The sequence below is a fragment of the Glandiceps talaboti genome, chromosome 8 (assembly GCF_964340395.1).
Source record: "Glandiceps talaboti chromosome 8, keGlaTala1.1, whole genome shotgun sequence".
In the NCBI taxonomy this organism is placed as follows: domain Eukaryota; kingdom Metazoa; phylum Hemichordata; class Enteropneusta; family Spengelidae; genus Glandiceps; species Glandiceps talaboti.
Window position 1 is genome coordinate 385,366 of NC_135556.1, and position 144,179 is coordinate 529,544.

Genomic DNA, 144,179 nt, shown 5'->3' on the forward strand with positions numbered 1-144,179 from the left:
ACTCCCTCACCCCCAGAGGTCACTCATACATTCAACCAACAATCAGATGCACCAACAACCTTTTTACTGTCATAATGGTATTAAACTTTTCTTAAATATTTTCACCCTATTCTAATTTGATATGATATTGTCTTTTCAAGATCTGAAATGTTTGCCAAGATAGTCTAAAATTGCCTTAAACTCCAAATCTCCCCTACCAATGATACTACCATTATAGATGTGCTGACCTTTACTACATGTATATAATGATGCCATTTAAACTTTTTAAGAACATATTTCAACCCTTAGTGTAAGTTATAAAGAATCGTTTCTTATACTTGCTGTCTTGTAAAGCATGGATTAAGTTATTGCTTGAAAGGGTCTGAATAGCCTAAATATTGGCTTTAAGAGTAAAAATCCTCCAGGGTTTCTAGAGGGAGACCCCCTCAGACCCCCCACATGAGGTGGACATATCCCAGTCTCAAGCTCTTCCCCTCTTACTGTCAAGATGCTATCAAAGTATATTTCAAAAGTATTTCAACCCTATGTAGTAGTTGCTTTTGACATGTTGGTGTTGTCTTGAAAGCTTGGAAATTATTGTCTGAAAATGCCTGAATAGTCTCAAAATTGACTTTTCAGAGTTAAAAACCTCCTGGGCTTCTAGGGGGAGACCCCCTAGGACCCCCATAAGAGATGTACATATTCCCTTCTCAAGCTTTCCTACCCTTCACTGCCAAGATGCTATTAAACTCCTTTTCGAATATATTTACCCTGTGTAGTCAATAATTATAAATATGATAGAGCTAACCTGGGATCTTATAAAGTAGATGCAAGACAGTCAAGCAGTCCACACTGAGTCACGATAAAAAAAAATACCTGTCATGCGAATATTATATATGGGGGGGGGGGGTCATCATGTTTTAGAATTAGTGATAGTGGTGGCTAACTGACTTCTTCAGTTGTATTGCAACATTTCGGACTGCCTGACTTAATAAATGACTGACTGGTGACTGACTGACTCCTTGTAATGTACATGTACTACTTTGATGGCTGACTGACAGGTGACTGACTGACTGCTTCAGTTGAACTACAACATTTCTGACTGACTGACTGACTGACTGACTGACTGACTGACTTTCTTGTGACTGACAGACTCCTTGTAATGTACATGTATTACTTGGTGGCTGACTGACTTCTTCATTTGTACTGCAACATTTCTGACTGCCTGACGTAATGAATGACTGACTGGTGACTGACTGACTCCTTTTAATGTACATGTACTACTTGATGGCTGACTGACACGTGACTGACTGACTGCTTCAGTTGTACTACAGTATTTCTGACTAACTGACTACTGAATGAAAGACTCCTTGTAATGTACATGTACTACTTGATGGCTGACTGACACGTGACTGACTGACTGATTCAGTTGTACTACAACATTTCTGACTGACTGACTGACTGACTGACTGGTGACTGACTGACTGATTGATTGACTGACTGACTGACTGACTGACTGACTGACAGACTGATTGACTGACTGACTGACTGACTGACTGACTGACTGACTGACTGACTGACTCCTTGTAATGTATACGTACTACTTGATGGCTGACTGACAGGTGACTGACTGACTGACAGCTTCACTTGTACTACAACATTTCTGACTGACTGACTTGTGACTGACAGATTCCTTGAAATGTACATGTACTACTTGGTGGCTGATTGACTTCTTCAATTGTACTGCAACATTTCTGACTGCCTGACTTAATAAATGACTGACTGGGGACTGACTGACTCCTTGTAATGTACACGTACAGCTTAATGACTGACTGACAGGTGACTGGCTGACTGACTGACTGACTGACTGACTGAATGAATGAATGAATGAATGAATGACTGACTGGTGACTGACTGACTCCTTGTAATGTACACGTACAGCTTAATGGCTGACTGACAGGTAACTGACTGGCTGACTGGCTGACTGACTGCTTCAGTTGTACTACAACATTTCTGACTGATCGACTAGGGACTGACAGACTCCTTGTAATGTACATGTACTACTTGGTGGCTGACTGACTTCTTCAGTTGTACTACTGACTGACTGACTAGTTACTGACAGACTCCTTGTAATGTACATGTACTACTTTGATGGCGGACTGACAGGTGACTGACTGACTGCTTCAGTTGAACTACAACATTTCTGACTGACTGACTTGTGACTGACAGACTCCTTGCAATGTACATGTACTACTTGGTGGCTGACTGACTTCTTCAGTTGTACTGCAACATTTCTGACTGCCTGACTTAATAAATGACTGACTGGGGACTGACTGACTCCTTGTAATGTACACGTACAGCTTAATGACTGACTGACAGGTGACTGGCTGACTGCTTCAGTTGTACTACAACATTTCTGACTGACTGACTAGTGATTGACAGACTCCTTGTAATTTACATGTACTACTTGATGGCTGGGTGACTGACAGGTGACTGACTGACTGACTGACTGACTGACTGACTGACTGACTGACTGCTTCAGTTGTACTACAACATTTGTGACTGACTGACTAGTGAATGACAGACCCCTTGTATTGTACATATACTACTTGATGTACACGTACTACTTGATGGCTTACTGACAGGTGACTGACTGACTGACTGACTGACTGACTTCTTCAGTTGTACTGCAACATTTCTGACTGCCTGACTTAATGAATGACTGACTGGTGACTGACTGACTCCTTGTAATGTACACGTACAGCTTAATGGCTGACTTACAGGTGACTGACTGACTGACTGAATGACTGCTTCAGTTGTACAACAACATTTCTCGTCATTGTATTACTGTATTCGAGCTGGTCTTATTTTTATCATTGTATTCGAGCTGGTCTTACTTTTATCGTTGTATTTTTAAATAATATTATTGTGAAGCGGTTTTTTATTGTTTTGACGGAAGGTACTGACTGGTAACTGACTAACTACTTGTACTGTACATGTACTAGTCTCAGATTATTGGTATCTTCTTTATCTACAAATATGTTCTGAAAGAGGATGATACGTACCTTTAATCACCCTACAGGGAAATCTCACTGATCATTCTCCCAAACGTGAACATATGTTCTATCTACACTGTTGTACATCTCAATTATTTTGGAAATAGCTATGGATTTTTAAAACGAGTAGTGCATAACCATTCATTGTTGTCTGCATTTAGTTAAACAATGTTGGTTTAGAATTTCAAAAATAAAAGTACACACTTTCAAACTTTAGACAATAGAACTGCTCACTCCATTTTATATAGTAGTGATACATAGTTGCTTCACAACGAGATTTCAAAAAGGTAACCTTATTATTATTACTTTAAAACTTAACATTATTTTCAATGTATGAACTTTACAAGAAAAATGAGACGTTGCCAAAAACAGTTAAAGATTTTCACATTCAAGATCTGTTGATCCATAAATTTATCGAAGTTGTCAACAAAAGATTTACTCACAGAAATGGTTATAACTACATAATCAGTTAAACCATTAAAATAATGTAAATTAAAATTCAAAGCTCACGTACATATACGCCTTTGTACATGTAGTATGTAAATAAGTTTAGAGAAAATGGACTATATTTTATCAGCATCATCAACATTCCAAAACACGTTTGTCATCTATTTGTAAACTCTGACAGGATTAATTACGAAAATAAGCATCAGAGACGTCACTTAAATCACATGTGCTCAAATGATCGCCTTCGTGTGACACTGAACTAGAACTTAGTTGAACAGCCAATATGGTACGATCTGTCAAAGTACATTATCTGTCAATGTCATATATCATGATCACGATCAGAAATCCTGTCATTTGTGCGATTTGTTATTCAAATTATACAATTAAATGAAAATTCCTACACTCTGAACAGTGTTGCAACTCAACCTACCAAACTTAGTTCGACCACACTTTGGAAAACCAAAATTTCCGAGGGTATTTACAAGATGTACTTTATGTTTCTTGGACGATGTCATTTTGAATGCCGATCTTCGAATTTTAGGTAAGTTTCGGAAACAATCGGAAGCCAATGCCGCCGAGCTCCGTTCCATTTCTCACGTTCGGTAATGTTCGATTGACATTTGTGCTCGATTGAGTAGATCTCCCCACCCGAACGTCAACTCGGCAAAGCAAAAACCGATATTCCGAGTACGATAACATTTGAGTACGTTGAGTAGATCATCTATATTTCGTTACTAACGGAAATAGATAGTTCATTTTAGGGCTTTTCTTAGCAATTTGAAATTATCAAAGTACAAATCCAATTTTGCATGTAATTTGTAAAGTTTTAGCTGCTGAATAGCCGACCCAATTGACTGAAAAGCCGGGCAAACTGGCCGGTGGCCAGCTTAAAATGAACACGTTAATTCACAAGTCTCAAAAAATGGCAGGACAGGCTATTCTTTTAGTTGTATCTCTGCACATTCCAACCATTTCTTTAGTGGGCTTCAAATTCTTGATATATTTAAATTACACAAACCTCAACTTTGAACTTCCATGTATGACTTATTATAATATTAAACAAGTAGTTACCTCACTACCTTCCACATTATTGCACTCCTCCATTTTTATGATTATAGTACTAGCTGGGTTAAAGGTTAGGGGATGACATATCAAACAACAACAAAATGTGCTCACTGATCCGAAACAGATTTTTGAGGGGAGCGTTAAATAGGGGGGTTGTAGCGTAGTAAAAGTGATATAGCAAAACCGCTACAGATTCAGATATGAATCGGTTCTGTCGATTTGCGTTTGCGTTAGAAGAATTATAGCGTTTGATTTGGGTTAAACGTCGAAACGAAAAAAATGCACGAAAACAGACGAAAAAGCCCTCAAAATCACACAAAAAATGCAGCTATAATGAGAGCGACCTAAGACACCAATACCATTTCAAAAAATACAAAAACTATATTATATATAAGACAATTATTGACTCACTTCTGCCTTGAGATTGAAAATCACATCCATCTATCTTGGGGATGTTCCATCTGAAAGTGAATTCATCAAACAATAGTTTAAACAAAAAATACTTTTTCAATATATAGCATTCATTGATATTGTAATATCTTATTATGTTACATACCACAGACTTGAAAGTCTCTAACTTCTAATGTTCCAATAACACTGGTAAAATCACTTTATAAGACAATTATTACTTACGTCTGCCTTGAGATTGATAATCACATCCAACTGTCTCTGGTCTTCTTGTCCAGCTCCATTATTGTGCCCACCTGGTTGGTTTTTAATTTTCCTTTGCTGAATTCTTTTTTTTTTCATCGCGAACATATATAATGAGAGACTGAGATCTATGATACAATACCATTTCAAAAAGACAATTTGACATGCATTAATGAGGAGAAATTTAAATAGTAGTGAATTAATTAAAGTTATTGGTGACTAAATGTGCGAAGTGCAAGATAGAAAGTGCCGGCCATTCAATTTATTTTAGCTTCTTTTTGAACTGGTAGTGGCAAAATAGAACGCTTTCATTAATTTCGTTCACGTAACTATGAAGTCATGTTATTTTTGTCCCAAATTTTCCAACTTTTTTCAACTAATCGAGCCTGTAATTTTTGCTTCTCCTAGACAATGGAATTAGCCAAACTGTTGTCCATTGCCCACATAACCCAACCCAACACAATCCGTACAAGAGAAAAAAATAGCATGATGTCAAAAACGAAGCAAATAAAATCTATCCTAGCATGATGTCAGTTATCCCAACCAAACAGGTAGGCACAACTTTGGGCTTCCTCTTTCTTTACCAGTCGCATCTTCCATCGAGCCTCAGCAATTCACAGACAGACATTACAGATAGATGTGTAGCCATTTTGAACTTTTTGAGCTGTAGTAAGACGGATTTACAAGTATTTGAAAAGGTATTGAGAACCAATCAAAATAAAGAGCAAAAATGAACCCATCACCTGTGATTTTACATTTTGGCGGGAAACTATTGTCTCTATGTGAGGTCAGTATTAACGAGCAAGTATTACACGTTATATTGCATGACAGCCAATCAACGTCAGAATTTTACTCGGCGGGAATTTACAAGTGGTGTTAACAACATCCTTACATGACACACCTGTGGGTGCACACCATATTTTAATCAATTGTTTCTCGCGAAATGCAATTAGTCGGAAAACGGCGCATGATTTGTGAAAGCGCTCTGACCGCAAAAGGCGGGATGAGTCGCCCCCGTTTGAATTACATACTTTAGTAATAAAATGGAATGTCAGAGCCCAACAAATAAAATGAAATAGGACGACTTTACCTACAATGTGGTATAACGAACTTGTATCTATAGGAAGTTTGCGATTTTCCATCTTGTTGGCACATAATCCCTCGTGGTTGTTTGAAATACCAAGATATGATTCAGTACACTTCAAGGACAACTCATACAAATCCACGCAAGATCTAGATTCTCGCAGACTGTACTCATAGCTTGTCCAGTCTCAGACAACACTAGACAAATGCAGTGTGTCGTACGCGTGTCTGAGGTCCAATAATTTGATCGTGTATATTGCTTGAAATTTACTTTCAGAAGAAAAACGTGTGGGTTTATCGAAATGCTTTGCCTATATTTTCACGTATACATAATGATTCACAACAGCGGCGCGATCGTCATCGTGTATGATTTTCTCCCAACTCCTCGTACTTAGCCCCGTACTAGATAGGCTTCCTTTGACCGAGTGACACGTGAAAAAAAGTTCACAAAATGTAAGTTTTTTTTCCGCATCCGCATATTTGTTATAAAGACGTTTCTTTTTATCGACGGTAATTACTATTTAGGTTTGTTGGCAATTTTATTTCATCGCACTGTATTCGTACGCTCATACCTATGTGTTTACAGCACTTGAACTTTGACATACTTTTGATAATTGTTCCGTGTCGGTCCTTGCCAATGTTAGTAAGAATGAAGTAAAGTATATTAAAAAAATATTTGACATTTGTAAATAAAATAAGATTGATAATACGAAAAGAATTATTCGCTTTTCGTGAATGTTTTCGGTCCAATCCCATTGAATGTCTGACAAGTTCATACAATGAGCATGGTTTACTGGATGAATCCCTACTGCAAATGGTAACTATATAGCTTTTAGTCACACATCTACTAGACTAGTATTCATGCTGACCAGGTAGTAGTCCGTAAGGTACGCCGTGACGGGCGCCCCCACACATCCGCCAACCCGGGTGAGAGGAGGCCGGTGAGGGCGGAACGTCACGACGTATCTTACAGTCTAACCAGAGTCTAACCAGGTATAGGTAGCTTGATTTACAAACTCTTGCAACCTTCCACAAACACGCTCTACCACTGTAAGAGCTGAAACAAATGAATTGGAACAGTACATTTTTTTAATCGTATTATGTTTTTGTTCATATAGTGACTTGTATTTTGGACCTGTGGCCTTTGAATTAAAATGTAAAAACACCAGTGTAGTACAAGTGGGTCTTGTGTAGATACCGTTTAGAATGTACTATGCCCTTAGTGGAGTTAAGGGCTATTTTAGTCTGTTAATTGTGTTGTCGACACGCATCATAACAACAACCTACTCTGAAGCTCATAAAATTTGCAGAGAATACAAAAGATACCCTTTAAACGATGTTGAAAGTCTCACAGGGGCTTGCAACAGATGATGATGATGATGACAACATCTATGTATGCAACGTCGGGAGTAAGAGTAAGAAGTTTGACTCAAAAGGCACATGTTTATGCAGTATTGGAAAGGAAATGCTTGATATAAAAATCCTGCAAAGAGTTGCAGTAAATTATTACGAACTCAGGCCTAGTTAGTTTTGTTTATGAAAACAAACAAACAAACAAACAAACAAACAAACAAACAAACAAACAAACAAACAAACAAACAAACAAACAAACAAACAAACAAACAAACAAATAAATAAATAAATAAATAAATAAATAAATAAATAAATAAATAAATAAATAAATAAATAAATACTGACAAACATCAACAATAGAGTAATCACAAATCTGTATCAACAATAATGAATTTCGCAGCATCAAGAATTAGTGAGTGTATGTTTTCCTTAGATGCAAAAAATAGTCACAAATTCCAAAGGTGGCGTTATTCAGTGTTTGTCATTCCGAGGAATCTTGCGTGAGTTTGAAGTACATCCCCGGAATGATAGAATGCTCAGAACAAAAAATTAAGACTACAATTTATTGTAATGGCTTACTGCAGCTACTTGTACAAGTTCTCGTGGTAGGACTCGAGTATTCGTCTGCCATGGCAGACAATCGGTCCTCCTTCGTGCATTGCCCTATAACTCGCGCCCGGCCTGGGAAGTCGCCAGCGAACAGAAGAACATATACACATGTTTTTACAACTTACAATTGTGCGACGCGTACGTGTCAAAGGTTATGTCGTCATCTTAATCGCTTTTGTATGAAGACATCTTAATCTCTGTAATATATTTTTGGTGTCTAGAAGGGAAATTGTTCAAAGCAAAATGATCGTTGAAAAAAGTTGAAAAAAAAAAGTTAAAAAATAAAAAGTTGAAAAAAAATGAAAAAACGGCAAGCTTTGTCAGAAATTACGTCACTTCCTTCATTTACAGCCCACATTTATATAATCATGCAAGAGAGACATCTACTGTCTACACCAATTTGAAACAGAAGGGGTCTTGATGTCACATCGTTACAGACGTACACAGAACATACGTATGCTTGCATGTTGTGTTAAAAGCCAAGCTATACAAGATGATCGTTACAATGCTGCGAACTATCACCGTGAAACTGAAAGTAGAAGTACCACAGACATCAATTTGGTACAATCTGAATACAAGGGTAAATTTCATTCTTTTATCATGTAAATAAACTTCTACAAAGAACGAGTTTTGGGATATCCCATATGGTAAGCCGTTCAAGCCAGAATTATAATTTTATTTTAGCTGTAGTATTTCTTATATATTTTTCGTACTGATAAACTAATTTAACCGTTTATGTACTTTTATTCCATGTTCATATTATATCAATTGAAACAAGTTTTCATTTATTTGAGAATATTGTTTTATTTTTCGTCAAACCAGAATTTTTAAGGATTATATATAATTAAAAGTCAAAATTTTTATAAAAGTTTTTTATTTTTTTCAACTTTTTTTTGGCCGAGTCTGCTGACAGGCGCAGGTAACAAGGACGTCGTGCTCGTGACAGGCGTGACCTTTGACGCGTTTCGGCGTCAAATACACATTCTTATTACCTTCAAAGTTGATCGCTCAAACATTATATCAGTTCTCAAAACTGTTAATGTACGTGTGATAGTATCTGGGTTTTTTTCCAACAACCGCGACTTCAGCCGCCTACACACATGTGTACACCCCGTCACGTTAAGGTTATGACCGCTTGTATGATGTAGTACGTAGAACACGACCCATGTGCAACGGGTAAAAGTAGTTAATCTACAACAACTGAAGTTTGGCGCATCAATAACATTCATTATTGTGAAACTGGCCAGAATTGAAATTAGATGGCATGGTACACTATACTGTGAGCGTGAGCAAAATAGCCTTAGGAACAAAAACGTAATGTGAGGAAAAGTGAATGCGTATTTCCTAAGGGTCAGTTCAGGTACGAGCGCACATGTTGACGTCGACCTTTGTATTACATACGGCGTAGGCGTGTTGTTCTCAACTTTTCATGATACATGTGTGTACTCAGACCACTAAAAATGTATACTACAATGTATGATAAAGTATTTATCAGCACCAAATTATCACATACAACGCAATTATGTTATAAATAATACAGTTCAACATAATCTATCTTATACTAGTGTTCTTTGGTCTCTACGCCGGTCTTCAACGGTGAATGAACAGATGGTTTATGTCGGAATGACGAAATGACGTGTACAGAAATTGTCCGATACGTCTTTAGGGAGCGCCCAGATTTTACTTCCAGGGGGCCAGGGGGATTTTCGGGGAGGGGGAGCATCAATTTTTCTCAGGAAGAATTGGGGGGGGGGGGCTAAACAAATAATTCACAATTTTCTTGGGGGGTAATGGAAAAAAATCGTGATTATTTAATTCAACATAAATCAACTGCAATATTAATTCTGGCACTTCTCAAAGTAACTTGTCCGTGAGGATGTGCAAGACTTGTTTCATCACAATCACTATCAGTGTTATCATCAGTACATGAATTTTCTGAGCTATCAGTATCACAATTGTCTCCATCACTGCCTAGACCATGCATTACAGAAGTATCACTTTCAGTCTCAGTCACTATCTGTTTCATTCATGTCCATGATATTAATTTTAATTTCATTAATTTTTCCAGCCAGTTTTCTAAATCTAAATTCTGATGTTCCTTCTATGTAAGTGGATACTATGTCTGATTTTTCTCTTTTTTTAATTTTCACTGTTTTGGTAATTTATGCTCATTGTGGGGGGGGGGGGGGGACATGAAAAAATACACAAGGAAAAGGGGAAATCCTCCTGGGCCCCACTGGAAGTAAGATCTGAACACTCCCTTACGCTATTCTCAATATGCACTGTTTTTCACACAAAAGCCTTTACCTTTGATAGCTATACATCCAACAAGGAAACTTCTCGTTGCCAGTAGGTAGTAGTTATCTCACACGTACTTCAAAGGTGGATGTGGACATTTTATACAGGTGAACAACGCACATTGAGTTCCGACGAAGAGCATGTATACACGTGGAAAGCGACCGACGCACCATTCCACGTCGACCAAGCGTCTCTGCGACCTTGCACCACCGTTGTCTGGCGAAGTATGACTCCCACCTTCTACACTAACATAATACGTTGTTCTCTCTAATTTGTTTATCATTGTCCCAATATTAATATACTCTCTCGACCAATCAAAAGATCTAACGTCTCTCGAGTCATTATAATAATAGCGCATCCAGGTGGACGTCTACACAGTTGTATGTTAATGAATTCAGAGTACAAAATAAACTACTTCGAATACATCAGTGCCAATACTCAAGCTCTCCGTAACATCAGTTATTATCATTATTATTAGTCATAGAAGAATGTTGGCACATTTTAGATGCTCTTCACGCCAGTATGGATTAAAATTAAAACAGGAAGACGACAAAGTGACTGAGTCGATACTTGTGTTCTTTGTGACTCAAATGATAATGATTATAACTTCCCATTGATTTTTTTTTTGCCAATGCTAGGTTCAAGTATATTATTTTCAACAATATTTTTATTGTCCACCTTCTCATGAAAAATCTATATGAAAAGTAAATCATATATGTAGGGTAAATAAGATGTTTAGGGTAAATCAGATATCTAGGGTATATCAGATATGTATGGAAATCCTATATCTAGGATAAATCAGATATATAGGATAAAACCTATAGCGCAATTCAGATACATAGAGTAAATCCTAAATGTTGGGTAAATCCGTTACATAGAGTAAATCCTATAAGTAGGGTAAATCAGATTTGTAGAGTAAATGAGATATGTAGAGTAAATTAGATATATAGGGTAAATCATATATGCTGGGTAAATCCTATACGTAGAGTAAATCCTATATGCAGAGAAAATCAGATATGTAGGGTAAATCCTATATGTAGGGTAAATCCTATATGTAGGGTAAATCCTAAATATAGAGTAAATCAGATATATAGGGTAAATCAGATATGTAGAGTAAATCAGATATGTAGTGTAAATCAGATATGTAGAGTAAATCCTACATGTAGGGTAAATTAGATATGTAGGGTAAATCCTAAATATAGAGTAAATCCTATATTTAGGGTAAATCAGATATGTAGAGTAAATCAGATATGTAGTGTAAATCAGATATGTAGAGTAAATCCTACATGTAGGGTAAATTAGATATGTAGGGTAAATCAGATATATAGAGTAAATTGGATATATAGGGTCAATCCTATATGTAGGGAAAATCCGATATATATGGTATATCAGATATGTAGAGTAAATTAGATATGTAGGATAAATCCTATATGTCTGTCTCTCTGCCTGTCTGTCTATCTATATGTCTGTCTGTCTGTCTGTCTGTCTGTGTCTATATGTCCTTCCGTCCTTCTTTCTTTCTTTCTGTGTGTGTGTGTGTGTGTGTGTGTGTGTGTGTGTGTGTGAAATGATGATGGTAACATCAGCAAAATTGTGCTTTTAATTTCTATCGACCATGTATGTCTCTATCAATCTCCCTGCTATCCAGCCATAGAACTTTCCACTTGCCTTATACATTATCTAAAGTAAAAAAACAACATACAGAAACAATAGAAACAAAAATAATAGATATAAATATACATATATAAAACACTAACTACAGTATTGAATACAAAAATAATAATTAATTAGAGAATTTTCCAAAGCTATTAGGGATAAATCATCATTTGAACTCATTATGCTTTTGAAATATTCTTTTTGATAATTTTGAAAGACTTTGCATCATAAATTTTGATTGCTCTTTGAAATTGGTTTCTAGTTTCAATTACAGATGTATTGCTACAATCCATTATAGCATGGATTTCATCACCAATCGTTTTAGCATTACATAAATGACATATTCTTTCATCTGGGGGAATTCCTTTGTGTAGTCTTTCGATTGGTAAATTATGTTCTGAGATCCTGAGTTTAGTTGTCATAGTAGATCAGATCAGGTGTGAGGGGATATAATACTGGGTGATGAAAACAATTAAACGTTCTTAGCCTGTTTTAGAGGCCACGTGATAAAATACGCAAATTTACTCATATGCTAAATTACATTCGCTAATTTTGAACGTTAACAATTGAACCATTCATTGACAACAGGGAAATAATACGTGTAAATAACCCTAGCCTGTTTACAGCACTGCTGAGATACATTGTTAGGAGGCGGTCACAGTGGGGGGGGGGGAGAAAATATTTTGTTCAATTTTTTTTTGGAGCCCCCCCCCCTCCCTCTTGCTCTTAAAAATTGTTGTGCCCTCCACCCCAAAAACAGACTCTCGAATTTTCGTAGCCTCCCCCTACACATATTTTAATATGTGTATCCCTCTTCCCATGCACTTCCCGCATTCTAGAGTAAAATTGTATAGTACACTACATTGAAATAACAATGGCAATCAACTTCAGCGTCCATACATAACAGTGGGAGATTTCGCTACAAATAGATGTGGACTTTGCAAAAAAAAGGTCTCACACTGGGCTGTAATGTTGTACTTGGAAATGCTTAGCCAGCAATATTTTCTCTTTAAATCTTGATTTGGGGCAGAAACAGCATCCCCATGATAGCGAGTAGGGGTGGGGGTGTGAGCACATTTTACCTTCCGTAAGGAAGGTTTTAATATAGCAAATTAAGTCTGTCTGTGTGTGTGTGTGTGTGTGTGTGTCGATCTGTGTGTGTCTGTGTCTGTATCACCATTTCCGAAAAAACGGCTGCATCAATTCAAACGAAATTTCATAGACATGTTCCGTAGGGTAATGGCCAGAACTGATTCGGTTTTGATAATAATCCGATGAATATTAATGACCAATTTGAGTAATTAATCGATCGAACGAATATAAAGTTGGCGTCAGATTCAGATTCAGATTCAGGTAGTGTTATCTTATGAACGTTATATTGAGCGTCAGATGGCCTCAGATCCGAAGACACCCGATGGACTCAAACCTGAAATAATACCGTTGAGACTACAGGGAAGGATTCTTCTTCACTGCCGTCGAGTGTCTTCAGATCTGAGGCTATCTGATGCTCAATATGACGCTACCTGAATCTGAATCTGACGCCAACTTTATACTCATGCTCTACATACAGTCTGGACATTCGTCTGCGCAGCCTGTCTGCGCATATTTATCGTGCATTAACGTTGAAATCCTACTTCGGTCTAAATATTCATAGAATTTGATGCTTTTATAGAGTTTGAATCTTTAAATACAACATAACAAACATTATTATGAGTAAGGCTCTCTGAGAAGTTTAAATTCCAGCAAATGTTCGGAAAGAATTACAACATTTTTATCGATTGATCACAGAGTGCATCGTGACTTATCCAAGTGACATTTTCGACACAAAAAAATATACGTAAAGTGAAATGTTCTTTGATGAAAAACATGTTTACACATAAACAAGCAACAAGAAAATCACATGAGATGAATTTTATATCTGGAAAATACATGGGCCAATTGTGTTTATTATTTTTAAAACATCGCATAGAAATAACTCCTAGCTGATCAATGATGACTAAAACTGAATTATCGAAAATAAAAATTGCCTTGAAAGTTTGACTTTCATTTGACTTTATCGGCAAAAATAAAGGCCGTGGTCAAATTTCGTGAATTTTCATACAGTTATTAACTGTGCGGTGATTTTTAGCATGGTGCATTTTGATCACATTTTACTTGCATATGGACGGAAAACGAGCCAGTAAAACCTACAGTAGTCGAGAGTACATTGCACTAAATTTCTAAAAACAAACAAGGTTCCATGTTCAGAGATATAGTTGAATATCATTGCGTGGACAGATTTTACGTTGCAGGCTTCATCTGTGTAGAATTTAATAACATTCAAATCGAATGATGTATGTGACATGCTTAGCCTGTGCGTCTTTCTCTTAGCCCAGGCCGTTTTACGACGGGTATGTTTTCTTCACGAAAGTGAAACTGAGAAATCTGAAAACGAACATCGACCAAACAAAACGGTATTATGAAAAATCTCACATGAAACTATGTTTTTTGAAGGTACAAAACATGCGAGTAGGTCACTTGTAGATCGTACAGTGATTTTGGAACATTGTACATGTAGCATTCTAAAAATAACACTGTATTGTTATATTGCCTCTCCAGAGGGCGCCATGATCACTGCGTCATAGAACTACGTCCATCACGTCTCTCCAAATCCACTTTGACATGCAATCTGATTGGTTACCCTGTACGTTCGTTCCGATGAATGACACGCGCGGTACTTTTAAAAACACGGAAGTGTTGCGAGTTGTCGCGAGATCTGGATAGGACGATAGCAAGTGTACAAAACATACTTTAGACTGTGTCTAATCTTCAATCTGTCAAAAATGTTTTCTTTTCGCCAAAATTGTTTTGCCTGTGGGTCAGTTTTGGACGAGAAGCATTACTTTACATTAAGTGGGCGTCGGAATGACGACATCGATGTGTTACGCTGCCTGGAAGAATGGGGACGTCTCCCACTCAGTGAAACATTTAAAGACAAGGCTATTTGTCCCAAATGTAATAGGAAAATTGTACACATCTCAGAGAAAATCGCCGAGTTCCGTGCAATATGTCATTCGCATGGTAAGTTTCCTTCTGTTTTATTTTATCGATCTATTATTGTGATTACTTTATATTTTACTTCATAACATTGTATAACAGCCAAAGTGAAAATTGTGAGACCATGTAGCTCCTTTTCTAAATCAAATTCAGTTATCATATTATTTGCGAATTGAAAGTACTTGTTTATTTGACTTTGTGAATTGAAAGTACTTGTTTATTTGACTTTGTGAATTGAAAGTACTTGTTTATTTGACTTTGTCAATTGAAAGTACTTGTTTATTTGACTTTGTCAATTGAAAGTACAGTACTGTACTTGTTTATTTGACTTTGTCAATTGAAAGTACTTGTTTATTTGACTTTTTTTAATGACAGATGATTATATATCTTTAAAGTTTATGTTCATGGTCGATAACCATGTTTTCTTTTACTTCATTGTTCTACGTGAATACTTATAGTTCCTTTCCCTTGTCTACTTGTAACCAAAACAGGGATTCACAATGATTGTTCACAATCAAGTCGTCCATCAGTGGTTTCGAGTTGTGTCCGACCAATAGTACCTAGGCCACTATTATATTCAGGTTTGCACAACAGCAACAGCAACAACAACAGCAGTACTATCAGCACCAACAATTCAATATTACAAACATCGGGTCTGAGAAATCCCCAACTATCTGAAGTAAATCTTTCTTTGCCACTTCAACAGGTAATCATTCCATACATATAGATCTCAACTGAAGATACTTAATTTTCATTGTTTTGAGTAGTATAACAATTATTTCACAAAATATGTATATGCCTTTTGTTATGAATTTTTTTCTTACTTAATTTTTAGCTCCGCTGTCAGCGTAGCTTTAGGTATAGGTTGTATAGAGTATAGAGAGTAGAGTGAATCATAGATGTCCGTCAAACTTTTATATTTTCGTTATTTTCTCCGAAAGTAACAGTCAGTATTCTTAGATATTTGGTGTGCATGTTCCCTGGGGGGAGGCTATTCAGATTTGTTCATGCCAAGTTGATTTGTGCCATTTTCAATTTTTTATGATTTTTTTTCATAAAATGTCATTTTCATCATCTCCGTGAAAACTTATTGTCAGATTGCTTTGATATCTGGTGTGTTGATGCGCAGGGGGTAGCTTACTCAGGTTTGTTAATTTCAAGTCAGCACATCTTCATTTTTATTTTTTATGATTTTTTTTTTGTAATTTGAAAAAAAAATGAATATGTTAATGAGTATAATGACCGACGCCATATTGGAAATCAGTCGACGAGACTTTAAGTAAACTGCCACTTTTCAAAAGACACTATTGACGTCAAACAAGCAATGTAATATGTGCTATAGTCATAATTCTACGCATTGGGCGCCCAAATGCATGAAGTGACAAGCGTTTATTCGAAACAAGGTTGTAAACTTCAAATCCAAATTCTGCACCCCTTCTACATAATCAGCCAGTCCGCAACGTCCTTATTTGCATACTCTATCCTGATTCGACCAGAAGCTGAAGCTGACCTCATTTGACCGGGCGATTTTCCACAGCAAGTAACAACACAGGACGTTCTTGGTACTCACTAAAATCTCACTTCAGACCCACTATAAAAATGTGATGTTTTCACATAACATGTAACTTGTGATTAATTCTATATTGTCGTGCAATTTGGAGTGACAGTGAACCGGAATTAAGACAACTTGCGTAAGGAAGGCATGCGGTTGAAGTTATGCAAGAGCAGTCTAACTGCGGACGACTGTGAATCAACCAAATTTTGTTTATTGGCCGACAGTTCACATGTAAAGTTAAACGACATGAACGTGTCTTGCCATTTCCAAAATACAAATATTTGGCAAGTAAAAATAATTAAAATAATCACAACTTTAATTTGGCTTCAGACTTTGCATTATGTTTTGCGTATCTTTCCCCGTTTTACATGTAAATCCGAAAAGGTTCTCTCGTCATGTCATCAGTGATCATACCGCGAGGGGCTGCTTTGAGTACGAGCGAAGTGAGGCATGTTGGGGTATTTTGTTGAGAATTATAAATATTGCGAAATGTCAAGTACAAGGTTTAAATACAATAGAATGATGAAAAAAATGTCCGAGTCTGCTGACAGGCGCCGCGCCGGTCACAAGAATCACTGTAAATTCCATCTTTCTTAGTTTCCGTACGGCGACAACCCCAGATACCCGGATGCTCGAGGGACTAACCCGGAAGCAAGTCGTTGTCAGCCATACGTTACAGTGGTAACATCGTCCGAGAAATCGCTGCGTTCAGAGTGTCATTATTCACAGAATTGTTGTTTTCGAGTGAAAACGCGTCTTGAATTGAATAAATCTAACAAATGAAGACATGTCAAGTTATATTTTGAAAGTTGTATCGCTAGTTTGAGACGATTTTCTCACGTACTATCGAGGCTTACTTGGACTTGGACCTTACTCCAGTTCATCGGGAAGTTTAGCCAGTCCGATAATTCTTTCTGGTTGAGTTTACAACACTTTTGATCACGCAGATTTTGTTGTTGTGATGAAAAGAAATTTAAAAAAAAGATCACTTCAACCATTTCGTTGTGTTTTCTTTATGAAAGGTAATAGAACATGAACGAGTGTTACCACTGTAACGTATGGCTGCCAGAATGACTCCCTTTCGGGTACTTGGCGGGGATTGTCGCCGTCCGGAAACTAAGATGGCGATTAATACATTTCTTCCCTATATATATCTACTACAACTTGTACAAGTTGAATGTTGTTGACTTGGTAAATTTGTTAGAAAATTCAAATTCAAATTGCCTCAAAATTATTTTAGATCCCCAGTTTATTTCATTCATCATTAAAATTTTCCAGGGTTAAAGCTGTAAGACAATGGAATTATTTATAACCAACCTCAAAATCCTCTTTTTTTTCTTTTTCTTGTGTGCATTTCCCAGTCATTTTTTTTCTGATATTTTGTGCAATTTTTCATAACAGTAGATTTTTGTTATAAAATGGTGACTATGGTATAAAAGTACAATACATTACCAACTTCTGTGTAAAATGTGTTTTACAGTGAGACATCATATGAACCACTAACCACTTTATTGCATCGCTAAAACAAAACTGCATAGTGAAGAGCTGAAGAACTGAACCACTTCTACGTGTCACCAAAATAAAAAATAAAAAAACATAAAAAAACAGCGGAGCTATTCTGACCGATAGGTCGCTTGTTTGTGGAGTTATATCAAATGGATTAAAGTGGTTGCCTTATAATCTACTGGCTGCACAGTAGAGTTTCGCTGTTTCAATTTACTACTTTCTGAATGGCTAAATTGTTTTCCAATGTGTACCATGTTGTGTACAGCTTTACACAAAATTTTTCCTATAGATGACTTCACCCTCCTCATGATGTACACTATTGAGAAGTAAGTAGTTAATCTAACCAAAGTTTCAAAAAATCATCCACTTTCATCTAGTGTAGTTTTAAAGAAATAGTTTCGTTTTCCCTTCTAGGCCGAAGTATCTTCAATACAGAGGGTTGCTGCAGCTGGTGTCCCACAGCTGATTGCAGCTGAGATATTAAAGATAACTTCCATAAAGAAGGCAATACAACAAAATATACTCCAAGAACTAAACCAAGAATGTGAAGAAATGTCAAAGAAAAGCCATGGCAAGTCCTCAGTTTTAAGGTATGCACACCAAAGCTATATCTTCCATTCCATGGATTTCAAATAGAATTGGTATCAAAACAGTTGTACCTAATTTGTACTAATTTTTTGTACATTTAGACAAGTAGTGACTGCATTCTTTGGATCCAGCGTTAACATTTTTACACGTACATAGATCATGGTTGGAGGCATTGTCTATATTTTTACTCTACAAATAAATGTATTGATACATTATTCGTTATCTTCACTGATTGCATTTTACTTCTATATGCTATGGCTATTTATCAATATTTTGTTACTAACAAATTCTATGAAACTTTTTTGTTACCTGTAATTTCTTTATTTGCATGAAAACAATGAAATGTTTTAAAAGCATGTATCACCTAACTAATAACAACTTAGAAAGATCATAAATAAGCAACATCTTACACTTGAAATAGGATATTTAAAAAAGGTTTAAAACTAAAGGTTTACTTGTTTTAGCTTTACAGTTGTTGTCTTTCCCAATAATGACCCTGAGAACTTCATATAGAACACAAAAGTAAGAACAAAAACTGTGATTCAATCTTGATTAAATTTGTGCAAAAGTGACAATTTATGTCTTCATCATCAAATTTACAAAATCTACCTGTTTCACTCTATGAGTAATTATGAAATGTATTGTATTGGCACCTTCCTTGTATTGAATACTTTGATATAATTCCCTATGTCATTTTGAGTTGCTAGATGAGTAGTGACAAAACAATTAAGTCATAAGAAAATTCTGGCTGAATGATGAAAAATATTCGAGAATAACATAATTATACCAGTGCCAGTAATATCAAACCAAAGAAAAATCTGGGAAAGTAGTGACAATTTTGAAATATTTTGACTCATATTTTCAACACAACAGAACCAATGACATAGTCATGCATTGTCGTGATGTAGTACAAGTAGGTTATAAATTCCATATTTTTTTTGTTTAACTTGACTAGTGCATGATGTAATCAATATTAAGTCTCTCTCAATATCAAGTATGCAAGTCTATATGATGATACTTTTCTTCTTTCATTGATAACTAGGAGTAAGACGCCATCACACTTGAGGGAGTTTGATTGTCAACCAATCCTGGAAGAAATAAAGAATAGAGTACCATTTCTTTTAGACATATTGTCTACAGTAGCTATACCAGAGAGGGAGTCAAAGAATACATATCGCTGTGGGGATATGAGAATGTACCCATTGATTATGGTGTATGCAATATTAATGCAACAGAGGAACCGTGAATTGAGCTTGGTGCAACGGTTAAATACTATGATTCTTAGTGCCGGAAAAGCTGACTCAAAGGTATATTGCTCTATTTATTGCAGTGTTTTTATGAACTGTGTTAAATTATAGGGGAAAAAATGTTGTTTTGTTTACTTCATCAGTTTTTTAACACTCAGCTGAACACTAAGGTAGTTCAGTATTGCTATAGGCATGGAGTATATTTGTAATTGGCATGGAGTATATTGCAAATATTGCAAATATAACACCATGTTTTGTTAGGGATGCTCCTTAAAGGGGCACAGGCTGAGTTTAGGCTGTTTTTGGACCCAATTTTTTTTGTGTACGAAGTGTTACATCTTGTAGTCTACCTACTCATTTCTTACTTGAAACTGGTATAACCCAATCCTGATATTTAGATATAATATATTTAAGCAATAAACCACCCCTGGGGATGGTATACCACTCGGTTTTGACCAGTGAACGAAATATATGCACAAGCGATAGCGAGTGCATATATTGAGTTCACTGGTCAAAACCGAGTGGTATACCATACGCAGGGGTGGTTTATTGCTATTATATTATACCAGTATATTGAAAATGTCGGAAACAAGATAAGACGCAACATTTTCTGGATTTATTTGCACCCCATCCCGGCACAGACTACAACGTTCGTAGATGAACAGTGAGTGAACATCACAATTTGGATGCGTGCCAAATGTGCATTATCGCTCATTTTAGACACGCTAGTTCGATGTCTAGACCAATCAGAACTCTCGATTTGAATCATCAATATACTGGTATAATATAATTAAGATTTTATGACATAATTTTTGGTAAGCATCCTTGTTATGTTTTTTATCGAAACATACAACACTGCCATTTTGTTAAAATGCTTAGATGGATGTCACATGACCTTGTATACCTACCATAGCAATTCACTGGGAATTCACACCAACTCTATCTTATCTTGTCCTTTTCAGATGTATGACAGGTTCAATAGGCTAGGTGTATGTCTCAGCCACCAGCAACAACTCAACATCTTGGATGAAATTGGAGCAGGCTATAAGAGAGAAATCATTGATAATGTTCAAAGAGGCCTGAAGTTTCAAATAACCGGTGACAACCTTGATCTGAGAGAAAATGTGCGTCAAATGCTTCTTAGCAATAGAAATAGAGATCATCACTGGTTTACTTTGATTCTTTATTTTGATCGCATTGATTTCTCAGAGTTAGATAATACCAAGCCTCAAGGAAATTTACATGACGTGCCACCATCTCTCTTCATTCCAAATCAGGTTGAAAGGAGTAAATTAAGATCTGATTTCATCATTCTCGTGTCCCGTATTATTACAAAACATCTGCAGCAGTTTGAACACTTGTCATCCGTAGTCCCCTCCCACATTGTTCATCGATTCTCAGAGGAAATGAAGAAAAAATCGAAAGTCTACAACCTACCCATTCAATTCAAGGATGAAAAGAAATATAGTGACATGATTGATATTCAGTCATTCATTGAAGAATTTGTGGCCACTGTCTCCAATGAGGCTGATCAACAGTGTAGTGAGATACCCTTTGGTGGTGATGAATTGACCAGGATAAGAGCACAGAAGGCCAAGTACATCCGTTGTGGAGGTCACACTAATGCTGATCGATTAGAACATGTGAATCCAATCCTCATTGAAAACTGGCATACCAAGAGGGCATATCTTGCTGTATTGTGGCAACAGTTGTACAAACAAGAATCGTCAAGAGACAAAGGTACTCTGAAATACTACAGGGAACTATTACAACGTAATAACATACCTGCTGATGTAAACAAGAACTTCGATGCAGTAAAACAATTCTTGACACTGGTTGTCAAATGTTTCGTCATTGAGGGTGCACTAGAATTCTTTGAAATGGAATCAACCACCAGCAACCCAAAGCGTCACATCCCACCATCTGCATCAACAAGGCTATCTGTAAAGAAAGAATACGTAAACACAGTCATTGGCAAATTCGTTGACGAATTCATAATACCTAACACAGCAACAGAAAGAGTAACTTCTGGTAATGGGTCTACTGAAATTCATCAGAGTACCATCAATCAAGACCATGGATACTTTGTTTCTAGTCACAGTACAATCCAAGGACACGAATCGGCTCAGAGTTCACCTATACAAGAAGTTATGGAGCACAACTATGTAACCCAACATCCCACAGGAACGCTTGAAGTTAGTGAAGATGTAGATCAAGTATGACTTCCCTTTATAGCCGTCAACTACTTGAACTTGGACTGATGTTCATGCAACTTGATGACACTCACAAGGAAGGGGATGGAGACAGAGATCTTATCAACTGGAAATATCTGCTGATGTATTTTAAAGCTAAAACTACACATCATTCAAATTATGCCATCGAAGCAGTAAACAAGATAGCACAAGCAGAAGTAATCCTGACTAAACAGATGTCTCAACGTGTTCTTTGGGGTCGATCTGTCAATCAGAAGGGAGGTGCTGGTAACAACTTTCCAGTTGATCTACGTAATGAGCTACATAACAACTTCTTTAAGTCAGTTGTTAAGGCAATGGGTGCAAAGAAGACTGAGAAAGCCATCCTGAGAGCTTCTAAAGCTGCAAGTGGGCTACAGGACATTGTCATAAACTTTGATGATGTAACCAACATCAAACCTGAGAAGACGGACCACACATCAATGAGTGAAACTGGAGATATGAATGCTGTGTTGGATGACCTTAGGCAACTACGCCCATTCAGAGTAACAACTGGTCGAAAACATGAACATTTCCCAGATATTACTCTCAGTCCTCTTGAACGGCTACAGATGCCACAGTTGTATTCCTGGATCAGACAATGAAATCAGACAATGAAATCAATCAATGAAATCAACAAAGAAATAGATGTTCCAGAAATTGAAGATGACTCTGATTAAAACAGCGATGGAGAACATTGGAACATTGTTCCATTCTTAAAACTGAAAAAAAAGAAATGTTATTCTACTTATGGATGATCACTATATGCTGAGATTACACTACGGGTGATAGGAACAAAGAGGTGATATCAGGTGATAACCTCAAAGTACCAGTATTTTTATATTTCCTTGTAAGTTGAAATGTGGATTTGAGGAAGATAAACAATGACCCATTTTAAATTAAAAGATGCTTAGTAAATAATAAAGGTAACTATCTAGAACTACATATTTTCAGAAATGTAATTATATTTTTTTTATGTTATTTTTTATATACTGTTACTTTTTCACATTAGCCCAAAATGAGTGGTTTTTTGGGTGAAAACACAATGTTTCGTTAATTCTATTAATTATTCTGTGAAAAAATTTAACTTGACACCGGTCACCAAACTACTGGGTCATTATGTTTCTGGGTGTTTTACATTGTTCAGAATTCAAACATAAATTCAACAAAATTTTATGCTTCTATCATGTCTTGTTCCTTTGAAACATGTTAGTGAAAATGATTTAATATAAATCAAAATCACAGTACTTCACTTTCACATTGCAAAAGATAAGATGATAGAAGCATAGCAAGTTGTGGAATTTATGTTTGAATTCTCAAGAATCTAAAACACCCATTACACATATTATACTTCTGCAATTTGTGTCAAGTTAAACTTTTCCATAGAATGTTAATGGAACTGGCAGCACGACAATGAAAATCACATAATTACCCTCCTGAAAATAGTTTAGATAGTCATCATCCTTATTCATTTGGAACAATTTATTTCAGGATACTGGATAGATAGAATAAGTTACTTTCATCTCCCACCAAGCTGCATCATGAATATTATCTTGATATGAAACAAAAAACACAGCATGTTAGATCTGAATGCTGTATACCTGCAACTTCAAGATGTAATCAAAATAATATGTGATTCCAATGAATTAGTTGACATCTTGGGAGATGTAAAAAATAATAGCATGTGATTCCAATGAATTAGTTGACATCCTGGGAGATGTAAAAAAAGAATATGTGATTCCAATGAATTAGTTGACATCCTGGGAGATGTAAAAAATAATAGCATGTGATTCCAATGAATTAGTTGACATCCTGGGAGATGTAAAAAAATAATATGTGATTCCAATGAATTAGTTGACATCCTGGGAGATGTAACAAATAATATGTGATTCCAATGAATTAGTTGACATCCTGGGAGATGTAAAAAATAATAGCAAGTGGTTTTAGGACAATAGAGACATATATTATCAGTATCTAAAGCAACTTTTTATTTAGTCTAGTATAAGTATGAAGTTTAACAAATATTGTCTGTATGGATATAGACTGCTATTTATTTCAATTTCTTATTTCATTAAAGTCAAACTGATATTTTTCAACATCAACATATTATTTAGAATAAATAGATAAAAAAAACCATTTTTTTCTGGATGTTTAAATTTTCGTTATCTAGTTTCGTTTTGAGTTTACAGTAGTATATCAAAAATTTCTGTAAACTTTTTCACATTTTCGGTGAGGTAGGGGGGGGGGTTTCAATGATCTCTTGTACATGAAAAATGTGTTTTTTGTCACAGATCAGGTTGGAAATATATACATACTTGGTATAAATTTTAACCACTTGGCTTACGTCATTTGCTATGTACAGAGTTTTCGTCAAAGTTCATGTAAACATGTCTGATATTTATCTACACATATTCATAGTTCCATGAATAAAAGTTATTTTATAGCGTTATTTCTGATTCAGATAGTGATCTTATTCAGTGTTAAACATAGATAAATCTACTTCTAGATCTCTAACTTGGTTACATGACAAACATGAACAAGACTTTTCACATACACTACAGCACAAATGACTTGGTAGCTCTGTTTCAGGTTTATCAAAATCAAAATAATTTAACAGTTTCCTTAAACAAATATCACTATCGTTTTTACAATATTCTCTCATAGCATCGGACATGCCCTTTTTGTTAACGGCAATGTCAGTATTATTATAGTACAGTATAGCCTTGGCATTTTTCCCATCTCGTCCTGCTCTTCCAGTTTCTTGAAAGTAACTTTCCATTGTCCTTGGTACACCAATATGTATGACTTGATAAACACGAGGGCAGTCAAGGCCCATACCAAGAGCTACAGTGGCAAATACAACTCTCAGTGAAGATTTTGATGAGCTCAAGGAAGATAGAATTTCAGCTTTCATCATCTCTGTTTGTGGTGCATGGTACTGATTAAATAGTCGAAACTTTGGAATTTCATCACATCCAGGTGGTTGGTATTGGTCAGAGCCAAGAATGTGAGAAAATAAAACATAGCCACAGCCACACCATTCTAGTGGAAGGTAGATAAAAGTCAATGGAAAGTCAAGTTTTTTCTCTTTCAATTCTACTGCTAGTGGCTCTAATATTGAATGATAACTATCTTTCCCCCGTGGAGGTCGTGAAAATTTCTGATAAGTTATGTTTGGTCTGTTTGGGTTTTCTCGGATTACAGTTGGTTTATTGAGACACAGTGTTGAGACAATGGCCTCTTCATACTTTTTTGTTGCTGTTGCCGTTAAAGCCACATGAGGAACATTTGGAAAAAGTGAGGCTAAAACACACAGACGTGAGTAGTCAGGGCGAAAGTCATGACCCCTGAAAGGAAAAAAAAGGGAGATGGTAATTTACAATAACACCGAAGCATATGAAACACCTGAGTACAGATGATATACACTTTCACCAGATTGATGATCAAGGATCACATAGTACATGAGAAATTATTCTACTTAAAATGTTCACATTTACATCTTATGTATAATAGTCTAAAAAAACATTTTAAAAAATACGAGAGCCAGCATCCTTAACAGGTTTCCCTTCAATGACAAATTCTTAAAAGTTTGAATACCCATTTCATATCCATATGGCCACTTTAAAGTGACTATTTGGATCACAAATCGATTTTTAATCCTTAAGACAGCTCTACTATGTTTTTATACTTTAAAAAACAATGTGCATAAAGATACAAAATGAATACTAAATCATTGTTCCTAATTCAAAGTATTGCAAAACATTAAAAAATGTTCAAAACATTTGGTATTGTATGTAGAATAACAAACTTTTTAACACTTTTTAGCTTTCTGTAATGTATTGAGTTACAAAGATTTGGTCGACTCTCTTTCACATAGCTTTTTTGTGGATGCTGTTTTATGGATTAAAAATCCAAAATAACTATCCATTTCCATTAAATCTACAAGTTTCTTTCAAAATAATTTTTTTAAATCATCTCTTTATCTCTGTCTACTATCATGGTAAAAATATTACATTTTAACCTAGAATTTAATGTATTAGTACTTAGGGAAAAAACCCAGCAAATCAAGCTCTTTATCAAATAATTTCATAAGCTTAAACTAAAAGATACTAGAGAACTACACAAATTTAATAAAATTGTATGTGTACATATATGTATAAATTATACTATAATGGCTCTCATTAGAAGCACATTGTAAATGTATCCACCTTATCTACTGATTTTCCAAAATCATTCAGCAAGTAGACAACATTATTAACTCTCCAACACAGTCATTGTGTTTTGACAAAGAAAATATGTTTGAGTGGTTTCCATAGCTATGGATTTATTGTTTTCATGCATGAAATAATGCTACTGGTAGTATATAAAAAGAAAAGAAAATACAATGATAAGTTTTCCATATGACACCATCTATTACATACCAAATTTACATTAAAACATGAAGGTAAATTTAAAAATGGGACACTACTGTGAGATACATCATGTATACAATTTCCATCATCTTGTTCTGATGTTTACAGTTATAAATAACAGTAAGCTTAAGGCATCCCCAAGGACTATCAAAAAACATAGTTTTACTCACCAGTCAACACAGCAATGGGCTTCATTGACAGCAACGGCTACAACTCTTTCTCTGTACGGTTTTAACAGTAGGGCACGACCTTTCTTACTCGAAACGATTGCCTCTGAGTGCGCAAATAGTATGTTGGCGTTCCCCTTTTCAATGTCAATAAAGTGGTCTCCCATACACAACTGCACCTCGCCATCATCAGTGACATCACAAGTTCTGGCATCTAAGCTACACGCCCGTAAACCACTTTCACGGATCTTATCTATTTGGTCGCGAATCAGAGCATTTAATGGAGAGATGACAAGAACCATACACCTGCATGGGTCACAGTGTCCGAATTTCTTCATAGAAATAATGTATGGCCATAACTGAAATATAATCGATTTACCATATCCGGTTGGAAGGACAACTACATCATTGCCATCGTAAATATTTTTGATCGCATTTATCTGTTGATCTTTTAAAGAAATTGTTGGATCAAATCGTCGGAGAGCCAGTCGTAATGCTTCATTGAACTCCATGATGCTTGATATTAACGCAACTTTGCGACTTTTATGTGCCACGCAAGTATCAACCAACAATACATCAGAACTGACTGAAAATTTGATTTGGTCTATCTGTCGTCTGCTGACAGTGCTGTCAAATTTGGCGCTAAAAAGTGAAATTAACATGATGATGATTAAATTTAAAGTCAATAAAGATAAACCTAACAGCACATAGAAAGCTTGATATAATACTCATACAGTAACACACCAAAATACAAATACAGAATTTACGGCAGGGGGGGGGGGCTGGGGAGAAATTGGGGGGGGGGGGGCATGAAAAAAATGGGAGGCTTGAAGGGGGGGCCATGAAAATTCTCATGGTTTGAAAGGGGGGGCCGCGAAATATTTTGTCATTGAAAAAAATTAATATGTTAGAAAATTTAGCATTGCATGAGATAGCACTTGATATCGCCTTTAATATTGAATGTCTACACTTTCATTTATGTATTAAAATGGAAGTGTGTACGTTTGTATGTACCTATTTAGTGAAGCATAAAAACACTACTCAAGATTAATTTGATACACCCTGAATTACTCTTATATACTCCAAGTTGTTCACACACACACACACACACACTTACACGTACACACATATGTATACATACATACATACATACATACATACATTTTAGCACTGTGGAAACAGGTTCAGTGTGTAATTACCATCAAGGATACATATATATATATATATATATATATATATATATATATATATATATATATATATATATATATATATATATATAGTTTTGGTAGTACTGGAACTCTTTCTTGGTTGTAACTCGGAGTTTCACGCATAGTGCGATCATCAGACAACTCTGAGAGTTGTCTGATGATCGCACTATGCATGAAACTCCGAGTTACAACCAAGAAAGAGTTCCAGTACTACCAAAACTATCACGCTCTGCCACTGCGGTATAGAGCACTGTATAGAGCACTGTCTTAGCAGATTGATACTCAGATTGATATCACATAAATTACAGGTCCTATGCTATATATATATATATATATATATATATATATATATATATATATATATATATATATATATATATATATATATATATATATATATATATATATATATATTTATATATAACTCGGTGAGTATCAATCTGCTAAGACAGTGCTCTATACCGCAGTGGCAGAGCGTAATAGTTTTGTATTCAGGTTTACCTTTCGTGGCTGTTCCATTCTGGGTCTGGTAGCTGGTTGAGTAGAGTGCTCGACTTGGAGGAGGAGCGTATGTAACAAAACTATATTTATATATATATATATATATATATATATATATATATATATATATATATATATATATATATATATATATATATATATATATATATATATATATATATATATATATACACACATATACATATATGGTAATATACTAGCATAGGACCTGTAATTTATGTGATTAAAAAGTGACCTTTTGGTGAAAATGTAAATACAAAAACGTCTGGCCAGATTAATTTAGATAGGTGTTTTATTTCTTTCCTTGACACTATTCTTGAGTTTCACTCTCAGACTCACTAGAGTCTGAAGTGGTGAGGCAAGACTTGTCTTTCTTTCTATCTAAAACCAGTGAAATTAAACTATTTCCCTCCTCAGCATCATCAAATGCATCTATCTGTACTAAATATTGTAAAGCATTTAGATGTCTGCGTGGTGTTAAGTGTTTTTTCATCAGTGACTTTGCACTAAGTTTGGTAGTTGCCTTCTGGCTGTATATACTCATCTGATCACTGTACAGTGTATTGAATACAATTCTGAATTTGCTGTCCCCATCATGAAGTCACAAATGCCCGACACTATAGGTTTAAATATGTATGGTTTTGGAACTGAAAGCATATTGATTACATCTAAGTATTCCACAACATTCTGAATTTCTTTGCACTTTCATGAAGTTACAAATGTCTTACATTTACATGTGTATTGGTAATGCATTTGGTGTAGGAAAGTGAAAGCTATATTTGTCAGACCTCAGTGTGCATAAAATCCTTAGTTTGCTAGCACTTCATGACATCACAAATGTCTGACATTAGATAGTTATTGTGTTATGAGTATAAATAGATATTTGAATACACTATGTAGGTGATGTGATGTCCTTAGATACTCCCCACAAATGTCCCCACTACAGTTTTTCACAAATCACGCATGTGAATGTGTGTTTACTCTGTGTCTGTGTTTCTGTGTATGTATCAGTGAATAACAGTTAAAACCACCACATCAAATGCCTTGGTATTAAGTGATGACTACTTATGGTGTCTAGTTGGGAAATAAACAAGATTATACCACATGTGTATGATTACATGTATGGTCAAAATGTTTTATTTTGTTTTGTTTTCTAAAAAACTTCCTCTACAACTACTAAGTTGTTTGGGCTGAAATAGTAACATAATAGTAGTACCAAAAGAAATATTACAGTTGTGCTACAGTAACAAAAAAAATTGTACTCTTTTTTAGTTATTGTAGAGGGCAGGATATTGTGCACTTTTTTTCTTCTTTTTTTTTTTTGGGGGGGGGGCATGAAATTTTTATACTTTTGAAAGGGGGGGGCTGTGAAATTTTGGTCGCAGTGGATGGGGGGGGGCAGGAAAAAAAACAAGTCAGAGATAATTTCTCCCCAGGCCCCCCCCCCCCCTGCCGTAAATTCTGTCCGGTCCCTTACCGATAGTTGTTTCTCCACATTGTATTCTCGTCATCCACTGTTGATCGTGTCAACTCCAAATAAAAGCTGTGAAGTTGTATGTCAGCATTACCAGTTGTTGAGGGGCGGCTAATCGCGCTAGGTCTAGGCCTATCCGTACCGTATCTGTGTGTGGAGTTGGCGGCTGCCATCTTGCTTTTAGGACTTCTGACTTTCAGCGAATCAGCTTGCTTCCCCTGTTTCGAACACCAATCTCGCAACCTGATTCGCTCGTCGAAATGGATTTGGAGAGAGGTCTTAAGCGGCGACAGTAGGGAGCCCTCCACGACGCTCTCAGGAGAGGGAAACGCTAGGTGTTGATCACCAGTCACATGCGCATGCGTTACTGGCAACTCTCATTTCTCTCTCTGATCATGTCTGTAAACCTGACAACGCGCGTATACTGCCTCTATTCCTCTTGATCGACCTTAAAGGGATTCCCTTCTGCACGTGACCCTTTCGCGAGAATTACGCGAGAAAAACATGAACTATGGCTGCGTCGAGTGACCCAAGCAACATTGTACGAGACGATTCAGGTGAGTTTGACCTGTTGAAATCACAGGCACTTGATCCGATATCTATGAAAATATTATTAAAAGGGAATAATGCACACCTATTGTGTCATTGTCTATCTTTGAATGTAACAGAAGAGCAGAAATCTTGAGTATACATGTATACTATCCTATCTACTACAGTAGTATAGTAGTAGTAGTTACTGCTAGTACTACAGTACCGGTACAACGGGCCGGGTACTACTGCTAGTCCTGCGCTTACAGACGATGCTCGGGTCAAGATTACTAACACAACCCTCAACACAAGAACGAGGGACGACGTACTCCGTATGCAATCAGGACTACTGATCGTACTGTTCGTAGTACTACTACTAGTAGTTGATAGGATTGTACATACTCATGATAATGCACGAGTCAATGTCAACCCCCACCCCCACCCCCACCTCGGGGCATAGTGGGGGATTTGGAAATTAGTCTTATAAAATTTGTCAAATGCCCCACCCCCTGGGGCAAGACATTCTGGAAAATCCCCACCTAAAACAAGTAAAACTCCCAACATTTCCCCCACCAATGGGTGGAGCATTCAAAAATTCTGACTGACACACAACCACTCTTTTATGTCTGTGAAGATGACTAGGGAGGTCAATGTGAGGCAATTGCCCCACCTCCTCGGGCATTGTTTCATGGCAAACACGGTCTAATCCCCCACATTTGTCCCGTATCGATATATATCTGGTTCTGGTCAGCACACCCGTGCCCTGAACACCCTCGTGTCGATCCTTTTTTTTTTTTTTTTTTGATAATTTTTGCTTACCTGTCCCATATTTATTCCTGATATCAGGAGAACAAGCAGCTGAAATCTACCCTACATGCCAAGACTGCTTAAATACAAAGCCTAAACTGCTTCGAAGAAAAAGGAAGTTTTTCAAGAGATATAAATATGATAGAACAGAGTATGTAAAGTGTCAAAAAATGTGTATTTACTTATGTGGCCTAATATGCTCTTCTGTTCTGTACATTCACAGATAGACAATAACTTCAATAAGTGACACAATAGGGTGTACATTATTCTCTTTTATTCGTATTTTCATAGATATCGGTTCAACTTCAAGTGCCTGCATGTGGTTGAAATTACTGTTGAAGTTACTCAATAACTGTCTTTATAAAGTCAGTTTTTATTGTATCTAATCGAACTTAAGCATGTTAAGGAGGGACTTTGCAACAAGTTTGAATGCACAAGATTTGATTCGGTATTTGAGAACAATGCAGTCAAATTGAAGGATTAAAACCTGATGACATGGGAAACGCTTATTCACTTTGCATGCTGCAGGCCATTAAAAATTAGTGTTCAAAATAAAGCTTCAGCAGCCATTCATTCCAATGATTGAACGGAATAGTCAGGGCACCCTCAAAGTGAATAATGATGTGCAGTTCAAAGAACTAGTGAGAACAGGTGACTGGCAAGTGTCATCAGCATTCAAATGTACCGTGCCACTGTACGAAATATTACCCGGCATACATGCTGATTTATTCGCTTGTGGGGCCAATAGCATTCGAATATGGGAATGTATGCGCACTATAGTTAGTTGCTCCAAAACATGCATACAAACGAACATAGCTTTTGCCTGATCACTTCACTTATCTACCAGTGGTAGGAAGGTCAACACGCCCTGCGCCATAGTCACATTCAACTGACAAATGGCCCATTAAAATTTGCTTTCCTGACACCTAGAGCGCATTGTGGCTGCTTGAAGGGTTTTTAGCGTAGCTGTCAGCGAAAGCTGAAAGCGTAGCTTTAGGTATAGATTGTATAGAGTATAGAGTGTATAGGTGAATCATAGGTGTCCGTCAAACTTTTATATTTTCACTATCTTCTCTGAAAGTAACAGCCAGAATACTTCGATATTTGGTGTGCATGTTCCCTGGGGAGGCTATTCAGATTTGTTCATGCCAAGTTGATCTGTGCCATTTTCAATTTTTTATGATTTTTTTTCCAAAAATGACATTTTTATCAACTCCTCATAAACTTCAAGTCAGATTGCTTCGATATCTGGTGTTACAGTTCTTAGTAATTATAGGGCCGACTGTATCCCGTTTAACGTTTATGTCAACCCGGAAGTACATAGACACGAAAATAGGCGAAGTGACTTTTACATGTAATTAGTAACAAAATTTTGCTGTAACTGCTGATAACCTTCAAATTTATTTATTTTTATGTTGTAAATACATTCTAATATGCACTAAGGACAACACTGTAAAGACTTGCAATTAAGACAAACTACTCACAGAAAGCAATAAAAAAAGAGAAGAAGCTCCAAAACATAAACAAGAGAATAAAATTACAGTAAGGAGTTGATGATGCACAAACAACTACAAAGAAATAGACAGTTCAATTACAACACAGGGTTTGAAATAAATATGGGGTTTGGAAAAGTGAATTAGAAGTAGAGCAAAAACTAAGAGAGATGAAGAGCCTAAGTGAACAAGCGAAAGCACTTAAAGATAGGACCACCACATTTTTTGCAGGACTACTACAATGTACGTTATCAATTTTACTAGTCCTGTGGGATAGTGACTTTTTTACTCCAGTGTCAAACCCTGAATTGGCTGAGAATGACTCTCTTTCGGGTACTTGGGATTGTCGCCGTACGGAAACTAAGATGGCGATTAATACATTTCTTCCCTATATATATCTACTACAACTAGTACAAGTTGAATGTTGTTGACTTGGTAAATTTGTTAGAAAATTGAAATTGAAATTGCCTCGAAATTATTTTAGATCCCTAGTTTATTTCATTCATCATTAAAATTTTCCAGGGTTAAAGTTGTAAGACACTGGAATTATTTATAGCCAACCTCAAAATCCTCTCTTTTTTTTCTTTTTCTTGTGTGCATTTCCCAGTCATTTTTTTCAGAGATTTTGTGCAATTTTTCATAACAGTAGATTTTTGTTATAAAATGGTGACTATGGTATAAAATTACAATACATTACCAACTTCTGTGTAAAATGTGTTTTATAGTGAGACATCATATGAAACCACTAACCACTTTATTGCATCGCTAAAACAAAACTGCATGGTGAAGAGCTGAAGAACTGAACCACTTCTACATGTCACCAAAATAAAAAATGAAATAAAAAAAAAAAAACCAGTGGAGCTATTCTGACCGATAGGTCACTTGTTTTCTTTTTCTTGTGTGCATTTCCCAGTCATTTTTTTCAGAGATTTTGTGCAATTTTTCATAACAGTAGATTTTTGTTATAAAATGGTGACTATGGTATAAAAGTACAATACATTACCAACTTCTGTGTAAAATGTGTTTATAGTGAGACATCATTTGAAACCACTAATCACTTTATTGCATCGCTAAAACAAAACTGCATAGTGAAGAGCTGCAGAACTGAACCACTTCTACTGTCACCAAAATAAAAAATAAAATTTTAAAAAAAACAGCGGAGCTATTCTGACCGATAGGTCGCTTGTTATATATAGTTGTGTCAGTATGCCAATACAAAAAGTTAAACAGATTTCGAGGTCCGGTTTTCGAGTTCGAGGTACATATGAAGCAAACATTGAGTAAGCCCAACTCATGTCAGCTGTTTACATGTGCTTCATACATGTACTTCAGCATGTCACTTTATGCACTTTGTCTAATTTGAATACTTATATCCCGTTTTAAGTCTCCCCAATGATATTAGAATACATCGTCTAGGCGTAATCTTTTACCAAGTGTAGCAAAACCATTCTCGCCAATAAGAAAATGTCATATGTCATCGAGGTAATAATAACGTACTCTGATTCATGTATCTCTACAACTTATGATTGCCTCACTTTGACCAGAATAGTGAGGCTTTAGTGTATGAATATAACATAATAGTGAGGCTTTAATATCATTGATGTAGATAATAGCCGATTACCATTCACAATGCCCGGCTATAACAGCTTTGTGACCAGCTATCAATTTAGGAAAATACTCAACCCTGACGATCATTGAAAAAATTCTAAGGTTGGAAAATTAAATATGAGTTGCACAGAAGTTCTAAGTTATAGTTACTAAATAGAACCAACGTGTAAAATAAGAAATTAATTCATAACTTTTTTTGAAAACATTTGATGATTATGCAGTAAGGCAAGAATCCACGCCATGCTTTCGCTGAAGTTAACCCTTGAACTAGTTTCATATGGACGTCGAACCACAAGGAAAAGGACAAATAATCAATTTTGTTCTCACGATTTTCCGGATTTCTGATATTATTTTCTGTATATTTCAAATAAAGTTTTAAACACTGTTTCCTCTCACTGTTTTTTTTCATTCTATTTCCTACCTGGTATCACTTACTAACTGTCTTATCTGAGTTTATCAGCTTTGCATTAAGTAGTAGCTTGCTAGAACAAGCTCAGTATTTTATTCTCATGCATACTGTTATTTTATTCTCAAATTAAAAAGCCAAAGTATTTGAAGAAATACTTGTGAAGACAGTTTTGACAAGATTGAAAACCAAAAATGTCTCTCACGTAGACAAAACAATGTGTCATTCAGTAGGATTGACGTATTAAAAAGCCGACGTTGTCCAAGAAATGCTTGCATGATATATATTCATGATTGCAAACCAAAAATGTCTATCATGAAAAATGTAGCATGGATGATATATTTAAAAGCCGACATATTCGAAGAAATACTTGCATGATAGATATTCCCGATTGAAAAACAAAAATGTCCCCAAAATGTAACCGTGCAACATGATCAACATTTTCGGAAATTTGGTTTACATGATAGACACTTTTGGTTTTTAGCACAACTGAACTGAGGTTCAGCAGCACTCGGCATCTGTGTGTGTGTGTGTAAACAACTTAAAGTGAAAAACCGCTGAACCGATTGCCATGATATTTGGTGGGTCCATTACCCAGGGTTCGACATACACGCTGGCCCGCTATCCCAAGTCTAGTAACTTTCTGTAAGGACCAGTAAAAGTTACTAAAATACTCATTGCAGGTAATCCGACGGGATAGTGACTTTTTGATTGGTATATTAGGGAGCTCAGAATTCAAAACACTGACTATATGAATTCACAGTCATAGTAAAATTTGTTTGATTTTTAATTTGCTATTTTGACCAACTCCGGTTGTCTATTCGCGATAAAATTACGATTAGTTTGGAAACGGGGTAGATTTTCTATGATTTCGTGTATAAAAGCTTACGTTGTGTAGTTTTCAAAAAGCATGCCCGATGGGAAAGTCGCCCAACAGGCGATCTTGCGCCATTCCTGTACTACGTGGCACTTGATTCTGGAGGGGTGTCTCTTGAAAAAGGGAATAGCGAAGGATGAGCCAATCAAGTGAGACCTTTCAAATGTAGCTAATATTGTAGCCAATGGAATTAGTTGTACGATGATATGTGTATAATACGGGTAAAGCTGACATCTACACTGTAACAAGTAAGGTTGAAATCTTTGTTGCATGATTTCGTATTTATGTACGGAAGCATAGTCTTGCTAAACAGTAATTTTTAGATCAGTTAGTATTTAAACTACGTTTCTGAGTTATTTATTCGGTAGGTTATTGACGAGCTCCCTTTATAAAAACGCTGTACAAATTGGACGTCAGCGTTCGTCCGGTCGCGTTCAACGGAACTGACTAAGTGAAGCTCAATCATAACAATGGTGGCTGTCAAAATCGAAGACGCAATTTGAGAGTGTTGTTATTTCAATGAGTTTATTCAGCAAGAAAACAATGTGTTCTATGTTTTTGTACTTCTTACATGATGTGATGATCGTAATTTTTACCGGTACAACTGACAATGTACAGCCTACAATGAAACCATAGTAGTAGTACTGCTAACTTAGCTAGTAACAGTGACACGATTCCGTGTTCCGAGGTCGTGTTTTGGGGGACATTTCTAAATACACAAAACTAGTTATCGAATGTGTAGTGGATATTGGTATTCAGTTTGAAAAATTAAAATCCTGAACTTTATTTTGTGAACGGTTTTGTCATTTCTTAGTAACTATAGGACCGACTGTATCACGTTTATGTCAACCCGGAAGTACCTAGACACGAAAATAGACTAAGTGACTTTTACATGTAATTATAGTATGAAATTTTACTCTAACTGCTGGTAACCATCAAATTACTCTTCCCCCAAACTTATGACAAACTACTCAAAGAAAGCAACAACACAAAAGAAGAAGCTCCAGAACATAAAAAAGAGAACAAAATTACAGTAAGCAGTTGATGATGCACAAACAACTACAAAGAAATAGACAGTTCAATTACAACACAGGGTTTGAAATAAATATGGGGTTTGGAAAAGTGAATTTAGAAGTAGAGCAAAAACTAAGAGAGATGAAGAGCCCAAGTGAATAAGCGGAAGCTCAGACAGGACCACCAAATTTTTTGCAGGATTACTACTAGTACTTTAAAATAATACTACTTTATCAATTTTACTAGTCCTGTGGGATAGTGATTTTTTAGCACAACTGAACGGAGGTTCAGTAGTGCTATAGGGATCGCCCAGCGTCTGTCTGTCTGTCTGTCTGTCTGTGTGTGTGTGTGTGTAAACAACTTAAAGTCAAAAACTGCTGGGCCGATTGCCATGATATTTGGTGGGTATGTTACCTCGGGTGTCTAGTTGGGAAATTGTTCAAATCAAAATGATTGCATCACAGGTGTGTGATTTAGGTCAAAAAATGTGATTTTTGGTCAAAAATGTTAAACTCAAAAACTACTGGGCAAATTGGGCTGAAATGTGGGTGAAACTTTCTTCAGGGTGTTTTTACTAAGAATTGTTCATGATATGATGGTCCCATCAGTGATATGCAAATTAGGGCTAAAAATGTGTCTTTTTGGTCAAAAATCTATAATTCCAAAACCACTGAGCAGATTGGGCTGAAATTTAATGGGAATGCATCTAGGGATGTATGGACGAAGATATATTAAGCGTATAATGATTCCAAGAGTGATATGCAAATTAGGTGTAAAAATGTTCATTTTTGGTCAAAAACTTATCTCAAAAAGTACTTGGTCAATGATTCTGAAACTTGGTGAGATGTTTATGAAAATGTTATTCTGCAGATTTTCTTCAAAACATTTTGACAAAATTGGCCATAGCAACAGTGACCACGCCCTTAGCAACAACCAAATGGCAGTATATTTTAGTTAAAATAACATTTTCTGGTAGGCAAGTGAATAAACATTTAGAAAATGTATGCAAATATCCCTAGCAACCATGACCACACCCATAGTAACAGCCAAACGGTTGTGTATTTCACAAAGATAACAACAGGGACTAATGGATAATTGAATAAACATTCAAAAAATGTATGTAAATTTGCCTAGCAACAAGATCACACCCATAGCAACAGCCAAATGATCAGGTATATTGCAAAGATAACAATATGTATTAATAGACAATACAATAAATATTCAAAACAATGTATGTAAATGTGCCTGGCAAAAAGACCATACCCATAGCAAAAGCCAAATAATCACTTATATTGCAAAGATAACAATAGACAAATAAATAAACTTTCAAAAAATGTTTGCAAATATTCAATCAATTATACAGTTGCGCTACAGTGCGATTGGTGCTGTAGTATATTTCATACAATCTAATACATCACACTATCATGACTGTTGGCAATTTTCTGTAAACTCTCTCCATTGTGGGGCTGAGTGATCTCCAATGACTGCTTGTTTATTTAAATTTAATCTTGCTATCTGAAATAGATATTAAACTACTGGTTATGATTTTGCAGATTTTGTACAAAAGCCCTAACATTCTATAGGTGGTTAAATACTGAAATTATATTGACGGCTGTGAAAGCTTACTGCTTTGTCAAACATGTAATAAAGAAATGTTGACTGCAATGTATCGTCAAAAAGCTAGAAATATGATGTAACTTGTAAGCCATATTTGCCAGTATCTAACTAAGGAAGTCTGTCAGATGTTAATACATGCTCTAATCACATCAAAACTAGATTACTGTAATGCACTCCTGTGTGGTCTACCATCATCATCCATTCTACCACTTCAGCATGCCCTGAACTCAGCAGCCAGAATAACCCCTATACTTATGGAATTACACTGGCTACCAGTACACTACAGAATCCAATCCAAGATCCTGCTACTCACGTACAAAGCTCTGAACAACACTGCTCCTGTTTATATATCTGATCTAATCAACCTGAAAGTGTCATCCAGAGTTCTCCGATCAAATGACAAAATTGTACTTCATGTACCACGGAGTAACCGTAAGACCTATGGTGATCGAGCTTTCTCGCGTACCCCCCCCCCCCCCTCGCTTGGAACAATGTCCCTCTAGAAGTGCACCAGTCACCCAGCCTTGGTATTTTTAAGAAGTGCATCAAGACTTATCTGTTTAGTGGAGCCTACTAACATCTCTATATACCCACACTTTTGTAAAGCGCCATTGATCATTACTACGTAGTGGAGTTTGGCGCTATATAAATCTTTTTGATTGATTGATTGATTGATAGCAACAGCCAAATGATCACATACATGTACATTGTATATTGCGTATATTGCAAAGATAACATCAGGGATTCATAGATAACTGAACAAACATTCAAAAAATGTATACATATATGTCTAGCAACATGACCACGCCCATAGCAACAGCCAAATGATCACGTATATTGCAAAGATAACAATAGGGTTGGATAGGCAACTGGATAATCACTAAGCAAATGAACACCTATACCTAACATGGATCAGCAAATACTCATGAAAGGTAAAAGTTGTTGCAGCAATCTTCATAGGACAGGTGCATATTATTGTGGTTGATATATGTACCATATTGTACGAAATTTCAACAAATTTTATAGGACATATCCGCTTTGTTATGGTTAATGTATGTACTAAATGATATAACGGAAATCATAAACCCTGAAACAAACAGTCGCCCAAGTCGACAAAAATCTTAATAACATTGATAAACTTTACTGTCTGGCTAGACAAAATATCTCTGTTGCTGATGTTGCTGAATCTTCTGTCTGGCTCGACAGAATTCTGATTAATATTTCCACATGTTATTGTCTGCGCGCGACTACAATTGTTACACCTTAGTCAACTGACTGACTCAGCGATACCAATAAACACACCAACGTTAGTTTTACCTTCACCTGTATTCACGGGGATCTAGTTCCCCCCCCCCCCTTCAAATCGGAGAGATCGTTTACCTTTGTATATGTGTTTTAAAAAGTTGCATTCTCGACAACATACATTTAACACACTGGTAGACCCATTATATATTGTAAATTATATCATATAGACAAAGGAGGAAGTGTGCACATAGTGGTGGGGTCAATTCTGAAGTGAACTTTATTAATACATGCAACATTTTACTAAAAACTAAAACAGATGAATGTTAAAATTTTGCATTAAACATGACAGTATATAGCAATTGCTCCCTCAAACATGAGAACAATTTCACAGTCAGTCATATCAACAGTAATTTTTTTCCACTTCGTAGTGAGTAACAGAACTAAGTCTTATAAAACTCTGCAGAACTTTCAAAACTCTGAATCAGTTAACATTAAACAATTTAGCTATAAGAAGAACACAATATACAGTACATTGCAATCGTTCGTAAGTTCATACTTGAATATACATGTATTATTTTGAATCGACGTATTCAAACACTCATAACTACAGTATTCCCCAAGTCCCATTGAACGATGTTATGAAGGACTAAATAAATTTAGCATTCTGTCGATCCTTTAGTATTCATCTCAAGTCTCCCACAAAATTACTACATTAGTCATGAATGTCAGAGGGTGGTATTGGTGGGGGATGAAGAGGTGAAGATGTTAGCAATGGTGCTTGAAAATTGGATTCGTTGTGGTCCGCATTCATAGTCGATACACCCGGAGTCAGACAGGATTGTACTGTATTATGCATCATATGTGGCTCCGTATACATATATGGTGACAGGTCAATATTGATGATACCATGGGTTCCAGTATGAGGTGCCTTGAAAGAAACTATTGGGATAGCCATATGGATATCCATGTACAGGAGTAGACTGAGTGGTTGCTTGGTACTGGTTCTGTGACTGCTGTTGGTGTTGACTTTCTTTTGATGGCTTAGGGCTACCTACAGATGATGTACACCTACATGTACGTTGATCTTTTGTCCATACTATAGAAACAGTGGACGATGCAGGTTTATCAATAACATGTGCAGACTTTATTGGAGATATTTCATTTCCACCATGCAGAGTCAAACAGGGAAATCAGCCATTTTGTTGTCTCAACAGCTCCCTCACTGGGTTCTTCATCTTTGAGCCTGGACGATATTTATCAGCTCTGTTGTACTTAGAATTGAAGTTATCGATAACTTCCTGGAAAGTTTGTTTTGCAGCTTCTAGGTTATTTGGGTCTTTGCTATCATAGTGTTTTTCTAATATGGCAATGTCTTCCTTTATAATTGGAGTGCGTAGCATCGGGCCATTGGACATATGAACAAGATACTTAGGTTTGTTTGAGTTAACCAAGGCAGTAATTTGCAAATACACATGAATAAAAAGTTGCATTTGTTGACTTGAACTTGAAGGCAGTCTTCTTCACCTGGAATGAGTTTTTTTTCTTTTTCAGGTCTGTGGTCCCTTGCTCGTTAGCTGCAGTAACTTCTTTACTGTGTGATGGGTGTTCAGAGATGATGCCACATTGTTCCGATGTTTCATGGAGGAAACGGAAAAGAGTTTTTATTATGAGTTCCATATGTACTTGGTACATTTCTTCTCTCCGGCTTCTCGACGTGGTTCGTTGCAGTAACGTTCAACAATAGTGTCGTACATATTCTTTGCTATCATAAGTTCATTTTCAACAGCAACTATGTCTTTCTGTATTAGCTTTCGAGTGCAAGTTGTTGCAGTGTCTGGTATTTGAAATGCTCCCATTCATCGTTATTATCAAGGGACGAATGTTCTTCATCAGAAATGGAAATTGGAACGACAATGTGTCGTTTGTTTTTACCTGTTTATTCCTGTGAATTACATTTAAATAGTCTCTTAGCAGACATTGGTTTTCCATCACTGACTGCCTTTATTTCCACGACCGGACTGGTGTCATCCTCAGAAAAATCCACGCCTAGCTTGGACTGTGGTGTTTGAAGTTTAGCCACTGCATTAAGGATCATTTGTTTGTGAACCGTGCTCACTGGTGTGCAAAATTTGTTGAAGTCGCTAGATCTGAAAAACTTGATTGACGATTCCTATGTAAAATCTAGTCGAATGAAGTCTGTTGTATACTTCAGTAAATCCAAGTCAACGCCACTAAGAAACTCTTGTACTGTTGTGCGCTGAGGTGTTTCACTGGAGTTCATCGTGACTCTCAGCTCAGTTATACATGTAAAGTGTACATGGACAATGTTGAGTACACTTGTCTACTGAAAGATTTGATGAAATACAAGTGTGATTATTGTTTACAAATACATTTGGTTCTTACAAGACCATTCCATTTATTTAAGAGGGCAGGTCTCATTATTCGATTCAAGTATTTTGTAAAAACACAATAAAAATAGTTAGTACGATGACGAGTTGAAAATTATTCCTAAATTGAATTGTGGGACAATAAATGATACTCCACGAAAGTATGAGTTGCATTCGAATAATATTACTTGAATGTACATATTATGATACAGCAGGTTTAACCTTAGAATAGTTTTGAATTCCTATTTTTTGGCTCTAAAGTTGGGCGCCAAATAAATGTAACAAAGTTCGGTATAGATCAAAAGACTACTTGATAAGCTTATACATGGTAGGATTTCCCCTTGTTCCATGCTATGCATTTGAGCACAACATTGTGTCCTGATTTTTCCTAGACCATGAATTTTGATCAAAATAGGAGACATCCAAATGGAAAGGCTTTATGTGAAGGACTTAGACAGTTGATCATTATCGAGATGATTGTTGAAGGAGCAAACAGGGAAACCGGTCAATGTGTACGAGGTAGTTTACAATGCACTGCCAACACATTACGAGTAAGCAAAGCTACTGTTTGGCGAATCTGGAAGACTTTTTGTGAAACTGGAACGGTTGCTGTGAAACCAACTGGAGCACCACTGAGAAGCAAACTTAGCGATCAAGATATCAAATTGATCAAGATATCATATGCCGAAGTTCGAGATGAGCTACTGCAGTTTACGCGATTAAGAGATGTCAGTGTTTCTACAATAGGAAGAGTTGTATGGACAAAACTTTCGAAAGGTCGATGGACACGAAAAAAATGACAATATCTAACAACAGGCGATTTACAGAAGAAAACTTGCTGTACACTCAAGCTTACCTGGATTATTTATATACTAAAGACCCTGTAAGACTTAAATTTATGGATGAATGTGGGGTCAAGATTACCACCGGTCAAGGACTGTATGGCCATTCCCCTCTGGGAGTTCAATGTGTAGACATCAGCGGTATGCACCAGGACCTAACTATACTGTCAACTTATTGGTTGGGGCTGATGGAGTTCAATTTTGTTCTGTAATACAGGGAGCGTTGACTGTGAACGATTTTGTTGCATTTTTCACTGAGGCTCGAAATGCACTTACGAGAGAAGATGAACAAGTACTTGTCCCTGGTGATACTGTCATAGTAGACAATGTGCCAGTTCGCCATCATGAAGCCGAACATTTAGTTCAAATTGCACTCGATGAAATTGGAGTTAAGCTTGTTTTCCTTCCAACTTACTCACCGGATTTTAATCCTGTTGAAAACTGTTTCAACAAACTTAAAACTGTATTGAAGCGCGACTATTATAGGCAATTACTTCATGAAAATTTACTGATAGCTGTATATGACGCCGTCAATGAAATCACACCGCATGGCATGATACATGGCAATTTTATAGAAATACAGGCTATTTACACGCCGTCAATGAAATCACACCGCATGGCATGATACATGGCAATTTTATAGAAATACAGGCTATTTACAGATGTAAACTTTACTAATCAACGCCAGTGAATTAATAAATGTACATATAAGGCCGAACAAAAATATTGTGTGCTTCAGATTAGAATAGATGGATAGGTAGATTTTTTGTTATTTTCATTTTTTTCCATATGCGAGTGTCTAGTTCAGGTAGTTATGTTTTCCTTTGTTTGCCATCATGTGGTCTCTGTATTACAGTATTGGTTTCTTCCCAACAGATGTACAGCCATTATATATTGGAAGAACAGTTGATGTCAGTTTTGCATCCACTATTTCTTGCGAATCTTCACAAATTTGGCGATTTTATTTAATGTTGTTGACTACGTAAAAAATAAGTTTTATTAATAAAGGTCACTTCAGAATTGACCCCATCACTACATGCAAACTTCCTCCTTTGTCTATATGATTTTGTGACTAGATCCCCGGGAATACACGTGAAGGTAAACGTAACATTGGTGCAGGGCACGTTTATTGGTATAGCTGAGTCAGTCAGTTGACTAAGGTGTAACAATTGTAGTCACACCAGACGACAACATGTGGAAATATTAATCAGAATTCTGTCGAGCCAGACAGAAGATTCAGCAACATCAAAGAGATATTTTGTCTAGCCAGACAATAAACTTTATCAATGTTAGTAAGATATTTGTCGACTTGGGCGACTGTTTGTTTCAGGCTTTATGATTTCCGTTATATTGAAATTCAAGTATGCATTTTTATGATAAATCGTAATTACCGAAAATTATTAATCATGCAAATTAGTTATTAACACTGTAAGATACATCAACAAACTTTATAGGGCGTATAAACTTTGTTGTGTTTAATGTATGAAGTAAATTATATTGAAATTGAAGTATGCAGTCTTAAATGGCCTAATTACCAAAAATAATAATTATGCAAATGATTTATTAATGCTGTAAGGTACATCAACAAATGTGACAAATGTATGTTGTTATGTTTAACGAATGTACTAAATTATATTGAAATTGAAGAATGCAGTCTTAAGATATTGCTTAATTAGTTGATTTCATTGATATGTAAATTTCCCTAATTAACATAAACAGATCTCGCTCAAAAACTAATCAGATCTAGCCATTACATGAAACATTATATGTACTAAATTTCATTATAATTGAGCCAGTCGTTTTTAGCACAACTGACCTGAAGGTTCAGTAGTGCTATAGGCATGGCAAAGTGTCTGTCTGTCTGTCTGTCTGTCTGCGTTGATGTGTGTGTGTGTGTGTGTAAACAACTTAAAGTCAAAAACTGCTGGACCGATTGCTTTGAAATTTGATGGGGACATTCTTAGATGTGTGTAAATTAAGATTTGTTCATGACATGATGATTCCTCTCGTAATATACAAAATTAGGGCTAAAAATGTGTCTTTTTGGTCAAAAACCTACAATGTATATTCCAAAACTACTCAGCAGATTGGGCTGAAATTTAACAGTGATGCATCTGTTGGTGTATAGATGAAGAAATATTAAACATATAATGATCTCATCAGTATAACAAATTAGATATAAAAATGTGTTTGGTCAAAAATTTCTCTCAAAAAGTACTTGGTCAATGAGACTAAAACTTGGTGAGATTTTTCTAGAAGTGTTATTCTGCAGATTGTCTTCAAAATATTTTGACGCAAATTGGCCCTAGCAACCATGACCACGCTCTTAGCGACAACCGAACAGCAGTATATTTTGCTCAAAAACATCATCTGGTAGGCAAGTGAGTAGACATTCAAAAAAGTATGCAAATATCCCTTGCAACCATAACCACACCCATAGCAACAGCCAAATGGCTGTGTATTTCACAAAGATAACAACAGCGGTTAATAGACAATTAAACAAACATTTAAAAAATGTATGTAAATTTGCCTGGCAACAAGACAACGCCCATAGCAACAGCCAAATGATCACGAATATTGAAATGATATCAGGAATTCATACACAAGTGAACAAAAACATTCAAAAATGTAACAGTATGCAATTATATCTAGGAACATGACCACACCCATAGCAACAGCCAAATGATCGCGCATGTCGCAAAGATAGATAGCAACATGGTTGGATAGGTAACTGGATAGTCATTCAGCATGAACACCTATTGTTAGCATGGACTACATGTAGCATATGGATAAACATTTTTAAAAACTCAACAGTTGTGCTAGAACGCCATTGGCGGTATTTTAAAGAAAATGATGACACAGACAGACAGACTGACACACCACACACACACACACACACACAGAGACGGATATATGACAGACACAGAGACAGACATCCCCCTTTTTAATACCTCCTGTATCCTTACGGAGGGTAATATAAAAAACGCTCAACCGTTTGCTATGATATTTGGTGGGTGTTACCTTGGATTCCTGGACAGTATCTTGTTGGGAAATTGTTCAAATCAAAATGATCTTATTATCGGTGTGTGATTTGGGAAATAAATGTGATTTTTGGTCAAAAAACTCAAACTCAAAAATAGTGCCAGTGGCATTGTAGCACAACTGTACAGTTTTTAAACTTGTTTATCCACATGGTCAGCCATGCTAGGTATACTGCTAGGTGTTCATTTGCTAAATGAATCCAGCCCTGTTGTTATCTTTGCAGTATATGAGATTATTTGGCTGTTGCTATGGGCATGGTCATGTTACTAGACATATTTGCATACATTTTTTGAATGTTCGTTCATTTGTCTCTAAATACCTGATATTATCATTGTGATAATGATATACATCATCATATGCTATGAGTGTGGTCTTGTTGTTAGGTATATTTGTATACTATTTAGGAATATATATTCATTTGTCTATTGATCCCTGTTGCTATCTTTGCAATATATCATGTGATCATTTAGCTGTTGCTATGGGCATGGTCTTTTTTCTAAGCACATTTACATATATTTTTGGAATAGGTATTTAGTTGTCTATTAATCCCTGTTATCATTGTGAAAAACACAATTGTTTGGCTCTTGCTATGGCTTGGTCATGGTTGCTGGGGATATTTGTATACATTTTATTCACTTACCTACCAAATGATGTTATTTTAGCAAAATATACTGGTATTTGGTTGTTGCTAAGGGCATGGATATGGTTGGTAGGGCCAATTGTGTCAAAATGTTTTGAAAAAAATCTGCTGAACATCACTTCTAGAAACATCTCACCAAGTTTCAATTGTGTTTTTCACAAAATCGATTTTGCTTTCAATTGAATTTGTTTTGCATCCTAAAATTTTGTGCTCACACTAGGTACCCATTCCACTGTCGCAAATGTGAAAATAAAGGTAAAATGGCGACAAAAAATCTACTTTATTCACCACAGTGGTGAATCAAAATTCTCGCCAACCGAGAGTCAATGGCCGTTTCCCTGACTTTACCATGTGTGTATGATAGTTTGACTGGCAGCCACTGTTTTGACATTTACATGTATATCACCAATATTAAAAAGACTTTTGTTTTACATATTCTGAAAGAATATTCAGTTCATTTTGGTCCACAAGTACAGGAACATTCCTAAATATGCCCAAGTTGAATAGAGAAACCGCACAATGTATTCATACATGGCGGCCATATCTAAATCTCTTTACATTTGCGATGTAAGTTATGAACATATTCGGTAATAATTCATAGCCCAAATTTCATAACATAAAATGACGTTTTTCTTTCACATTTCTACTAAAAATTTCATTTAAATAACTTAACCCTTAAGATGCCATAGACTTTCCATGCAAATGACCCCCCTAGGCCAAGGACTTTTTAGGTTGCACACAGTTGTACACAATGTTTTGATAGTGATCATTTTACACCAAAACAGGTGGGATATGGTCTCATCTACAAGTATATCAATAATTATGAAATATTGATTTTTAATTTACATAAATGTATGGTCAGTAACTTTACCAAGAAATTGGGGAAAATTGGTATAAAACACACATCTGAGGTCGCGTTAACGCGTTATTTGTGCGTATTTGACGCACTATTTGACACTTGGGACGCCTTTTTTTTTGGATGTATGCGTCACTGGGGACGCGTCATAAACAGGGGACAAATGGGGCTTACTGTTGGCAAACGTACGGTTATCATCTTTGCTTCGAAGTTGTAGAACAGACATCGTGGAATTAGTCAGTTCTGATTGTAACTATTTATATGTGCAGTGTGACCTGTGAAATTTGAATATGACCCATCGTATATAAAACGTTCCAACAGTTTCATGTGCCCCATGACCATTTCCTGACGTGCCGAGCACATCTTGGGTAGTTTAGAAACTATGTAATATTATAATTACTTATCCACGTGATTAGTTACTTATTAACAGACATGGTTTCCATCGATAACACGGCCTTATGCTACGGTGAAGCATCTTCCCTCACAGGCGAAGCGATGATTAAATAGACCACATCGGTGGACAGTAATCTATGCTAAAGCCTTCACGTTGATAAATTCATACTGCCACGTCGCCATTTCATTCTCACTAAAACTGAAACTTATTTTGAGCTTCGTTACGAGATCGAACGCATTACGTGAATTTACAGTGAACATGGCACACGTAAGGCGTCGTTCAAGAATAAACGATTGCAACGTAGCGACACAAAATTTGTATCGAACTTTTATGATCTTTGTGCGGACTGCAGATCATGTCAGCCCAACCAAACATGCGATTTCAGTAATTGGACACACTGCGGTCCAGTTATTCGCAACACACTGGGAATGCATTACTTCAGACGAATGGATTTTGTCTACCATAAGGGAGGGTTACCGCCTATCTTTCATACGCAATCCATCTTTTTCATTACCACGGTTCCAAGACCGACCGGTCAATGGACTGCTTTTCTTGAAGCTATCGACTCTCTATTTAGTAAGAACACAATAAGGAAAATTGATGCCCAGTCATTGAGACCCAGCATTTACAACCATTTTTTCCTCATTCCGTAAAAGTCAGTAGGATGGCATCCCATACTGAATCTGTCCACTCTCATCAAGAACATGTACATGTATCTGCGAGTGCCCAGATTCAAGATGGAAACAGGCCTATCAGCCACACGAATGGATGGCTTCCATAGTTTTGAAAGACAGCTACTTCCACATTCCCATTCATGAGTCATGTCGTCACTTTCTCTGCATTGAAGCTGATGATCGAGTGTTTACTTGAGTAATTTCCACACTGGTGACCACTCTCCATGCATGCGTTTTTCTACTCAAACCTTATCTAGACGACTGACTGCTACACGACAGCTATGTCGCTTTATTTGAGACACCCAGATGTTCCTGAGGTCTCTCAGAGTCCCGACAAATCCATCCTAGTTCCCACTCAGGACATGATTGTTATCGGGATGCATTTTCTGAACAAACGGGATAGTCTGTCCACCACAAGAGCGAGCAGGCAAGATTGTCTTGCTGGTAAGGCTTGACACGACTGCACATACATGTACACGCCAAGCTATTTCTGTCCCTGTTGGGTCTGATGAATTACATCATCGACATTTCACCATAAAATTCAGGGCGTGGCATCTTCCGGGGAAGTGCAGTGGGATCGCAGACGCACTCTTGTGCTGCATCCAATTTCGCAGAGTGGGAGATTCCACAAGATGTAGCCAGCAGTGTGCTCTCTAAGCCAATTTGACGCGCCACTGGTACACACAGTTTCTAGTGTGTCAGTGGTGACTCACAAGAAATGCCAGTTTTTATCATTTTGACTCGCAGCAACATTTGGCTATCATCAGAGGGCACACTGGTAGCTAGTCAAATCTTCATCAAGTGGAACAAGCTGATAGTCAACTTGTTCGAGACCATTCTCAATCGCAGACTGCCTCTCTTTGTATCTCCAGTACCAGATCTCAGAGCAATGGCAGTGGACGCCCTGTCGTTCAGCTGGGAGGAGTTAAAGGCCTATGCCTTTCCATCTCCACCCCTTTTACCACTTGTCCTCAGAAAGTCAAAGAGGAAAAGTGTGTATTATCTCTCGTCACACCACTGTGGGCAAACCGTTCATGGTCCCAGTCAGGTATCTAAAGGTACCAAAAGTGGTAAAGTGCTCGGTAAAGTGCTCGATCGAGCACTTTACAAAAAAATACAAACTGTGCATCAAACTGCTCGATAAAGTGCTCGATCGAGCACTTTGCTAAAAACAGCGAAGTGCGTGTATCACGCCTCCAACGCCCAGTCTCAATTCTAGCCTCCATTTTGACAGCTGTCCGAAGACGTCAAATAACGCACTCCCATATACAGTCGAAAACTTCGAATACTTCAGGAAGAAGAAACATTTTGTTCGGCGTGCGTCACAGACTTCATAGTGGATATTTAATGGCAGTGACATTTGTAACATGACAAGAAATAATATAAAGGAAAACTGAATTTCTTGGTGTGTGTGTCTAGATGCGAGAGCGAAGATTTTTCTTGATCGTTGAACACGAAAATAAAGTCTGGGTGTAAGTTTATATCATGTTCACTATATTTCTATTGAATAGATTCACTTCTTTCAGTATTATCAGATCGTTAATAGATGACAAAAAATATTGCTATCGAAAACATAAGTGCGAAAAAATATTCGTGTGAACAATTTTAATTAACGCTTCATTGCTGTTAATATTTTGATAGAAATCTATCAATAACCCGTTACTACTGTTTTGTAAATTCCATATACTTGGTACTGCCAACTTCTTGACTGAAAACAACGACAATAAATAATCCATGACTTCGCCAGATCTCAAGTAAACCATCACGGCATTACTGTTTACTGATTTTTTTTTGCATTCCTCGTCTATCACCAACTTTGATATCGTTATGCAATTCCTGTTCGCTCAGAAATTATATCCAATGTGGGAAATAATAATAATAGCCATTGGTTCGGTCTAGAGGAAGTGACTTCATAATGCTACAATTAGCATAGTGTGACGCCGACGTTCATGGAGCAGTAATAACCGTCACTTCGTGAACTGGATTGCATATCATTAATAAAAGTAAGAAATACAGATGACGACCGTTCGAGAAATAGCGATAGGAAATGATTTATACGAGAAAGGTACGTTGTGGGAGCTCATAGGCAGGGTTGTGATAAGTGGGAATGACTATAGTATGTCTTAATATAAAAGCACATCGCAAGTTAACATGGAATGCAACCCAAAAATAAAGAGCATATTATCAAACTTATCTTTTTAGAATCCAGCATGGCTGCCAAATCCTGTGTTAACCATCTACGATCCGGGGAAAAGAAAGGGGTGTCGGTTTGTTTAAAAACAAACACAATGACCCCCACATTTATTTTGTCATTTCAGAGAGGAGAAATTTTACAGATTTTTACAGAATAAATGTGTCCCCGAAGGTGCCCTACCTCGTGTAAGTCACCAACAATGTTATGACATGATTTTGCACAATATTCTTTTTCTACTACTTCATGGATTAGAATGAAAATAAGCACACAGTTGATTATACTGAAAGATGGATACTGGATAAAGATTCAAATTTATTTCAAGACGTTACGATTGATATATCTTTCCCGCTCTAAAATAGGCATGGTACAAGAAATACCGAGTGGCCGGCTAGTCCTTGTTTACTGAGTAGATTGCAGATTCTGAAGTATAGCCCCAACCACAGGCACTATTTTCCTGAGATATGTATCAGTCTGAGAATGTTTCTATCAAAATGCAATAAAATGTCGAAAATATCGATGATATTGACGTGTTTTAGTCAATTGTATATGAAAGGGGTAAAATAACTCTAGTCTTGTTTCTGTGATCGAGCATGTCCACCCAAAGTGGGGTATAGACAAGGTTTGCAACAGAACACACAACCCCTGGGACACAACCGTGCGGCAACGTGAACTTTCAACCGACCGTTTTACTGGGCAAACATTTAATAAACTTCAGATAAATATTGTTGTTGTTACAATCGGCGAAAGATATCAACCGATTTCTGACGCCATGTCAGAGAATTGGAGCAAATAAATGCTTTCTAACTACCTTCCATGAATGTGTCTGATTGGATATCGCCGATAACAGCACGCTAAACATTGATATCCAATCACGTTCATTTGAAATACATTTGATTCCATCCTATGTGACTTAGTCCAAACACAGATACTTTCAGGCAGGCACCAACCAAATTCATGGACACTGATACAGACGTTCGCTCACATACAATTTTAGGGACTTTCAACAAATACCTGTTGTCCAAATTCACAATAACTTTTGAGACAGACGCTCACAAACCAAATTTATGAACTTTCAAACAAACATTATCATACTTTCATACAGACACTCGTGGACTATAAAATATAGATAATCTATACGTGAAATTTCCGACATGCTCGTCCGGTAGTGTTCTGGCGAATTACCTAACAAAATCTTCCGATTTTGATACGAAACTGTGATCAGTCGAACTACAGCGAGTGTCGAACAATGTGTGAAACCAAGTTTTGAGGTAAATAGCAAATGTGATGCTTTACTAAAACAAATTATTGAATACTACATGAAACCTGTGTCTTACCCCATCAGACACACAATTCCTGAACAAAAACTCTCGAGTTTAGGAGTCGATCATGCGCCACACGACCACGTACATGGTTAAACATGCATCATTTCATGGTCAAACGTCATATCAAAAGATGATGTTGGTAACTGAGGATCTCATTTCTTTTTCACCCTGAAAAAAAATGGCATCATTTCATTTTCTAAAAATAACATGTACATTTTCGTGAGTTCGAGAGTCTTGAGAGATCTGGCTCTTTGTAGATTGTGTCCTCTCCCCCATTGCCTTGAAATATTACGTGTCTAATGTCTGATTGGGATACATGTTCAGACATTGGTTGTATAGTGTACTAGTATTTTATTTCATAACATGACTATAAACATATGGTGAGCTTCCCATTACAGTTGTAATATTGCCTGGAAATTTCACTGAAAACGTTGTGCCACAACCTTGTCAACACGAGTCCGGGGGTCCTGTATGCCCATAAGGTAATTGAATATGCAGTCTATACTTCAACAACAACATGCCCGGCACACTTTGATCAAGACTGGTTGTGCTTTGTTAGTCCCCGCCGGATGAAGTCCAGGACGGGGACTTATGGATTGGGTTACGTCTGTCCGTGTGTCCGGCCGGCCGGCCGTCCGCAGCCGTTTCTTGGAGATGCCTGGACCGATTTTTTTCAAACTTGGTACAGGGGCAACATACAATGGCATACATATGCACGTCTATTTGTTTCATGATACGATCCAATATGGCCGCCGAGCAGCCATTTTGTTTGCAAATTTTCCCTGTCTAAAGCCATAACTCAGACATGATTAAACAGATCTCATTCAAAGTTGGTATTAGGACAGTGTTCTATGACATACATGTGCACATTCATTGTTGTCATGATACGATCCAATATGGCCGCCTAGCAGCCATTTTGTTTGTGAATTTGCCATGTCCAAAGCCATAACTCGGACATGCTTGAACAGATCTCATTCAAAGTTGGTTTTAGGACAGTGTTCTATGACATACATGTGCATATCCATTTTCATCATATCAGTGGTATTGCTCAAATATATCTTTTGACAGCTTAATCCTCTTTCTATGTAACATGTTCTCGTGTACAAACAAATACCCTCTGGGGAGAAAAAAGGATGTGATGAATTGGTTAACTAATGTAGAAGGAATGTTGCAATGTAAATTCACATTTTAGCATCTACAATAGAAATACACACAGTAAACTGGCAAAATTTAGTTTATCATGATAGCCTCAAGATTTTGATGGAGGCAAAGTTTAGTATGACTGTTAGTGCTCACGATAATAATAATAACATAATAAGACCAAATATCAGAAATTAAGATAGTATAAAAACAATGTTTAAAGTTTGTGGCTATTGACTTTTTTCCATGTGGCTAATGGAAAATGGACAACATTAGCCAAATGTGAGAAATGTGGCTAATGATTTTTGAAGCCCAATGCTAGCACAGAAAGAGAAATATTTCAGAAAAATGTCCAATCATGAAATGTAAGAATTTTCTCTCCAAGGTCCTGACAATGTCCTGAAATTTAGGGTTTTTTTATCCTACATTGAACTATTGATTTTGCGTTCCCACCAAATTTCAGACCAATCTGCCCAGTAGTTTTTGAGTTTAACCAAAAATGATATTTTTGACCCAAATCACATATCTGTGATGTGATCATTTTGCTTTGAACAATTTCCCAACTAGACCCCAAAAGTTATGTCCACACCAAATACCAAGGCAATCGGTCTGGCGGTTTTTGAGTATAAGTCATCCACACACACACACACACACACACACACACACAGACTCACAGACACTGCATCATGCCTATAGCACTACTGAACCTTATCAGTTCAGTTGTGCTAATAACAACTGGGCATATCGGTCTGAAATTTTGTGTGAACATTCTTAGGGGTGCTTAAATTAAGAATTGATGATACCATCAGTGATATGAAAATTAGGTTCTTTTTGGTCAAAAACCTATAATTCCACAATTATTGAGCAGAATTGGTTGAAATGTGAAAAGAACATTCTTATGGGTGTTTAGATTTAAGAATTGTTCATAACATGATGATCCCATCAATTATGCAAATTAGGTATAGAAATGTGTTTTAATAGATTCCAAAAATGTATACAAATATGCAAAGCAACGAGACCACGCCCATAGCAACAGCCAACTACAATTGTTCTACAGCACCATTGGTGGTATTTTTTCTGTCATACACTCAGTGTAATCATTGTTGAACGAGTTGCTATAAATAGTTAGCTACATTTCTTGCATACACTGTATTTATATATTTTATATAATTATTGTTTACAGGTAGCTATATTCCAGCTACTCAAAGACCAGATGGCTCATGGAGAAAGGCAAGAAGAGTAAAAGATGGCTATGTACCACAGGAGGATGTTCCTGTGTAAGTCACACACTACAGTTCAGACTGTTTGAAAGATAAAATATCTAGTAACAGGAAATTTGATGTTACCTAACTATGTGATGACTGGCATGAAAACTTACATTTGTATTTCTGATGATTTTTGGCTCACTCCAAAAAATATTGTTGTTAATTAGACTACACACTGCCACAGGTTCTCAACTCGAGATCTATGAATAAATGGAGATTGAATCAAATGATACACAGTTTACCAAATAAATGTTATGCATGTGTATGCCATGTTGTGCATCGTAAGAAGTGTTCTAATTCTATAAATTACAAGTGTATGCTGTACTCCATATATACTTTGTGTTCCATGTCATAATGTGAGTTGTGAATGTACACTGTGTACACTATACTCAGCATTGCAAATGCTCCTTAACAAATGAAAATGTATTACCTAAGTGCATGTATGTATACTATAAGCCTTACTCAGTGTAAAGTTTTGTTTGTATAAATGTTGTGCATGTTGTATGCTTATTAGTCCCCGCTGGACAAAGTCCAGAACGGGGACTTATGGATTGGGTTCCGTCTGTCTGTGCGTCCGTGCGTGCGTCCGTCCGTCCGTCCAGAGCCGTTTCTTGGAGATGCCTGGACCGATTTTTTTCAAACTTGGTCCAGAAGCAACATACAAGGGCATACATATGCACGTCAATTTGTTTCATGATACGATCCAATATGGCCGCCTAGTAGCCATTTTGTTTGCAAATTTTCCCTGTCTAAAGCCATAACTCAGACATGCTTGAACAGATCTCATTCAAATTTGGTATTAGGACAGTGTTCTAAGTGGAGTCATGATGGGTGAATGGTTGGCGTGACCGGCTTGGAATCTACAGGTTGCAGGTTCGAGCCCTGTCGCTGCCTGCTGTTTGTTTCTGAGTGGCTAAAGTCCTTGGGCAAGATTTGAACCACGACTGTGCTTCAGTCAACCCAGCTGTATAATTGGGGACCTGGTAGGATGTAGGTTGCAATGTGAAGGCTTTAATCCTATGCGCTGAAATGGCTGCAATGGATTGTATGCTCCCCGGGGAGTTGAGGAAGACTAAAGGGCCGTTGTGCCGTTCTGATCTGAGCCAGGGGTAATAATTGTAAAGCGCTTTGAGCACGGTGTGGGAAAGCGCTATATAAGAAACCAACATTATTATTATTATTATTACATACATGTGCATATTCATTGTTGTCGTGATGCGATCCAATATGGCCACCTAGCAGCCATTTTGTTTGCGAATTTTCCATGTCCAAAGCCATAACTCAGACATACTTGAACAGATCTCATTCAAAGTTGGTATTAGGACAGTGTTCTATGACATACATGTGCATATCCATTTTCATCGTGATACGATCCAATATGGCTGCCTGGCAGCCATTTTGTTTGCGAATTTTCCATGTCCAAAGCCATAACTCAGATATGCTTTGACAGATCTCATTCAAAGTTGGTATTAGCACAGTGTTCTATAACATACATGTGCATATCCATTTTCATCATGATATGATCCAATATGGCTGCCTGCAGCCATTTTGTTTGTGAATTTTCCACGTTCAAAGCCATAACTCAGACATGCTTGAACAGATCTCATTCATATTTGGTATTAGGACAGTGTTCTGTGACATACATGTGCATATTCATTGTTGTTGTGATGCGATCCGATATGGCTACCTGGCAGCCATTTTGTTTGTGAATTTGCCATGTCCAAAGCCATAACTCAGACATGCTTGAACAGATCTCATTCAAAGTTGGCATTAGGACAGTGTTCTATGACATACATGTGCATATCCATTTTCATTGTGATACGATCCAATCTGGCAGCCATTTTGTTTGCAAATTTTCCATGTCCAACGGCATAACTCAGACATGCTTGAACAGGTCCCCCCCCCCCCCCCCATACCCGACCCATCCTTTATTGTTGAATGTATTATTCCATCACGTCATCTTGAAGAGTAGGGATGTCCCATGTCCAACGAGGAAATACAACATGAGTAGGCATGCTCCATGTCCAACGAGCAGACACAACATATCTAAATCTGTTTGATTTAGGTTCACAAGTGTTGTTGTGTGATCAGAGTAGTGATATCAAGAAAATGACAACATAAACTGCCAGTTCCTTAAAACCCAATCATAGCGGGGACTATGTCATTCTCAATGACTTGTTTACTGTATACCGTATTCAGACTTTATAGAGAGTAAAGGTACGCATGTCAAAATATTTGAAACTTGGTATGAATCGTCTGCATAGACTTCCATAACAACGAATTTCAAGACAAAATTCTTCAACTATGACCATAAAATCAGATAAACAAAATATATTCAATAACACCCACCATTAATTACGAAGAATTTCGTGATAAGGTATGTAAATTAGCAAAGATTTCAGCCACGCTAACCCTGGTGAATGGGACAAAATCAAAATTAGACAAGTTTCCTTGGGCATCAATCTGTCGATATATATGAATCATAGTGATCAAGTGTGTGTCATTGGCAAATGACAGACAAGGGATTTCAGAGGTCAAAGGTAGCTTGTCTAATTATGATTTTGCCCCATTTGCCAGGATTAGGCAAGCATAGCTGAAATTTGTGCTAATTTACATACCTTGTCATGGAAGTCTTCGTAATTAATGGTGGGTGTTATTGAATATAATTGTTTATGTGATTGATCGATGGTTGTTTTATGGTCATAGTTGAAGAATTTTGTCTTGAAATTTGTTGTTATGGAAGTCTATGCAGACGATTCATACCAAGTTTCAAATATTTTGACATGCGTAGTGTACCTTTACTCTATATAAAGTCTGAATACGGTATACAGTAAATAAGCATACAACATGCACAACATGTATACAAACAAAAATTTTTTATAGTATACATACATGAATTTAGGCAATACATTTTCATTCGTTACGGAGCATTTGTAATTCTGAGTATAGTGTACATGTACATTCTCAAGTCACATAGAACCCACAGCATATATGGAGTACAGCATACACTCGTATGAGAGTCACAGCAGTTAGAACACTTCTTAAAATGTACAACATACACAGGACATTTAGTTTGTAAACTGTGTATACTTTTATTTGCACAACTGAACTGATACGGTTCAGTAGTGCTATATGCATGGTTGCAGTGCATGTCTGTCTCTGTGTGTATGTATGTGTGGACGACTGAAACTCAAAAACTACCCATATGTGAATGGAACCACGGCCTCTTGGTGATGTATATTATGTTATTGATTTTCACCAGACACAAACGGCAAATGATACACAACTGAGAAGGAAAAAAAAGAACAAAAAAAACAACAACAATTTTTCCGTAAATTGTACCTGGTGAGGGCCATAGAAATATATCAAGCAAAACTAGTCTAGTCCATGGAAATACAATAAGATATGTTTATGCATGAAACTGTACAGGAAAACAAAACAAAACTCAAATAGTATATTTATAAGTAAACTAATCACATGAAATGAAATTAATGAAAATAACCGTCATAGTCGAAAACATATACAAGTTCTGTAGAAGTTACTGAAAGGAATTAATTTTTAGCAAGAAGGTGTTCTTTTAAAGTGTTTTTGAAGGTGCGCCTGTGGGTAATATTTTTGATATAGCTAGGGAGAGAATGCCAATGAGAAGTGGCTGGTGTGTAAAAGTTGTCATTTGTAGTGAACAGGGTATGATACACATGAGGAACAACATTGAAATAGTAGTGTATGTCATGGGCAAACTGATTGTTGTGCATGTCAAAGATAAGAAGGCAGGTTTGAAATTTACATAATTTATGGACATCTAAAATACCAAGATCTTTAAATAAGTGGCATGCGTGGGCATATATGTCAAAAAAAGGTCATCAGACGCGTGAATTGGTTCCAAGAAGGTTGTGAATGTTGCCCCATATTTCGATGCAGTAGCTAGTTCAAGTGGGGAAGGATTAATGAGTTATACAATATTAACAGAATTGATTTCGGTACGTAGTGTTGAAGTCGTGAAATAAGGCCAACCTTTGGGGCAATTGAATTAACAACTTTCTGAATATGTGATTTCCAGTTCATTTGAGAGTCAAGAGAAACTCCAAGATATGTTGTCGATGAAACGTTATCTGATTGGTTACCATCAATATCTAGAACTACATTGATGTTAATTTCTGTACGGGCATTTTTTATGATCATATAATGTGTTTTTTCAATATTGATGGTGAGTTTGTTTGCCATTCACAAACCTCTTGGAAATCAGAATTTGCTTGTGAAAGATTTACATACCTATCTTTGATAAACTGAAATAAATTAGTGTCATCTGCAAAGAGTCTAAACTGAAATGAGTAGGAAGAATTTGCAATATCATTTATATAAATTAAGAATAAGATAGGACCAAGAATTGATCCTTGCGGGACACCACACAATTTTACGATTTCATAGGTAATTTTTAGCACAACTGAACTGATAGGTTCAGTAGTGCTATACAAGTAGGCATCGCTAAGTGTCTGTCTGTCTGTCTCTGGATGTGTGTGTGTGTGTGTGTGTAAAGTCAAAAACTGCTGGACCGATTACTTTGATATTTAATGGTCATGTTACTTTGGGTGTCTAGTTGAGAAATTGTTCAAATTCTGAAAATGGTCGCATGTGTGCATTTTGGGTCAAAAAATGTATTTTTGGTCAAAAACTAATGCTAGTATTTGGCAGATTGGCCAGAACTTTGGTGGGCACATTCTTAGAGGTGAGTGAATTTAAATTTAGTTCATGACATGATGATTGCATCAGTAATAGGCAAATTAGGGCTAAAAATGTGTCTTTTTGGTCAAAAATCTTTCATTCCAAATTACCCAGCAGATTGGGCTGAAATTTAATTGGGATGCATCAGAGGGTGTATAGATGAAGAAGTATTAAGCAAATAATGACCTCATCAGTAATATGCAAATAAGGTGTAAAAATGTGAATTTTGGTAAAGCATTAAATGTATATCTCAGGAAGTATTTGGTCAGTGAGACTGAAACTTGGTGAGATGTTTCTAAAAGTGTTATTCTGCAGATTTTCTTCAAAATATTTGACACAATTAGCCCTGGCAACCATGACCATGGCCTTAGCAACAACCAAATGGCTGTATGGTGAAATAACATCATCTGGTAGGCAAGTGAGTAAACATTTGAAAAATGTATGCAAATATCCCTGGCAACCATAGCAACAGCCAAATGGTGGTGTATTTCACAAAGATAACAGGGATTAATAGACAAGCCAATAAACATTCATATAATTTATGTAAATTTGCCTAGCAACAAGACCACGCACATAGCAACAGCCAAACGATCACATATATTGCAAAGATAAGAGGAATTAGTAGACAAATGAGTAAATCTTTTTATAATGTATACAGTATGTATATGTGCCTAGCAACAAGACCAATCCAATAGCAACTGCCAAATGATCACATATACATGTATTGCAAAGATAACAGGGATTAATAGACAAATGAATAAACATTCGAAATGTATACAAGTATGTCTAGCAACATGACCACACCCATAGCAACAGCCAAATGATTGTTGCGTGATCAGAGTAGTGATATCAAAAACAACTATATGAGGCCAAACAACATTAACCAGGTTTGAAAATGACAACATAAACTGCCAGTTCCTTAAAACCTAATCATGGGGGGTGGGGGTGGGGGGCTATGTCATTCTCAATGACTTGTCTTTTCTGTTTTTTGTAATTTTGGGGGGGTATTTTGAAATTATTTAAATCATAAAGCCTACGCATTATGACCGACACCATATTGGAAATCAGCCTACTAGACTGAAGTGAGCAGCCACTTTTCAAAAGACACCATTGACAACAAGCAATGTGGTATGATATAGAATTCTACGCGTAGTGCCCTCAATGGTAAAAGACTGTTCAAAATAGGGGTGCAGTGTTCAGCTTTATGATAATGAGCATGGGTATCTGAGCATATGTTCTGCGGCCACCGCCATTATGTGTATTGCATCAACCATCTCATTATAATACATTCATGCTTCGAATGGCGTTCTTGGCGAAACAACTGCGAATGCCTTTGACTCGGTAAGTAAAAATTAATGTATTTTCATAGTAATTGAGCAGAATTAGGATAGTTGAATATTGATTTGAGTCCTTGTTGGTGCTATAAACCATTTTGTTGTGATGTTGACAGTTGTGTTTTGTCTGACCACATTTTTACAATATGAAATGTATATCTGTACTTGTCGAACATTCAAAGAAACGGCGACTTTCTGTCATAAACATGTCTTAATAAGTTGTTTTATGATTATGTTGTTGAAATTAATTTGTCTGATATGCTCCAATTGCTGTACAAGCTCATCAATATTTGACACAGAAACTTTCATCAACGTATGTGTATTGTTTGAAATTTACACTCATTCACATGAGTACGTAGAATGGTGTACTTGTCTCAACGTCAACATTACAATTCTGCCGATGCTAAAAGTAACACCTTTTAGCACCTTCTTGTACCTGTACCCATATGGTGAATAACGCCACCAGCCTAAGCTTTGGGGCTATGTGTAAATAAAACTTGTTTGTCTAAACTAAGCATCTTGCTGGAACTCTTTGACACCTCTCAATCCGATAATGGTCAGTAGTTGTACCTCAGATCACAGACAAGAAACTGTGTTCCTTGCCTGTGCTCAGATGTTGTACCATGGATCACAGTCCTGCTTGCAGACGGTGCACGCGTTTCGCTCAACACCGTCCTACGAAAAGTAACCGGCCTATAGCGAGTGCGAAAACAAAATACTTTCGCACCAATAACAAAATAATTACATATAATTTTTTTTTTAAGAAAGCTTTCAAATATTAGCAATCGGTCGAATATGTACTCATTTTACATCTTTTTGACGATAGTAGTCGCTGGTACGATCACAAAAAGTGTCGAAATCGGAACTTTTCCAGTTCCGACTGATTTCAAAGTCCCGCCTTACAAACTCCGCCACATTTGATCGGGCGTCCACTTGGGCATAAATTACGATTGAACTTGTGATTTCGGGATTTCTGGTCCTCCGGACTGGGACTAGTACTTTTGTAGCCAAGGCGAGGTAAAATTACTAAATAGTCAATTTATTGCTGATATTTGACCACAGATGCGTTAAATCTTTAGTTTCTAGCATTTCAGGTAAGCCCAGGTTTCACAACTGTCTCTTTGTAGGCGACTTACTCCGTATGCAAGCAGGGCGACATGGACCCTCAGACCACTAGTGGTCAACCAGTCTGAGATGGATCATAGACCCTACGAAATGGATGTAGCCTAGTAGAAATGTCTATATTTGTGAACAGTAAGGAAAGTCTCTCAGATAGACTGTGTCCATGACTGTACAATGTTGTGTCAATCAAGGCCTCTTCGCAGGTTTGTGAAAATGATGCTGGGGACTAATCTCCATTTCAAAAAGGGAAGTTTTTCTAACTAAAAAGGGTGTTTGTCCTGAATGTTCGATAACTTGCATTTCCGTCATTTTATCGTCTCTCTGTTAATTTTAGTGACGAAGGGATATGATATTCTATAGAACGCCTTTTGTTTTACCAATTACAAACAATAACATGTGAAGGGCGATATAATGTTGCCTTGTCCGAGAAACGGGAAGTACACTAGCTGTTTTCACTTCACTGCTCACACTTACATTGAAGAGCTATGTAGTCATCTTGGCTAGTCTATTCTATTGTCAAACAGAATTTTCCCACAAATTCAACATCACTGTCAGAATATATGCGAGAAAGGTTTACCACGTTTAATCTTTATTCATCCTGGATTCAATAGCAAGTGTACATTCTTTGATGACGGATTTGCGAGTGCAAAACATTATAAAAGCACGGGACTGCAATTTTGTGTTCCTTGTCTGTGTAACCTCAGACCACTGAAAATATTCATTAGTGGTCTGAGTCTGAGTTGGAACACATCTCCGTTTATAGTGCTAGTTGTGTGTATTCACTAAGCCGTTTCAATATAATAATCATATGGGCGTTTTATTTTCAACATCACGCAAACCATTGGCCTCTTTTCATGGTAGCGATTAGTCTATCTGCTAGACCTCGGATGTTCTTCCGATACAATACGACACACGACCAAACATCGCTATCGAGGATGGAACATCCAAGGCAAGCCCTCACTGCGAACTTCGTTCGGTTATAGTATCGAAAGAAAGCACGAACATCTAGCAGCAAGACTAGGTAGCGATTTGACAGACGTCAACAATGTCGAATTTTAGACCCTAATATTACTCTTCGCACGTACAGAGTACTTTTTATAGGATAATATCATAAAAAATGAATCAGAGCAAGCATCTAACCTAGAGTCTAAAATTAGATTTTATCCGATAATGGATATTTGTGTAATGTCGCGTCTTCATGGGGTCAGGTGTAAAAAAGAGGGGTCAAAGTTTGGAAATGTGCACTCAGAGAACTGCGACACAACTGCTGACAGAGAGTTCTCAAAGCATATTTCAGAGCTAAGGTAGCTATTGTCCTGCGTGTTCATTATAAAGCAGCCAAGTTCGTGTCACAATTTGTAAAATAACGCTACGACATTATACTAAACAATAAAGAATAAATAAGCCTTTGAAGTTTCTGTGCTCCTACTATAAATACTTCCTATGAATCTGGCCACAGCTACTCATGTCCTAGTCTAGCTGCTAGACCTCAGGTGTTATTCCGAATTTACAATACGACAAGGATGGGCGTTCGCCATCACAGCGAACTTCGTCGGGAGAAAGCCCGAACATCTAGCAGCAAGTCAACTTTCTATAGTGGTCTGAGTGTCCATGCATACAATGAAAAGATGGAAAAGAAGATTATGCAAATACCCGACACTTCTTTATTTCTGTTGATATAGATGATGAGGCCAATTAACACATTTCTATTAACTAACCTCGGATTTCCGAGGTTGGGAAGTTCTCAATTGGTCACACTTTAGCATCGGAGAGAACAGTAATGATATTGACAGGGCACTCATAATTGATCCTAAATTGCATAGCTGTGTGCCACTGTACAATGTAGTACATCTTCATATTGATTACTAATCGAATTGACTCTAAAGTTCATAGGTTTTTGTATTGTTAGAATTTTACAATCACGTGAGTGCACTGACCTAATTGTCACGACATCATTATTGACACAGGGAATTCAAGAATAGATCGTAAATTGCATAGCTGTTGTCCAAATTTGTCGAAATTGTTGCATCAATTGTTTTTGACTGTCAGACGTATTTTTTTTTCCACGTTCATAAAAAGATTGATTTGCAATTGGAACAGTAAGTTTTTCAGAGGTTGAACAAAGTGGCAGTCATCTGAATGGGTAATGTGTTTTCACACGCAGTTTGTTTTGATTTTTTTAGGTCAACTGACTATACTGTCTTGCAACTAGTAATGACTTGATCAAATGTACATCTTAATTTTGAGTATGTGGTTTTTCAAATCAATACTGGATTTTCTCCATGATGAACTAAATTACTGTTTATAATTACATCTATTGTACTAAAGATTTGTTATAGATGAAAATTCAACTTAAAAAAAATGAAATGTAAGTTTATACCATGGGTCCATTTCTACATGACAATATCTTTGTTTGAAAAAGGTGAAAACTGAAAGCACAAGGTGAAACATGATTGTTGGTAAACCTCATTAATATTATGCAAATTATAAATAAATTAGCTGCTGTGGGATCAGAAATCCTCACCCCCCCCCCCCCCCCCAACCTGGGGGATCAGAAATCAAATGTCCCTAGCAACAAGACCACACCCATAGCAATAGCCAAATGATCACATGTTGCGAAGATAACAAGAATATTAATAGACAAAATGAATAAACATTTTAAAATGTATGTAAATATGCCTAGCAACAAGATCACGCCCATAGCAACAGCCAAATGATCACATATATTGCAAAGATTATATCAGGAATTCATGCACAAGCAAACAAAAACACTAAAAAATGTATGCAAATATATCTAGCAACATGACCAAGCCCATAGCATCAGCCAAATGATCGCATATATCGCAAAGATAGCAACATGGTTGGATAGGCAACTGGATAGTCATTCAGGAAATGAACACCTATTGTTAGCATAGACTAGCATGTGGATAAACATTTTTAAAAATTGTACAGTTGTGCTACAATGCTATTGGCGGTATTTTTAAAGTGAGGGGAGGGTATTTTTCAAAATGTTCTTTTTTTCATAAACTGACCTGAGAGTGAATGATAGGAGCTAGCTAGCCACACTAAACCATGCATTGATGGTGTACTGGTTTATGACATAACAAAAACACATAATGTAAAAACACAGCAGTGCAACAATTCTAAAAATTTAACAAGTGGTAACAAGATTGGGATTTCTCCAAGTTTTTACGGAATCATATATTCACTAATTTTCAAGTTTTTGGTCCTTGTCTGAAAAAAAAGATATCATAAATTTGAGCAGTGATATTCATTGATTTTTAGATTAAATAATTGTGACTACTGTCCTATCTTTCTAAAAAATATATACTCTGAAGAAATGACTTAAAATTACACAATTTTAATTGCTTTCTTTTTCTAAGGTGTAATGTGTAGTGTGTTATTTTCAAAAGACAGCTTACTGGGAACTCTTGTTGTGAATGGAATATTTTCTTAAGTAGATAATAGTATATGTGTAATGTAATATATATGATTTCATAGACAATAAGTAATTGTCCCCACTCCTGAATGTAGGTGATCACGACAGTCGAGAATGGCAAGCTTTCATGTGTTGAGAATAGGAAGCGGGCATTTGAACAACATTTTTGACAACTAAGTCACTGGGACATGTAGAGCTAAATTTCTTGCATAAATCATGAAAGTGCAAGACAACCCTTGGGGAAGGGAATTCCGTTTAAATCTGGTTATTGCATTAAAATAACTTTATTTTTATTTTGCAGATAATGCCAAGAAGAAAAATTGGAAGAAGGCAGCTGTGAAAAAAGTGTGTTCTCATTTGTAATTTAATAATTCTGTGAATCAGTGATCATGCTTTCAAAGTTGACATTTAGGAGGACTTTTCAATTGCATAAAATTTCATTTCTCTATTATATAATCATGCCAAACCAGAATTGCAAAACAATCTATTACTATCCAGACTAACTTAGGCCAAATAAAAAAATTTGTTTGGTTCCGGTTACCCGACCCCACCTAGTTTTTCACACCGACCCTAAACATTTTTTACGTATTCAAGAAAAATCATGAAGTCTCGCAAAAAATAGTGGGTGCAGAAACTGACATCAACTTAAAAAGACAATATAAAACCATTCTTCCAATCTGTAATGGCTGTACATCTGATAGGAATAAATAAACAACACAGAGACCATTTGGAAAACAATGGAAAACCTGAAATAAACACTCACACATGAAAAAAAAATAAAATAAAACAAAATAAACAATCTACTTACCCCACCTATTTTAAAATTGAATGTAATCGGAACCACATTTTTGTTTTTTTTACACCTAAACAATCTCAAACTTGTGAACGTAGAATGAAAAACCTTTCCATATGACCTTGACGCATTTTAATCGGAATCACAATTTTGTTTTTTTTACACCTAAACAACCTCAAACTGGTGAATGTAGAATGAAACCTTTCCATATGACCTTGACGTATTTTAATCTGAATCCTTCCAGTCCATGTATTTTAATCTGAATCCCTCAAGTCCATGTATTTTAATCTGAATCCTTCCAAGTCCATGTAATTTAATCTGAATCCTTCCAGTCCATGTATTTTAATCTGAATCCTTCCAAGTCCATGTATTTTAATCTGAATCCCTCAAGTCCATGTAATTTAATCTGAATCCTTCCAGTCCATGTATTTTAATCTGAATCCCTCAAGTCCATGTATTTTAATCTGAATCCTTCCAGTCCATGTATTTTAATCTGAATCCTTCCAGTCCATGTATTTTAATCTGAATCCTTCCAGTCCATGTATTTTAATCTGAATCCTTCCAAGTCCATGTATTTTAATCTGAATCCTTCCAGTCCATGTATTTTAATCTGAATCCTTCCAGTCCATGTATTTTAATCTGAATCCTTCCAGTCCATGTATTTTAATCTGAATCCCTCAAGTCCATGTATTTTAATCTGAATCCCTCAAGTCCATGTATTTTAATCTGAATCCTTCCAGTCCATGTATTTTAATCTGAATCCTTCCAGTCCATGTATTTTAATCTGAATCCTTCCAGTCCATGTATTTTAATCTGAATCCTTCCAGTCCATGTATTTTAATCTGAATCCTTCCAAGTCCATGTATTTTAATCTGAATCCTTCCAAGTCCATGTATTTTTGTATTTACGTTGAAGAAACATCAAATAACTAAATTTTACTAAAATGAACGTGTGATAAGTTTTTTGTTTGATGTTACTGTGGAAAAAATAAAATATTGCTGTAAATGAACAACTGAAATATGGATGCCTACGTGTCTATGATGAATGGGTGTATGTATGTTAATGCATACTCGAACTCCACCCAACTCCACAGTGAGTGAGATATCCCACAATTCAGCCTGTTTTGTATGCTCAGACATTGAATTTAGAACCATGGCAAGTTTCCCAGTGTACAGAATAATGTGGTAGATTTTGAAACATTTTGTAACCATATAATTAGTGTTGTTATAGCCCCTTATTGCTCACTTCGACATGGAAAACATCTTATGGCATGGTCATGATAATGTATTCAATCATAGACAGTCTATGATTCCATGTAGCCTATAGGCTGACATTGTAACATACAGTTGATGAAGTTAAAATTAGGGGTGAAAATAGAATTCTTGTAAAGTGATGACTATAATATAAAAGTACAATATTTTACCAACTTTCTCATAATTAATAATCCCATAGTTATAATTTAAATGTGTTCTATAGTGTGTGTGAGTCATCATATGAAACCACTAATTACTTTATTACTTTGCTAAAACAAAACTTCATAGTGGAAGAGCTCAACAGCAGAACCACTTCTACATTTGTTACCAAAAAACAGCGGAGCTATTCTGACCAATAGGTCACTTGTTTGAATGTTTATTCACTTGTCTATGAATCCCTAATGTTATCTTTGCAATATATGTGATCATTTGGCTGTTGCCCTGGATGTTGGCGTGATCTTGTTGCTAGGTATATCTGCATACTATTTTATGAATGTTTATTCATTTGTCTATTAATCCCTGTTGTTATCTTTGTAATATATGTGATTATTAGACTGTTGCCAAGGGCGTGATCTTGTTGCTAGGCATATTGCATACATCTTTTGAATGTTTGTTCACTTATCTAAGAATCCCTGTTGTTATCTGTGTGAAATACACCACCGTTTGGCTGTTGCTATGGGTGTGGTCATGGTTGCTAGGGATATCTGCATATATTTTTTGAATGTTTACTCACTTGCCTACCAGATGATGTTGTTATTTAACCAAAATATCCTGCCATGTGGTTGTTGCTAAGGGCATGGTCACGGACAAATTGTGTCAAAATGTTTTGAAGAAAATCTGCAGAATAACTTTTCTAGAAACATCTCGCCAAGTTTCAGTCTCATTGACCAACTAATTTTTGAGATATAATTTTTTGACCAAAATTCACATTTTCACACCTAATTTGCATATCATATATTTGGTCAAAAATAATGATTTGGTCAAAAAACTTAAACTCCCAAACTACGGGGCAGATGGGTCTGAAAATTGGCGGGAATATTCTTAGGGATGTTTAGATTAAGATTTGTTCATAACATGATGATTGCATTAGTAATATGCAAATTAGGGATAAAATGTGTCTTTTTGGTAAAAAATCTTTAATTCCAAAACTACTAGGCAGATTGGGCTGAAATTTAACGGGGAGTGTATCTGGGTGTATAGTATCTGGGGGTGTAAACAACTTAAGGTGAAAAAAACACTAGACCGATTGCCATATTTGGTGGGTATATTACCCTGGGTTCCTAGTTGGGAAATTGTTCAAATCAAAATGATCTAATCACCGGTGTATGATTTGGGTCCGGTGTGTAATTTTTGGTCAAATTTAGAATTGTTCATAACATGATCCCATTAGTGATATTCAAATTAGGTCTGAAAATGTGGCTGTTTTTTAAAAATCTATAATTCCAAAATTAGTGAACAGATTCAGCCGAAAATTATTGGGGATGTATAGATGAAGGTGAAGTCACAACATGACATGATGATCCCATTGGGATTATGCGTATTTGTTCATAACATGATCCCATTAGTGATATTCAAATTAGGTCTGAAAATGTGGCTGTTTTTTAAAAATCTATAATTCCAAAATTAGTGAACAGATTCAGCCGAAAATTATTGGGGATGTATAGATGAAGGTGAAGTCACAACATGACATGATGATCCCATTGGGATTATGCGTATTTGGTCTTAAAAATCTTGATTTTGGTCAAAAACTTATGATTCAAAAAGTACATGGGGAATGGGGCTGAAACCTGGTGGGGATGTTTCTGGGGGTGTTATTCTGCAGTTATTGTTCCAAACATATTGACAAAACTGGCCCTTAGTAACATTGAAATGATGCACATTACAAAGATAACAACAGGGATGAGTAGGTATTAAATAAAGATTTTACAAATGTATGCAAATTTCCCGAGCAAAAAGACCACCCCATAGCAACAGCGAAATGATGGTTTATATTGTAAAGATGAAAACTAGAAAGGGTAGGCAAGTGAAAGTGAAAGATTCCTAAAATGTATGCAAATATACCCAGCAACAAGACCACACCCATAGCAACAGCCAAATGATGAGCTATATCGCCAGGATCAACAGGAATTGTTAGGCAAGTGGATAAAGATCCAAAAGGTTAATTCAAATATGGCTAGCAACAAGATTATGCCATGGCAACAGCCAAATAGCCAGTAGTGCTTCAGTGGTGTGGTGTGTGTGTGTGTGTGTGGACGACTTAACCTCAAAAACCGCCCAACCAATTGCCTTGGTGTTTGGTGGGGAGATTACTTTTGGTGTCTAATTGGTAAATTGTCCAAAGCAAAATGATCACTTCACAGGTATGTGATTTGGGTCAAAAAAATGTTATGTTTAGTCGAAAAAATTAATGGGCAGATTGGTCTGAAATTTGGTCGGAATGTTCTTAAAGGTTTGTAAATTAAGAATTGTTCATGACGATGATTCCATCAGTAATATGCAAATTAGGACTAAAAATGTGTCACCTTATCAATTTTGTTGTGCTAAAAAGGTACAATTGTGCTACAACGCATTGGTGCTATTTTTATGTATTATTTTTTGCATTTTACTATGTATTTTACTACATGTTTGTTTTGAGTTTATTATTACTTGAGTCTGTCTTTATATCTATTTAATTGCAGGCATTTAAGTTTCCCTTAAAGGAACTCGAGAAAGTATTATCTTGTCTTATCTTATTCTTTCTTATGATGATGTCTATTTCTCTTGTTCATAGATATGAAAGCAAAGGGAAGCAGTGGATGAACAGTATTCCAAAACTTCCTCCTGGCTATGTTGAAGAATCAAAGGAGGAACCAAAGAAAACAATGTCTAAATCTGCCAAGAAGAATGAGAGGAGGAAACAGAAAAAGAAAGAGAAAAAAGAATTTGGGTCAAGTGAAGCCCTAGGTGAAGACCATGCTGATGAACTTGCAGAGATGTTTGATAAAACCATGATAAATATTCCACGGCAGAACCAAGGAAATGAACCCAAGAACCCATCAAAAAGAATTAAAAATATCAAGAAGAAATTGAGACAGATAGAAGATTTGGAAGAAAAAATTGCATCAGGAACAATAACCAGTCCTTCTAAAGAACAGCTGGATAAAATTGCTAGGAAACAAGACTTAGAAGATGAATTGTTGATGTTGGAGGATTAGATAAATGAATATTCACAGAATGGAAGGGGAAGAGACATGGCAGATTGGGACAGACAGAGTAGAAGGGGAAGAGACATACACACTGACAGATAGGGACAGAGTAGAAGGGGAAGAGACATACATACTGACAGATAGGGACAGACAGAGTAGAAGGGGAAGAGACATACACACTGACAGATAGGGACAGACAGAGTAGAAGGGGAAGAGACATACACACTGACAGATAGGGACAGACAGTAGAAGGGGAAGAGACATACACACTGACAGATAGGGCCAGACAGTAGAAGGGGAAGAGACATACACACTGACAGATAGGGACAGACAGAGTAGAAGGGGAAGACATACACACTGACAGATAGGGACAGACAGTAGAAGGGGAAGAGACATACACACTGGCAGATAGGGACAGACAGTAGAAGGGGAAGAGACATACACTGACAGATAGGGACAGAAAAGAAGAAGAGACATACTGACAGATAGGGACAGACAGAGTAGAAGGGGAAGAGACATACACACTGGCAGATAGGGACAGACAGAAGGGGTAACAAAGTTTTATAACCTGACAGGACAGATAAGAGATACTGAAAGACTCCAATTGATATCAAACTGTATAAAACAGAAATGGTGACACTGTGATTGATGAAAGTAACACATATTGGTAGATAGTGACAGATAAGATGCAAGCAGACACACCCATTGGAAGGAAAGTGAGCAGGAGTATGAGGCAACAATTCTGGTGAAACTAGCAAATAAAAATATGTAAAATTGAAAAATACACCTTGAAAAAATAAAATAGCATCCTAACCAAACTAGAGAGACAATTACATTAATTTTATAAGATGATTCTCAGAACACATTTGTAAAGTCTAAACGAATGAAAATATGAAATCTATTCCATACAATATATGTTAAAACGTTGACAAAATGGGTACACTTATGGATGTCATTGAATACTCCCCCACGAAGACAAAATATTCAAATAGATTTATTGTGTTTCCAATGCTTAATATACATTATCATGATTATCATTACAATGATATAAGGAAAAGAAACACATTTTCTATATGATACATGGAAAGAGCCTATAAAAGAAGGCAAGGCTTGTCAGGCTAATGGAGTTAAAAGCTTTACAGCATTCTTGCAAATATTCTAGCAATCATTGTCATAAAGTGCACATTCTAAGCTTTCACAAAAGATATAACACTAATACCTTTGTGGTTTTCATGGAACTTCCAGGTATTGTTGATGTCCATTTCACAAAAATAGTACCATCATTTGACCTTGACCTTTGATCACCAAGTTCATTTGCCAAATGTATACTATATGTAGATAGCACATGTAGAACCATTCACATTGTCCAAATACCTTTCTTATTTCCCAAAGATGTTCAAATTTACAGAAAGACATTGTTTCTTGTTATTCAGAATGATTGACACAGTAATGGAGTTAAGAACTTTCTTACAATCTTTTGAAATTTCACAAACATTTGCATAAATTTCACCTGAGCTTTCAAAAAAAGTGTGGCACAGCTGCCTTTGTCATTTACATGTGAAATGACACTAACATAATTCAAAAGATTTTACCAAATATTCCCATTTCAACATTTGTATAATCGGTTTCATTTGACCTTGACTGTCAATCACCAAAGTATAGAACTACATGTATGTTTATAGTATATGAATACACATTTATATCATGCAAATAGCTTTCTTAATCCTAAAGATATTGCAATTTCTTATGGCAACTTATTTGGTAAAATTGGGAAGTGGCTGCCACGGTAACTGTTCTGATAGCTTTATGCTACTTAGTAGAAGTTACCTTGGCAACCACTTCCCAATTTTAGTATTTTTAGCACAGCTGAACTGATAACATTCAGTAGTGCTAAAGGCATGGCAAAGTGTCTGTGTGTGTGTACTTGACCAATTGCCATGATATTTGGTGGGTATATTACCTTGGGTGTCTAGTTGGGAAATTGCTCATGTGTGATTTGGGTAAAAAATGTGAGTTTTGGTCAAAAAAACTTAAAACTACAAGTACTCAGCAGATCAATTTTGAACTTGGTTGAAATGTTCTTAGAGGTGTTTAGATTAAGAATTTTCATAACATGATGATCCCATCAGTGATATCCAAATTAGGTATAATAAAAGCGCCTATGGTGTTGTAGCGCAACTGTTGACAGAACACTTTAATTTTTGTAATCATTATATAATCTTGTTGTTAGACATAATTGCATACATTCTTTGAAGATTTTCCAATGCCTTCCCATCCATGGTGTTATATCTGCAATATACATCACCATTGATTGTTACTATGGGTGTGGTCTTGTTGCTAGGCATATCAACATACAATTTTGCAATGCTCATTCATTTACCTTCCTGTCACCAGTGTTATTTTGGCATTATATGTCAGTGGCATCCTACGTTCTGTTCATATATCAACGTAATTTGTATCAGTACATTCTCCACCATGTTTCCTTTGTTACGATTTTTTGCTTTTCTAGTTCTGTAACTGATTAGCAGAAATTGCCCAAAGTAAATAAAAAATTGAATTGAATTGTCATTGTTTACCTGTTGCTATGGGTGTGGTTTTGTTGCTAAGGGCATTTACGTATTTTAACTGCCTACCCATCCCTGCTGTTATAATTGTCAAAAAACCTATCATTTGACTGTTGCTAAAGGTGTGGTCATGGTTGCTAGGGCCAATTATGCAAGTACGACATGCTCACAATTTGCTGACTAACAGTAACACTTTCAGAATCATAATCAAATTTCAACCCCAGTAGTTTGAGTGGTAAAGCTCAATACAAAAATCAATTGTATCATCTACAAGACAGACAGACAGGCATTTTACCTTTAACCTGCAACCTGTAGTACAGCGTTAAAGTTGGGTAGACAATGTTTTCAAGTAACCTCAAGGAGAGATTAATTCCTGTGCCATTCAGTACCCCCTAAAAATTTTAATGGTTTAATGAGATCAATAAAACAATGAGATCTGTACACTCCTATGGCCTAAATATTCCTACCAGACAAATCATGTTTTTAAATAGCTCCACTGTCAGCAACAGCTGCGCAGAGCTTAAAGGTTAAAGGTTGATTCTCCGTCATCACGCATATGTATGTCAACTTTTTTTATTCTCATCTTCATCTCCAAAACCAAGTCAGAACACTTTGATATTTGGTCTGCAAGTTGCTTGGGGAGGCTGTTCAAATTTGTTCATGCCAAGTTGATCTGTGCCATTTTCAATTTATCAATTTCTTCTCAAATACTACTTGTCAGATTGCTTTAATTGATATCTCTTACTCAGATTTGTTAATTTCAAGTCAGGGCATGTTCTCTTCTATTTTTAACATTTACATAACAATAGGCGCAGCGGGGTACAATCGGCTCACCTGTGAATGACTCATCGTCCTTTACCTCTATGACCTGATTTATGTAAGCTCGAGTTGAAATGAAATTGGATAACCATTAAAATCTATTAGTTCTTTATTTTGATTAGTTATTCAAATTCGAAGACTAGTTGTATTCATTTTTTTAATTGGTACTGGAACATTAGCAGGAAATGAATAAGTGACAGCTTCTCCTATTTCACCCCGATCCTGTAATGTTAAAATTTGTAAATAATTAGACCTTTTCCCATTGATGTAATTAGTAGGTGTATCTATAATATCACAGTAGACTACATATTCAGTCACAGGAAGAAAATCTGCTTTGTTTGGACTAATACTCGATGAAACATATTCTTTCTCTTTAAAACCAAGTATCTTCGCAAAATTCTTAGGCCTGGAAAAGTCTACTTTAATATTATCACCGAGTACCATCTGTGTTTTTCCTGTTGGCAAAATTCTCTTAAAATTAATCAATTTCATTCTACCAATCGCTTGTGATAATGTATCTACATTGTAATTACCTGATTCTACTTTTTTAACTGACGTTTTATTGTTAGCAGTAAAAGCAATTTCATTGTTTTCTTTTGTAATATTATACCAGGAATTATATAGTTTACACTCCAACAGTCGTATCTGTTTATAACCAGTCAGCGTTTCTGTAAAACTGATAGTAATATCATTAGATTCTTTGTTTATATACAACTTCATTGTTTTTTGTTTATATATATATTTATATATATTTATTATATACTTAGTATAATATGCCATCAAATTTTGGATTAGGTATGATAGCACCACAAGGATATGCACTTAATGATCTCAAAGATGTTAACACACCCACAACGTATTTAATCGGACGCAATAATAATAAAGATTTCTTCTTAAAATGGAAAAATAATTCTAAATCATTTAATTTAGAACCAGCGGCAGTTCAATCACACGAGCATACAAACAAATTAGTAGATCTAAATGATATAGATGAGACAATCGAAGAATATAAAGTAACAAAACATCATGTACCATTTGGCTTTGCATATAGCAACAGAGATAATAAGTTCTATACTTTTGAATTACCAAGAGATTTTGTTGAATTGATTGAAAAACCCTTAACTATTGACCATGGTTTAACTGACCGAGTTCCTTATGTGTTGGTTTATAATGACAATAATATAATAAGACATTTAGTTTAACTGATATCAGACACTATTTACCGGAAGCAGATCCTAGGTTAGACCTGTTGAACCCAAAACTGGATTTAAAAATGGATGCTTCAAAAACAATAGTGAAAAGTGACAGTATTTTTCGTAGAATTGTGAATTCAGGAGAATGGTATTGTAGTTATATTATTCAAGAAGGAATTATTAACTTATTTTATGATGCGCAGTTTAATGTAACTGGTTTGAAACCTATTGATGAGGCTAAATTAACATTGATTTCTATTAGTGATGCGATGACGTACAATATAAAAAAAAGTAAGCAGTGGTGCCATTATTATTAAATGTATTAAATTAAATACTGAGGGTGAATACGATACGCTTTTGGATGGATTTTCAATAGCACGTTACCGACGTACATTATTAACTATTGAAATTCATATTGATAATGAGAATATTAATGTTACTTTTACAGAAAATAAAGTGTGTCATCTAAATTAGCAGAAGCGTTAATAGAAAATAAAAAAAGTGTTATATGCAATAACACAAGGGTTATTGTTTCTAGATATCAAAACAATAACTTTGAAACGTATGATTCTTATAGATTTAAAAGTATTTTAAACTCAACTTTTTAAAAAAAAGTTAAATATTTAGTATTATATACAAAATGAATAAATCTCTTAGTTTATCTTTCAACGATCTTAAGGATTTTAAATCTATGAAAACAATACCAGGTGTTAAATATCAGATAGAATATGAAAATAATATGTTTAAATTAAAGCCAATTCCACCTAAAAAACCGGAGTCAGAGAGAATTGCAATAATTGAATTTGTCTGTAAAAAAAATGTTAAGGAATTTTCTCATATAATAAACACGGATAAAGTAATATTTGATAGTGATAAAAACGATTATTTTATTCAACCAGGAACTTACCATATTCAACATTTTTTAGACTCTGGTCATATTCTCCCTCAGTTGAAGTTTAAAGAAAAAAATGAGAGAGCAATAGTTATTTTTTATATAAAATTCGATGATGAAAAAAAAATATCTCATTTAACATACGTTATAAACAAACAAATTTTACCAACATCTATGTCTCGGTTATTTCATACTGAAAAAAAAGTTAAAATTAGTATTAATTTTACGGTCTTCGATTGCAGTTATACAAAAATAACTTATCATTCCACTTTGATTATCAAACCTTATAAAAATAATATTTTTAAATATATAGTATAATTATAAGGTGATATTACAAAATGATTGACCAAGTTACCACAAATATTAAAACGATACAGGATTTAACAGATTATCTTACACAAGTATGTAGTGCGTATAGACGTTCTTACAAATTATTAAGTCTTGTTAATAAAGGAATACTTATTACTAGTGGAATTATTTCAGGAGTTGGTGCATTAGCTGCTGTTCCCGTAATTCCAGTTTTCATTAGTTTATTAGCAGCTGTTCCAATAGTTGTTACAGTTGTCAACCAAAATTTAAAATTATTGGATAAAGTATCACGATTAAAAGTACAATATCAGAATTTTAAAGAATTACTAACATATACGCAAGCAAATATTTACTCTGAAACACCTCAAGAATTTATTCAGGAAGTATTTATGAAGTCTCTTGAAATGCAAAAAGCTGCCAATTATACTCCACCTTTGGAACGTTATTTAAAGTATTATAAACTGAATGGATATTCAGATATTGAAAAATAATTGAAAAAAAATATTTTATTTAAATACTTTATATACTTTACTATAGCTTACTAATATGGACCAGTATTTGCGAGACTTGTATTATAATTCTGATTTAGCATACAGCGGCATCACAAAATTGTGGCGTAAAATCAAAGCAGACAAGAAACAAAAAAAAGTCGATAGCGTTAAATATAAGGAATTGAAACAATGGTTGGAAGAACAAGAAGTTTACACTATGCACAAACCAGCGATTAAAAAGTTCCCTTACCACAAAGTAATTGTTTATGGAATCGATGACCAGTGGCAAGCTGACATTGTAGAGATGAATACTATGCCCAATGACCAGAGTAAAAATCAGGGGTATCGTTACATCCTGACTGTTATCGATGTGTTATCGAAGTATGCTTGGGCGATACCACTCAAGTCAAAACGTGGTATTGAAATGGCTGATTCCTTTGAGTTGATTTTTAAAGACCGTGAACCGAATAAAATACAGTTTGATGAAGGACGGGAATTTTACAATAAGCATGTTAAAGATCTCTTTGAAAATCGTGAAATTGAGTGGTTTAGTACATATCAGATAAAAAGGCATCAGTTGTCGAGCGTTTTAACAGGACACTTAAATCACGTATGTATAAATATTTTACTGATAAACAAACTAGAAATTGGGTCGACGTACTAGATCGATTAGTGGATGGTTATAATAATACCTATCACAATTCAATCCACATGACTCCGAAGGAAGCATCATTACCAAAGAATGAAAATATAGTTTGGTATATTTTGTACGATGCTTATTTCACTGTTGAATATGGAACTCCGAAGTTTAATATCGGTGATACCGTGAGAATTTCCAAATACAAGAACGTGTTTGCCAAAGGATATCTACCAAACTATACATGTTAACTTTTCAAAATCAAACAAATTATCTTTGGTCCCGTTATTGTTTACACTCTGGAAGATTTATCGGGTGAAGACATTGAAGGCACGTTTTATGAGCAAGAATTATCGATTGATATGACTAAGGAATCGAAACAACACTATAAAATTGAACGGGTATTACGTAAGAAAAAAATCAAAGGCTATGAATACACATTGGTAAAATGGTTAGGATATGACGATAAATTCAATTCTTGGGAATCGATTGAAAATATTTAAAAAATTAAAAATATTTTAAAAAATTCAAAAATAGTATAATTAATAAATAGTATAATTAATAATTTATTAATGTATAGTACAACAGTTTGACAAAAGTTTAGCAACAGTTTAGCAACAGTTTAGCAACATGTTTGGAGAACATAATATAACTAAATTTTTAAACAAGTACAAAGAAGTCCTTGGTTTTAAAAAATATGCATGTATTAATTGTAAATACAGGGGTAAAATTGAAAGATCAAAGTTTATATCAGATTATTTTATCCTTTTGTAAAGAAGTCGAAAAAAAGAATTTTTTTAAACGTATTGAATTCTTAAGTTTTTTTTTTTTATATTTATAAGATTTTTATTGGTAACTTCAGTTGTTTACAATATAAGTTGCTCTTGTATTACATAATAAGATGGTGTATTGTTATCCATTTGTTACAGTGCCTTTCAAGTTTGTCTTTGTTAACAGCTATAATATACTCACAGTGATAATTGTATTTTACATGGTTCAAGTATAGTGCAAAGTGCGGTTTCAAGTTTTTCATCTTCATAGAGTAAATGTGTCTCTTGGCCAACAGAAGCAAGTGGTTATACAGATTTGTGAAAGTTATGTTTCCAAATAATATCTCACTGAGGGAGGGCAGGTCGAATAGAGTAAAGCAATTCTTGAAACAATTTAAAAAATCTTGCCAAAACTTTTGAGTTTCATTACATGAGTGGAATAAGTGCCTTAAAGTTTCATCATCTCTTTCACAAAAAGTGCAAGCTGGAGAGATCTGCATTCCCCTTCTCTTCAATTCATAATTTGTGAACAGAATGTGTAATATTATACCAGGAATTATATAGTTTACACTCCAACAGTCGTATCTGTTTATAACCAGTCAGCGTTTCTGTAAAACTGATAGTAATATCATTAGATTCTTTGTTTATATACAACTTCATTGTTTTTTGTTTATATATATATTTATATATATTTATTATATACTTAGTATAATATGCCATCAAATTTTGGATTAGGTATGATAGCACCACAAGGATATGCACTTAATGATCTCAAAGATGTTAACACACCCACAACGTATTTAATCGGACGCAATAATAATAAAGATTTCTTCTTAAAATGGAAAAATAATTCTAAATCATTTAATTTAGAACCAGCGGCAGTTCAATCACACGAGCATACAAACAAATTAGTAGATCTAAATGATATAGATGAGACAATCGAAGAATATAAAGTAACAAAACATCATGTACCATTTGGCTTTGCATATAGCAACAGAGATAATAAGTTCTATACTTTTGAATTACCAAGAGATTTTGTTGAATTGATTGAAAAACCCTTAACTATTGACCATGGTTTAACTGACCGAGTTCCTTATGTGTTGGTTTATAATGACAATAATATAATAAGACATTTAGTTTAACTGATATCAGACACTATTTACCGGAAGCAGATCCTAGGTTAGACCTGTTGAACCCAAAACTGGATTTAAAAATGGATGCTTCAAAAACAATAGTGAAAAGTGACAGTATTTTTCGTAGAATTGTGAATTCAGGAGAATGGTATTGTAGTTATATTATTCAAGAAGGAATTATTAACTTATTTTATGATGCGCAGTTTAATGTAACTGGTTTGAAACCTATTGATGAGGCTAAATTAACATTGATTTCTATTAGTGATGCGATGACGTACAATATAAAAAAAAGTAAGCAGTGGTGCCATTATTATTAAATGTATTAAATTAAATACTGAGGGTGAATACGATACGCTTTTGGATGGATTTTCAATAGCATGTTACCGACGTACATTATTAACTATTGAAATTCATATTGATAATGAGAATATTAATGTTACTTTTACAGAAAATAAAGTGTGTCATCTAAATTAGCAGAAGCGTTAATAGAAAATAAAAAAAGTTTTATATGCAATAACACAAGGGTTATTGTTTCTAGATATCAAAACAATAACTTTGAAACGTATGATTCTTATAGATTTAAAAGTATTTTAAACTCAACTTTTTAAAAAAAAGTTAAATATTTAGTATTATATACAAAATGAATAAATCTCTTAGTTTATCTTTCAATGATCTTAAGGATTTTAAATCTATGAAAACAATACCAGGTGTTAAATATCAGATAGAATATGAAAATAATATGTTTAAATTAAAGCCAATTCCACCTAAAAAACCGGAGTCAGAGAGAATTGCAATAATTGAATTTGTCTGTAAAAAAAATGTTAAGGAATTTTCTCATATAATAAACACGGATAAAGTAATATTTGATAGTGATAAAAACGATTATTTTATTCAACCAGGAACTTACCATATTCAACATTTTTTAGACTCTGGTCATATTCTCCCTCAGTTGAAGTTTAAAGAAAAAAATGAGAGAGCAATAGTTATTTTTTATATAAAATTCGATGATGAAAAAAAAATATCTCATTTAACATACGTTATAAACAAACAAATTTTACCAACATCTATGTCTCGGTTATTTCATACTGAAAAAAAAGTTAAAATTAGTATTAATTTTACGGTCTTCGATTGCAGTTATACAAAAATAACTTATCATTCCACTTTGATTATCAAACCTTATAAAAATAATATTTTTAAATATATAGTATAATTATAAGGTGATATTACAAAATGATTGACCAAGTTACCACAAATATTAAAACGATACAGGATTTAACAGATTATCTTACACAAGTATGTAGTGCGTATAGACGTTCTTACAAATTATTAAGTCTTGTTAATAAAGGAATACTTATTACTAGTGGAATTATTTCAGGAGTTGGTGCATTAGCTGCTGTTCCCGTAATTCCAGTTTTCATTAGTTTATTAGCAGCTGTTCCAATAGTTGTTACAGTTGTCAACCAAAATTTAAAATTATTGGATAAAGTATCACGATTAAAAGTACAATATCAGAATTTTAAAGAATTACTAACATATACGCAAGCAAATATTTACTCTGAAACACCTCAAGAATTTATTCAGGAAGTATTTATGAAGTCTCTTGAAATGCAAAAAGCTGCCAATTATACTCCACCTTTGGAACGTTATTTAAAGTATTATAAACTGAATGGATATTCAGATATTGAAAAATAATTGAAAAAAAATATTTTATTTAAATACTTTATATACTTTACTATAGCTTACTAATATGGACCAGTATTTGCGAGACTTGTATTATAATTCTGATTTAGCATACAGCGGCATCACAAAATTGTGGCGTAAAATCAAAGCAGACAAGAAACAAAAAAAAGTCGATAGCGTTAAATATAAGGAATTGAAACAATGGTTGGAAGAACAAGAAGTTTACACTATGCACAAACCAGCGATTAAAAAGTTCCCTTACCACAAAGTAATTGTTTATGGAATCGATGACCAGTGGCAAGCTGACATTGTAGAGATGAATACTATGCCCAATGACCAGAGTAAAAATCAGGGGTATCGTTACATCCTGACTGTTATCGATGTGTTATCGAAGTATGCTTGGGCGATACCACTCAAGTCAAAACGTGGTATTGAAATGGCTGATTCCTTTGAGTTGATTTTTAAAGACCGTGAACCGAATAAAATACAGTTTGATGAAGGACGGGAATTTTACAATAAGCATGTTAAAGATCTCTTTGAAAATCGTGAAATTGAGTGGTTTAGTACATATCAGATAAAAAGGCATCAGTTGTCGAGCGTTTTAACAGGACACTTAAATCACGTATGTATAAATATTTTACTGATAAACAAACTAGAAATTGGGTCGACGTACTAGATCGATTAGTGGATGGTTATAATAATACCTATCACAATTCAATCCACATGACTCCGAAGGAAGCATCATTACCAAAGAATGAAAATATAGTTTGGTATATTTTGTACGATGCTTATTTCACTGTTGAATATGGAACTCCGAAGTTTAATATCGGTGATACCGTGAGAATTTCCAAATACAAGAACGTGTTTGCCAAAGGATATCTACCAAACTATACATGTTAACTTTTCAAAATCAAACAAATTATCTTTGGTCCCGTTATTGTTTACACTCTGGAAGATTTATCGGGTGAAGACATTGAAGGCACGTTTTATGAGCAAGAATTATCGATTGATATGACTAAGGAATCGAAACAACACTATAAAATTGAACGGGTATTACGTAAGAAAAAAATCAAAGGCTATGAATACACATTGGTAAAATGGTTAGGATATGACGATAAATTCAATTCTTGGGAATCGATTGAAAATATTTAAAAAATTAAAAATATTTTAAAAAATTCAAAAATAGTATAATTAATAAATAGTATAATTAATAATTTATTAATGTATAGTACAACAGTTTGACAAAAGTTTAGCAACAGTTTAGCAACAGTTTAGCAACATGTTTGGAGAACATAATATAACTAAATTTTTAAACAAGTACAAAGAAGTCCTTGGTTTTAAAAAATATGCATGTATTAATTGTAAATACAGGGGTAAAATTGAAAGATCAAAGTTTATATCAGATTATTTTATCCTTTTGTAAAGAAGTCGAAAAAAAGAATTTTTTTAAACGTATTGAATTCTTAAGTTTTTTTTTTTTATATTTATAAGATTTTTATTGGTAACTTCAGTTGTTTACAATATAAGTTGCTCTTGTATTACATAATAAGATGGTGTATTGTTATCCATTTGTTACAGTGCCTTTCAAGTTTGTCTTTGTTAACAGCTATAATATACTCACAGTGATAATTGTATTTTACATGGTTCAAGTATAGTGCAAAGTGCGGTTTCAAGTTTTTCATCTTCATAGAGTAAATGTGTCTCTTGGCCAACAGAAGCAAGTGGTTATACAGATTTGTGAAAGTTATGTTTCCAAATAATATCTCACTGAGGGAGGGCAGGTCGAATAGAGTAAAGCAATTCTTGAAACAATTTAAAAAATCTTGCCAAAACTTTTGAGTTTCATTACATGAGTGGAATAAGTGCCTTAAAGTTTCATCATCTCTTTCACAAAAAGTGCAAGCTGGAGAGATCTGCATTCCCCTTCTCTTCAATTCATAATTTGTGAACAGAATGTGTAATATTATACCAGGAATTATATAGTTTACACTCCAACAGTCGTATCTGTTTATAACCAGTCAGCGTTTCTGTAAAACTGATAGTAATATCATTAGATTCTTTGTTTATATACAACTTCATTGTTTTTTGTTTATATATATATTTATATATATTTATTATATACTTAGTATAATATGCCATCAAATTTTGGATTAGGTATGATAGCACCACAAGGATATGCACTTAATGATCTCAAAGATGTTAACACACCCACAACGTATTTAATCGGACGCAATAATAATAAAGATTTCTTCTTAAAATGGAAAAATAATTCTAAATCATTTAATTTAGAACCAGCGGCAGTTCAATCACACGAGCATACAAACAAATTAGTAGATCTAAATGATATAGATGAGACAATCGAAGAATATAAAGTAACAAAACATCATGTACCATTTGGCTTTGCATATAGCAACAGAGATAATAAGTTCTATACTTTTGAATTACCAAGAGATTTTGTTGAATTGATTGAAAAACCCTTAACTATTGACCATGGTTTAACTGACCGAGTTCCTTATGTGTTGGTTTATAATGACAATAATATAATAAGACATTTAGTTTAACTGATATCAGACACTATTTACCGGAAGCAGATCCTAGGTTAGACCTGTTGAACCCAAAACTGGATTTAAAAATGGATGCTTCAAAAACAATAGTGAAAAGTGACAGTATTTTTCGTAGAATTGTGAATTCAGGAGAATGGTATTGTAGTTATATTATTCAAGAAGGAATTATTAACTTATTTTATGATGCGCAGTTTAATGTAACTGGTTTGAAACCTATTGATGAGGCTAAATTAACATTGATTTCTATTAGTGATGCGATGACGTACAATATAAAAAAAAGTAAGCAGTGGTGCCATTATTATTAAATGTATTAAAGTAAATACTGAGGGTGAATACGATACGCTTTTGGATGGATTTTCAATAGCATGTTACCGACGTACATTATTAACTATTGAAATTCATATTGATAATGAGAATATTAATGTTACTTTTACAGAAAATAAAGTGTGTCATCTAAATTAGCAGAAGCGTTAATAGAAAATAAAAAAAGTGTTATATGCAATAACACAAGGGTTATTGTTTCTAGATATCAAAACAATAACTTTGAAACGTATGATTCTTATAGATTTAAAAGTATTTTAAACTCAACTTTTTAAAAAAAAGTTAAATATTTAGTATTATATACAAAATGAATAAATCTCTTAGTTTATCTTTCAACGATCTTAAGGATTTTAAATCTATGAAAACAATACCAGGTGTTAAATATCAGATAGAATATGAAAATAATATGTTTAAATTAAAGCCAATTCCACCTAAAAAACCGGAGTCAGAGAGAATTGCAATAATTGAATTTGTTTGTAAAAAAAATGTTAAGGAATTTTCTCATATAATAAACACGGATAAAGTAATATTTGATAGTGATAAAAACGATTATTTTATTCAACCAGGAACTTACCATATTCAACATTTTTTAGACTCTGGTCATATTCTCCCTCAGTTGAAGTTTAAAGAAAAAAATGAGAGAGCAATAGTTATTTTTTATATAAAATTCGATGATGAAAAAAAAATATCTCATTTAACATACGTTATAAACAAACAAATTTTACCAACATCTATGTCTCGGTTATTTCATACTGAAAAAAAAGTTAAAATTAGTATTAATTTTACGGTCTTCGATTGCAGTTATACAAAAATAACTTATCATTCCACTTTGATTATCAAACCTTATAAAAATAATATTTTTAAATATATAGTATAATTATAAGGTGATATTACAAAATGATTGACCAAGTTACCACAAATATTAAAACGATACAGGATTTAACAGATTATCTTACACAAGTATGTAGTGCGTATAGACGTTCTTACAAATTATTAAGTCTTGTTAATAAAGGAATACTTATTACTAGTGGAATTATTTCAGGAGTTGGTGCATTAGCTGCTGTTCCCGTAATTCCAGTTTTCATTAGTTTATTAGCAGCTGTTCCAATAGTTGTTACAGTTGTCAACCAAAATTTAAAATTATTGGATAAAGTATCACGATTAAAAGTACAATATCAGAATTTTAAAGAATTACTAACATATACGCAAGCAAATATTTACTCTGAAACACCTCAAGAATTTATTCAGGAAGTATTTATGAAGTCTCTTGAAATGCAAAAAGCTGCCAATTATACTCCACCTTTGGAACGTTATTTAAAGTATTATAAACTGAATGGATATTCAGATATTGAAAAATAATTGAAAAAAAATATTTTATTTAAATACTTTATATACTTTACTATAGCTTACTAATATGGACCAGTATTTGCGAGACTTGTATTATAATTCTGATTTAGCATACAGCGGCATCACAAAATTGTGGCGTAAAATCAAAGCAGACAAGAAACAAAAAAAAGTCGATAGCGTTAAATATAAGGAATTGAAACAATGGTTGGAAGAACAAGAAGTTTACACTATGCACAAACCAGCGATTAAAAAGTTCCCTTACCACAAAGTAATTGTTTATGGAATCGATGACCAGTGGCAAGCTGACATTGTAGAGATGAATACTATGCCCAATGACCAGAGTAAAAATCAGGGGTATCGTTACATCCTGACTGTTATCGATGTGTTATCGAAGTATGCTTGGGCGATACCACTCAAGTCAAAACGTGGTATTGAAATGGCTGATTCCTTTGAGTTGATTTTTAAAGACCGTGAACCGAATAAAATACAGTTTGATGAAGGACGGGAATTTTACAATAAGCATGTTAAAGATCTCTTTGAAAATCGTGAAATTGAGTGGTTTAGTACATATCAGATAAAAAGGCATCAGTTGTCGAGCGTTTTAACAGGACACTTAAATCACGTATGTATAAATATTTTACTGATAAACAAACTAGAAATTGGGTCGACGTACTAGATCGATTAGTGGATGGTTATAATAATACCTATCACAATTCAATCCACATGACTCCGAAGGAAGCATCATTACCAAAGAATGAAAATATAGTTTGGTATATTTTGTACGATGCTTATTTCACTGTTGAATATGGAACTCCGAAGTTTAATATCGGTGATACCGTGAGAATTTCCAAATACAAGAACGTGTTTGCCAAAGGATATCTACCAAACTATACATGTTAACTTTTCAAAATCAAACAAATTATCTTTGGTCCCGTTATTGTTTACACTCTGGAAGATTTATCGGGTGAAGACATTGAAGGCACGTTTTATGAGCAAGAATTATCGATTGATATGACTAAGGAATCGAAACAACACTATAAAATTGAACGGGTATTACGTAAGAAAAAAATCAAAGGCTATGAATACACATTGGTAAAATGGTTAGGATATGACGATAAATTCAATTCTTGGGAATCGATTGAAAATATTTAAAAAATTAAAAATATTTTAAAAAATTCAAAAATAGTATAATTAATAAATAGTATAATTAATAATTTATTAATGTATAGTACAACAGTTTGACAAAAGTTTAGCAACAGTTTAGCAACAGTTTAGCAACATGTTTGGAGAACATAATATAACTAAATTTTTAAACAAGTACAAAGAAGTCCTTGGTTTTAAAAAATATGCATGTATTAATTGTAAATACAGGGGTAAAATTGAAAGATCAAAGTTTATATCAGATTATTTTATCCTTTTGTAAAGAAGTCGAAAAAAAGAATTTTTTTAAACGTATTGAATTCTTAAGTTGTTTTTTTTTATATTTATAAGATTTTTATTGGTAACTTCAGTTGTTTACAATATAAGTTGCTCTTGTATTACATAATAAGATGGTGTATTGTTATCCATTTGTTACAGTGCCTTTCAAGTTTGTCTTTGTTAACAGCTATAATATACTCACAGTGATAATTGTATTTTACGTGGTTCAAGTATAGTGCAAAGTGCGGTTTCAAGTTTTTCATCTTCATAGAGTAAATGTGTCTCTTGGCCAACAGAAGCAAGTGGTTATACAGATTTGTGAAAGTTATGTTTCCAAATAATATCTCACTGAGGGAGGGCAGGTCGAATAGAGTAAAGCAATTCTTGAAACAATTTAAAAAATCTTGCCAAAACTTTTGAGTTTCATTACATGAGTGGAATAAGTGCCTTAAAGTTTCATCATCTCTTTCACAAAAAGTGCAAGCTGGAGAGATCTGCATTCCCCTTCTCTTCAATTCATAATTTGTGAACAGAATGTGATGCAGCAATTTGAATTGGAATACTCTCGTTTTAGTGTCTATAGACACAATGAATGGTAGGGTGTACGTTGTAGCCCAATCCCCAGTGAAATCATATTCTCTTTCAAAATATTTTTCGCTAATTGGACGGGATTGATTTTGGTGTTGCAGGTCTTTTTTAATTTTAATTTTTGTGATTCGTGAATTCTTGATATGGCTATTCAACAGATAATAGTGATCTGATTCAACTCCTACAGGCTGGCCATCTTCATCTAGTTCCTTCCACTCAGGTGGAAGAGCCCGGATTATTCCATACAGTTTAATTATATCAATTTGACTCAGACCACCAGCCTGCAGATCATCCCATTGCAACAGTTGACCATTATTGTATAATTTACTTACATAATGAAAACCCTTATCTATCAAATCCTTATAAAATACTGACCTACCCCCAATCAAAATGTTTTTGTTGTTCCAAATCATTTGTTCACCAATATTACAATTATCATCTGAATTAAAGGAAGCCCATGCTTGTAATGCTTCAGTATAAAACAGTGGGAGAGATGTACCAATAAGTCGGGTGTCAAAGTTACACTTAAATAAGAGATTACCACCCACTGATCTAAGACGCTTGTCGAAGAAGTTTTTCCAGGGGTGCTGGGTATCATCATCCAAATATCGTTTAATAAACATAACCCTAGACACTTTATGCATTGCATAAATATCAGGAGCATTTAAGCCCCCTTCACTTATTTCTTTGACCATAATGTTCCTTGCTACTTTATCTCTGCCAGCCCACAAGAAATTAAAGATCAACTTAGCAATTTTGTCCATAACATCTTTTGGCATGTACTGCATTCTCATAATAAAATTAATTTGTGACATAGCAAATGTTTTCAGAATTTGTATTTTACCCAATAAGGTAAGTGTTCTTATTTTCCAGCAGTTTAAAACATTTTCGATTCGTTTCAATGGGGATGCAAAATTAAGCTGGTTATTTAGCTCAAGATCATATGATACATGTACTCCCACTATCTTAATAGGGGTTTCAGGCCATTTAATTTTGAAAGGTTTTTTTGTCCTCCTTTTCCACAAACCAAGCCACATTGCCTCAGTCTTGTCAAGATTATTTGTCAGCCCCGACAAAAGATGAAAATTCTCAAGCATTTCAAAAAATACATCACAAGATTTCTCACTTTTCAAGAAGCATGTCAAGTCGTCTGCAAAAGCAGAGTATTTAACTTCCAGTGTATTGTCTATTTGAATACCTTCAATATTGGGATTACTTCTTAAGTTAGTTAGAAACACTTCCAGAGCCATGAGGAACAGATATGGGGATAATGGGTCTCCCTGTCTTACTCCCCTTTGTAGGGGGAAATATCCTGTAGTGAAACCATTGTTCATCACACAAGCCTGGGCATCACAGTAAATTGTTCGGATCCATTGCTGGAAAACTGGTCCAAAGTTTAAAATATTAAGGCATTCTATTAAGTAATCCCACTCGAGCATATCAAATGCTTTTTGGAAATCTACTGCAATTAATACGCCAGGAAGTTTGTTTTCATCAGTGAATAACAAAATTTCTTCAATAAGTCTGACACAGTCAGTTATGTCTCGACCTTTGACAAAGGCTACTTGAAGGTTATTAAGTTTATTAAGTTTATTTCCTGACTCAGAGGACAACCAAGAAGTTAAATATTTGAATGAATACTGGGTTCTTAAATTAACACAAGATACCAGGAACAGACGTATATTTCAAGATAATTATGGTAATTTATTAGTATGTTTTATATAGTTTTTTATATAGTTTTTTTATATAGAACTTGAAAAAATGTGGTCATTAGGATTACCATATACGAAATTAATGAAAAAAACAAAGCCAAAGCTAAAAAAAACAGCCGCCTTCAGAATCATTGGAGTCACTGCAGGAATCGCAGTAGTCACAGCCGCACTTGCTTCACTTTCCAAAACCATTTACTTTAGCACAAAATGCTAACTATGCACTACATCAACCATTTGATAAAAAGTTATCTATAGAATGTTGTCACTTACGAGATACACTCGTCAACATGGATGTTTATGTAAGCGAGACCGATCAATTCAATATATAATTGAGAGATATATTCAAAAACTATATAATAATTCATTTTAATGCAAAAGTGCCAACAAATGGTTGAAAGGTCCAAATATGGGTTACTGGGATCAACAATTGAATTTTGCTGTTTGGTTAGCTACGACCGGATGTGGTGTTAGTATTCACGATCATCTGTATAATGATGAGATCCCTAAACAGATTCAATCATTTTTTAGATTTCATGTGTACTTTACGATACATCGTATATTAAATGAACTTTCTTGTCCACTACCTGATGATCCCGACACTTTTAATAAAACTGATAATTTATATGATGTACCGTCTTATCATAAAATATGCGATGAATTCGGATTAGATTATAATACAGATTTCAGATTCACGTATGACACATCAGGAAACAATGGTATAGGGGTCGGATATGAGTGGTATAAAAAACCATATATAAAAGATATCCAATATAAATATCAAGATACAATGGTTGAATTACCTGATGCTCCAGACGAGGCTCGCAGAAGTTGGCATTGGCATAAATTTCAAAATGCCGATTATAAACCATATAACTACTTTGTTTTAGAAAACAGTACAGGTTTCACACAATCAGGTTTAGGAAGATTGAATCGTTCGATCGAAGCTTATGTATATTGCGTGTTAGGAAGTCAAGCAGACACGCGAGTAAGTATAGCAGACTCTGGCGGTGCCGGTCAAGAAACGAGACAAAAAATGATTTCATTACTCGAGGATGAGACGAGAGGTATTAATGAGGACAACAGTATACCCCGTTATCAAAATGTAATCAATGCAACGAGGGTAAAGTTAGATCTAGCCACTTCTCCTTCTTTATGGTTAATCCCGAGTAAAATGATTATAAATTTGAATACGAATGTGGCGGGTTATAACAATTTCTTACAACAGGTGACAGAAGATATGAAGTTTGGTTATAACAACATAAATAATGATGTAAAAAAATCAGCATTAAAAGAAATGGAAGGTCATGATGATCCAGTACAACGACTAGATGTGGTAGCAGATGAAGCAGATGTAACAGAGACAGCGGTAGCAGAAACACAGACAGAGCATGACGTTGTTCATGAATATTCAACGATGGGAATAATAGTTGGGATAATATTTTTAAGTTACTTATTTATATAATTACTATAATATTATATAGTAGTAGTAAGATGGCTGACTATGATCCTTTCGATATTAATGTAGATGAAAATATAAATGAAAATGTAGGTGACCTTGGAGAACACTTGGAAATGACAGACTACGAACAAGATTCATTGGATTTTGAATTAATGGAGGGGCAAGGCTTCCAGGAAACATCACTCACAGTATTCACAGAACCTGTTGGCCCAGTAGGTGCAGCAGATAAATATACTAAACTGACTGAATTAAAAACTAAAGTATTGTTGGAAACTATTGATGCAGTTATCAAAAAAAGTGAACTGAATTACGATTAAATACATATGCAAAGGATGGAGAGCTGTATCATAACATAAAAAATCAACGGACTACAAAAAATGGTAAACTTTTAGCCAAAAGAACAATAAAAAGTAAAATTGATACTGCAGCTGCTAATAGACTTTTCGAGGATACTGCTGTTGACACTGCTGCTATCGGTCCTTTAAAGGTGATTCAAAATGCTCACATTCACTATCGCTAATTTGTTAGACGACATTTTTGTGAAATACATTCTGGTTTTAAAACTTTTTAAAAGTGTCTGCAAACACCTTAAAATGACCTTTTTTCAGTCAGTTCCCTTCGGATTTACTTCGAGAGTTTTCGGGTATTTCCGGTCCCACCGAGACCACGGGATTTTATGACGTCATAAGGAGTAATGGTTAGCACTAAGGCTATGACGAGCGTAGTCAACAGGTGAATAAAACTCAACAGCATTGTGAAAAAATACATTATTGGTGGTTGAAATTGACATCAGTAAACAAAATCTACAGTCTACATGTCTTATTAACCAATATTTACCGATATTTACTCACACTTTCTCACTAATTGTCAGTGTCTGTGGGTATAAATGATAAAATATTATCTCCCCATATTATGGCAAAATAAATCAAAATGACTAGACTAGATACACATAAACACTTGAGTAGTATTAATAATGACAGTGCCAGCGCAGTTAAGCGACATCCCCCTTTTTTCACCTGTTATAAAGTTAAAATAAATCTTAAAACTGTATTAAATTAATTTTGGATCAATTTAGAACTCATTTTAGAACGACATACCCTTATTTAATCAATTTTATGGTAAATAACCCACAGTAACCCCCATAGCTGCTTTACCTAAAAATAATGGTATAATCTATTGAAAAGCGATTGAGTGTAGTCTCATTGTGAATACATAGTTGCTTAGTCATGGCCCATTTATTTGTATTCATACACTCAGCAGCCAGTGTAACAGCGTAACGTGTTAAGTCAAAAGGTCAATGTATTTCAATAGAATGTTTAACAATAGATTATTTATGGGTGCGTGACTTGCTTGTTAATAGTATGTACCACTGGACTACTACTCACCTGACTTTACCACTGAGGCCTTAGTATGCGTCCCGAATTCGGTATAAAATCAGTATTTTGAAATTACATTTCAAAAATTTATGTTGCTAACATGAATGAAGAAATGTCAATAAAAGTTTGGATGTTTTTAGTATTTAAAATGGTGGACTCTAGTGGAAGTTACGGCGATAAGGCAGCCGGTGTTATACCCACTGACTAACTATCATATATATGCAGTGTCCTGATAAGTACATGTACAACATGTGTAACCTAATTTACATAGAATTTACATAGAATGTACCCATAATGCCGTTCGGCTACCGTTAATAAGAAAAACACCCAAATTAATGAGAATTACATGAAATTTAATTAAAATTTAATGGTTTTAATTATATAATTATAATTATTTATCTATAATTAGTTGTATATTTGTACAGTATTTTCAACAACATTAACTGATAATAAAAGTATTAAAACACCTAAACTACACCCAGACTACAATCAAACCGTAGATTTTACTGTGAAGAGTATCACATATATAGAAAGATAACTTGTATATAAATTGGCGCATGCGAACGCGCCTCTATGGTTCCAGAAACTGTCAGCCGACAACGGGTAAGTGTACTCGTGTGGGTACCGACCTAAGACAGGCGTAGCGAGGAACCATAGCCCTAGTGCTTGGCCCCTGTTGTAACAGACAAAAAAATTTGTGTACACATAACAATAGTTAAAATTGTTATGTGTACACAAAGTCTCAATCTCAATATTTAAATTTGCAATTAACTAAAAGCAATTAAACCCATACTAATCGTATGAGAGTAAATTGAGATTTGATTGACACCAAAAAAATAGAAAAAGAAAAAAGTCTGTCAACAGTGCACTGGGTTTCTTTTTTTAATTTTTTTTAAACATATTGATAACATATTGATAACATAAACAAAGTAACATAGTAACATTATATATAGTATACTATGACTAATGTTACTTACAGTTACTTTACAGTTACTAACGTTTACCTAAATCAACGTGACCATATGCTAACGTGTTACGATGATCGAGAACATAACGTTTATCATTGAAGCAACTCAAAGAAGTCTTATTGATTGTATAACTACCGATCTGGTGATTTATCGATCGAATAGTGTTCATGGAATGCTTCGTTTGTAAATTTTCAAAAAGGACAGTCTTATATTCTTCGTGAGTAATATTCTTTTTAACAACTATCTTTTTCATACCTTTTGCTTTTCGAGTTGATGAAGTTTCAGTGATATAAGAGTACATTTTACTTCGAAGTCCAATAAATTCAGTGATTGGTAAACCTGCGCATTCATCTTTCATTTTACCGATTATCTTTTTATTAAAATCAAAATAGTATGGACTTTCAGATGAGTAATCACTATTATCGAACAGGTCTTTGTCTTGATAGAAATCTTTATAGGGATCAACAGCTTTAATTTCATACATTAATGAGTCGGTATCTGTGAATAACAACTTTGCTAATGAACCATATTTTTCTTTGATATAGTTGTAATGAAAGTCATACATTAAAGTTTTAGACAAATCAAGAATACTCATCCCAACATATAAAGGCTGGTTTAAAGTTAATCTTTCCTTTTTATTTTCAACAGCAACCAATCCTTTAGTTATAATTTTTTGCGTAACAAATGTTGGTTAAGCTACTAATTTTTTGATTTGTTTTTCTGTTGTACATAATTTTATATTACGATGCTTACGTACATTCATCATGGTTCGTCCAAATACAGAATTGTTCATTAGTTTGAAGAAATCTTTTTCGAAGGCATTTTTAGCTTTCTTTCTTTTTTCCGTGTTAAATAAGATGTATTTTGCCATCCACTTTGATTGATTAAACTCAATAGCTCTATGGATTTTAGTGACTTTTAAACCGAGTGATAAATATTGTTTCAAATTTTGAAAATGAAGTATATAAATTTTTTTTGGTTTCAAATTTGTAGTTAATTTCTTTATATTTCCACATTTAATATTAAATAAGTCACGTATCTTTTTATTATGCGGAGATAACATATCTTCAGTAATACATAATCTCTCAGGTGCTAAAGGATAGTCATTGTGGAGATCGTGCAACTCGCTAGGATACTCAAGATCGACTTCAAGAATTAATCCATGTTCACTTTCATTGGAGTATTTACTTAAGTCAAGCAAATCTATATCAATCCATTTAAAACCATCCGTTGGTAAAGATTGAACCATTGCCCAACCATATAAATTATTTGCATCTAAATACATTATGTATTTTGATTCCTGGGTTGGGTCATGGTCTTTCATATATGGATTGTTTGCCTTTGCATGGCCAGCAGATATATATGAGATACCTCCACGAAGACCTTTTTCAATAAATAGATGCATATTTATATCTGTTAATAATTCGAGATTAATTTTAGTCATTTTTAAACATGCATCCCAAGATAATCCCGGAGCGCTAAAATAATGGCAAGGATAGAGATTATAGTATACATTACATGTTTTTCGGAAATTTTCAAATACGTCAGTTAATAAAAGTACATCAGTTTTAAGATATAAGTCAAGGTAATCACCCATTGTTTGCATATTAAAATGCTTCCATATATCTTGCGCATGTTTATAATCTTCATCAGTAATACCAGTCTCATTTAGAATAGAATAAAATGTTTCCTTTAATGGAAGATTAATATCATTGAATATTTTGGTGGAATCCATATAATCATAAGGATACACACCTTTTCTCGTTAATAACTTTCTAACTTTCTTAATCACTCATGTTACTGACGAGTTTTTCTAAAGAAGCATTCAAGAAATTCAAACTATCTATGAAGACTAAATGAGTACCAATCATTATAGCCATAAACTTTTCCATAGAATGAGGGATAATATTAATCTTTTCATTAAAATTTTCAAGGGTTTGTACGATGAAATGACTGTCATATCCTTTTAAATTGTGGAATATAACGGGTATTTTCTTCGTTACATGAAAATTGATATTACAAGATTCATGCGCTGAACCACGGTATTTACCGGTAATATGACAATGATCACGGACTCGTATATCAGTTTTCTCGTATGATGTTTCACAAATATAACATTGTGTCGCTTTTTGGAAACAATTTTCATCATTTGTACTCATACACAGAGGTTTGTTAAAATGTTGTTGTTTTATATTATTACAATAATCAACTTCCGATAACATCATTTCCATAAATTTCTTAGATGAATCTGTCCCTCTATAAATAACACTTTTTTTACTAAATGTGTCATCGTAACAACAGACTAGTTTATAACCAAAACTACATACTTCATGCTTTTGATAATGTTGCGTGAATGCTGTATTATTGTTAATATTATTCACTTTTTCGGTTATAGATTCAAAATCTGCGTAAATAACAAATGGTGCATTTAATTGTTTTGGGTAATTTTTAAATGATAACCATTTATTTTCTTCAGTTGGCAATCGTATAGCCTGCGTCTTGTTTATTTCAAAACAAATGGGAATATGTTTATTTAAAATCTCTACGGTTGTAAAATGTTGTAAACAATATCTACAAAAATGCTTTCTTCCATCGTGCTTTGTTATATTATACATGAATCGATTAAAATCTTTAATCCAAACATAATGATGTTTTTGATTATCACCATGAGTTATTAGTAATAAATCAAGATGATCTTCATAAGGTTGTTTACTAACAAAAATTGGATATGCTTGTTGTTTCACCTTATTGTGACTATAACCAAATACGGAAATATATATATTATTTTAGTTTTCGATTTTAGGTATTTGTTTTATGGTTACTGGAAATGTTATTCCTTTATAATCTAAATCGTTAATATGTTGTTTGTATTTAGATGGTCTATATTTATCCTTTTCAACTGGAAATTTATACGCTAAATGACACCATCTAAAACACTCATTATCATTATTTTGTATGTTAATGAGTCCTTTCATTGCGTTTTGTAGTTCTTTTGGTAATTTTATATACGAGTTACCTTGTAAAGGCTCGTATCTTACAATATTTACATAAAAATTGAGAAGTCTTTTTATTTGCCAACCAGAACCTTCACGTAACCATTTAGCGATGCGTTCAGTTATTCTTTCGTAACTTGAATTAATTTGTTCATCTATTTGATCAGTATTTGTAATTACTAATGGACTACTATTAAAATAATCATCATTTGTTATTTCTGTCTCCATATTGTTTACGCTTTGATCATATTTAACAAATTTTATCTTCAATGTTAATATTGCTTTTATTCCACCTGTATCTTGTAAATTTTGTTTTAAGAGTTCTTTTATTAAATATTTATTTTCAATTAATTGCGTATGAAGTTCTTTTTCAGTAATATCAATTTCATACGACTTCACATATCCTCTAAAAGCTCTCTCAAGTTCATGATATTTAGGTGGTATTAAAACACCACCAACATGATGATAGCCTTTATTAATAAGAGTTTGATACGTATTATTACCTATTTTAACCATACGTTTGGTAATAGGATTAATGATATATTGTTCCGTTAATGGTCGAGGAAGATTACCAGGTACTGACCAATCCAAAATATTCTTAGGTAAAGGTTGTAAAATGCCATTCCGTATAAGTTTATTGTATACACGTCTACCAACTGTTATCATTCGGTTAGTGCGTGGATTCAAAATCTTTTCCATGTTATATAATTGTTAAAAAAAGATTTATATCCATTAAAATATTTATTTGTTTAATTGTAAATTACAAGTTTACAAGTTTTTTTTCTATGTCTATACAATGCAAAATAGCTACCTAATTCTAAGCTACATTCACAAATATATCTCTTAGGTTGTTTAACGCAAGGTGTACTTCTGTTATAATGTTTATTTAAATGACATTCATATTTGTAAGCAAATTTACATTTATCACAAGTAAACTCAGGGAAAACACGTTCACATGTTGGGCATGCATCAATATATTGGATTTTATTTTTCTCAGAACATTTTCTTGTGTTTTCATGTTTATTTAAATTATGTTGATGTTTAAAATGTCTATTACATATTTCGCATATATACTCAGGTGCTGAACGATTACATGAATCACATTTAACTCGCATTGTATTTTCGTAAATACTTTGAATATGTATATATACCCTGTGTTGTTATCTCTCTAATTGAGCGCACACCAACCTTTAGGTAAACGTTAGTAACTATAAGTAACGGTAAGTAACCTTTAAATTAGCTCGAGTTGAAATGAAATTGGCCAACCATTAAAATCTATTGGTTCGTCATTTTGATCAGTTATCCAAATTCGAAGATTAGACATATGCATTTGATTGATGTGTACTGGAACATTAGCGGGAAATGAATAAGTGGTAGGTTTTCCTATTTCACCCTGGTCCTCTACAGTTAAAATTTGTAAATAATCAGACCTTTTCCCATTGATGTAATTAGTAGGTGTATCTATAATATCGCAATAGACTACGTATTCAGTCACAGAAAGAACATCTACTTGGTTTGGACTAATACCTGATGAACTATATTCTTTTTCTTCAAAACCAAGTATTTTTGCAAAATTCTTTGGCTTTGAAAAGTCTACTTTAACATTATCACCGAGTATCATCTGTGTTTTCCCCGTTGGTAAAATTCTCTTAAAATTAATTAATTGTGATCTACCAATCGCTTGCGATAATGTTTCTACATTGTAATTACCCGGTTCTACTTTTTTAACTGATCGTTTAAGGTTAGCGGTAAAAGCAATTTCATTGTTTTCTTTCGTAATATTATACCAGGAATTATATAGTTTACACTCTAATAATCGTATCTGTTTATAACCAATCAGCGTTTCTGTAAAATTGATAGTAATATCACTAGATTTGTCATTTATATACAACTTCATTGTTTTTAATAGTATATATATATATATATATATATATATATATATATATATATATTCATCAGATGAACGCATTGAGCGTGAAACCCGGAGTTACAACCAAGCACCTCAAGTTCCAACCAACCTACTTTGATTATTCCCGCCCTGCTTACCCAAGCATCGAGCACTCTATTCTACGAGTTTGATACTATTTACTATATATATATATATATATATATATATATATATATATATATATATATATATATATATATATATATATATATATATATATATATATATATATATATATATATATAGTATAACTATATTACAATATGCCATCATCACCATCAATTTTTGGACTAGGTGAGATAACACCTTTAGGATATGCACTTAATGATCTTAAAGATGTTTACACACCCATACTGTATTTAACCGGACGTAATAATAATAAAGATTTCATCTTTAAATGGAAAAATAATACTAAATCATTTAATTTAGAACCAGCAGCAATTCAATCACACGAGCATACCAACAATTTAGTAGATCTAAATGATGTAGATAATACAATCGAAGAATATAGAGTATCAAAATATCATATACCATTTGGTTTTGCGTATAGCAACAGAGATGCCAAGTTCTATACTTTTGATTTACCACGAGATTATGTTGAAATGCTTGAAAAGCCATTAACTATTGATCATGGTTTAACTGATCGAGTTCCTTATGTGTCAGTTTATAACGACAATGATAAAACATTTAGTTTAGCTGATATCAGACACTATTTACCGGAAGCAGATCCTAGACTAGAAATGTTAGACCTTCTGAATCCAAAGCTGCATTTAAAAGTAAATGTTATAAATACAATGGTGAGGGGAGAAAATATTTTTGATAGAATTGTAAATTTAGGGGAATGGTATTGTAATTATTACCTTAACGAAGGAAATCTTCAGTTATTTTATGATGAGCAGTTTAATATACTCGGTTTGAAACCGCATGAAGGTGAGGCTAAATTAAAATTGGCTACTATTAGTGAAAAGATGACAAACAAGATAAAGAAAGTAACCAGCGGTACCATTATTGTTAAATGTATTAAATTAAATACTGAGGGTGAATACGATACTTTCTTAGATGGATTTTCAATAAAATGTAACTGACGTATATTATTAACAATTAAAATTCAGATTGAAAATGATAATATCGATGTTACTTTTACAGCGTTAAAAGAAGAAGAAGCGAGTGAAGTGTTACATGAAATAACACAAGGGTTAAAACTTTTAGATATCAAAACAATAACTTTGAAACGTATGATTCTTATAGATTTTAAAGTATTTTAAATTACTTTTTAATATAGATTATAAAATAAATAAAATGAACAAATCTCTCAACTTATCTCTTAAAGATCTTAAGGATTTTAAATCTACGAGAATAATACCAGGTGTTAAATATCAGATAGAATATGAAAATAATATGTTTAAATTAAAGCCGATTCCACCACCAAAGCCTAAAATATCGGAGCCAGAGATTACAATAATTGAATTTGTTCGTAAACAAATTGTTAAGGTAACAGTAAGAGAATATTCTCATGTAATAAACATGAATAAAGTAACTTTTGATAGTGATAGAAATTCTTACTTTTTAGATCCAGGAACTTATCACATTCAACATTTTTTAGACTCTGGTTATATTCTCCCTCAGTTGAAGTTTAAAGAAAAAAATGAGAGAGCAATAGTTATTTTTTATATAAAAATTGATGATGAAAAAAAAAAATCTCATTTAACATACGTTATAAACAAACAAATTTTACCAACACCTTTGTCTCGGTTATTTCATACTGACAAAAAAGTTAAAATTAGTATTAATTTTACGGTCTTCGGTCGTGGTTATACAAAAATAACTTATTGTTCCACTTTGGTTATCAAACCTCTAAAAAATAATATTTTTAAATATATAGTATAATTTAAGTGATACCATAAAATGATTGATCAAAATATTAAAACGATACAAGACCTAGTCGATTATCTTACACGAGTATGTAGTGTTTATAGACGTTCTTACAAATTATTAAGTCGTGTTAATAAAGGGATACTTATTACTAGTGGAATTATTTCAGGAGTTGGTGCATTAGCTGCTGTTCCAGCGATTCCAGTTTTTATTAGTTTATTAGCAGCTGTTCCAATAGTTGTTACAGTTGTTAACCAAAACTTAAAATTATCGGATAAAGTATCACGATTAAAAGTACAATATAAGAATTTCAAAGAATTACTAACATATATGCAAGCAAATGTTTACTCTGAAACACCTCAGGAATTTATTCGGGAAGTATTTATGAAGTCTCTCGAAATGCAAAAAGCTGCTAATTATACTCCACCATTAGAACGTTATTTAATGTATTATAAACTGAATGGTTATTCAGATATTGAAAAATCAGAAATCAAAAATAGTTAAATAATGTTTACTGTATATATACTATACTATGGATCAGTATTTACGAGACTTGTATTATAATTCTGATTTAGCATACAGCGGCATCGCAAAATTGTGGCGTAAAATCAAAGCAGATCAGAAAGTGAATGGAGTAAACGGAGTGAAACAAAAAAATAAATATAAAATTCATTGTTGGTTAGAAGAACAAGAAGTTTACACTATGCACAAACCAGCAATTAAAAAGTTCCCTTACCGCAAAGTAATTGTTTCTGGAATCGATGACCAGTGGCAAGCTGACATTGTAGAGATGTCCAATGACCAAGGGCAGGGTAACCCTGGTTAATAATAATAATCTTTATTCGTCCAAATAAATTCGGAAATTTGTTTTGAATGATCGCCGCAAGAGCAGCGCCCTAGTGCCCTAGTGTTGAAGAAGCAGGAGGAAACCGGAGTACCCGGGGAAAACCTGCGTTGTTCGGCAGGGTCAAACTGAGCATCACCCTTCTTACATACAGACCTGGTTAAATTTTAAATCAAACCCAGCCGACACCAGGCGGGTTCGAACCCAGACTGCAGAGGTAAGAGGCGTACGAGCTAACCGCTCGGCCACCGACAACCTGACTGTTATCGATGTGTTATCGAAGTATGCTTGGGCGATACCACTCAAGTCAAAACGTGGTATTGAAATGGCTGACTCCTTTGAATTTATTTTTAAAGACTGTGAACCGAATAAAATACAGTTTGATGAAGGACGAGAATTTTACAATAAACACGTTAAAGATCTCTTTGAAAATCACGAAATTGAGTGGTTTAGTACACGGTCAGATAAAAAGGCATCTGTTGTCGAGCGTTTTAACAGGACACTTAAATCACGTATGTATAAATATTTTACTGATACCCAACAAACTAGAAATTGGATCGACGTACTAGATCGATTAGTGGATGGTTATAACAATACCTACCATAATTCAATCCACATGACTCCGAAGGAAGCATCATTACCGAGGAATGAAAATATTGTTTGGTATAATTTATACGGTGCTTATCTCACTGTTGAATATGGAACTCCGAAGTTTAATATCGGTGATACCGTGAGAATTTCCAAATACAAGAACGTGTTTGCTAAAGGATATCTACCAAACTATACGCGTGAACTTTTCAAAATCAAACAAATTATCTTTGGTCCCGTTATTGTTTACACTTTGGAAGATTTATCGGGTGAAGACATTGACAGCACGTTTTATGAGCAAGAATTATCGATTGACATGACAATATAAAATTGAAAAAATATTACGTAAGAAAAAAATAAAAGGCCATGAATACGCGTTGGTAAAATGGTTAGGATATGGCGATAAATTCAATTCTTGGGAACCGATTGAAAATATCATAAATATTTAAAAAATTAAAAGAATATAATGTAATAATGTATTGTACATCATGTTTGGAGAACATAATATAACTAAATTTTTAAACAAATACAAAGACGTCCTTGGTTTTAATATAGAGCTAGAATGGGACAACTTGAGAAGAAAAAATATGCACGTATTAATAGTAAATACAGGGGTAAAATTGAAAGATACAGCTCTTTATCAGATTATTTTATCCTTTTGTAAAGAAGTCGAAAAAAAGAATTTTTTTAAACGTATTGAATTCTTAGGTTTATTTCCAGAGCCAGAGGTTAAATTTTTAAATGAATACTGGGTTCTTAAATTAATACAAGATACTAGGAAAAGGCGTATATTTCAAGATAATTATGGAAATTTATTAGTATGTTTTATATAATTTTATATAAATTTATATAATTTTATATAAACCCTTTAATATACATGTACCTGAAAAAATGTGGACATTAGGATTACCAGTAACGAGAGTGAACGGAGTGAACGGAGTGAAACAAAAAACAAAGCCAAAGCTAAAAAAAACAGCCGCCTTCAGAAGGCAGAGCAGTCGCAGCAGTGTCAACATCATTGGAGTCGCAGCAGTCACCGCAGCAGCCGGAACAGCCGCACTTGCTGCATTCACTGCATTCGCTGCATTCGCTGCATTCGTTTAACTATCCAAAACCATTTACTTTAGCACAAAATACTAACAGTTTACACTATGCACTACATCAACCATTTGATAGTATAATGTCTATGGATATACGAAACATATTAATCAACATGGTTGTTTATGTAAGTGAAACCGATCGATTCAATATAAAATTGAGAGATATATTCAAAAACTACATAATAATTAATTATAATGCAGACAGTGCTAACAAATGGTTGAAAGGTCCAAATATGGGTTACTGGGATCAACAATTGAATTTTGCTGTTTGGTTAGCTACGACCGGATGCGGTGTTACTCTAGAGGATCATCTGTATAATGATGAGATCCCTAAACAGATTCAATCATTTTTTAGATTTCACGTGTACTTTACTATAAGAAGAATATTGAATGAACTTTCTTGCCCACTACCTGACGACCCTGACACTTTTAATAAAGTCGATAATTTATATGATGTATCGTCTTATCATAGAATATGCGATGAATTCGGATTAAATTATAATACAGATTTCAGATTTAAATATGACACATCGGGAAACAATGGTATAGGTGTCGGTTATGAGTGGTGGAAAAAACCATATATAAAAGATATCCAATATAAATATCAAAATACAATGGTTGAAAACCCTGATGCTCCAGATGAGGCTCGCAGAAGTTGGCATTGGTATAAATTTCAAAATCCCGATTATAAACAATATAATTATTTTGTTTTACCAAACAGTACGGGTTTTACGCAAGCAGGTTTAGGACGATTAAATCGATCGATCGAATCTTATGTATATTGCATGTCAGGAAGTCAAGCAGACACGCGAGTAAGTATAGCAGACTCTGGCGGTGCTGGTCAAGAAACGAGACAAAAAATGATTTCATTACTCGAGGATGAGACGAGAGGCATTAATGTAATTAATGCAACGAGGGTAAAGTTAGATCTAGCCATTTCTCCTTCTTTATGGTTAATCCCGAGTAAAATGATTAAAAATGATTATAAATTTGAAAACGAATGTGGCGGGTTATAACAATTTCTTACAACAAGCGACAGAAGATATGAAGTTCGGTTATAACAACATAAATAATGACGTAAAAGAATCAGCATTAAAAGAAATGGAAGGTCATGATGATCCAGTAGAAGGACTAGATGCAGTAGCATCATCAGTCGCAGTTGAAGCGGTAGCAGCGCCAGCAGCTGAAGTAGCAGTAACACCAGCAGTGGTAGCAGCGCCTGGCAAGCGTGACATTGTTCATGAATATTCAACGATGGGAATAATAGTTGGGATAATATTTTTAAGTTACTTATTTATATAGTATTAGTAAAATCCTTTCGATATTAATCCTTTTGAAAACGAAAATGTAGATGGCATTGGAGTAGATTTGGAAATGACAGACTACGAACAAGATTCCTTGGATTTTGAATTAATGGGTGGCTTCCAGGAAACATCATTCACAGATGCTGGAGCTCCCGTTGGCCCTACAGTTCAACCCGCAGCTCCCGCTGGAGCTAAATTGACTGAATTAAGAAATAAAGCATTGGAAGATACTATTGATGCAGTTATCAAAAAAAGTGGCGTGCCAGTTAATCGAACTGAATTACAATTAAATACATATGTAGGAAAGGATGGAGAGTTGTATTATAACGTAATAAATGAACGGATTACAAGAAAAGGTAAACTTTTAGCTTATAGTACAATAAAAAGTAGAAATAATAAAGCGACTGCTGATAGACTTTTCGAGGACACTGCTGCTGCTGCGACTACCGGTCCGTCGTTACCTTTAAATGTGGATGAAGTCGAAGCAATAGATTTAACACCACCAATGGTTGGTCAACTAAGAGACTATCAAGCTTACCTCAGAAGAGACACTGTAGGTAATAAAGATGAAATCAGTAAGGTTGAAAACAAAATTGAAGAATGGAATGAACTCAATCCTGAATATACAATCATGCGTAAAGAACTTGATACAGCAGTCAAAAGTTTAGAAGATTTGTATAATAGAAAAAAAGAATTGGAAAACAGACAAAAAATCGAAGAATTAACGCAAGATGAAAAAAAGGAATTAGGTAGAATTGAGGTTCATACCTTAAAATATAATAAAGAAACTGATATTTTACACAATAAGTTAGCTGAGACATCTGCTTTGAAAGAAGTACTTAAAGACCCAAATCTTAGTATTAAAGATAAACTGGTAATTCTTTTCAAACGTAATGGAGTTACTATAGTTTCATTAGCAACAGCACTCGGTTTAGTCATAACTACCATAGCTATTGCATTAGGTATAGCTAAATCACCACCCGTTGGTAGTAGCGGTAGCGGTAGCGGTAGTAGCGGTGGTCCAGTCAAAGCAGTTATTAAACGTGTTGTGGATGCATTAAAATGGTTAGGTAATAAAGCAACTATGGCACTGCCAGGTATTATCGGTACTATCGTGTCACTCGTTTTAAAAACAGCGGGACAAGTTGTAGGATTTATAGCTGAACATGTATGGCTGTTGGCAACTGCAATAGCAGTATACCTTTATGAACGGATTTTAACTAAACGAGCAAAAATAAATAAATAAATAAATGAAATGAAATGAAAAAATAAATGAAATAAATACTAATATTTTTTTGTATTTTAGTATAATATAGTATAATATATAGTATAGAAAAAATGCCTTACAATAGAGAACTACAAGGTGACTACTCAAAATTGAACGCACTTGGTAGTAAAGGTGAACTAACTCATCACGTTTTATTATTATTATTATTATTATTATTAGACTTTATTTAATCTCGATAGACTGTTGAGCCAGTGGCTCTTTGCACACAGTGTCGAGAAACGTTGTAACGTATAATCCAAATCGTGCAAAACCCGGTGAAGTTTTATATATCAGATGTCCAAAATTAGAAGACACTGTTGTTCTAACGGGTAAATTCAATCTTGTTTTTGATCTTAAATTAAACGGTCATAATAAGTACTTCGTTGTTCAAAACCTGTCTGCTAACATCATCAGTCGATTAGTTTTAAAATTCGAAGGGGAAATCTTAATGGATTTAACAAACTACAATTTAGTACAAACGTATAAAGATCTGTATTCAGATAGAACAAATAAAACGCTGTATGGAATTCAGTCAGAAAATCTCCGAAAATTGAGAAGCGATAATATCGATGGAGTTGGTGGTGGGGCTTACTTAGGAGAGGGTGCACTTCATAAGGCATACGGTAAAAAATATGCCTTATCGAATGGGAGATTACTCTCGCTCCCGTTAATAAAATCCTAGTAAGTGAAGACACGGATCGTTGGGATTATACTTTAGCAAACATCCAACTTGAATATGAAACGATAAGAGATTCAAAGTTAGCTATGGAAATTAAGGGTTATTATAACAGCAGTAAAAGTTTTCTTTACGAACATATTCAACATTTCAGAACAATTAACTTCTCTGGTACGGATACAATTATTAACGAGAACATTAATGTACCACGTAGAAGCTTGAAAGGAATTTTTGTATTATTCAGTAAACCACAGCTACAAAATGAATTAGACACTGAATTATTCTTTAATCCTAGTATTAATTCTGTTGCAATAACGATAGCAGGTATCACAAATAAAGTGTATGCACAGGGATTATCTCCTAGAAAATTTTGGGAAGAAACCAGACGTTATTTCATGTCATCCGAGTTCTGTTGCGATAAACTAGAGGAAATAACTGGGGAAAACTTTCTGTTAAATAAATATTGTTTGTTTATTGATTTAAGAAGTTTTAAGGATAATAAATATCATGGGAGTGGTCTGAAAGTCATGAATACAAAAGATGGGGTTCAACTGGAAATTCAACGAGAATCCACAAACCCGCAAGAAAAAATAACCGCAAATATTTTCATTATAAGTGATGCTATGCTTAAAATTCAAGAATCTAAATTAAAATCTATTATTTATTAACATTATTAACATTATTAACATTATTGATAGTATAGAATAACTCTAAAATGATCTGGCTTGACCCTCCTTTCAATATGCTTATTAGTGCACCGACATGTTCGGGTAAAACAGAGTTCATTATGGAACTATTACAAACGTATTACAAAAACGTATTCGATTACATAATCATAATCTGTCCGACGTTCATAAACAATAAAGCTTATGATAAAAAATGTATTTACAAAGACTCGGACATTATTATAATGATTCCCAACATAGAAAAAATAAATGAAAGTATTGAACTCGTGTATGAGTGTTATAAAAATACAAAAAGTCTAATCATATTAGATGACTGCGCTTTCACGAAGGATGTCAAATCTCGTGTCAATATTTTAACTTAGTTAGCATTTTCAGCTCGTCATGATAATATTAGCGTATGGGTACTTACGCAACAATTTACGAGTATCGCTAAGACATTTCGAGAAAACATCGGTATGCTCGTTCTGTATTACACACCGAGTAAAAATGATGTGAAAGAAATAATTGAAAACTATGGGATGGAATTAAATAAGGAAGAAATTAATGAATTTATAAAAAAAATTAAAATATACTCCTTATAGTAAACTGGTATTTCATTTAAGACGACCTTATTGTATAGATTTAGTATAATTAATCTGATATAGTTAGTATAATATGTCATTAACATGTCATTGCTGTTAATCAATGATGTTATCAATATTTGTTGGTTATTTATTGCGTTAGTTATCATCTACTTTTTTTACAAAATAAATATATTATTTATATTATTATATAGTTACTATAACAAAATGGAACAGACATTGTCAGAGCTCACTATTTTACAGCCGACAGCACCGGTAACAGCAACATCAGAGCCACAGGTGTCTCCAATAGTTAAGTACAGAGAAAGATTACTTTGTATCATTGCTGCTGGACAATCAAAAGCTTTCTTGGGAAAAATTTTCACTCTCGAATATATTGAAAAAGCGAGCGATAAAGAAATTGAAAAATATTATAAGATATATGAAAGCACTTACAGTTCTCTCGTAAGTGACAACATTGTAAATGGAGTTTTATTTGGGATTAGTAAAATAGTAGGACTTGTGCTTCCAGTACAAAATGTGAATAAATTAAGTGACGACTTGAAAAACAATTTTCTCGTTACAAATCAATTCAAACAACTTACTGGAAAGTTAGCATACAGTTATGGTCCTCTTTTGGCATTGACAAGTGGTGGTCTCACTATTTTAAATAATATTAACTTTGCAACACACACTGTTCACACATGTCCCAAGAAAAGTGACTTGACTGAAAAGAATGAATTGAATGGTCAAATTGAAAAAAATGACTTGAATGACTTTAATAACTTGAGTCAACTTGATCAAGAACTTGTTAAAGAACTTGATCAAGAACATGAACAAGAACTTGATCAAGATATTGAAAACAACTTGAAAATTGACTTGATTAAAAATAAAATAAAGTATAAAGTAATTTAAAAATACTTGAAAATACTTGAAAAGGTAAATATTTTAAATATTTTGTATTATATATATATATATATATATATATATATATATATATATATATATATATATATATATATATATATATATATATATATATATATATATATATATATATTAGTGTAAAAATGAGTGATACAGAAAGTGTAACACAACCCAAAGTAAAAACTCAAGTAAAAACTCAAGTAGAGACTGTTACTACAAACAGTAAAACTAAAAGTCCGGGAAGAGTTGCATGGGGAAAAAAATTATCATTAATTTCAGCTGAAACAAAAAAACAAAAAAAATTAAAAATTAAAGACATGATAGTCGATAACGTTAAATCAATGGAACCAACTAAGGCAACTGTGTCAGATAATAAAAGCAATGAAAGCAATGAAAGCAATGAAAGCTCGCAATTTAATAATACTATGGTTTTATTAACTCTTGGTTCATTAGTAATTGGGGCAGCTGGTTTATATTATAAAAGACAATGGTTTTTACAATCAAGTGATAAATTCAAGTCGTCATCAGAGTCTAAACAATTAACGGCATTAGAACCAGTTAAAAATAAAGCTCCGCAAGCTCTACTTGAAATGGAATAATGAAATAATGTAATAATGTAATAAAAGTAATAATTAATGATTTTTTACATTTATTTTTTTATTTCATTTATTTTTTATATATATATTATATAATATATACACAATATACATTGACGGACTATACTAAACTAATCGTGAATGGTCTATATGATGGTGCAGTTTTATCTGCTTTAACAATAACTAATAGTTTTATACTTGACAAGACTATAAAGATGGCTCCAGACAGTCCTAAAACAAGTACTTCATTCAAGAAGTTTGCTTCTCTCGCAATAGCTGTGAGTGGAGCAGTATTAGAGAAAGATATGTTGGAACAAAGAAATATGTTACCAGTTGATCCTTATAAAGGATAAATATAAAGGATAATAAAAAAGAATATTAAAAAAATGTAATATAATTTAATAATTTAATATATCTTGATAGTATATATATATACTATACATAATGGGTGCAGCTGTTGCGATGATAGTTGGTGGAGCTATTTTAAATGCAACTGCCTTTGTTGGGGGTAGTTATGTAGCTAAGGCAGCTTCAGGCGGCGACGATATGAAAGAAGAACATGAAAAAGAATTAAAGAGACATGATTTAGCTTTGGAGAATTTCAATAAAGATCGAGAAGTATGGTTAGAACATAGGCAGAAAGTATTAGATTTTATAGCGAAACAAAAAAATTTAGATGTTCATGCGAGACAAAATCTGGTTCTGACTGATCAAAACTTAAATTTATATTTTGAATTTCATCCAGAGAGTACACAGAGTACACTCACAAGTCTTGACAGTCTTGACAGTCTTGACAGTCTTGCCAGTCTTAAAAATGAACCCGAATTTAGTGACTATTATCAACCTTCCGATGATATGAAGTTATATCAATACATTTATTTAGCTGGTGGTGGAATATTATTAGTTTATTTAATAAAAAAATATAATATAATATAATATAATAAACTAATAAACTAATAAACTAATAAAATAACTATACAACGGAATGTCAATTATGTAAACGAAATAGTGTAGCAACTGTAGCCAGTGATCGTACTAACATTTTCAGTACACTTTGTTGTGATTTAATGAACAAAAAAATAAACGAAGTAAATAAAAAAAAATGGTATAACATCATACATTGTAACATATGTAAAAAAAATCAATATACCTCATGATGATATTTGTAAAAACATGTGTGGTAAGATCTATGGAAGGTTTCACTGTTTTGACTGTTGTAATTCATTAAATAAACCTTTAGATGAATCTTTAGAAGAAAACTTTGAACATGACCAAAGAAGTCAAAACAAACAAAACAGTCGAAGCATCTATAACCCTAAAAACCACATTAAAAAAGTTTAAAAAAAATATAAACTAAATTATTATTTTTTGAGAACTGTTACTATAATATTTTCATCAATTGATGAAGTTTATATAAATCCAACACGATATCGATCACTCAATTTTAGCGTAATTATAAAAGCAATTCTATTATATTTAGGAGAATATCAGGAAGCTGCACTAATACCAGAGTTGAAAATGGAAGCATTTTCACAGAATCAAATTTTTAAACGATTTTCGGATAAATGTAATGCAGAATATCCAGAGATATTGATTAAATAAGGGTATGCCGTTCTAAAATGAGTTCTAAATTGATCCAAAATTAATTTAATACAGTTTTAAGATTTATTTTAACTTTATAACAGGTGAAAAAAGGGGATGTCGCTTAACTGCGCTGGCACTGTCATTATTAATACTACTCACTTGTAATGTCGGTTGCATGTTTCAATTTATTTATCTGATATTTTTATTATTTGCCGAGGAGAAGTATTACAATACCTTCGATACGTATGGCGTCGACAGCATATTTTAGCCCACTATACTCGATTATACTGTCTCGCTGATGTCGCCTTTTGAACAGCGCATTTAGCAACAAAGTTAACATTTATCTCAAATAAATATACTAGCTATTAGATCACCCATATTATCAGCAATAAAATTGTAAAGGATTGAGGAAATTTCGTGAGTTTCGTGTTGTCATTTACATGACTTCAGCAACTCGTCTGGAAGAAAACTTGTATGGTTTCCCTTGTCCGATATCACTTAATACAACAAGCCTATTTAATATTCATTAGAAGAATTTTCTAACGAATCATGTATTTGAAGTATACAGTTTAGGAAACCAACAAATCAAATATCGCAATGTGTTCATGATATTAAATATGATTGGACAATATTGACGTCGGCAATCAAGGTCGTGACCCCAGCACATGGTTATGAAAGAAAGCCTACAACTAGATAGTTAGTCACGTCCTGTCCAATTTCTCAGGGTTTGTTTTGAGGTTAGAGGCGTTATTTCTGTACGACTTGAAGAATTTTACAATATATCTAATTGATAAATATGGATTATATCAACACGTGGATGAATTCAACCCGACACGAATGTGCTCTCCCGATTCCATACGTACATACACTGCTTCAGCTTTGATCGGCGGAACTATCCTAATTAAACTTACTGCCGCGGCCGTGGTGACTGCACAAAACTTGACAACACTACCTACCTACTGATATATAATAATCACCAGTATACAGTGATAAAAACAAGCAATAATTCGAGTCCCCAACAAGTCGATGAGACCTACTTCTGTTCAGTCCGATCCGAATGCGAGTTTCTGAGGTTTTACATGGGTCTCAGACTCGGACTAGAGTATTGCACCCTAGACAGCCCTGGCCGAAAATAATAGATGTAAACTCACAAGCCAAAAACATGTGACAATACAAGACCACAACGAAAATTGTGAAACAATTACAGGTCACTCTCATTTTATATATGGACAACAAAATTAGGTCGGTCACAGTTCCATTTACATGATGCAATGACTCAGAGCATGCTTCCACTCGGAGCAAATCGAATCAATTAGTGTATTATGGGACCAACAAATATATTGTGGCACATGTCCCGATACGCCCTCTTGATGTTTCCCATTAGTATTCTAATAGCTAGTATATTTATTCGAGATGAAATATGTTTACTTTGTTGTTAAATGCGCCGTTCAAAAGACGACGCGGATACAATTGGGCTAAAATATGACGTCCTCGGCCCCGGGATGCCGTCAACGCATCACGACAGTATCGTAATGCTTCTTTTCGGCAAATAATAAAAAATCAGATAAATAAAAGTCAATAAATGTGAAACACCCGACATTACAAGTGTTTATGTATATCTAGTCTAGCCGTTTTTATTTATTTTGCCATAATATGGGGAGATCATATTTTAGCATTTATACCCACAGACACTGACAATTAGTGAGAAAGTGTGAGTAAATATCGGTAAATGTTGGTTAATAAGACATGTAGACTGTAGTTTTTGTTTACTGATGTCTATTACAACCACCAACAATGTATTTTTTCACAATGCTGTTGAGTTTTATTCACCTGTTGACTACGCTCGTCATAGCTTTAGTGCTAACCATTACTCCTTATGACGTCATAAAATCCCGTGGTCTAGGTGGGACCGGAAATACCCGAAAACTCTCGAAGTAAATCCGAAGGGAACTGACTGAAAAAGGTCATTTTAAGGTGTTTGCAGACGCTTTTTAAAAGTTTTAAAACCAGAATGTGTTTCACAAACATGTCGTCTAGCAAATTAGCGATAGTGAATGTGAGCATTTTGAATCACCTTTAAATGTGGATGAAGTTGAAGCTATAGATGTTTCAACTCTCACACCATCAATGGTTGGTCAATTAAGAGACTATCAAGCCTACCTCAGAAGAGACACTGCAGGTAATAAAGATGAAATCAGTAAGGTTGAAAACAAAATTGAAGAATGGAATGAACTCAACCCTGAATATACAATCATGCGTAAAGAAATTAATACAGCAGTCAAAAGTTTAGAAGATTTGTATGATAGAAAAAAAGAATTGGAAAACAGACAAAAAATCGAAGAATTAACGCAAGATGAAAAAAAAGAATTAGGTAGAGTTGAGATTCATATCTTAAAATATAATAAAGAAAATGATATTTTACACAATAAGTTAGCTGAGACATCTGCTTTGAAAGAAGTACTCAAAGACCCAAACCTTAGTATTAAAGATAAACTGGTAATTCTTTTCAAACGTAATGGAGTTACTATTGTTTCATTGGCAACAGCACTCGGTTTAGTTATAACTACTATAGCCATTGCATTAGGTATAAAATCACCACCTACTAGTAGCGGTAGCAGTAGCAGTAGCGGTGGTCCAGTCAAAGCAGTTATTAAACGTGTTGCGGATGTATTAAAATGGCTCGGTAATAAAGCAGCGATGGCACTGCCAGGTATTATTGGCTCTATCGGGTCGTTTTAAAAACAGCGGGACAAGTTGTAGGATTTATAGCTGAACATGTAGGGCTGTTGGCAACTGCAATAGCGGTATACCTTTATGAACGGATTTTAACTAAACAAAGTTCTAACGAAAGTTCTAAACAAAAAAATAAATAAAAATGAAAAAAAAAAATAAAAATGAAAAAAAAAATAATATACTATTAAATATACTAATAAATATAATATATTTTTTTGTATTTTAGTATAATATAGTATAATAGTATAGAAAAATGCCTTACAATAGAGAACTTCAAGGTGATTACTCAAAATTGAACGCACTCGGTAGTAAAGGAGAGCGAACTCATCACGTTTTAACGTATGATCCAAATCGTGCAAAACCTGGTGAAGTTTTATATATCAGATGTCCAAAATTAGAAGACACTGTTGTTCTAACGGGTAAATTCAATCTTGTTTTTGATCTTAAATTAAACGGTCATAATAAGAACTTCGTTGTCCAAAACCTGTCTGCTAATGTCATCAGTCGATTAGTTTTAAAATTCGAAGGGGAAATCTTAATGGATTTAACAAACTACAACTTAGTACAAACGTATAAAGATCTGTATTCAGATAGAACAAATAAAACGCTGTATGGAATTCAGTCAGAAAATCTCCGAAAATTGAGAAGTGATAATGTTGGTGGAGTTGGTGGTGGGGATTACTTAGGAGAGGCTGCACTTCATAAGGCATACGGTAAAAAATATGCGATCGATCTTGCGAAATTGCATCCTATAATGAATGGTCATGGAGCCGTATATCCATCAAGCTTAGGAAGCCATATCGAATGGGAGATTACTCTTGCTTTTGTTAATAAAATCCTAGTAAGTGAAGACACAGATGGCTGGGATTGTACTTTAACAAACATCCAACTTGAATATGAAACGATAAGATATCCAAAGTTAGCTATGGAAATTAAGGGTTACTATAACAGTGGTAAAAGTTTTCTTTACGAACATATTCAACATTTCAGAACAATTAACTTCTCTGGTACGAATACAATTGTTAACGAGAACATTAATATACCACGTAGAAGCTTGAAAGGAATTTTTGTATAATTCGGCAAACCACAGCTACAAAATGCATTAGACACCGAATTATTCTTTAATCCTAGTATTAATTCTGTTGCAATAACGATAGAAGGTATCGCAAATAAAGTGTATGCACAGGGATTATCTCCTAGAAAATTTTGGGGAAGAAACCAGACGTTATTTCATGTCATCTGAGTTCTGCTGCTACACTGGTAAAGGAATTGATAAATTAGCACAAGAAAGCGAGGCCACCTTTCTGTTAAATAAATATTGTCTGTTTATTGATTTAAGAAGTTTTAAGGATAATAGATATCATGGTAGTGGTCTGAAAGTCATGAATACAAAAGATGGGGTTCAACTGGAAATTCAACGAGAATTCACAAATCCACAAGAAAAAATAACTGCAAATATTTTCATTATAAGTGATGCTATGCTTAAAATTCAAGAATCTAAATTAAAATCTATTATATATTGATACTATTAATACTATTGATACTATTAATACTATTAGTATATGAAAATGATCTGGCTTGACCCTCCTTTTAATATGCTTATTAGTGCACCGACATGTTCGGGTAAAACAGAGTTCATTATGGAACTGTTACAAACGTATTATAAAAACGTATTCGATTACATAATCATAATCTGTCCGACGTTCATAAACAATAAAGCTTACGATAAAAAATGTATTTACAAAGACTCGGACATTATTATAATGATTCCTAACATAGGAAAAATAAATGAAAGTATTGAACTCGTGTATGAGTGTTATAAAAATACAAAAAGTCTAATCATACTAGATGACTGCGCTTTCACGAAGGATGTCAAATCTCGTGTCAATATTTTAACAAAGTTAGCATTTTCAGCTCGTCATGATAATATTATCGTATGGGTACTTACGCAACAATTTACAAGTATCGCTAAGACATTTCGAGAAAACATCGGTATGCTTGTTCTGTATTACACACCGAGTAAAAATGATGTTAAAGAAATAATTGAAAACTATGGGATGGAATTAAATAAGGAAGAAATTAATGAATTTATAAAAAAATTAAAATACTCCTTATAGTAAATTAGTGTTTCGTTTAAGACAACCTTATAGTATAGATATAATATAGTTAATCTGATATATATTATAACTATCATAACCATGTTAATCAATGATATTTGTTGTCTCTTATGGTTATTTATTGCGTTAGTTATCATCTACTTTTTTTACAAAATAAAATATAAAATAACTAATATATTTATATTATTATATAGTTACTATAACAAAATGGAACAGACATTGTCAGAGCTCACTATTTTACAGCCGACAGCACCGGTAACAGCAACACCAGAGTCACAGGTGTCTCCAATAATTAAGTACAGAGAAAGATTACTATGTATCATTGCTGCTGGACAATCAAAAGCTTTCTTGGGAAAAAATTTCACTCTCGAATATATTGAAAAACGAGCGATAAAGAAATCGAAAAGTATTATAAGATATATGAAAGCACTTACAGTTCTCTTGTAAGTGACAACATTGTAAATGGAGTTTTATTTGGGATTAGTAAAATAGTAGCTTCCAGTACATAATGTGAATAAATTAAATGACGACTTGAAAAATAATTTTCTTGTTACAAATCAATTCAAACAACTTACTGGAAAGTTAGCATACAGTTATAATCTTCTTTTGGCATTGACAAGTGGTGGTCTCACTATTTTAAATAATATTAACTTTGCAACACACACTGTTAACACTTGTCCTAAAAAAAGTGACTTGAATGACTTGAGTCAACTTGATCAAGAACTTGTTAAAGAACTTGATATAGAACTTGATCAAGATATTGAAAACAACTTGAAAATTGACTTGATTAAAATGAAAAAAAATAAAGTAATTTAAAAATAAAATATTTTGTATTATATAGTTATTATATAGTTATATTAGTGTAAAAAATGAGTGATACAGAAAGTGTAACACAACCTCAAGTAGAAACTCAAGTAGAGACTGTTACTACAAACAGTAAAACTAAAAATCCAGGTAGAGTTGCATGGGGTAAAAAATTAGCAGTAATTTCAGCTGAAGCAAAAAAAACGAAAAAAATTAAAATCAAAAGAACTGATAGTCGATAGCGTTAAATCAATGGAACCAATAAAGGTAACTGAGCCAGACAATAAAAGCTTGCAATTTAATAGTACTAATACTATGATTTTATTAACTCTTGGTTCATTAGTAATTGTGGTAGCTGGTTTATATTATAAAAGACAGTGGTTTTTACAATCAAGTGATATTCAGTCGTCAGCAGAGTCAACAGATTCATCAGAATCAACAGAGTCTAAACAATTAACGACATTACAACCAGTTAAAAATAAAGCTATATTTGAAATGGAATAATAAAATAATATGGAATAATATGGAATAATATGGAATAATATGGATCACTATTTATTACATTTATTACATTTATTTTTTTTTATATATATTAAATATATACTATAATATATACTATATACACAATACACAATGACAGACTATACTAAACTAATCGTGAATGGTCTATATGATGGTGCAGTTTTATCTGCTTTAACAATAACTAATAGTTTTATACTTGACAAGACTATAAAGATGGCTCCAGACAGTCCTAAAACAAGTACTTCATTCAAGAAGTTTGCTTCTCTCGCAATAGCTGTGAGTGGAGCAGTATTAGAGAAAGATATGTTGGAACAAAGAAATATGTTACCAGTTGATCCTTATAAAGGATATTAAAAAGAATAATTAATATAATTTTAAATTTAATATAGTTATAATATAATATATACTATACTATACTATACTATACATAATGGATGCAGCAATTGCGATGTTGGTTGGTGGAGCTGTTTTAAATGCAACTGCCTTTGTTGGAGCTAGTTATATAGGTAAGGCAGCTACAGGCCATACGACATGAAAAAGAATTAAAGAGACATGATTTAGCTTTGGAGAATTTCAACAAAGATCGAGAAGTATGGTTGGAACATAGACAAAAAATATTAGATTTTATAGCGAAACAAAACAATTTAGATGTTCATGCGAGACAAAATCTGGTTCTGACTGATCAAAACTTAAATTTGTATCTTGAATTTCATCCAGAGAGTACACAGAGTACACAAAGTACACAAAGTAGTCTCACAAGTGTTGACAGTCTTGACAGTCTTAAGAATGAACCTGAATTTAGGGACTATTATCAACCTTCTAACAACATGAAGACATACCAATATATTTATTTAGCTGGTGGTGGAATATTATTAGTTTATTTAACAAAAAAATATATAATATAATAAACTAATAAACTAATAAACTAACAATATAATGGAATGTCAATTATGTAAACGAAATAGTGTAACAGATGTAACCAGTGATTGTACTAACATTTTCAGTACACTTTGTTTTAATTATTGTGATTTAATGAACAAAAAAATAAACAAAATTAACTGGTATAACATCATACATTGTAACATATGTAGAAAATTCAATATACCTCGTAATGATATTTGTAAAAACATTTGTGGTAACATCTATGGAAAGTTTCACTGTTTTGACTGCTGTAATTCGTTAAACAAACCTTAAATGAAAACTTTGAACATGATCAAAGAAAACAAAACAGTCGAAGCATCTATAACCCTAAAAACCACATTAAAAAAGTTTAATAAAAATATAATCTAAATTATTATCTTTTAAGAACTGTTACTATAATATTTTCATCAATTGATGAAGTTTATATAGATCCAACATGATATCGATCACTCAACTTCAGTGTAATTATAAAAGCAATTCTATTATACTTAGGAAAATATCAGGAAGCTGCACTAATACCAGAGTTGAAAATGGAAGCATTTTCACAGAATCAAATTTTTAAACGATTTTGGGATAAATGGAACACAGCATATCCAGAGATAGTGAAATTTAGTTGGTGGCGTTTACGATGGCATCAAATCTTTTTAAAACTAAAGTTAAATAAAACCAAAAAAATAAGAGACTATCAAGTTTTTTTAATAATCCTTAAATCATAATTTAATTATTGTTTAACTGTTATTTAACTGTTGTTTAACTTCTTTTTTTCCATTAATTTTTTGTTTACTACATCAAAATCCATTAAAGTATAACTATGATATGAATTCTTTGGATTTCTCATAGATTTTTTAAATCCATGTGAAACAACTATTAATGGGAGTTTTGGATTTGTAAGAAACTCATTTATCATTCTGCTCGGAGCGTAAGTATAATAAAGTTCGTTATGAGTTATTGGATTATTGAGACAAATCCATAATCCGGGACCGTAACAAGAATAAACCTCCTGATATCGAGTAATCAGAAATGTTTTTTCTATTGGAACTTCTCTCCATTTGATTGTAGAAACCTCTTGGATCCTTCTTTTTTCATCTAAAATATCCAGTAATAAATCCTCACCATTCTCTATAGGATTAGCTATAGCAGGATCAAGCAGAGAAAGTGGACTTGATTCGATTGTGTCATCTTCGAAAGTGATTGAATTTTGTCTTTGTTCGTTTGACATTTTGAATTTATTGTGTGTATATACTCTGTGTTTTTGTCTGTTTAATTGATAGTACGACATACATACAAGGTGACACAAGGTGATATATGAACCGTAAACAGTATATAACGGGTTGTAAACACTCATTTGTAAGCACTTTGTCAGCCCTTTGTCAGCCTATGTTAACAGTCAATTGACCTTGTAACCTAACCTTGGTAACCTTGGTGACCTTGGTAACCTTAGTAACCTTGGTAACCTTGGTGATCTTGTAACCTAGACATGCCTGTGGCTTCCTGAGGGTAGTCATGCGTCACTGAGTCACTGAAACGTTCAATTAGACAAATACAATAACACCATTATATGGGTCATAGCAGCATGTCGCTTCGTTGAATAAAATTATATACATATTATATATAATTTATATACATATATATACTGAGATATGATCGATTACTAAGGCTTAATTTACTTATAATAAGTTTAAAACAGACAAGACAAATATGATCGATTACTAATGCTTATTTTGCCTTATAACAAGTGAAAAATGGGGTATGTCGCTTCATTGAATAAAATTATATACAAAGAATTGATTTTAGTACAGTTTTAAGACTTAATTTACCTTAAAACTGATAAAAAATAGGCATGTTGCTTTAACTGTCCCAAAACCCTATTTTATATACTACTCCAATTAAAAAATGAATATAACTAGTCTTCGAATTTGGATAACTAATCAAAATAAAGAACTAATAGATTTTAATGGTTATCCAATTTCATTTCAACTCGAGCTTACATAAATCAGGTCATAGAGGTAAAGGACGATGAGTCATTCACAGGTGAGCCGATTGTACGCCGCTGCGCCTATTGTTATGTAAATATATTGACCTTTGAACCCTCCGGCGCCTATTTGAACAATGAGTGAGAGTATGAATAGGTCGTTGGTAGTTGTACTGTCGTTCCAGATACCCTTAACTATAAAACAACAGTGAAACGACAGGGTTATTTTTGTGTTTACTCAAATTAAATATAGATTAGACCATTTTTTTTAAAGTTAAAAGGGTGAAAAAGGGGGGTTGTCCAAAACTGTCATTTTATATACTACTAAAGCACAAAGTGGGATTTCATTGTCAGTTTATTGAGATGAGATTTATACGTTTTAATCCCGGGTTTGAAAAGTAACGGCTTTTCACTCTTAACAATTAACAGACCCAGTTTGACCATGTTTTCCATCATGATTAAATATCACCTTTCTGTGACCACACCCGCATTCCACAGACATTCACAAGTCTACACATGCCAAATTTATTATGAAAATCACCAGCTGCTCATTATTATCACGGCTTTTCAGAGAGGAATCAATACGTTATTAATAGTCTGCATTCAAATTTGCATTTATTTAATCGTGTCTATCAAGGGTATCTGCGACTTGGATGTGCGACTCGTACAAACTCAAAAATGATATCTGCGACACGGTCGTACGACCACTCATACTACCTGTCTGCGCTCGGTCGCACAACGCCACTACTGTGACCTGTACTGCGACGTATTGACACCATGCAAACGTCAAACTCTTTGTCGTAGATACATTTGATAGTCGTCTTCAAACGTTGTGGATATGTAATTCGTAGCGATGGACATAGCGATCGAAGTGAACGTAAAAGCTGGGAATTTAGAGATAGCGACAGTTAATTCAATTAGATTTACATGTACGTTCACTTCGATCGCCATGTCCATCGCTACGAATTACATATCCACAACGTTCGAAGACGACTATCAAATGTATCTCCGACCATGGATGTATTACTAATACATCCATGCTCCGACAAAGAGTTTGACGTTTGCATGGTGTCAACGAAGTTTTCATTCTTATATATGAAGGAATATTGTACCAAACTATCAAGATCAAAGCTCGCCGACGAAGACTTCGTGTCAATGACATTTGCCAGAAAAGTTATTTCATTGCCGTTAGAGTTAGTTGGTTTCAACCGTTAACCGCGATCTCCTTAGTCTGGTTCCCAACGTCCGTATTTCGCTTAACTTTACAAGTACTCTCTCTACATTATGTACAAGTACTCTCTCTACATTATCTAGAGAGAGTACTTGTAAAGTTAATCGAAATACGGACGTTGGGAACCAGACTAAAGAGATCGCGGTTAACAGACTACAATCTCCGTAGATTAACAGAGCTGTTGCATCTACGTACTGGATAATTGTTCCAAAGACGGCCCAAACCATGACTCCGTGGTCTAGTTCCTAGAGCTATGGTTTAAGTCGATATTTTTTATAATTCTATGTTTTCCCATTGGCTACGTCACTGTCTATCAAAGCCAGGTTCCTCCATTATCACTTCATATGTAGCATTGTGTCCTCACAGTACAATCTTTGACTTTTCAAAATCTAAGCCGTCGTAATAGAAAGTTTAGTCGGATAACAGTCCCTCTAGTCTGGTTCCCGATGTCTGTATTTCGATTAACTTTACAAGTACTCTATCTACATCTACGACGTCGATGTAGATAAAATACTTGTAAAGTTAATCGAAATACGGACGTCGGGAACCAGACTACAGTCCCTCATGAAAACTATGTTCTCGCTTTACTATCCATATTAAACGTTCAACGTGTGTCTGTGAAAAACAAAAATACTACAACCACACCCATCTTCACTGTATTTCACCATTTCCAATCAGCCCGAAGTATACTTTATTCATCGGAAAGTGGTGAACACTTTGAGATTGTTCTGTAAGCTGAACGGTCTGTGTATATACCGTCCATTTGTTTTTCGTTTGTCTATTGCAAACAAGAAAAACGAAAAACCAGTGCCTGCTTCGTTTTTCGTTTTTCATTTTCTCGATCGGAAAACGAAAAAGGAAAACAATTTGTTTTTCGTGTCATCGATCGGAAAACAGAACTAATACATCCATGGGTTTACAGAGGGGTAATTAAAGCATGAAAGTATTCATTTCCATTTTTTTTTTAAACTACAGGAGACTACCGGTATATAGTGACGTCAGGTGGCTGTCTGAAGTGACGTCAACGTCGCTACACTCACCGTACTGTATACGTACCGTCTACGCAATGCGTATACTAACGTTGTGTAGCTGTACGAACAATGGGTACGACACCGTATACTTAGATTGCACACTGTCATTGTAAATCTACATATATTACAGTTATTGTATCTGTGTGTATATCAACGTTGTTGGAAATTATTTTCGAAAAATACGCGAAATGTAGATTTTTGTAAACTGACGTATATAAGCGATTTTGCACCTTAAGGGCATGTAATAGCTCGCGCAGCGGCTCAATCACTAGTACGCATGCGCGTCGTATATACTATGTGAAAAAATGTGGTGGTTCTCCCAGGGATGCATTGCGGCGCACAGTGACTACGCATGCTACGTGCTAACGTGCATTTGTCCTCCACGCGTTACCGTATCGTCATAATTATAGCATAGGCGACATATTAAACATCGCCATGCATTGCAATATTGTAGGCCTGTTGGCACGATTATCGTAACATTGTAACGAGTATCGAGGCATCGCTGTACCACTTGGAGAAATGGCCTATTCCTACCTGTAAGTGTAAGGAGAAAAAGAGACTAAATATGTCTACGTAGTATAGGGATTGCTACATTTGTAGCAGCAAGATTCGTATGATATTTTCCTATTAAGAAAACGACAATCTAAGCAATAATACATGCCCCTGTGTTTTGCACTGTGTAGTGTGATTGTGAACGTCGCTTGATGTTGGTTTAAATCATAAACCCTTGACCCTATACAAATTCACTTGAGGTTTTGGTGGCATATTCACTGTGATATGTGTTGTGTTGCTCTCAGTCAACTGTGTCACCATGGTGATAATGTACACTCCGCAAGCATATGCACATGATGTACCACAATATGAAGCTAGCCTTACACCCCTTACTTTAGCGACTTCCAAATTTGGTTTAGTCCACTTTAAATCGATTATGGCGGCCATTCTCAAATAAAACCGCACTGTTCCAAGCATCATCAGTCACCAATTTCAGAGCATTTTCGAAGGGCCAGTACACGCAGTTCGTAAGTAAATTTGTTCATTTTTCTGTCGATATTCCAACTCTCATCTTGTGTTGCTGTGTTGAACTTGTAAATAATATTTTGGAGATATTATGATTATGCAGTTGACCCGTAGACGGAGTTGCACCATTGTTTTCCCCATTGTCACAGTGTTGACACCTTTCTTACGTATACGTACGTTCCCGTGACATGGTGTTTCTGTTTGTGGTTGCTGTCAATAGCAACAACACCATTCACGTTCGTGGCATCTCGTAAGGAAGCTTATGCGCTAATAATTAGTGTACTCTATTGACAAGATTCTTTGTTTACTGCCAGTAAAATGCGTTGATACAACGATAGTCCAGTCATTCAAATACAAGGGGGTAATTGTTTTCTTCGATCGCGTGTTGAACATTTGAAAGTACAACAATTTTAGTACTACATGTATTCAGAATATTCTGTGTTTATGCCAGATTTAGAGATACACAACTGACATGTTCATGCGTTACAATAATTTCGCGTGTATCATAATAGATCCATGGTATAAACTAACCAGTCCCTCTTGTTTCATGGCATATACATGTACAGCACATGCATTCAGTGCTGGAGTCTCCCTAATGCATCCATGATAACTGCTAACGTTTATTGTGTATGTCGTAGAATATTGCGTATTTCATTAATCTGTCATAAAAGCTGCCAGGTCCTAATAACTTCAAAAGCGTCATTTCAAAGAACACGTGTTATTTCAGTTACAGTGTGTGTGTGTGTGTGTGTGTGTGTGTGTGTGTGTGTGGGGGGGGGGGGGGTTGTAAATGGGTGGGGATGAGGGTGAGAAACATTTTGGTCAATTGAGGATCGGAATTTTGGATTGGACATTTATTTTAAGTTTCATTTGCTGTAAGTTTGTTATTCACTTCAAGTTTTGTGCTTGGCAAATATTGTCCAACGATGGGGGAGCATCCGTCCGTCCGTCCGTCCGTCCGTCCATCCATCCATGTGTCTGACCTTGTAAGTTGTACCTTGTAGTCTTCACTTCCAAAATTGGTCCACTAGGGACTATAACTGGAAGGTTCTGACAAGAGTGGTGGTGGGTGTTTAGATGGACCTTGTGGGGTGCTGGTTTCTTATGTGGATTTTGATCTTGTCTCACAAGATTGAATGTCAACAGTACTTTGTGATAAGCTGTTCCATAATGTTGTGGCTTCCGGAAAAAAGGAATGGATGAAGGGGGTTGATGTGTAGTGGTACATTTCAATTTGTTTGTTGTGGGTTCTTCTACTTCGCATGATTTAGGGCCTGACATAATTTTCTGAGTTGATGCTATTTTGTTGTTTAGGATTTTGTGTAAGATTGTGAGCCGTTGAGTTTTTCTTCTAACTTCTATTGTGTCCCATTCTAATTTTTGTAGCATGTCTTAACACTTGATTTTGTTTTGTAATCCCCAAGTACAAATCTTGCTGCTCTGTGTTGAACTTTTTGTCTCAATATTCTTTTGTGTTCCTGGGTTCCAGGCTGCTGATGCATATTCAAGGTGTGGTTGGACTATGGTTTTGTACAAGTTTTGTTTGACAGGCCTAGAACAGTGATGAAAGTTTCTTTGAGTGAAGTTTAGTATTTAGGTGGCTTTTGTGACTGCATGACGTGTCTGCTGATCCCATTTCAGGTTGTGTTGAAGTATAATGCCCAAGTACTTTACTTCTTCTTTGACTTCTTCCATTGTTGTGCTAAGCATGGTGTAGTTAATAGTGAGTCCAGGTTTTTGTTTGTGTGATATTCTCATAACCTTGCACTTTGATGCATTGAACTTCATTCTCCACTGGTTTGACCAGGCGACGAGATTGTCAAGATCTTGCTGGAATGAGATTTCATCGTCGTGTGATGTTATGGGTGGTTGAGTTTACTGATTTTGTGATATCATTTATGAACAGGATGAAAAGGTGTGGTCCAAGTACGGATCCCTGGGGACACCGCTCAACACTCTGTTCCATTTTGAAGTTTTTCCATTTATGATTTGTAAACGGTTTGTTAGAAATGCTTTGATCCAGGTTAGAGTTTGATTTCTGATGCCATAATAGTTGAGTTTCTGTAACAGGTGTTTATGTTGTACTACATCAAATGCTTTGCTGAAGTCCAGGATTGCGATGTCTGTAGTCAATATATTGTTGTGGTTGGTAGACAGATCGTGGAAAGTTGTTATGAGCTGGGTATAAAATTTCTGGAATGCATGTTGGGCATATGAAATTATGTTGTGTTTGGTTAAGTGTTTCATTATGTGGCTGTCTATAATATGTTCAAGAAGTAACTTAGTTTACAGCATACACATGTTAGAGGTACGTATGAGTACCTCTAAAGGTACTATGCTACCCAAAGTGCTACTTGCAGTTTATAGAAGCAGTTGCTGTGTGCGACCCAAAGTGCTACTAGCAGAAGCTATCTAAGACAAGAGTGCGACTATGTAGCACTTGCCATCTGCAACGAAAGTGATAGTCGCACTCTTTGTAACGAAAGCATTCTGTGACTATAAATGAAAATGGAGGTACACCGAAGTGGCCAATGTTTATTGGGTCTCACATTATTGTTCTTCCGAGAATGCTTCACAAAACTGAACGTCCCCGGCTGAACGTCCCCGGAGAGTTGGCAAGTTTCATTTACCCTGGTGAATGCCGAAGTAGATGCAAAATGTACAAACACAGTTTCACCACAAGTTACATTTGTATACACTCGATCGAGTTTTCAATCATGTCGTCATTTGCTAGTTTCTGTAATTCTGTATCGGCAACTCAAAGTATTTTACAGACAGGGCAAGAAACAAGGTGATAAACCAAAGACAACCTGAAGGTAAGTCATGAATATTTATACCATCAAACTTCCTGATCCGAAGCTTACGTGTGGTGTATAGTGCAGTGTGGTGTGACTAGAAAATGTAGGGTCGTTTACATTTGTAAAATGTAGTTGAATTTGTACTACAGTACAAATGTACATGTACGTAGTATGACCGATCGACATGTTACTTTCGTAAGTGCGAGTATTTTTTTGCCCAGAATGCGAAAAACCATGAAACTTGTTGAAAATTTGAAAGTTCTGAACATACACATTGACCGACGCATTGAGTGAAACATTGCAGGAACATATCGAGAGGCCGCCATTTTGTTTTCGAAGTTGTACATGCATGGCGTTCTGACGTAACACAGACTAGCTTCTAAGGGACCAGTCAGTTTCTTTGGCTGGTGGGGGGGGGGGGGAATTTGTAGGGGGGGGGGGCTCACCCTGTTTTTGAAATTGGCAGTAGGGGGTCATGCTGTTTTGTTGTAGATGGGGGGGGGGGCATTGTGTTTTGGATTGTGATCACTGATAGAAGAAAAAATCTTCTTTTTACAATAGCATATAGCCTTGTCTGTTTCTTACATGAATTAATATTACTTATTAGTTCAAATATAACTATACATACATGTATACATACATACATGTGTTACCTAGCTACCACACTAGTTACAGAACATGTCGTGTAAATGCTTGGCTGTTTCACAATCAGTGCTTCACTTATATTGCACTTTGGGGCAAAAGTGAACTTGAATGTTTCGTCATGGTAATCTTCGTAGATACATGTAGTTTATAAAAGAATTTGATATAAAATGTTCTACTCGTCACTATGAACTTGTCAGAAGGGATTAATACACTTTCTATTTTGGACACTATATGTTACATGACACTACAAATCACCACATCTCATCAGATTCCAGTTTAACACTACATGTAGGTACATTGTATGGCCACCAAAAGTTCTCTAACATACCGGTGACTTTATTATACATGCAATATTAATGCCCCTATACAAATGTTACAGGGCCATTTTTATGTGCCATGGGAAACTCATTTAAAACTTATATTTATGTTAGCTATTCGAAGCTTGGAAATATTACCTCAAAGGCTATGAATAACCCAAACAATTGCCTTCATAGAAGCAAAAAACTGCAGATCTGCCAGGGGGAAAACCCCAAGGGCTCCCTCACCCCCAGAGGTCACTCATGCATTCAACCAACAATCAGATCCACCAACAAACTTTTTACTGTCATAATGGTATTAAACTTTTCTTAAATATTTTCTCTCAATTTTAATTTGAGATGATATTGTCTTTTAAAGATGTGAAATGTTTGCCAAGGTAGTCTAAAATTGCCTTAAACTCCAAATCTCCCCTACCAATGATACTACCATTAGATGTGCTGACCTTTACTACATGTACATTGTATATAATGATGTCATTTAACTTTTTAAGAACATATTCCATCCCTATGTAAGTTATAAAGAATAGTTTCTGATACTTGATGGTGCTGTATTGTAAAACATGGATTGAGTTATTGCTTGAAAGGGTCTGAATAGCCCAAATATTGGCTTTAAAGTGTACATGCAAAGGGTGATACTTTTTTTCGTCAATATGTTTATTTTGCCATAAAAATATAGGACAACGGGTTTTGTGACAGTATAGAATAGCTCTGGCATGAGAAATTGCGTGAAAAATGAGCCACTCAAGGCCTAGCCACAGAGCACCTCAGGAAGTACTTCTCATTTGCATACATGTATGTACATGTATAGGACAGATTTTGGAACATCGTGACGTCACTTGAGGAACACAATCGTCCTCGGAAGTTTATCTTTACATGCAAAGCCATTAGGGCCGAGCCAGAAGGTCAACTTCACAACCGGTTTTCGCCAGAACACGATGTTGAATATTCGTCAGATGCCTCAAGCATAGAGCAATACACTCCAGCATTAACATCTGATGGTGTGATTTAGCCATATTTATTAGAACCGACCGCTAGCAGTAACGATAGTTCCTCTGGCAGTGAATGAGTGGAGGTATGTAATTCGCCCAAAACTGACCAAGTACGGGCAGAGTTACGAGCTCGTAAGTCTCAAGTACGAGTGACGTCTGACTCTGAACTCGTAATTTCCATATACGGGTGACGTCATACTCTTGTAGTTGGCCTAATTTTCGATGAGTACGCAGAGGACTCACGCTTGTCGTATTCCGCGAGTACGTGATGAATATTTGGTTGTTGTAAATTAAATTTAATAATAATGATATTCTCTTATCATTGATGTGAAAAAAATTGTATTGTGCGATTTTACGGTTTACAGATTGAACTCCGCACAACTCTCGTTAGCTACATCGGACACGATATCCACACACACTAAACCTCCTACGCATGCATGAAAAGACGAATAAATATTAAATGTGGGATATTTAAGCTTGCCCTTACTAAAACAAGCTCTGATGACACTGTGGACGTTTTAGTGTGAAATTGTGATCACCCACAAATACGGTCTTTCCTTGGTGAATAATGACGTAGTCAATGCCGAGCTGCTGCGATACAAATCAACGCTAGCTAGCTCCCACGTTACTTCTGGGATCCCGGGAAAGTATGATTATCATTTATTGTATGAAGTCTATAGAGTAGTTACATATTTGAATGGATTCCCATTATCAACATATCCCAGTCTTTTTTATTATTAGCTAATTTCTAAAATCTCAACAAATCATGTGTAAAAATCAACAGTGCATTTAATTCTGAGTAACGCCATTTTCCCCGGGCGCTCGATTTATGCAACTTACCAAATGGCTTATGTTCGCAAACGCCGTTACATTGTGTTGGCAGGATTGGTTATGAAAATTATTTTCATAATGAAACATTGAGTCACACATATCATGACGATAATATATTCCTTATTATTTGTCAGATCATTTGTCACTTACATAAAAAACTTGGAAGTCGGGATCGTTACTATAGCCACACACCCTTCAACAGAATGATATGTCCCAGGAAAAAAGATGGCGCAGATAAAATGTACATTGTAATACTGAGTCTAGGCATGGAAGTACTTCCGTGGTCTAGGTGAACGAAGGGATTGTTAGCCTAAAAACGATAAAACAAGACTTGTGTGGCGACAAGTTAAGTTAGATAGGGTTCTTAACATTCTAGTTCAATCACAAATCGACTTTTGATATCGATTTGACGTTTAGATTTTCCCCGGGCAGTAACTCACTGATTCCCGTATCAATGAGTCATGCAATGGCTATGGACGTCACCAGCTACTAAATTTCAGGCTGAAAAACCTGCACCTACACAAATTTTGTTCCGTTTACCCTCTAGTTGCTCCCGGGCGCTTTCTTTCTTCCCCGGGCAGTAATTAGGAGGACCACATGACGTCACTCGTATTTCAGACTTACGAGCTCGTTACGTCACCCGTATATATACGTTCAGACGTCACTCGTACTTGAGACTTGCGAGCTCGTAACTCTGCCCGTACTTGGTCAGTTTTGGGCCAATTACTTACATGATGAGTGAGGACGGTGGTGGTCAACCACAGAGACTGAATGACACTGCTTTATAAGTTTTTTTTCAATGTAAATTTCACAGAAAACTGTAGTCTAAGTATTGGCTAGTACACATTATATGTAATAGTATACCTGTGTTTAAATATCCACCATGCAAGTTTAGTGCTTGTTTTCTGACTATGCCTTGCTGTCTTGTACCACATGGACCATCCAGCATATTGTTTACGTCCTAGTGAAACCGTGTTGTTTACATAAAGTGAAGGCTGTTATCAGCATCCTTTGTTGCCATAACTAATGGGTGAAAAACAGATCCCACTGACAATCTAATCGAAACGAAAATTATCTAATATTTCCGTACCCATCAAACATATAGAGATCGGATGAGAATGGCTTCAAGAGTTCCCCACAATATTCTCTCAAGTTGTCCAGATGTAGCATGTGTCGTAACAGTACATTTGATCTACATGGGATCTACACGGCCCGTGTTCATTGAAGCCGGCCATACTGTGGTGTATTGTGTATTGTCTCTGACCATTTTTGTTTTGTTTGAGTTTTTGATGGATAGACATGTCTTACATGTATGTTGTGGATTTATTTGACCTGGGAGCGTGAAGTGTTGACTGTACTTTGCTGTGTCCATCCACTTTGGACATGTGATTGGCATGACACAGTAATTGTTCAGGTAGACAAAACAATGGAAACAAAAATAGCAACATTATAATTAGCGTTGCGTCTTTTTATTTTGATATGATTGCGACAGTATGTACATGTGATGTATCACAATGAAAACAATTGACTCTCAGCAACATGGAAATCAAAACATACAATAGGACTACGCATTGTTTCCAAAAAATTGCTATCGTACTGAGAATATTTTATGAAGCTAACTTGCTTTCTTGATTCGTGAAAACATCATTTCAAATTATTTTTTATGTTTTCCCTTTTTTTCACTTTGATCATGGCTACACCCGGGCCGGTAGCGTGGAGAACCCTGGCCCCAGTAACATTTACCAGCTTTCACTGTCCAGTTTTTACTCGTCGTTTCAACTGCCTTCACCCATTACCTACATGTACTCAGTTATATCAATCGGAAATGTGTGTAGGGTGATCGTTTCACTGTGGATGCTGCCGACAAAACACCAAGGAACTATTGTTGCCAGAACACCTCACTGGTACACGACAATATAATAATGAAAAAAATTATCAACCCTTGCATGTACACTTTAAGAGTAAAAATCCTCCAGGGCTTCTAGAGGGTCTCCCCCTTGGACCTCCCACATGAGGTGGACATATCCCAGTCTCAAGCTCTTCCCCTCTTACTGTCAAGATGCTATCAAAGTATATTTCAAAAGTATTTCAACCCTATGTAGTTGCTATTTACACATTGGTGCTGTCTTGTAAAGCTTGGAAATTATAGTGTGAAAGGGTCTGAACAGTCTCAAAATTGACTTTTCAGGGTAAAAAACCTCCAGGGCTTCTAGGGTGTACGTGATATGGTACAGTGACAGTGGACATACATTGTACACATGATAGTGTTTACGGTCATGGCGGCGCTGTCGAGATACATCGTTCATGTTGTTAGCCCGTTATCAAAGATATTACATGTAACTCTTGTAAGTTTGTAAACTTTGAACTAATTTTTCCTCTTCTAAAATATATGCTTACTTTGTAGACATTACGAAAGGCATTTGAATTTTGATAAGTGTTTGACATATTCGGACATGTCCAATGTCAATGATGTTGATGATACCATGTTATATTAAGCTTGGTTTAATTAATTGATATAAAAAGAATCTGTAACACCACTAAGTGATCTACAGCTAAAAAAAAATGGTATAGATCTTTGATCCCCCACTACAGGTCTTACATTCCCCACTCCTTGTGTAATTTGACCACTTTAGTTAAATTAGTAGCCATATGGATTGGATTGGATATTTAGTTTTCATTTTTAATTTAGAAATAATTTTATCACAACTTCCTACTTGTAAAATCAATGTAAATTAACATATGCCAAGTCCTTGTTTGTAACTCAATAAATTGCAAAAGATTTATAAATGTGTAATATCTTGTACACACACAAACTCATTGCAATTCTGCCAATGCTGACAGTAACACCCTTTTAGCACCTTCTTGAACCTGTACCCATATGGTGAATAACGCCACCAGCCTACGCTTTGGCGCTATGTGTAAATAAAACTTGTTTGTCTAAACTAAGCATCTTGCTAGAACTAGTTGACACCTCTCAATCCGATTATGGTCAGTAGTTGTACTTCAGATCACAGACAAGAATCTGTGTTCTTTGTCTGTGCTCAGATGTTGTATGTACCATGGATCACTGTCCTGCTTGCTGACGGAGCACACGTTTCGCTCAACACTGTCCTACGAAAAGCAATGTAACCGGCCTATTGCGAGTGCGAAAACAAAATACTTCTGTTAATACACTGTTCATACTTACATTGAAGAGCTATGTAGTCAGTAATCTTGACTTGTATAATCTATTGTCAAACAGAATCTTCCCTCAAGCTCAACATCACTGTCAGAATATGTGCGAGAAAGGTTTGCAACGTTTAAACTTTATTCATCCTGGATTCCATAATAAGTGTACATTCTCTGATCACGGATTTGCGAGGGCAATACATTATAAAAGCAGGGGACTGCAATTTTGTGTTCCTTGTCTGTGTAACCTCAGACCACTAAATTATTCATTAGTGGTCTGAGTCTGAGTTGGAACACATCTCCATTTATAGTGCTAGTTGTGTGCATTCACTAAGCCGTTTCAATATAATAATCATATGGACGTTTTATTTTCAATATCACGCAAATCAGTGGCCTCTTTTCATGGTAGCGATTTGACAAATGCCAACTGTTGTGACCTGATGAGATGGGGGCAAAAATACAGTCTGACTTGTGAGAATGATTTTCAACAAATTAACGTTTATGCAGCGATATTGAGCCTGTACTCCACTGCAAACTTGTGTAGGTGTGTTTGCTTCAACAACTTTGTCGTGAAAAATCCTCCTCCTCCGATAAATAAATAATAATCATCAAAAGTAAGTTAGCGCCTGCAACCATAGACAGTGGAGGGGAGATCTCCCCTCCACTGTCTATGCTGCAACTAACCTGGAGTCTAACATTAGATTTTATCCGATAATGGATACTTGTGTAATGTCGCGTCTTCATGAGGTCAGGTGTAAAAAAATGGTCATAGCTCTGGAACTGTGCACTCAGAGAACAAGAAAAAATAAGCCTTTTAAATGTCTGTGCTTCTACTGTGAATACTTGCTATGAATCTGACCACAGCTACTCATGTCCTAGTCTAGCTACTAGACCTCGGGTGTTTTTCCGAAATAATATGACAAGCAACCTTAGGCGAGGGTGGGCGTTCGCCATCACAGCGAACTTCGTTCGCTTATCGTATACGGTATAGGGAGAAAGACCGAATGTCTAGCAGCAAGACTACATTCTATAGTGGTCTGAGAGTCTGTGCATACACTGAAAAGAGATGGACAAGAAGATTATGCAAATACCCGACACTTCTTTATTTCTGTTGATATAAATGATGAGGCCAATTAACACATTTCTGCCAGCTTAGCATATTAACTAACCTCGAAAATTCGAGGTTGGGAAGTGCTCAATGGGTCACACTTTAGCATCGGGAGAATTGTAATGTTATCAAATTTTGTTAGCTTTTAGAATGAGTTACAAACACAGATTTTGTCAATGCTGTTTCATATTGATATTTCAAGTAGGAAGCCATGATAAAACTGCTGAGAAATTAAAAATCCAAATAAATACCCAATCTGCATCCGTATGGCCAATTTAATACAAGAGTTGAAATAATGAAAAAATTCTCTTGACCACTGGCAAATCATGCAGTAATTGACTATTGATGAACGATATCCAATGGGATATTCAATGAGCCACTGGCCATTTGATTTATGTTTACCTGATGATAGTCAACAAAGTTTATCATAGATACTTGTCAGCAGTACATGAGCATATTCAAAACCATTCAAATTGGTGATCAGTTAATGATTTGCAGTAAGCTTCTAATTTCATTGCTTTTTGATAGATTTGTTTATGTTCATGGTCTTTTATTGATCTTGTAATTATGACACCAAGATAATTATAAGATTTAGTTTCAGGTTGCCTAGTTTCCTGTGTTTTGTGTGTGTAACCTCCTAACAAATTACATAAGTTTAGATTTTATCTTATGAAACTATGAGTGGTAATATGTATAAAATTATCAAAAATGTATGCAATACATAAACATTGTCTTAATAATTTATCAAGATACACCCAAATATGGAAATTGACTGTAATTGACTGTAACTCTGTTTGGAACAACTAATAAATAACTCAGAATTCAGACTTAATTTTTAGCACAACTGAACTGAGGTTCAGTAGTGCTATAGGGATCACCCGGCGTCTGTCTGTCTGTCTGTCTGTCTGTCTGTCTCTGTCTGTCTGTGTGTGTGTGTGGATGTGTGTGTGTGTAAACAACTTAAAGTCAAAAACCGCTGAACCGATTGCCATGATATTTGGTGGGTCCATTACCTTGGGTGTCTAGTTGGGAAATTGTTCAAATCAAAATGATCGCATCACAGGTGTGTGATTTGGGTTAAAAAAATGTGATTTTTGGTCAAAAAACTTGAACTCAGAAACTACTGGGCAGATTGGTGCATAATTTGGTGGGAACATTGTTAAGGGGGTGTAAAGTAAGATTTGTTGATGATGTGATGATTCCATCAGTAATATGCAAATTAGGGCTAAAAATGTGTCTTTTTGGTTAAAAATCTATAATTCCAAAACTACTGAGCAGATTGGGCTGAAATTAAATGGGAATGCATGTAGGGATGTATGGACGAAGAAATATTAAGCATACAATGATTCCATTAGTGATATGCAAATTAGGTGTAAAAATGTTCATTTTTGGTCAAAAACTTATATATCAAAAAGTACTTGGTCACCGAGTCTGAAACTTGGTGAGATGTTTCTGAAAATGTTATTCTGCAGATTTTCTTCAAAACATTTTGAGAAAATTGGCCCTGGCGACCATGACCACGCCCTTAGCAACAACCAAATGGCAGTATATTTTGGTCAAATAACAACATCATCTGGTAGGCAAATGAGTAAACATTCAAAAATGTATGCAAATACCCTAGCAACCATGACCACGCCCATAGCAACAGCAAAACGGTGGTGTATTTCACAAAGATAACAACAGGGATTAATAGACAATTGTATAAATATTTTAAAAATGTATGTAAATTTGCCTAGCAACAAGACCACGCCCATAGCAACAGCCAATTGATCACGTATATTGCAAAGAGATAATATCAGGAATTCATACACAAGTGAACAAAAACATTTAAAAATGTATGCAAATATATCTAACATGACCACGCCCATAGCAACAGCCAAATAATCATGTATATTGCAAAGATAATAGCAATAGAAAGACAAATGAATAAACATTCAAAAAATGTATGCAAATGTGCCTAGCAACAAGACCACGCCCATAGCAACAGCCAAATGATCACATACATGTATATTGCAAAGATAACAAAGGGGATTAATAGACAATTGAATAAACATTCAAAAATTGTATGTAAATATGCCTAGCAACAAGACCACGCCCATAGCAACAGCTAAATGACCACGTATATTGGCAAAGAGATAATATCACGAATTCATACACAAGTGAACAAAAACATTTAAAAATGTATGCAAATATATCTAACAACATGACCACGCCCATAGCAACAGCCAAATGATAGCATATATCGTAAAGATAGCAACATGGCTGGATAGGCAACTGGATAGTCATTCAACAAATGAATACTTATTGTTAGCATGGACTACCATATGGATAAACATTTTAAAAAACTGTACAGTTGTGCTACAACGCCATTGGCGGTATTTTTAAATTTAGATTAAGTGGCCACAAACTGGAAATTGTAAAAGGCAGATACGATAAAATACCAGTTAATAAAGGAATATGTAAATGTTGTGACATACATGTATCACATGGAGAAGCAGTGTCAGTGTCCCCTATATAGATAACTTTTAAAACAATATGAGAGTATCATAAATTCCCAGAAGAATGCAAGGTCAAAGAAATCATCTTTAATAAAAAAATATTTATATACATGTAGCTCCAGGTCAATTTATTAAACAGAGCTGTTCAACCAACTCTGCTTCAAAGTTTAAATGCACATGTACATTCAACATTATGTCTCACTCTCTGAAATAACTTTTTAGGGTTTTTAGCCCCCCCCCCCCCCCCCCCCCCCCTCTCCCTACTGCATTCGGCCCTGTGCTTCCATCCGTGTCCACTTGTTTCTCAAATACGCATGAACCAATTTCAACCAAATGTTCAGTAGACATCAAGAAATATCCTATGCATATGTATGTCAATTTTTTTTTTAATATATGCAAATGGCAGCCAACTACAGGGTATGTAGTTAGAAATCAATATTTACTGCATAAGTCAAAAACTGTAAAACACAGACACTCCACTAAAGTGTCTATCCCCATATTATACCCATATGGCTAGACATTCTGTTGTATGTTCCTTCAGGCGAAGTGTTTTTTTTGTTTTTTGATATATATTATTATTATTTTAATTCTTAAAGAACACACTACACATACGTCTCAGTGCATTGTACACAACAAAGTAAAACACACACAAAAAAACATATAGGCATATGATCATTAATTTTTAATCGATTAAAATATTTCTTTATATACTCAATATTAATAGGAGTATTTTGTAATTATTTCCAAATTATTTCTCAGTATTCGATCCTGAAGCCCACACTCCAAAACTATGCTTGGTATGATCATTCTGATTGCTCAGTACATCATGTAGTCAAAATCATTGCTAAAATTGGAACACAATTCTTGCATTATAATGGGGTAAACATTTGTAGTTTGTACATGTATATCTAGATTGAATGATATTACAAATTCTAACCACACTTTTGTTAACTCTTTCTTTTATTAGAGTGGTAAGCAGTTAGATAAGCAGTCAAGTAGATTCCAAAGAAGAGTATGTGAAACAGTTACGATCATCTAAGAAAATATGGCAGCTTTCAAGTTGGAGCCACTACATCTTACCATTCTTAGCTGACTGTGACACTTCAACTGGTGGGCTGGTAGCGGATAAATATGTTTGTGTACATGTGAGCCGAGTGTCACTTTACTGACATGTGCCTGTCCTGCTGGTATGCTTCAAGTACTGAGACTCCAGATGACAAACAGGAGTGTGCAAGGGCCAATGAGTGATTTCATTGCAAGAGAAGAATCACAGTATTGTCTCCATTCTTATGCTGTGAATGTCCTCAAGATTCCAAGTAGATATTCCAAAAGGTGAGAAAGCATAACTTGAGAAATCTTTTACTTTTTGATAAAATATCTTTTACTCTATCTGGCATTACCTCTTAGATAGCTGAGGATGAATTCAAAACTTATTTTTAATTAAGTTTGTCATTTATTTAATAATGTACCCTTATCAGTAAATATTCTGTACTAATTGTCATAGTACAATATAGTATAGTAATTTGACATGAAAGTAAGTGTAAAAAAATCATTATCTAGAGTCAAAACAAAAACAACATACAGAAACAAACAAACAAACAAACAAACAAGTCGTTATTTACATGTATGCTATCAAGTATCAATTGTAGGTAGGTACAATGTATTTGTTGTTTATCAAAGTAACTTATTGTATCATATTGGCAAGCACAGTTGTACAGCTATGGGAAACTATAACTTAACATATAATTTATTTCAAATTACAGTTCCCATCACATTTGAACACCTCAAAGATGGTCCACTGCTAATACAATGTAGCTGTTCATCTTGAAGAACTCCATCTGGTACATCTGAAGAATACATCAACTGGCAAGAAACTGGCCTGTATTAAGGTACACGGGGAAGAATCGCCTGGACTACATGTATTTCCGACGTACTCCGACACAGCACGAAGTGTCTTGGACTTTGAACTTTATTTGCATATGTCAAATTGTCCATGCTCACGTCCCACCACGGCTAGTCAAATAGGAGGAACAGATAGTCCAATGTTCCTGTTCCTTTACCAAAATATACTCAAGAATTGTCATTCCTGACAAAAAAAATCTTATTTACTGCACTAATCTTTTAAAATTCCCGCGATGTCACAACTCATGCACTATCGGGCGATCCGTTATGCAGAGACCTACTTCCGCATTCCACTCCATTATCATGGCGCCACCCGTAAACTCTCATGAATATTTATTAAAATGCATCATCCTTGGCTTCGTTCGGCAAGATTTTTCCACGTTCGGACTAATCCTTTGACCCAACTTTGCGTGTTAGCGGGAAGTACATGTACCCGGATGATAATGTAGTTCTATGGTAATTCTTCAGACTCTGACCTATCGATGTTTGGTACTCGCTTTTCAATCGGATCACTCGTTACAGATTTATGTGAATTCGAAAATGACAACGTTTGGACTCAAAAATGGACCATTTTCACAGTTTTTACATAGAATTATGTGGAAATTTACCTATTTTCTATCATATATAGATAGAGTATGTTGTTTTGAATGTGTCTAGGTCATAGTCCAGGGTGTACGCCAAATACATTTACAGGAAATGCTCGCCGAAATTTTCACCGATTTTTTCCCAAAATCTTGACCAAATTTTACGTTTTTGTAAAGAAAATTGCTTCCACCAAGCAATTATTTTTTCATACATCGATTCACTAGGTATTAAAAGACTGTATTCGAAGTTTCATGAAAATTAAAAGGCAAATTTCCATATGAGTGGCATGTGAAGTCAACAATGTATGTTAGATATTGTTACAGATCTAAGGGCCTGCAATCGGCAGCGGTTCTTCCCCGTGTACCTTAATGTATTTATATGCTAGTAGTGGTAGTGAAATTGTACTCTGTACTAATGTAGTATTCATATACTAGTAGTGGTAGTGAAATTGTACTATGTACTAATTTATTTATATACTAGTGGTAGTGAAATTGTACTCTGTACTAATGTATTTATATACTAGTAGTGGTAGTGAAATTGCATTCTGTACTAATGTAGTATTTATATACTAGTAGTGGTTGTGAAATTGTACTCTGTACTAATGTATTTATATACTAGTAGTGGTTGTGAAATTGTACTCTGCACTAATGTATTTATATACTAGTAGTGGTAGTGAAATTGCATTCTGTACTAATGTAGTATTCATATACTAGTAGTGGTAGTGAAATTGTACTCTGTACTAATGTAGTATTCATATACTAGTAGTGGTAGTGAAATTGTACTCTGCACTAATATATTTATATGCTTGTAGTGGTAGTGAAATTGTACTCTGTACTAATGTATTTATATGCTAGTAGTGGTAGTGAAATTGTACTCTGTACTAATGTAGTATTCATATACTAGTAGTGGTAGTGAAATTGTACTCTGCACTAATGTATTTATATACTAGTAGTGGTAGTGAAATTGCATTCTGTACTAATGTAGTATTTATATACTAGTAGTGGTAGTGAAATTGTACTCTGCACTAATGTATTTATATACTAGTAGTGGTTGTGAAATTGTACTCTGTACTAATGTATTTATATGCTAGTAGTGGTAGTGAAATTGCATTCTGTACTAATGTATTTATATACTAGTAGTGGTTGTGAAATTGTACTCTGTACTAATGTATTTATATGCTAGTAGTGGTAGTGAAATTGTACTCTGCACTAATGTATTTATATGCTAGTAGTGGTAGTGAAATTGTACTCTGTACTAATGTAGTATTCATATACTAGTAGTGGTAGTGAAATTGTACTCTGTACTAATGTATTTATATACTAGTAGTGGTTGTGAAATTGTACTCTGTACTAATGTAGTATTCATATACTAGTAGTGGTAGTGAAATTGTACTCTGTACTAATGTATTTATATACTAGTAGTGGTTGTGAAATTGTACTCTGCACTAATATATTTATATGCTCGTAGTGGTAGTGAAATTGTACTCTGTACTAATGTATTTATATGCTTAGTAGTGGTAGTGAAATTGTACTCTGCACTAATATATTTATATGCTTGTAGTGGTAGTGAAATTGTACTCTGTACTAATGTATTTATATGCTAGTAGTGGTAGTGAAATTGTACTCTGTACTAATGTAGTATTTATATACTAGTAGTGGTAGTGAAATTGTAGTCTGTACTAATGTATTTATATACTAGTAGTGGTTGTGAAATTGTACTCTGCACTAATATATTCATATGCTCGTAGTGGTAGTGAAATTGTACTCTGTACTAATGTATTTATATGCTTAGTAGTGGTAGTGAAATTGTACTCTGTACTAATGTATTTATATGCTAGTAGTGGTAGTGAAATTGTACTCTGTACTAATGTATTTATATGCTAGTAGTGGTAGTGAAATTGTACTCTGCACTAATATATTTATATATGCTTGTAGTGGTAGTGAAATTGTACTCTGTACTAATGTATTTATATGCTAGTAGTGGTAGTGAAATTGTACTCTGTACTAATGCAGTATTCATATACTAGTAGTGGTAGGCATCAGGCATCCCACAGGGAACAGTACTCGGACCACTATTATTTCTCATATACATCAACGATGTATTTATATGCTATTTATATACATCAACGACCTACCTGAAAACTTACACTCAACCGTACAACTGTTCGCAGATGACTGCATAATTTATAGAAACATCAGTAGTGAACATGACACAAAAACATTCCAGGAAGACCTAGACACATTATCTGAATGGGAAACCAAGTGACAAATGAAATTCAATCCAGATAAATGTTATCTATTATGAATTCCATCATCATCAAGGTCAGAAATCATCACCAAATATGTATTAGGCAAATCTATTTTACAGGAGACAAAAACTCACCCATATCTAGGCGTAGACATTCATCAAAATCTCAAATGGAACACACATGTAAACAGAATAACAACATCTGCAGGATGAACCCTTGGTTTCATTCGCAGGAACCTAGGCTCATGTACAAGATCAAATAAAAAAGCAGCATACATCTCTCTAGTTAGGCCAACCCTAGGGTACTGTTCTGCAGTGTTGGATCCCTACACTAAAGAATTAGTACAAAAGGTAGGCAAAATACAGAGACGGGCAGCAAGAATGGTCTACAACAACTATGACTCAGTGTTCGCGGTTACGCAAAAAAGTGCGTATTATACGTTGTTGAAATTTTTCGTACGTATTTTTTTGATGGCAATGCGTTTGACTGTACGTAAAATACTGGCGTCTATTAGTATTATTAGGGCAATTTTGATAACGAAATGGCGTTTACATGTAATAGTCCCTCCAACCAACGCACAGATACAGCTTGAAATCGCAACATGTTGGCAAATTTTCTGACGCGATTTTTGCTTTGTGAGATTGCGACCCAATAACAACTAGCTATTCCGTCACCGTGGTGTTTCATGAAATTGTAAATTGTAACAGTTTGAGCAAATTATTTCGCGCGATTTGTACATGTGTCTGTCTATCACTGACACGACAGCGTGTGTGATGAAAAGCAGCGTAGCTACCTGTAACTGTTGCCACCATAGGTCATATATCATGTCAAAGCAATCCTCGTTGCTGTCTTTCAGCTTTAGTACTTCTAGCAAAAAAACATCGGAAGCATCGCAAGATGAATCTAGTTCAAGTTCAAACAGCAAAAGGGCCGACATGCCAACCCAGTCTACTTCAGAGTCTACCAGTGCCACGACGTGCACCGCTACCGTGTCCACGGAGACATCGACGTCGACAGCAGTAAAGCGGAAGCGTAAGCAACCCGGTACGGGAGAAAGTCACACTGAGTTTCAGAGCAGTTGGAGCACTGAGTTTCCATGGCTTCGTTCACAAGTTCAGACCATCGGTAACAGTGACAAAACAAAACTTCTACTGTTTTGTATGCTGTGTGAGAAAGCAAATAAGAGGAACGCGTTTACTCGCGGGTCTCCAGATTCACAAAAATCGGCGATAAAGCGTCATATGAAGACCGATGACCATCGTGAAGCTACAGTGGTGAGACCATCACAGAATTTAATGCGCAACTTTTCAAGTAAAGGACTTTCCGAAAGTAAGGACAAACAGCGAGCAGTTCTTCGTACCGTCTATTACATGGCTAAGGAGGAGATACCCGACCGAAAATTTGTCTCGTTGATAGAACTGCAACGTGAAAACGGATGCGAATGTTTGAAAACGGAGACTTATACGCACCACGACAGTGTTACATCCATGCAAAGAGCATTAGCTGACACAGTACGTGAAGAAATTTCTCAGAAAATATCGGATTCGCCATTTGTTGGCATACTCGTTGACGAAACAGTCAATGTAACAGTTCATAAGAAGCTGATCATATTTCTGAAAATCGTTGATGATGGAAAACCCCGTACTATATTTATTGGGAACTACACTGTTTTAAACGGTACTGCCGAAACAGTAGCTGACAAAATGTTAGAAGTGCTCGGTGATCATGGAATTGAAATATCGAAAGTCATGGGTCTCGGCTCTGACGGGGCTTCCGTCATGACGGGTAGACATAACGGTGTCGGCGTACGTTTGAAACGTCAAAACGTATATCTTATCCATGTCCATTGTGTCGCACACCGGTTGGCACTTGCAGCAGCCGATGCTAGTCGCAGTGTAAAGAAAATTACCGAGTATAAAAAGACCGTGAATAACATTTTCAACTTTTTCAAGTATTCTGCCACACGATACCAGAGATTGCGAGAATTAAATAAAATTCTCAATACCGAAGATGTTCTGAGTTTAAAGGAGCCTTGCTCAGTGCGATGGCTTTCTTTCGGCCGAGCCGTCAAGGGAATTTATGATAACTGGCCAGCGCTTGTCATGGAATTCGACGAAGAAGCATCTCAACGTGACAACGCAGTTGCTAGCGGTCTTTTAAAGCAGATCAAACAGTACTCGTTCCTGGCCATCACGCATTTGCTGATGGACGTACTGCCAATCATGGACCGCTGCAATCTTGTATTCCAACGAGAAGATGTCAACTTGGCTACTATTGAACCGATGGTCCAATCAACTATCGCATCCCTACAGCTTTTATTAGAACCGGACAGTTTAGGCGAACATGAGACCATGCTTACGAGGGAAATTGATAACAATGTGTATCGTGGTCATTCTCTGACTTACACAGCTGCAAATCATATCCAAGGTTATGCAAATGTAAGGCGTGGCTTCATAACGCATCTAATCGAACGACTGCAAGCACGATTTCCCAGTGAATATACCGATTTACTAACGTGCCTCGATAACATTTAAACTAATAACATTTTAATTGTCTTTCTCTCAGGTCCCAAAACAGACTAGCAATACAAAAATGTTAACAAACCTTGCATCACACATTAGCTCAATCAGGGTGTATGCTATGCTGAGACGTCTTTTACCAGTCATATATTTGAAAACTTACATGAGCTTTCAGTGTGCTCTTGGTGTTTTCACAATAGAATATATATACATTAAAACCTGTCGAAACCAAATCCTATCTAAACTGGAACACTGTCTATACCAAAGTTATTTTAGTCCCTTGCCCATAGAAACAATTTAACACAAACCTCTATAAACCAAACACCTCTCTAAACAAAACTTTTTCAGTCCCATGGGTGTTCGGTTTAGACAAGTTTTACTGTATGTACATTTTCAATTTTGGTTGGGTGTGATACAAGCCGTTGTCATGCAAAACACATAAACCCCTCCAGTTATTCCCTTTACAGGGTTTTGTTCAGTCCAAATTTCCAGGTTCTTCAAGTTTTGCCAACTGTTCAGCTGCTTCTACTACAATGAAGTTCTCAGGTTCCTTGTAGAATTCTATGAGTTTTTATTTTTTTGTTGCCTTTTTGTTAAATGTCTCAGAAAATTCAAATTTTTAATCACTATTACACACTTTCTCAACAGCTGCTTCAATAAGTTTTGAATCTGTGAAATAATGATATATTATAAATAGTAGTTACAAACATGCAGTCACTTTCGCAACAAGTTGGTTACACCACTGAATTAATGTAAACATAGTGATCATTTATCGTGTTTATGTCTTGTTGGATGGTAAATTACCCAAAAATTAGTACGTAGATTCATCACATGGGAGATCGATAAGACGTAGACATCCAAGTTTAGTCATATACATCGTGGTGGTAGATGTTTCAGTGGTTTCAACACAAGATCAACATGACCAATGACATTTAAAAAGTTTTCCCCATTTTTCCCTGTTGACTAGGAGTAACGTGTTATACATCGATGGAAAGCTGACTTTTTCAGGCACGGGGCTGGTCAAAAATATCTACTTTACAATGACATCTACTCTAGAGAAACACTCAAGAAAGACATGTGCTATTACTTGATGACTAGGCGACAAAAACCTGCCACCATTTGTAGTTACTTGCGTGAACAGCAAGCGAAATTCGATCGACCGTAACTTGCAAAGTTTTGAACTTACCCCTTTGACACTCGGCCATTGTGTAAAATGACCTCTTCTTAATATATTCACATCCGAATATGACCGAATGGGTGGCCCATAGCCGTCAAAACAGGCCGAAAATCGCCGACCGTCACTCCGTGTACAATACTTCCGCATTACGCTTATGAATATTCATAATTATCCAGCCTGAGTTCTGAGCATGCGCATTAGATGAACTGTAGTGTCTAAATTTGGACTATACACGAACTGTGTATGTGTATCACAAACATAGGAGATTAATTATCATATAATTTAAAAGTACAACAATTTTTGCTATGAAATCTTTCATGTAGACCAGTTGGTAATACATTGTAGTTGGTCCAAGGTTGGTGTACCTTGTATTGGTAGCTGTTGTGCCATATTGTGGTTGTTGTAGCGAATGTTGTGGCTGTGTTTTGTGTTGTGATGACTGTGGGTGCTGGTGTTTTTTTTCTGCACTGTAATTATTGTCAACTTGACAAGGTACAGGTAGTTTATATGGTGAAATTTAAAACAAATTTCTTCTGAGTTATTTTGATTTAAAAATATGATGTACTGTTAACCTTGAAATTCAAATATTACCAATAGATTATTGGAAAAATCAAACCAAATACAATTTTGATAGATCGATAGATCTCACCAAAACAGCAAAGATGATAGTCTAGATGAGCAATGACTACGGATAGCAGCAACTGGGCATATAAATTCGGTATATCTCAACGAGCAGCAAGGACGATCGGTCATTCAGTCTAGATCATAGATGAAAGTGGAAGGAATAACAGCGACTGGGGATTTATGTATACATGTACATGCTTTGCATATGCATGTTGCAATTTCATAAATTTAGACCGATAATCACATCATGCCATTTTTTTCAACAAACAAACCCATTGACGTATTACAAAATGTGTACACTTGGCTTTGATCGACAATACTTTGACCCCTTCGCCTATCAACACTGCGGCTGTTTGTGTCAAAGGACACTAGATCGTGTAACAGACCTTTGATCATGTTACGTATGCGCACCACGGCCGGGCAATTTGCACTTCTAATTAAACAAGTGCCCAGTCCGCTTCACGCTTTCCAGTCGATAAAAGGGTGACTTTGTGGCGTACGGTACTCAGAATCGGCGTGTGACTGATGTTTGATCATGACCAATGCAATGTAATGATCAACATCTGCCGTTTGGTGTTACCTTTGAAGCTCGATGACAACATGAATTCTCATTTTTATGCTTAATAAACTTTATGTACATGTGTTCTCAATTTTGTCACATCGATGTTTGAACCATGCACTAATACATCCATGTTTGAAAAGACAGTGCAAGCATTGGAAACAAGGAGTCGAGTGTGACCACGACGAATGGATACTAGCTTGCAAGGAAGCAAAGTAAATTCGTCATTCACATCCGTCATTCAGTGTTATACATTTGATGTTCGAAGATGACGGCCCTTCACATTTTTTATTCTGGGTGTAACTTGCTCAGGACTCGACTAATACTTTTC

General features: G+C 34.9%; 4 protein-coding genes and 2 long non-coding RNA genes across 8 annotated transcripts in view; 4 read left to right on the forward strand and 2 right to left on the reverse strand.

Annotated features, from left to right (window-relative positions):
• Positions 1–19,642: 19,642 nt before the first annotated feature.
• LOC144438436 (uncharacterized) lies at positions 19,643–21,979 on the reverse strand. Its single transcript, XR_013481062.1, has 3 exons — positions 21,915–21,979; positions 21,038–21,171; positions 19,643–19,970 (listed from the first exon to the last, which is right to left on the reverse strand). It is a non-coding gene; the product is annotated as an uncharacterized LOC144438436 (long non-coding RNA).
• Positions 21,980–24,830: 2,851 nt separating this feature from the next.
• On the reverse strand, positions 24,831–27,451 carry LOC144438672 (uncharacterized). The gene is made up of 2 exons (XM_078127814.1): positions 26,943–27,451; positions 24,831–25,707 (listed from the first exon to the last, which is right to left on the reverse strand). The coding sequence occupies exons 1-2, from the start codon at positions 27,449–27,451 to the stop codon at positions 24,831–24,833; spliced, it is 1,386 nt and encodes a 461-aa protein (XP_077983940.1).
• A 3,081-nt stretch (positions 27,452–30,532) lies between these two features.
• LOC144438532 (partner of Y14 and mago-like) lies at positions 30,533–72,880 on the forward strand. Its single transcript, XM_078127601.1, has 3 exons — positions 30,533–30,703; positions 54,416–54,509; positions 69,931–72,880. The coding sequence occupies exons 1-3, from the start codon at positions 30,658–30,660 to the stop codon at positions 70,352–70,354; spliced, it is 564 nt and encodes a 187-aa protein (XP_077983727.1). The 5' UTR covers positions 30,533–30,657; the 3' UTR covers positions 70,355–72,880.
• A 48,905-nt stretch (positions 72,881–121,785) lies between these two features.
• Positions 121,786–144,179, forward strand: part of LOC144438814 (serine/threonine-protein phosphatase with EF-hands 2-like) — a 214,362-nt gene continuing 191,968 nt past the window's right edge. For all 3 annotated transcript variants that reach the window (XM_078127991.1, XM_078127992.1, XM_078127993.1), the window contains exon 1: positions 121,786–121,882. The gene's annotated coding sequence lies outside the window, so the exon portion shown is untranslated. The remainder of the gene's footprint in view (positions 121,883–144,179) is intronic.
• LOC144439485 (uncharacterized) lies at positions 135,216–139,945 on the forward strand. The gene is made up of 3 exons (XR_013481103.1): positions 135,216–135,566; positions 135,998–136,123; positions 139,826–139,945. It is a non-coding gene; the product is annotated as an uncharacterized LOC144439485 (long non-coding RNA).
• On the forward strand, positions 140,128–141,503 carry LOC144438675 (uncharacterized protein C17orf113-like). Its single transcript, XM_078127817.1, has one exon. It carries the CDS (start codon positions 140,130–140,132, stop codon positions 141,501–141,503), a length of 1,374 nt encoding a protein of 457 aa, XP_077983943.1. The 5' UTR covers positions 140,128–140,129.

Coding starts and splice junctions, on each gene's coding strand:
- LOC144438532 (XM_078127601.1), top strand. CDS start 30,658: ATGGCTGCGTCGAGTGACCCAAGCAACATTGTACGAGACGATTCAG. Junction 30,704..54,415: donor CATTGTACGAGACGATTCAG/GTGAGTTTGACC, acceptor TATTGTTTACAG/GTAGCTATATTCCAGCTACT. Junction 54,510..69,930: donor CCACAGGAGGATGTTCCTGT/GTAAGTCACACA, acceptor TCTTGTTCATAG/ATATGAAAGCAAAGGGAAGC.
- LOC144438672 (XM_078127814.1), bottom strand. CDS start 27,451: ATGGAGTTCAATGAAGCATTACGACTGGCTCTCCGACGATTTGATCCA. Junction 25,708..26,942: donor GCCCATTGCTGTGTTGACTG/GTGAGTAAAACT, acceptor TTTTCCTTTCAG/GGGTCATGACTTTCGCCCTG.
- LOC144438675 (XM_078127817.1), top strand. CDS start 140,130: ATGCTGTGTGAGAAAGCAAATAAGAGGAACGCGTTTACTCGCGGGTCT.